Source organism: Serinus canaria, chromosome 2 (genome assembly GCF_022539315.1).
Source record: "Serinus canaria isolate serCan28SL12 chromosome 2, serCan2020, whole genome shotgun sequence".
Lineage (NCBI taxonomy): Eukaryota > Metazoa > Chordata > Aves > Passeriformes > Fringillidae > Serinus > Serinus canaria.
The window spans coordinates 127,511,272-127,655,450 of NC_066315.1; the positions used below are offsets into that span (position 1 = coordinate 127,511,272).

At 39.2% G+C, this 144,179-nt stretch overlaps 1 protein-coding gene across 3 annotated transcripts; it reads right to left on the reverse strand.

Annotated features, from left to right (window-relative positions):
• Positions 1–23,288: 23,288 nt before the first annotated feature.
• On the reverse strand, positions 23,289–84,070 carry TRIQK (triple QxxK/R motif containing). Of its 3 annotated transcripts, XM_050971858.1 has the most exons (5): positions 83,971–84,048; positions 69,960–70,018; positions 65,784–65,864; positions 38,453–38,538; positions 23,289–28,512 (listed from the first exon to the last, which is right to left on the reverse strand). In XM_050971858.1, coding segments are annotated over exons 2-5 (282 nt in total). In that variant the 5' UTR covers positions 69,961–70,018; positions 83,971–84,048; the 3' UTR covers positions 23,289–28,398. The 3 variants fall into 3 exon arrangements, with proteins under 3 accessions (XP_050827815.1, XP_050827816.1, XP_050827814.1); XM_050971859.1 differs by lacking the exon at positions 69,960–70,018 and having other exon boundaries at positions 83,971–84,070; XM_050971857.1 differs by lacking the exons at positions 69,960–70,018; positions 83,971–84,048 and adding an exon at positions 69,264–69,347.
• Between the last annotated feature and the right edge of the window lie 60,109 nt (positions 84,071–144,179).

Below are 144,179 nucleotides of genomic sequence, written 5' to 3' on the forward strand. Positions count from 1 at the left end.
AGCTTGGGCTTCCTACACTCAGGAGAAAGCCCGAACACAAAAGGATTAGCTGCAGCTTTGCTACACTCATGATATCATATGAAACACAAAAATATGCACTGCAACATGTTTTGGAACTCAGAAACTCAGGAAAAACTTTCCTGGGTGATGCCAGAATCGCTGAATCTCCTTGTTTTTTTTTTTTTTTTTTTTTTTGTTTTTTTTTTTTTTTTTTTTTTGTCCCAGGAGCTGCCAACCGCTCGCCTCCAGATCCCATAAGGGCCTCAGACACTTGCAGCTGTCTCCTGGGAGTCTGCTAGTAGAGTGTCATATCCCTGCAAATGAACAAAGAGGAAGCTAAACCTAAGTTAATCTTCCCTTGCTGTTATTCTCCAGCTCCTGACAAAGAAAACAGCAGCACCAACTCTCTCCACAAGCATAAGCACTGGTCAGCATGGGCTTTTCCACCAGATCAGAGTTCACTAAACAGAACATGCACAAGCCTCCTCCTATAAATCCTGATGGGGCAAAACTTGCAGTAGTCATATGATAAAAAGAGCTAATCAAGCTTTCACTTTCCCAGTGGAAATTCATACAAAAATTCTGACAAAACTTTCTGACAGCCTTAATGCCTTTGTCCTATTCTTTGTCCTGACAAGGAATGACATAAAAATATGAGGTCTAAATCCTAGAGCTAATCTGGTTTGGCTAATTTATCAGGAATGCTCACATACTGGTTTTTGATCCAGATCAAATGTGGACTTAACAGACCCAATACTGTACTGTGCAGCCACCACCTTCCTGCAAAGGGGAGCAAGTGCTTCTCACACTCCCAGCAAAGACCATCCTATCCATATGCTTTCAGGATTTTGTGTGTCAGAGCAAACAGCACACTTCTCCACTTCTGACTCAATTTCAGAAAACCTTGCACGCAGATTGAAATTTTCCAATATATTCCCGGAATGCCATTCAAGCCCATGGGAGCTGGGCTTCAGTAGCTGGGCCTGTGAAATGTGTTGGGTTAGTTGCAATCCATTCACAGAATATGTGAGATCACTATCTGATACATTATTTGAAAGGCTGCCAAAACATACTTGAGAAATAAGTTATCTCACAAATTATTTCTGAGGAATTTCTTTTCTATTATAATTAAAAGCCCACTTTATATACACTAGGCATCTTATTTCCTTAATTATTATCAAACAGTTCCTGAATGGTTTATGCATTCATCCCCAAACACTCAGGCCGTTATTCCCCACTGGAATATAACATACGCTGAATAATAATTATATGGATAGCCAAATGGCAAATATTCTTTTCCAATATCTGTTTGCTGACCAAACTTTTCATTATCAATTAGGCAAGACTAAAGAAGGCAGAAAAGAGCAGTGTCATCCCAGCAGATATGCTCTATGTGCTATGTGATGCCTTGAGTATAGGCACACTTTGGACAATCCTGTAGCTGATTTACACTTGACATCATTGCCAAGAGCTCTCCACCTGGAAGGGCAAAGTCCATTAGCAGACCACATTGCATCCCCAGACCTTGCAGAATCCATTCTTCAAGTTGTGTTTGATTCAAGTTCATCATGCCCAGACCTTAACTGCTAACACCCTCTTGGTCTAAGTGGTCTTCTTTGCTTGCCTTTCAGATCCTGCTTGAGAAATTTCTCTCAGAGTTGATCACAACTGAGTTTTGATGCCTACTGCTTTTATTCTTTTCTTTACTACTATTTTCTAGTAAATATAGACACAACCATATTCAAACATTCAAAGCACTCAAACAAAATCATCATTATTCTCTTTTGACCAAGTGCCAAAAAAGTTTAAAATAATGGCATTCAATCCCTTAATAACACCTTTCTCCAAGGTGAATATGGCAAAGAAACACCCTGAGTTTTCTGGTTCAACTGTTTGGATTTTATTACTGTGTCACTCATAACAATAATCCTAACAAACCAGGAAAACAATATTTTATTATATAATAACCTTGTTTAGAACAAATTAAATTTTTTGTGTAAAGCTTCATGCAGCTATCAGAAATCCTAAGATATGCTTGAAATTGCATAGAAATATGGGAATTATAGTTTTAACAAAAGAGAAAGGCAATCAAAGTCCAGGGTTTCTGTGTGCTTGAAACTCCTATTTAATTCTCAGCCTAACTGTATGAGATCAGTGCCTTGATTCTAATTCTCAAAGAAGATAACAGGTAAAGTCATTACCATATTAATAGCTGCTTTCAACTTAGACCACCACCAAGGTAGCTGCAACTCCATATGCTAAAGTTTACTGTAAATGCTTGCAACCATAATGAAGGCTATTGAAATTTGGCAGAATAATATTTGAAGAGGTGGAATCTGTGAAACTAACTCCTAGAAACAGGTCAGAAAAATGCAAAGTGCAACTATTTTGGAATGGGACACCATAATTGAAGGTCCTTTTGACTTAAACCTGCTTTTGCTGCAATGCTTCCCACTAATTTAAGAGGTATAACTGTAAAATATTTGTACCAGAAAACCACAGACAGTCAAACTGAGGAAAATATGAAAGAGTAAAAAAGGGGTTTTATCTGGCCAGTTTTTCAACAAACAAAAAGCTAGCAATGCAAATTGCCAGCTAAAGTGTAAAGCTTTCTGAAGTTTTGGCTTTTAGACATCAGGGCTTTTTAAAATTTTGTTTCTTATTGAATTTCTTTTAAGGCTCTTGTTCTAGCCTATTAAGGAAGTGTGGTCTTGCTGTAATTACAAATGAAATTTTAACTCTCACTTCGATGAAAGAGCACAGCTAGTTCTTTTTGAAGTGATATAAAAGAGTCCATGTAAAAGAAAGGAGTCATATTTTGATGTAAGAAAAATCCTGGCTACAGAGTTTCTTCAGAGAATGCTCAAAAGCAAACAAAAGTTGCTTGGGAGATAGATTAATTTTAATGAGCTTCCAGGAACATTTATGACATATCTACCCCAGTGACCACAGGTGGATATCCCTGCTGGGTAACACTTGGCTGCTCCTGAATAAAACAGCAGAGAGCAAACAAACAGAAGAGAGGAAAGAAAAAAGGAAGATATTTGTGTCAGGCTACACTTAATGAACACCTGCACTTCACAGGCATGGGTAACTATTTACCACCTTCTTCTCTCCAGATAAATATCTACTAAGAAATTAGTCCTCTTTCTGTATCAGTGACAAATTAAATGAAACCCTTGAAGACTGCTTGAAGGCAAACTACGCCTAGGTTAATTTTCTTTTTTTGTATGTCAGGAAAATAATCATCAAGAGAGCATCTAATTAAAAAGGACTCAAACCTTTGAGCAGAGTCATGCTTGTTGCTTCATAACAATGACTACTGACCTGGACATGGAGAATGCAGTTAAACAGAGCTTCCAACTTAAATGGTCAGCTGCTTGGCATCAGGGCACCCATCAGAAAATCACCTGTGTAAACTTCAAGCTACCCACAGTAAGAGAAACCACAAGGTATTATTATGTATGGAAGAAAGGTCTCAGCATCCTTTGCATCACTGCTAGTTTGGGAACTTTGCCCATTTGTCTGGGTCTGCCTCCCCTCCTCTCATTTGCAATGGTGATTTATGCACTGGGGGGGCTGTGCTTGTGTAACATATTTATGAACCCCAGAGAATTTACCCAAACAGGGCAGAAGCCTGAATGCAAGCTGTGTATGTAGTCCATGTGCCACAGCTAACAGGGGAAAACAGCTAGCAAACACGAAAAGTGCCCAAAAGTTAATTTCACAGAGAGTGTAGAAGGACAGCAATAGAAGCAGTACATTGTAGATAGTGCTGAATAAAAGTCCTGATCAGAGCATGGGAAACAACCACCCTTCACTGCACACTGCAAGCAAACTGGTGGCCATTCCACAGGGGGAAGCCATAAGCTCCTCCAGGAGCTGCCCAGAGCAGAAGCTGAAATTCTGGCATGTCCAGCACACTGTTGCTCACAGGCTGACATCTGTCCCCAGCAGCATGTGCCATCCTGTCCATCAGAAGTGTCTGTAAAACACCAGTGTCCTTGTGGTATGACAAACGTGTATGCCAATACAGGACAGCGTGTTTTTCAAAGATGCTTAAGGATTGACAGGAATCTGGAATAGATGAAGAGATAATTTTAAAGGCTAGATGTAGAAGTCATCTTAATGAAATTTACTCTGGTGTCCAATACAAATTTACCACCTGGGCACATCCAGAAATTTTATTCCCATTTAGTTTGAAATCCTGACCACTGGCCGAATGTCAGTTCCTCTGGAGAGGAGTGTTCATGTTCAATGAGCATAAATGGAAATTAAACATTGTCCAGAATAGCCATGGAGGGCCAGATGGCTTAGACTTGTTTTAGATTAAGATACTTGCATTTAGGTAATCAAGTATGGATATCTTAATATCAGACTGAACACTGCCCTGAACTTCTGGCCTGGCCTAGGAAATATTGTCTTCAGGGGTTGAGGAAAAGGCACACCCACAATAAACTTCCCTAAGATCTGCAATCAAGCAGAAGTGTGTGCAGGAGTTTTTTGGCTCCTAACTAATCCAAATGGGTCACTTTCAGCCTTTAAACCTTAAGAGCAAAGAGTAACTCACAGCAAAATCACAGAGCAGCTCTTCCCCAGGTATTAATCCCTTATTACTTTTTGGTTTGCCTTTAAAATATTCTAGAGGAAATAATTTTATTTAAGTAATATTGGCGCTTCTTTCCTTCTATTCATCTTGGTCCCCTCTTTATTTCTCCTACACCATAAATGATAGCATTTTTGCTTCACCTTCTCTCTTTTCTTGTTTTGTGGCCTCAAATGATTCTTTTTATAAGTGATTACACAATCTTCTGCTGCACTGACCTGGATCTGACAAAAACAGACCTTGTATTCCATATTTTAAACGTTAAACAAGGAGAAAAAGGATGAAAGTTCCATTGGCAAAAGATTTTTCACTCAGATCCTATTTTGTATCTACTGAGGGTTTTGCATTCAAAAATTTTGGATACACAGTAAGAGAAAAATACTTAGAGAGTGGCAGTACTTGTATTATTGCATTAATGTCAAAACAAATGTTCCACGCTCTGATGGCAAGCAAGTCAATCCATCACCAAGGGTCAATTGCTTTTGCTAAAGGTGGCTTAGTTGTCATTAAAACAAATACACTGTTGTGACAAAAGCTTCATAGGAATTATGCTCTGTGCCCCTTACAAAAGGAGCCTTGACATCCTACAACAAAACTGGACCTTTGGTACAAAAGGCCAAAAGCTTCAAATACTCTGTGTATGACAGAAGACAACAGGAGAGGTCAAAGTGCACCTCCTGGTGTCTTATGTCCTCATAATAGCCACTAGTGAAAAAATGGATTTTCCTAGGAAATTGGCCATATACTACAAAGGCAGGGAAAGTACTCCCAGTGTTCTTTGCCAGCCTGTCAAGGGAAATCCTGACCTCAAGTCCTCAGCGACTGAACAGCCAGGTACCCAAACTGTTTCACAATCAACTTGGGACACCCCCTCTGCCTTGCCCAACATCCCAATTCTGACTGTGGCCAAACTTCAGTGCTACTGGGAAGTATATTACAGAATTTGAGATTCTGCCTTGTTTGGGAGGTGTGGATTTGCAGATTCTTTCAAAAATATTGCAAGATATTTATCTCCCAGGATGTTGATATGAAAAAGATCCCTGCTACACTGTAGTCTTCATAAACAAAACAATATATTGCCTCAAACTAAAATAAGACAGTAATTCAATACAGAAATTTATAGACAACATGTGACACTTGAATTAATCTTAAAGACTGCATTTACAGTCCCCCCCACCCCTTCTAACACATCAGGAGAATCAAGCAAACAAAAGTCTGTGCTTATGCACAGAGTATTTTTTGTTCAATACTTCAATATTTATGCATGGCATTTTTTATCCTACACAACAATATAGGTTTTGTGATTTTCATTTATTCAACACTTTAGAATTGCTAATACCCATAGGTATATTACACCCACAGGTTTGCCGCGCTGCTGCGTCGAGTGCACTTTTCTCCCCTGAGAGCGGGGGGAGGCGGCGCCGGCTAGCTGGGAGCACAGCAGCAGCTAGCAGCGGGGGGCACTACCCTGATGCGCCGGGGCGTCTGGGCAGCACCTTCGACAGGGCAGCAATGTCAAGAGGAGCGGCAAAAGCGGAGAAGCTTAAGAGAAAAGAGGGTCTTAACTTGCCTGGTGTAGTCAGAGATTTATTGCCGCATTGTCTTCAGAGGATTCAGACAGGAAAAGGCAGAGAACAAAGAGCTACAGCAGTATATAAAGGGGGTGGAACATAGGTACAAGAACCAATGGGGGAAACTGAGGAGGGGAATCGGACATAACTGACACAGGCGAGAACTAATGATATAAGAGCTAGGGAGGGGCCCGGAGCACCTGCCCAATCACTTTGTGAGGAAGGGAGAAGTTTCTGGAGAAATGGGCAGGGCCCCGGGAGATGGACAGGGCTCTGGAGGAGGGGAAAATGTAACAAGTGGGGTGGTTGCTAAGGGAACGGGGGTGGAGACAAGGGCTTGGCAGTATGCCCAGACTGGGAGGGAACCATTTCAGGGAGAGGGGGAAATCAGGACTGAACCATCAAAATAGGTTTAGGATTACAACTGGGGGGAACATTACAAAATGGGAAGAACAATACAAACAGGGAATATAACACAACTGGAAATTGGATGCGCACCACAACACAGGTTTATTCCTCTGATAATGCTAACCTCAAGAAAATGAAATTTTACATTTTAAATTAAAGGTAGCTCTAATTTGCAATCTGCAAATTGCAGATAATGCACTGTAAGAGATCATTTTACAGTTTGTGTGCCAAAGGAACTACCTTATGCTGGTAAGGCACACCATGGTAAGGACTGCTGTGAATGAATGTGGCACATGAGAAGGAGGGAAAATATACATCAGGTAGCTCCAGCTTCTGACTATAACATCTCCACACTGGTAAAGCAATTTTAGATGTGGCTGATAATTTGCCAGAACCCACCAATCTCTCCAGCCTGGCAAAAAGCATCACTCACCCACTGCTCACCTGCCAAAACAAACTGTGTCTTTGTAACTATGCAGAAAACAGGATGCCCCCGGGGTATCTCCCTGTTTGAATGGCCTTGGCGTTAACTCTTCTATAGATTAACATTTTATCGAGAGATTTTTTCTGATTATATTGTGTGAACAGGAAATTCTCAATGTACCAGTTATTTATATTCCTACTTAGCCTAGATCTATGCTGGGTGTCCATGTCAACGATCCCTATTCAAAGAAGCCATTCTGAAACAAAGTTGCTAAGGGTCTTCTTAGACAATTAGCAATTGAAATGCCAGCCTGCTAAATTACCATTGTTTAATTCTACTCCCGGACCAGGGAAGCTCCTGATTCATCACTATCCTCTTTCTTCAGAGCTAGGAGGAAGAGACCCCCCCCAAAGAAAGCTTTGGGGCTGTACAGGAGATGGCTGTACCATCTCCTGTACAGACTCATCTACTCCGAGTGGTGTAAAAAGGCAAGGTTCACTCAGGATGATGCTGCACTATCTTATTTAGAGTTGCCTAATATATATCAAGCCTAAATTGCTCCCTGAAACCCAAAGATCACTCCCACAACCCTGCTACAGCGCAGAGTAATTAATAAATCTTCAGAGTGCTACCATTTCTCAAGGTGTCGTTTGTTGTCCCTAACACAGCAGGAATAACAGAGTTCATGTTCCTTGACAGCCTTAAGTGTCCTGCAGAAAGAGACTGCCCATCCCTCATAAACAACCGCAAGGTTTCATAGGATTTGTGGTCTGAAACGGGCCAGATGCTCCCTCAGAGCACTTCCAGAGGTCAGAGGCAGCGGTGCCAAGGGTCCTCTCACACTCCTTGTGTGCCTTAGCTGGTCTTATATTAGGAGAGTGTCTTAAAAAGCCTGTATGAAAACAGACCCCTTTGCCTTCGGGCATTGTTTGCTGCCACTGATCGCAGCATCAGAGTTACTCTCCCTGATGTGGTCTATCGAGTATTTCCTGCTTAAAACTAATAAGCTGTGAGAGTGTTATTTGTTCCCCCACCTCCCACTTTTTCTAATTTTCACTGCAAACACAGCTTATTTACACTCTGTCTCTTTTAAAAATCAAGTGTCAACCAAGTGCTAAACTGCTGCTATTTGCCAACGTTTCATTAACACCTTATTAACTTCCAACAGCTGAAGGTGACTGGACCCTCACCTCTGTTTATTTCCTCAAAATAACAGTTAACTGAAGCATCAGGATAGAGGCACCCCAGCAAAGATGACTGAAAACAAATATGCATGCGGAATATAATCAGGCACAACTTCAGCCAGATCTGCTAACTGACACATCTAGTTAATTTTATGCACCGTCACATACTATCAAGTTTGGAGCTCGGATTTTTATTAGGATGATAATAAAGATCTCTGCTTTTCTCCCCTAGTCCATATCAGAAACTGGCTAAAACAGAAATACAAACCTTGTCCAAATTAGGCCACAAGTAGTTTGCTATTTCAGTTTAAATACCAGGTACAAAGATATGATCCTCTTGTCATGTAAATCAGCACAGCTCCACTGATTCCATAAAAACTGTAGTGATTACACAGCTGAGCCTCCCCCGTGTGTATATATATATGTACATTCTTCTGTATTGAATTCCAGTCCACGTAGATATAACTGTAAAAGAAAGGAGGGGGGGAAAAAAAGGCAAGCCCCAAGAAATGGGACTCCCAGAACAAGAGGATGGGAAACATCCTTCTTCAGAGGTATCTCTGAATGAAAGAAATTAAAGCTTTTCTTCAGCTTTCCCCTATTCCCCTGCCCTAACCTCCCTCTCCTACCACCCACTTGTGTGTCCTCATTTAATTTGAAAGGAAAGGGACAGGAGAGCTTAGATATATATGTTTGCTATATCTCTCTCGTTCTCTATTTTTGAAACCACGAAAAAAATCTTTCCTGCCAGTATGTGTTTTTTTTTCTTTTTGATCCCACCCTTCTAGACTATCCTTTTGCACACCTGGAAAAAGTAACTAATTTGGTGGAAAGTGATATGAAGATTTTTGTTCCTCTGCCCAAATAGGCAGGGGCATTGAGCTCCAGCAACTTTGGAGGAGCTGGAGCTGTTATGGTTGTTCTCCAGTGCATACTTTTATTTTTGCATGGCATATTGTTTTCTACGACTGCATCACGTATGTGCTAACTGCAGGAGCTCAGCTGTCAGAGGGCTAGTTATCACTTTTCACTGTCCAAACAGGAAGAATACAGATGTTTCCAATAAGCTAAACAGGGGGAGGTCTCTCTATGAAAAAGCATTCAAGAACTTGAACTAATCAAAAATAAAATTTTCATGCATATAGTCAAAAAAATCACTTTCTGAAATAATCACTGGAAAAGCTGGTAAATAACAAAGCAGCTAAGGTGAGAAGAGTAAAGGGAAAGGAATTGGCCAGTATTTAGTCAGAAGTCTAAAGTCCACAAGTACAAAGAATCATATGGGTGATTAATAAAACATGGATAAAAAAACATGGATAAAATGGGATGCTGGTGCCACTAACAAAAGCAATGTACCTAGTTATTTGAAGGGCAGTACCTTGAATTATAGTTCTTATCTCAAAATATTGTGTAAACTAGAACATTTAAAAATATTTGCAAGCTCATAATATGAAAAACTAATGTAGCTTATCTGATTTTTTTATTTTGCATTTACCCAGGAACACTCACAGGTTTTACTAGTTGTGGTATAAGCTAGTGGATAACTTTTAATCTTTTATTCTCTTAGTGTTCACTCTGTTTATGCTTATTGTTACACAGAGACTTGTGCTCAAGGATGTTAAAAAGTCTGCAGGGTGGTATTTTTTACCTGAGGATTGAAATGAATGCTTTGCTCTCAGATCTCTGCAAGTACATTGGACCAAATTTTGGTCTCATTATCACCAATTTAAATCTGGAATAGTTCCACTACTCTCTGTAATGTTACTCCCAATACATGCTGATTTAACTGAGTTCACAAGCTGGTCCATTGACCTAAGCGGTGTCAGTGGGAATGTACTGTGAAGAAAATTTGATCTACTAAATTCAAATCCTCAAGGTGTTGTTCTAGCAGCCAAGTTGTTTAGAAAGAAAACACTGAACTTGAATGTTGACCCTCCATCCCAGCTGGATCTCCACCTAAACTGTGCTCCTGCTGTAGCCTTTTAAATAGATCAGCAATTTACATTTTAAATAGATCAGCAATTCAAATCAGTGAAACGCCAGAATGTAGGTAGTGTGTGGTGAGGAGATTTAGCACTACCTGAAATTTCATCAGCGTTCAGCAGCATAACTCTCCCTACATTTTCTGAGAGCAGGGACTAGATGAGGGGGGACTGTGAGGATTTGGCGACTGCACGTCTGCACCCAGGGATGCCAGAGGTGGCTGTTAGATAAAGGACAAGCAGAGATGGACATAGTGTCCCAGATTGTCACCAGACCTTGACTGGTGATAGCAGATGGGCTGAAGCACGAACCTTGCTGGGGAGAAACATGCCAAAGGAGCCTTTTGGACAACTGAGGGAAGTACAGCCGTGTTTTGGCCTGGAATGGTTCGTTTATGTGGATGTGTCCCACAGGTATTCAGAGTGTGGGGAATGGAGTATATGGAGCAGGGATGCCACAAAATGATGGCTCTGTGTTCTAATTTGTACTCCTTCAAATGCCCAAATGTTTCCAAGAATAGGAAGCATTTGTTCCTGTGACTTCTGGGATCTACTTAAATGGATGTGGGTGCCTCTAGGTTTAAATTACAGCGGCCTATAGGTTTTTATATCATATTCTTGAATTTTAGTGCCAGAGTAGGAGATCAAAATCACACCAAAGATAAATGGCTGGTTGTGAGAGCAATGCATAAACAGAGGTAAATGGAAAGGCCAGCGTAGAAGCGTACAGCTTTGTGGTGTTTCCTTCTGAAGGTCCCTGCCCACATCAGTCTGTGTCACACAGTGGCTCATCAGGCCCTGCTGGACAAGGATCTGTCCTTCTGCCTTCCCACAGAGCCACACACACAGCAACAGTCACTTGTCCGTGAGGACCCAACGCGTGCTCCATACAATAGGAGCTTGTGAGGTAGAAGCAGCCAGTTCTTCTGAATTAGTGGTGGGAAGAAATACAAGCATCACAAAATGAGATTTTAATGAGATGTTTTGTTTGTTAGCTGCTTTTTGCTGTGCTTCCTAATTTATTTGTCCCTCTCTTCTCGTATTTAACCATTGCTGCTGGGCAGTGAAAAGACTTGGAACTACATTATGTGCACCATTGACCTTCAGCACTAATCTTACTGTGAATGGGTCAGATGATTTGGGGGTGATGAAATGCCCCTGCAGTTCTCAAGCCCAAATAATTTCCCCGTCAAATAAATGGTGAAGCTTTGATACTTATGCTCATCTACATCCCTCCTGCACACTCACAAAGAGACTTTAATTGCTGCCGCCAATTAAAGGCTGCAGAGGCACGCACCCCCCGCCCCCCACTGTGCTAGGTCTGTCTGTCCTTGTGTCGAGGAATTCCAGGGCATTTTATGCGCCTCCCTCCCGGCCTGACCCACAGCGCAGAGCAGTGTCACACACCTCCGCGTCTGCCTGAAAAAGCATCTGCGCCAATCACAACACAATTATTCTCAGTCCCTCCAGCTCTGGCGTTTGCTCCCCTCACACCGGGAGGAAGAATAGGGGGCATTTGCTTGGGATAAACACGAATGACTGTGGGAGATCCTCTCAGGAGCAGCTCTGTCAACGAGGACATTTGCCTCCTTGACAGCCCCACGCAGCCTGTCGGCTTGGCTGCCGCTCTCCGCAAGAGAAATGGCAGCGTTTCAGGCTCTTAAGGGTGTGATTGATGGGTGCTGTCGGTCCCTACCTGTCAGCTCATTGCACTGACAGGAGTGAGATCCCCCAGGGGAGGCAGCCTTACACAATACAGCCCAGCCGTCCTCCTCAGACCCTGATGTCCCTGTGCAGCGCTTCTGGCAGGTGGCAATCTGCTTGGCAGGACGGGGGAAGGGCAAATGAGGAGCTGGGAGCGCAGCTTTCGCTGGCAAGGGCAGTGACATCTCTCTCAGAAGTACCTGGAGACGCCGGAGCAGGGCTGCCAGAGCAGCTGAGGCAGGCTGGCTGCTGCAGAGCGCTGGTTCAGCCTGGGGTTAGGATAGATCCTGCTGCTGCAGCTGCAGCTGAGGGGACGTCAGTGGGAGAAACTTGTGGGATGCTGGCACGCCTCCATGGCTTTGCATGTGCAACATTAAACACGTGCAGAGGGTTTGCAGTATGTGCTCCTGAGCCCAAGGGATGACAGAGGTGATAGAACCATTTACCCCCGCCTGGAGGAATCCCCCACAGATGCCCATGGCAGGGCTGGCACACGGTAGGTGTGAATTCCTCACCCCACAGGAGTGAGGCTCAATGTCATCTGACTGTTCCTCTGGTTTTGCATCTAACTACATAGAAGAGGCTGGTTGGAAAAGTAATTCACCCTAGGAACCAGGAGCTTTTTTTCTGTTTTGTGTTTGACAGCAGGAGGGTTAGGGCTATTTTTCAACATTGAAGTTTAAAGAAGATCTTTTCATCCACAAGAACACACAAAACCTCAGACCATTCAGCCAGTGTTAACAGGAACAAAGCAACCGCAAGAAAATCCAGCTGCCTTTCAGCTGTCCATTCCCTTTCTAGCTGTCCCCTTCCCTTCCCCACCCTCTGGCCCTCCAAACCAGCAGTGGTTAACCTTTGAGCGGCTCTCCCTGCACCTGGCTCAATCAGCACCGATGCTCGGGCCAGGAAACCCCAGCGGGGCCATCCAAAGCCCAGTGAAGTCAGTGGAAATATTCCCACTGGCTTCAGGGGAGGCTGCAGCAAGCCCAGCTTGAAGCAGACCCATCTTTCCTTTAAAACTTTAGCTCGACAGCTCAGAGCCCGCAATGTCTATGCATTAATACTTTTGGGGACTTGCTAGGGTGCCTGCAAGGCAAGCACTGACGTCACAGCTGGATTGCTGCTTTCAGCTGGTGCCTTGGATAACAGTCTCACAGCTTCCCTTTCCCCTCCAAATCAAAGGCAGCGGCTGCAGCTGCACAGACCAGAGAGTCTGTTTAGTTTGTGTGGGCCAACAGCCACCAGCTGTAGAGGCTGCTGTGCTTTTTGCTGGATGGGAGCTTTTAATTCCAATAGACAATGTGTACAAATATTTCCCATACCAAAATTGTTCCATATCTTCCTAAGTTAATTAAATGCTAATTTTCTAATGAGGTGGCAACAATGGCAACAACCTGTTATCAACATGCTAGCTAGTGCCCATAACCAGAACCTGTGTTCTGTGAACACAGAACCCTTCTGCTGTTATTAAACTGCATTCCTATATCAATTAATTACTTTTGCAGCTGTATTATTCTGAAGCTGGACACAAATGTGGATAGCAATTAAATGGAAAAAAACATTTAGATCATTTGAAGATTCCAGGGTTGCTTTGTGGAATTTATTATTTCTCAGTGTTGTTATAGAAACCCCTCATGTGTTTTCATGTCTGCTGTATGCTAGTTTAGCAAGAAATGGTGAAAGGAAAACTCAGGATGAAAATGCTATTTGTTGTGGTCTAAACCCAGCCAGCAGCCAAGTCCCACACAGCTGCTAGCTCACTTCCCCACCAGCAGGATCAGGGAGAGAATCCAAGGACAAAAGGTAGAAAACCCATGGGTTGAGATAAAGACAGTGTAACAGGGAAAGCAAAAGCCATGAACACAAGTAAAGTAAAGCAAGGAATTAATTCACTGCGTCCCATGGGCAGGCAGGTGTTCAGCCACCTCCAGGAGAGCTGGGGCCCATCACACATAATAGTCACTTGGGAAGACAAACACCATCAATCCCAACATCCCCCCTTCCTCCTTCTTCTGACTACTTTATGTACTGAGCATGATGCCACATGGTCTGGAACAACCCTTTGGTCATTTGGGGTCACCTGTCCTGGCTGTGTCTCCTCCCAACCTCCCATGAACCCCCAACTTCCTCATGGTTGTGGCAGTACAAGAAGCAGAAAGGGCTTTGGTTCTGGGTGAGCCCTGCTCAGAAATAACTAAAACATTTTTATATGATCAGCCCTGTGTTCAGCAGAAATCCAAAACATAGCCCCATACCAGCCACAGTGAAGAAAATTAACTCTACCCCAGCCAAAACCAGCACACTCTTCAATATACATTCAGCATAAATTAAGGTTTAAAAGTTTCCTGAGTTGTGCAATAAGAATGAAATCTTGGAGTTCATATGGAAGAGTGTGGATGTATCTGTCATGGTTTTATACTCAGAAAAGGACTTAGGTGCTTACAACCTGGCAGAGTTGGAATTTATGTGCTTACATCCAAAAGAGAGATTCTGCTGTCTGATTCAGGTTTCCAAACTCTAAGCTCAGCTGCCAGTACAAAAGCTTCCCAAGCATCTTGAATTTGGGTCATACTCAACAGCTCTGTGGTGTTAAAAAGATCAAGTTGCCCAGCATCCACTTCAGGCACCACCTTAGTTCAGACACAAAAATATGTTCCTCTGTTTACCTTCCCTCAGGGTTGGTTTGAGCACTCCAAGATTTTTTACCAAAGAGCTCAGAAATTGGATTTTTCATAAAACACAATGGCAGCTATTGATTTCTTTTGAAATATGGCTGCTGGAGTTCTCCCCTGGTCTAAGTTACTGTAGTATTTGAATGGGATGTAAGATGCAGCTCAATGCCTTACTGTGCCCAGACAGAGCTCACAGAACCACAGAGGGTCCTGAGCTGAAAGTGACCCTCAAGGATCATCAAGTCCATCTCCTGACCCTGCACAGGACCATCTCCAAGAGTCAAACTATCTGCTTGACAGCATTGTCCAAACAATTCTTAAACTCTGTCAGGCTTGGTGCTGTGACCACTTCCGCAGGGACCTGTTCCAGTGCCCAACCACTCTCTGGGTGAAGAACTTATTCCTGATATCCAACCCAAACCTCCCCTGACACAAATTCAGGCCATTCTCTCAGGTCCTCAGGAGAGAGAGAAGAGATCAATGCCTTCCCCTCCTCTTCCCCTCCCAAGGGAGTTGCAGACTGCAATGAGGTCTCCCCTCAGCCTCCTCTTTTCCAGGCTGAACAGACCAAGCGACCTCAGCTGCTCCTCATGTGGCTTCCCCTCAAGGCCCTCCACCATCCTTGCTGCCCTCCTTGTACACTCTCTAATAGTTTATTATCTTTGTTCTCTTGTGGCGCCCCAAACTGCCCCCAGGGTTTGAGATGAGGCCCCCCAGTGTAGAGCAGAGTGGGGCAATCCCCTCCCTTGCCCTGCCTGTGATGCTGTGCCTGGTGCACTCCAGGACAGGGCTGGCCCTCCTGGCTGCTGGGCTGCTGTCAACTCCTTATCAGCTTTTCACTGACCAGGACCCCCAGAGGAACATACTTCTCTTGTGATATACTCTAGTCAGAAGATTTCATCTCCCTGGAAGTTATTGTGAGATTTTAATCCCTTCTCATAGAAAAAGAATGATAATTTCCATCAGGACCATGAATAAGAGATCCAACAGGTGCTCCACTTTGGACAGAGCTGGCACCTACTGCCATCAAGAGAGCATTCAGATGGTGTGGAAATGGAGAAGTCCTCTTGCTGGCATTGAAATTAAAAGCCTGTTAAAAAGCCATTCCAAAGTGGGGAAGGGCATGGGATTTCAGACAGGGTCCTGACTTCCACATATCTTTGTCCTGTCATCAAGTACGCTCCACCCTCCAGCACTTCCATGTGCTCTTCATGGACCCTGGACACCCAATCAAGGATCAGAGACTGAGAAATTGCATACATCAGTGGTAGGGTGTTGTGATGGGTAAAACCTGCACTGGTTCTGAATCCTCTTAAATCCTGGAATTTGTATTTGGGAAACTCCAAATATTTTTCTGCCAGTGGCCAGCATGCTTCAAAAGTACAAAGGACAAACTTTTCCCCACTGTTGCAGAACAGACTATGTTTATAATGACTAACAGATTTTATTAGGAATAAATTTTATGCAGTATGTTTAGATAATGAGGTAATGCACTTCCACATAGAACATTTTACAGCCATCCTCTTAATGGTATGAATTTCTTCACAGTGAATTTCTTTACAGGTGAGATGAACCTGTAAAACATTTCTTTGAGGGCTTCACACAGCCAGTGTAAAGTGTGTGGGCTTCACAAAGCCAGTGTCCTACAAAGGAATAATAAAGTCTGCCAGGAAAATTAAGACATAATGTAAAATTCACATTAAATCTGTTTAAGAAAACTTTTTTGCTGAACTCAGACAAATATCTCCCAAATGTTTGCATTACATTTACTACTACCTGAGTTAAGTAGAAAAATACCAAGCTGATAGTAAACTGTGTTTGCTATTTATCACGCTAAGGAAGAGGCAGACAATTACTTACGCTGTATTCCTGTGTGCTGTATTCCTTTCTACTGCTAATGTGGATAGAAAAATCCTTAGTATTCACCCTTAGAAGTTGATGACAATGACAGTAATAATAATGATGATGATCATGATGATAATAGTGAAATAATTAACATTTAAATAAAATGTTTCCATTAAATAATTCTACAAACTTTGCAAAAAGATGCAGTGGGACCACTTTACTGAGTAACTGAAATGCAGCCACCTCTGGAGTGAATCACAACATCTGCTCAAATATGGGTAAAATCAATCCTCTATGATAGATTAGGATCAGGAGAAGGAATAAGTACTATTACATAACAATGAAAGGGAAAGTATTTGAGTTCAGGTTTGTAGGAAAACAACAGCTAAACCCCCTTTGCTTCCGAGAAAAGTCCTGCAAGGTGTTTAGTAATTATTATGTTTTTAAGTTTTGCTTCAACCTAATGGCAAAATCTTAAGCTGTGCAGCGATCCCTACACTGTAGTGGAGGAAGGAAAAAACCTGGCTGTGACATAACCAGCACTGCAACTTCCCTGGCTGTAAAATATATCCTGAGGAGGTTTCAGGAGGAAGCCTGTTAGCACCATGCACTGAATGAAGTGAACTGCATTTTAAGATGACTCCTTTCATCCCAACCTATCACTTTCATCTTAATGAATTTGGTATTATTCAGCACAGTGGATTTAATTAAAGATATTTAAAGTATTTAAATTATTAATGTTTTAATAATTAGAAATAAGTATTTTAATCAGTGGCTGAATAATGTATATTAATAAATTCATTTTTTTGCAAATAATGGACGAGGTTTATTCATTTTTCTATTTTCAATTCAGCACTTTTCAGAAATTGCAACTCTATTACACTGGCTTGTTACAAAATATAGTGAGTGCAAAACATCTTATTTAATGCAGTCCAAGAAAACACACATACATGTGGGAGAAAGAAAATGACACAGTCTACTAGAGCTCTGCTAAAATCTCAGTGGTGATTAGATACGGTGGTGTGAAAAACACTGGAAGAAAACAAATCACAAGTCATAAACAAAAAGGTTATAATTATGCCAGAGAAAATTTACAACTTTTATACCACTAGAGATAGGACAAAATGTAATAGCACTAATTTGGAAATGGGTAGGTTTTGATATTAAGAAAAAAATTCTTTACTGTGAGGGTGGCACTCTGAGACATTGGAACAGATTTCCCAGAGAAGTTATGGACGTCCCATCTCTGGAGGTGTTCCAGGCCAGGTTGGATGGAGCTCTGAGCAACCTGGTCTAGTGGAAGGTGACCCTGCTTAGGGCAGGGGACTGTGATCTAGATGATCTTTAAGGTTCCTTCCAACCCAAATCATCCTGTGCCTCTATGCATGTGCCCAGAGTCTTGCTCAGCACGATATCATTAATAACTTGAGTATTCATCCCTCATACAGGCAACAAACAGGAGCTAGCCTGCGAGCAGCTGGAGACAGCCCTTCAGAGACCACACACCCCAGCACACCCAAGGTAAATTTAATATGGCATGAAGTGGGTCAGACAGGTTGTTGCAAAGGTCACCTGTGATTCCACTGTGGACTGGGAGCAGACATCCTGGCAGATGGTGGCCCTTTGGTGGCATATTCACAGGTCTGCAACTCCAGACTGCCTTCTGCTCTACAGAGAGTTCTGGTGCGTCCAGTTGTTCACTGCACACTCAGGATCAGTTGAGACTCAGCCCTTAACCAAACCAACCTCTAAATTCCCTTGATTTCTGACCAGAGTTGGATTTAGACACCATCCTCCTAACAATTCAGCAGATCTAGCTTCTGTGTCCCCTATGGCTTCTGCTCACCCTGCCATGAGCATTCCTGACTTGGTTTTGTCTCCAGGGTATTGCTTGCTCAGGTCCACTGCAGAGACCAGCCCTGCCTGCCTGGAAGGCTGATGCAGCAGCAGGGAACACATCAGCTGCACTGGCCCTGCAGGGACTCTGAACTCCCAGAGCAGGCAATACCAGTGGGAGAAGTGTGTCATGATGGCATAACCATGAACAGACTTCTGCCTTCCCCAAACCAAGCTGCCCTGCCAGAGACACTGCACCCATCTCTGTGCCAGCCACAGTGAATCAAGCCACTATCTGCGTGGGCTTTTTTCCCCTTTAATGCAGCTGCCATATATCCAAAAAACAAGTCATTAGGAACATAGCAGTATCAGTCAAATCAGCTTTGTTTTTCAGAGGGATGAAAGGCAGTGATACAGTTGACAAGTAGGGAGTGTCAGTGGGTGGGAGTATTACAGTTTTCCAAGCTATTTTCTTCCTTGTGAGCAAATTTTTATTCTTGCAGAGACCTCCTGCATAATTGCTGCTGGAGGTCACACAAGGTTTGTTTTTCCCAAGCTCCCAGGCAGAGTGAACTGGCCAAAGGCTTGGGATTCAGATGGAGAAGAAGTGCTGCTCCTCCAGGCCATGGCATTGCTGTGGATTTGAGGCTCTGGAAGAAGAGCATGCTCTGCTTGCTGGTTGCTTTAATTTCACTACCATCTATTCAGCCTTCCACATCACTGATTATTCCTCCACTGGGACATAGATGGCCCAAAGCTTTTTCCACTGGACTTTCCAAAGAGGAACAACAGTGTCTTTCCTGAAATACTTGATTCCAGTTCCACCTCCAATGACAGCTGTGATATCTGCCTTCAAATAATTAAGACTAGCATAAAGTAGAGGTTTTTCCAGACTATCCTCTTTCTCCTCCTCATTAGCCTGCCAACTTCGTCTCTCAGCCCATGCTAAGGTCAAGAAACACCTTGTGAGAGGACCAATATAATTCAAAATTACAAAATCTCTCACAGAGTCACTGTATTCCTCAAGACTTCTGAGACACAGAACTTAGAGCTTGAACGTGTTGCTGGTGGATCTGTTTTTGATATTTGGCTGTGAGGGATGTAATAGTGGAGTATCTATATAAGCTATAATTTAATGAACTGAGAGCTTTATTTCTGCAGGTCTCTAAACCAGGGCAATGAGGTAGCCTGATGTTTTGTAATGCTGTTTTACTTAATTAAAATATTCCTGTTGGCTGGGTGGAAAGATGTGTTACCCTGTGACATCATGTGATGAAAAGAGACATCAGGTGTATACAGGACTCCTTTCTCAGACTCCACAAGAGCTAGGGCCTCTGTAGTTCCTCTGGAAGAGAATTAGCATACATCTTATTGAAATGTTTTTGGGGTTTAGTATTTGGGTTTTTTTTTTTCTGGTGTGTGCTTTTCTTTCTCCCATATCCAGCTGCATCAATTTCCTGATTACAAGAATTAAATTGTTTAGTTATCTGTAATGTGCATAGACTTCTGTGAAGCTTTACAAAGGAACCTTTGCTGTTAGGCTAAAAATGGTTTATTGTAGGCTTATTATAGGAACCTGCAGCTCCTATAATCCTGAATTGTTAATGAACTGAACAACTTTTCCTCCTTCTTAGCAGGAGAAACACTTCTCATGATCTTACTCATGAAAAGATTGCATCGGAGTCCTCTCATAAGTTTTCTTGGGTTTCTGCCATTGGAGGAGGCAATCCATAGGCAGCAGCATCTGGCAGAACATCTGCATCAAGTCCCTGCTGACATCCTGAGATCTGTCTGCCCAGGCTCACTCCTCCCTTGATACAGAGCTTGACACATCATGTACCCCACTGCCAGACAACCTCAGCAAATATTTCTCTCTCAAAGGGAGGCTGTGTCAGTTTTTCAGCATGTTCATCCTGTGTTACCTCACTGCTCACCTGATGGAAGACTATTCAGATCCTTTTCAAACTGCTTAGGCTCTCTGGAAGGAACTTGATGAAGAACCTTGCTCTGAGCAAGCTGGAAAGCCTGGTCTAGGTGCAAAGATCAAATCTAGCCTCCAGACCAATGACCAATGAGTTTTAATTCTTCACAAATGACAAGAAAACTCAGTAACTAAGATAAATGCCAGTGAGTGGATGTGACCAACCTGTTCCTCAAGGCTTTGCAAGGAAGCATCAAGGAAGTGGTGAAGGTCCTCACGTCAGCTCTGTAGCTGTTTGGTTGAAATCCAGTTATATTTTTTTTTCCTGTTATTTTACATCACTTTGAGTTATACATTATTGTAATACCCTCTAGTAGACCCATTCAAAGCAATTGAGTAACTCAAAGTTTAACAAAGATACATTAATTTTCTTGTTTAAGTTCTGGGAAATACAAGATCATTTTTCATTCTGAGTTGGCAATGACAATCCTTAAACTAGTGGTGGAATAGGGGGAATAATAGCTTTGTGGAAATTATTCTAGAGATCTGTACTGTAAGGAATGGTGGATCAATGAAATCTTCTTTTCTGTATTTGTATTCTTTTTTAAATTGAACATGTTTGATGCCTATGCACAACTCCTGTGCTGCAGGAATGATTCTTATTTCTAAATGCCCTTGCTTGGGGGGAACATTTTTTCTTTTCTCTATCTGTAAAGATGTATAGAACAGAATCCATATTTTTCTTTAGATAGGAATTAATTAATTATTAAGTAAAAGATATCTCTTCTGTGTACAGGAGCCTAATATAGTGTAGAAGAAACACTTGCTACTGGGTTTGAGGGTGCTACAGTCACAAGCCAAGTGGGCTGTCTCAGATGCACTGCCTCTCCCTCACCCCATAACACTGACATGAGCCCAGTCACAGCAGAGTGTACACGAGAGGTTGAATAATGCATGGGGACAGTCTCCTGAGCATTTATTTGAGTCCTTTCATTTGGTCTTCAGGCATTTCCCACTCCATCCTGATAGCAACTTGAAAATTTCCTAAGACATAAGGTAAAACCCACTGAAGGTAAAATTTCAAAGCCATTGCTTTTGTTGGAGTCATAATTCTGATATTTCTGTGGAGAATTTACCAAATCTCATCATTGCAGACTCCAGAAAAAGTCATACATATTACAAGTAACTCTTATTTTGAGGTAACCCTTAACCAAAGGGATGTAATTACCACTCTGTAACATTTCAGATAAGAAGCTATATCTGACCAAACTGCATCACTGAAAAATAAAGGCCACTCTTCTATTAATTAAAGGCAGCTGATTTATGAGAGGCAGTTTATGAGAAAATAAAAAATTCAGATGTATTCTCATGAATAACACAGTCATGTTTATAACTTATTTTAATGTGAACTCAAAAACCTCCATGTATAAGTGCAAAGACAGTCAAATATAATTCACAAGAACAGGCTGCTCTTCAAAATAAACACCTATACATTGTACTGGGAGAATGCCTCCACATAAATTGACTAACTTTAAATTAATTTGTGGCTTTGGTAATGATCTAAAAAAGCACTCTACTCTCTTTTCTGTTTAGTGCATCCCATTATTACTGGAGCAGCAGAGATTGAGTGGAACAAAGGCAGAGTGCTGCCTGAGAAGAGCAGTTCAAGAAAGGCTATGATTAATGAACACATAAACATAAACACAGTCACCTGCAGTCATGAACTCTTTAGGGCAGCAAAACCCCATGATACTGTTGTTAAAGTAGCCCTGCCTTAAGTAGACAAGCATAGCACCTTAGCTCATCTTAAGCTGAAGGAAGTCATCAAAAGGAAAGTAGGGAAAAACCTGAGTGTCACCATGCTTGTGGCTCTAAAGGCTCCTCAGGCAGGAAAGGCTAAATAAAGCTGCCCTGAATTCACAATTTGCTGTCCTCACCAAAACAGGAAAAGTTTTAATACATTACACAGTAACAGTGACTTGAGGCCCCTTCAGCTCGAGCCAGGTGAGAGCAGGTGAGACGGCAGGTCACTCCCCAGCCCCTCCTTGCAAAAGGATAAGGGCTCATACTGCCAAAGAGCAGTAGGCATGAGTGTGGCATTCTCTGACTGGATAGGAGTCCCACAGACAGTAAGCAGAACAACTATGCAGAACAGTTTGAAAAGAACAACAAAAGACAATTTTTCTGGCACCTCCCTGAGAACCTAATAAATAAAAGTGAATTTACTTGTGGTAACCAATCAGGCACCAGTAATGGTAGGAGAGTCACCCTGTAGGTTAAGCTCTGCCCTATTCTTTTTGTAGCCTGTCCAAAGCAACCCAGGACTGCAGTCCTACTCTAAACACCAGCAGCTACCCACTGAGCAGGAGAGATGCTTTAGGAGTGCAGAATCAGCAAAAGGGCTCCCCTGCCATTTCCCTCCACATCCCCCCTCTCTGCTAACAGTCTCACAGGAGAAGGTGCCTCTAGAGAAACGTGGACATTGCCAGTATCAGAACATTAACATTTAACTCTGTTACAGACACACAAAACTACTCTATCTTAGCATAATGTGACTTTTTTACACATAAAGGCAGCAGCAACTACTCTGAACTATGCTTTGTGTAAATCCCCAAACCCTGCTTCTTTCTTACTTAAATAAATGACCCATAGGTCCAAGAAGAAGCTGCTTTGCTCCAGATACCTTTATCTCCTTGTGGCCCTTTCACCATCATGAAAAAGAAGAAGTTGTGGTAGCTCTGACTTAGCTCTTGAGCAACATGAGCTGTGAGGTGGTTGACTCCTGGAAGAACTGTCCATTTTGCTTTGATTTTCTTCCAGTCTTGTTTCTGGAGGAAGTGCAATAGAACTATGACATCTGTTTGTCATCAAACTCCATATTCACCTCTTGTGGTTGCGCTAATTTAAATTTCTACAGTATCTTTGTGAAATGGCAAAAAGAATACTAAAGATCTTTATGCTGCTCAGTTTTTCCACGGTCCAGCAAAACAAAGCTCTTTGTAGCTCATATTTGTAACTGATGTGGACATACACCTTTTAGGGAGAGGTTGGGCAAGGCATGAACTGTGGTCCAGGGTGAACAGCTTTTCTATGCTGTATGTAGCTATGGAGAATAAGACAACAGAATCAAACCTATTGATTGACTAGTCAGGTATTTATTTGTTTTTAACATGCAAAACCAGTACAACAATCACAGAAGCTAGAAAAAATGTAGCACGGAAAAAAGTATTCATGCAGAATGAGTATTGTACTTGAACTATCCTCCACAATCATCAGTCAGTCTGTCCCAATATTTATAGTTCATCATTACAACTGCCAAAACTGGCAACCACCAGGATTGTTGTCTCAATTAAGGACAGTAAACAGATTGTCCCATTTTTTTAATGAAAAAATCTAAAATGTAATACTTCACAGTTTAACATGTTTATTCATTTAAACGAGCTAAAAAATAGTGGTGTGACATCTGCTTGAGAGACACTGGTACCTAACATTTTGGCTGTCTCCCCACTAATTTGATTGTGATTAAGGGGGGATAAAAGGATGAGTAGAGGATTCTGTCAATTAAATGAATTGATGAACTGCAAGAAAAAATATATTTTCACTCTTGGAAAGAAATACATCTACAAAAACGCATTACAGCAAACTAAGAGGATGATGGAGAAATGTACTGTAAAATATCTCCACTGGCTCTTTCAGGAAAAAATATTGTAAGCATAAGATCACAGATAATCTTTGCCAATTTATTCATCTCATGGCTTCACTTCCCAAAGTGCAGGCATAATCCACTGTAAAATCTTTTAGGATGCAGTTCCAACATCTCATTTCTGCTGTCTTATTGATGTGCCATACTGTTATTTCCTTAGTCATAAGCACCACTAATTACTATGCTACTGTAAGTAGAACTTGAAATGCGATCAAGATCTGTAGTATCTTTTTTGTTGGCACTCCAACTTGCCTACTCTGCTTTTCAAGTACAGCTCTCTACAAAGAATTGTCCTGAATGCATTTGACCTTCACCAGCTGGTTCAGTTGTGCTTTATAGGGACAACAATCCCTTATCAATCATCACTCTGCTGGGAGCTCCTAGCAGCACCTTCCTTCTGAGAATGGCAGCATTCAAAACTTGGCCCTAAGTCAGCAGATAAGCCTCTTCCATGGTAGCAACCTTCATGGAAGAGGCATAGACTGTTTTGTAGGGCTTCCACTGTGCTTTCCTTTAGTAGAATTGTTTAAAACCTGTGTTTTCAAATAAAATTTATAGGTCAGCTGCTCAAAAGGACACCTAAGTAAACAGATGAGTTTGCTTATGTTGTTGCTACTTGCAGTTATGTGTTGCAGCACCATCTCCCAGTCTACAAGTCCTGCTACAGCTGGTCTGATGCATGGAAGGAGCTGACTCTGAACCACATGGTGTCTTATATGATATGCAACAGTGAACTTTAACTACAACTTTTCTTCAAGAAAAGTTGAAATGTATCTTTCGGGTCTGTTAGGGAAATGCTTAACATGCCTCCTAACCTTCCAGTAAAATATGTTTATGGATTTTAGGTGGCAGAACTAGAGCCTTTCCTTGGCAATGTTCACTAGAAGCACTAGTAGAAATGCTAGACTGAGGCTTCTGTCCTGAGATGGTCTGCATGCTGGCTCTGCTTTTGAAGAATCAAAGAGAAAAGGAAAAACACCTAGGAAGATTTACAGAGCAAAATCACTTCTGGAAGACTGTTATGCCTTCCTAGCCAGAGATTCTTCCAGACAGGACATCTGCTCCCCCCTCACAGCACAAGGACTCAGCATAGGTATCTCCTCCACAACCTCTGCTAGAAAGAAATTCAGTTTACTGCAGGAATAGAGGGCAACAACTGATGTCTACCTTTTCCTTAGGGTGAATATCTTTGAAAAAATTCATTAAGCCAGGTTTGCCATGTAAATCATTTGATCAGCAATCCCTCTTTGAAACAAGCATATAAAATTACTGATTTTATAATAAAAGTCTTGTACAACTGAAGAGATACAGCTGCATGAATCAACTCCAGAAAGAGATCTAATCTATTAGTATTGGGTATGATGCCAAACGAAGTTCTCTTCATTGTCTTTTAAGTATTCATAGGCCACATTTAGTTTTATATGAGTTTAGCAGCTAGAACTGCCTAAAGTAATCCAGATATTCTAAAACTGACATCAGTGCTCACTTTTGAACATTGTGCTGTTTGAATTGTTTTAATTTCCTTTCAAATGTATACATAATTCAGTATGTTCAAAATTAATAAGAGAACAAAAATAGAAAAAATCATTTATTAATAAAATAGACACGGAGCAACTCATACAAAGATAGATGGTCCAAGATCCAAAAGGCATATTTCAATCTTAGATATAATTAAGGGCAAAATAAGCCACGTGTCCCATTAGGAATTATTGTACTGATAAGAGAAGAAGTGTATTTGCTGCAATATTTACCACATATTTCTACATATACTGAACAGAAGTCTACCCACTTAAAGCAAAAGGAAATTTTCCTGCTACATGAGAATATCCTTCGAGTACCTGAAGGGAGCCTACAAAAAAGACGGACTTTTTACAAAAGCATGTAGTGACAGCAGAAGAGAGAGTTGATATTGAGAAAAATTTATTCTGAGGGTGGTGAGGCACTGGAACAGGTTGCCCAAGGAAGCTGTGGATGCACCATCCCTGGACGTGTCTGACACTGGGACGGGGCTTTGAGCAACGTTCTCTAGTAGAAGGTGTCTCTGCCCATGGCAGAGGTACTGGAAATAGATGATCTTTTGCATCCCTTCTAACCCAAACCATTCAATGATTTAATGATTTTATGATCTTTCATGCAAATGAAAAGACCTAATCCAAACAAAGCCAATAGACAAACGCCAAACTGTGGGCAATATGGACTCATAAGCCACACACTGGGGAAGCTGATTGAATCACATATATGCACACTTTAGACTTGGTCTGATTCACAGTTATGGGAAATGGACTATTCCTGTCCTAGGAACTTCATATTCATAAATTTGACAGTAAGAATTGCTTGCTTTTTAGCACAACCAATTGAGAAAGCAGGTTATGTGTGTGTGTGAGAGAGAGAGAGCAGGTCATTGAGAAATGACCTGCACGAAGGGAGTAACTACGTATCTTTCTCAGACCACACATGACCCAGAGAGCTATATGCTGAAAATCCTTCCAGCATGTTATAGAACATAAAAAATGCTAATGTAGAGTAACAGGAGAGGTCTGCAGATTCTGTCACATGTGGTTGGGTGCTGGTGGAGTCAAAAGCATGTCACATCCAAGGAGACAGTTTGTGATATGCTTTTCCCTCCACTGGAAGTTGGGTCATGTGTCAGATAAAGCTTCACCAAAAATTCAACATGTTTGGAGGTGTTTGGTCAAGTGTGCGACTAGTAGTGCACTATAAGTCATTTGCATACATAAATGTTAGGATTTTGTGTCTGTAAGAGTCATATGTAGAAAATGAGATATATTTGCATATATAATTTTCTCTTTCATATATTTTTCGGAAGACTGTTGTACTCTGAATTTCTAGAGTTGTTGTTCTGCATGGCATAAAGTGAATGAACATTATGACACATATGAAGTGGATCCTTAGAGACTCATAATGTATATGGTCATAGTTACTATATGGTTTAAAAATTAACTGTATTGATCCAAGTTTCTTAAGTGGTGATAATGGGACTGTGTCAATTTAAAAGAAATATATTTTCCATTATTATATTTGCTGTGATTTGTATCCCTTTGTCTTAAAAATCACTGTAAGAAATCTTAGCCAGGCATCTCAGGAACAAGACAGTAAATACCTCAGTTGTAATTAAATCTAACATTCAGCTCTGAAATTTATGTCAAAGGCAAAACCAAGCCTCAGAATTATGAAAACTTTTCCGAAAGTCAGTCTGCCTAAATTTCCTTGCAACATTCAGCACCAATGGCTCTACACGTTCTTGATATCAAACTGAATCGGAACTGAATCTCAGTCTGAGAAAGACTGACCACACTTTTAAGGGGATCAAAACAGTCTTTACATCCACAAGCTCAGTTATGTGCCAAACTCAAAGCAGAACAGAATAAAGCCAGAATTTTAAAGCTCCCTGCAGCTGCTCTGACACAACAAATTCTTCAAGTGGCTTTTGGCTATCAAAGGAACAAAAATGCTATCTACAGTGCCTAATTTGAAAGGTACTTTGCAAGAACTGAAGGATGTAATGGAGCCAAGATTTACCAGTTATTAGTATGCCAGGAGAAAAAGTGTTTTCTTGTTACTTACAGCCTCTCACATTAGTTTGATGATTAAAATGATTGTATAGCTGGAAAGGAATGTTTTAATACAACATGCCCCTAATAGGTAGAGCAAGTTGATACCAAAACCATCAGGAAGAGCATAATTAAAACACAATTTTGACTTTATATTAATAGTAGACCAATACACTAATTAAAACCAACATCAACTAAACTTTCTATTTACACTAGTTCAGACAGCACAGGAGGCAAAGAACTGTGTTTCAGAAGCATATGCCAATGTTAGAGCTTCTGTCATCCAGGTGCCATTTCTAACAGAACACATGTGTGCTGAACAGTTGGCAAAAGAATGAAAAAGATTACTGTAGATATATGGGCACACAGAATCTGGAATGACAGAAAATTAAGTCCATATAGAAGGTGACAGACTGCTTGTAAGAAGATATTCTTTTCCTACAATTTCTTCCATCTTCATGCATGCGCACACATGCGCAAGAAAGATTAAAAGGGAGAGAAAGGATGAAGGTGTTTTGATATATTATGAACACAAATGAAGAAAAGACTTTTCATTTGGTATTTCTGCTTTCTCTTCAGAAAGGAACAGGAAACTAATATGGTTATTAGGAAGCTCTGATTCCTAAATTCAGTCAAGGCAGACACTCCTGTGAAGTCAGCGTCAATACCCATTATAATAGTAGCACCTGTCTTTTGACATCAAAATTCTCTGCCTGAGGAAAACATAATGTAAACAATAAACTTCATGTATTGTACTGTTGCTCCTGGCTTTGCTGTTAGACAAATACACTTGGCCAGGCATAAGTGTTCTTAATTTGGAGACCTGGAATGTGACTGATGTATTGCAAAACTTTCCTATGGATTTGGACTGCAAGAAATGGCATCGTTTACTGTCTTACAGGGAAGGGACTGTGTGTTCCTATGTAGTCTTGTTGAAGCTGAAGAAATCTTGATAGATTCATTGCATCTGCTAGTTTTCATCTGGATCCAGATCAAGGTCAACTTCATTGGAAACATTAAGATAAAAAAAAGCATAGAAAGCCAACAAAAATACCAGTATGGCTGTAAGGACAAGGGCAACTTCCTGTAGAAATAAAACAAAAACAAAAACCTGTTAGAAATAATATCATATTTTCAGATTAATCAGGATATCATATTTTCAGATTAATCAGGAATAAATATTATTTCTCTTCTACAATGCATATCAAAATAACATCAGACATAATATAATTGCATAAGGCATTGATACTTTAATGATTTCTCTATTGTGGTTACCATTCCAAGTGTTGTAGAATCCATTCACTGAATGAAGACTTTGGTGAGTCTGATATACCACCAGAAAGATGATATTTAGCTCAAAAATCTTTAGTCTTACCTAGAAATGGGAGCTTTATATCTTTTTATTATCCAATTCCTTCTTTTTTAAAGGAAAAGACAGAATTCACAAACCACAGTTTTGAACACAAATTTAAGTTATGAATTTACACTGTGAATTTTGATGTTTTCTAGCAATATGTTACTGCTTTTTGCCAACAAATTTGTAATTTTTTAATGAAGCAAACACAGTATGGTGGAAGTCAATGAAAATTGCTACCTCTACCTCCCAACCTCCTGGCATGCAGTACAACATGGAACTACAAACACCCTCAGAATTGGATGAAACTTTTCTTTCTTCAGTTCTGCAATAAGGCAAAAAGCACAACAATTTGCACTTGCCTCTCTTCCCATAAAATATTGCAACTTGCTGCATCTTCCTTAATTAACATAAAAGAGACTTCCAAAGTATACATGATTTATAGCAGCTTTCAGAAGCAGAAAAATGTTTTTATACTACACATTATACTCATTATGTGACTGCCTATCACCTTAAGGCTGGACTCTGTAAAAATGCAATTATAGTACAATAATCCTCTTAATATTTCTTCTATTTCCTGTATCTCTTTCCTTTTTATTTCATTCAAAGACACCGCATTTCTCATTTTTAAGTTTTTATTTTTCTGTAACACCCAGCACACTTCCTATAGAGTTGACTCCCATTTTGCTAGACAATGAAAGATGAAAGATAAGTTTGAGAAAAATCCTTATGCCCCTTCAGCTCACAGAAAATATGACTCTATAGCTAACAACTTCTACTGCTTGACTCCAGATCATAATGATGAACTTTTAAAATTGTGTACTTGAGATGCTCCAAAGTTTAGTTTGTTCCTCCAAACCCACTCTCCCTCTAAGGAAAGCAGCAAAACTTCCCCTCCAATTCTCAGCTTCACATTAAGCTATAAAACAATTACATCAGAACGATCCCAATGTACGTTTCAAATGAGAGAAGAAAAAAAGTTCAGTGATTTTATAACAACTGATCTGAATGGGTACAGAAGATGTCACATCAAACCTACTCTCTCAGTGGGACTGAAAGAAGATGCCTACACTGAACTAAGACAACAAGACACCCTTTACTGTCCAAGGACAGAATCTCTCCGTTTTGTGTCCTCCAAGAGAGGCCAGGTGAATTCTTCCCAAAAATTACCATTTCTCCCCTTAGACTAGAAGGGAGTGCAGATGGTACCTCGTGTGTGCACTGTGGGATTAATTCTACCCAGCATCTCTAGGCTGGTGGTGGCTTTGTGACCAGCATTGTGTTCACTGACATGAAGGAGTTAAAATTGTGCATTTCATTTTTTAAGTCTAACCCATAATCTGGCATTCTTCTATAGAGCAGCATTTAATTTGCATTTACATGAATGCATTATATAGTTTATCAGAATGTTGGATCAATAATTCAACATATGCCATCTAATAAATTTTGCAATACTACTGCCTAGTTGGCATATGGTCTATAGGAGCATATTCTTTATTCTATAGAAACCTTTGCTTTCTATTTTATATGGATGATTGAGATGTACTTTAAATTTGTTTTACCACATTAAAATTGCTCCTGCAAATTTGCTGAGGCTGTTGGCTACAGATTTCAACTACATTTTCCTCTCAGAACTGTACCATCCTCTGAACTTCATCCTCCTGATTTCATGATTTGATTGTAAAAAAGTACATCTAATTCACTCATATATTAAAGGAAAGTGATTTTTGCTTTGTTGCAGTTGCAACACGTCAGTATCTCACAAAAGGGCATGGCAGCATCAGACAGGTTTCATTTATTTCCTTGTATCCACAGCTGTGCTCCCAGACCCATCTGGCCACACAGCTACTAATCTTAAGAGGATGTAATAAACAAGTGACATACAACTGCAGGCTCCATCTGCTCAGGAGAGTGGACAACAAAACCGCACAATGCAGGCACTGCTCGCACTTGACACGGAGAGCAAATTCATTCCAGTATTAAAAAGTTTTTTCCTTGCTTGGATGTCACACTTCCCACGCTTTCTGCTTTACAATAGGGTTACCTTTCCCCTCCCTCCTCCCCAGTCTCCCTTCTGAAATGCTGTGAGTAGCAGCAGCAAACTTTTCAGGAACCTTTGCATTAAAAATTTGTTTCAAAGGAAGTGGAATTGGGAAAATCTTGAGTTTTATTCTCGGGCTGCCCAGTAACTGCTTGACAGAAGCAGTTCTTTAATTCCTCTGCCTAAGTTTCACAATGAGTAACACTGTGATAACAATACTATTTTCCTTGCACAGCCATTAGGAACTGTGTGGGTGGATCAGTATTTATTATCCCTGGGAATGAAAAGTCTTACTAATACTCCACGTTTGAGAATTATGCAAGAACCTCAGTTTTGAATTACTGAAAAAAAGCAGAGTAACAAAAATATAAAATAAATGGCCTTACGAAGGACATCTGGCTCTCAGCTAGGGATATGCAGTCTCTTAAGAATTGCATCCAGTTTATGGACTTTTATAAACATAAATTTTGCAAGGTAAATAGCAAATGAGATGCTGCACCACTGTACTGTATTTGCAACAGCATATATATATTGTCACTTTAATTTGTTTTATACTTTTCAGGCTTTGCTATTTGTATTTTAAGTCATGCATAGAAATGAAATGTTAAAATACTCCCTGCTTGGCATATCTAGCTCCTTTTCTCTTGCACTTTATGGATCATCCCCATCATCCTCTGCAAAATCCATTTACTCAAAGGATTTTACCATGAATAATTAAAGAATAGAGAAAAAGTTCTATAGAAATAAACTTAAAATTATCAGAGAGCATTTTCTCCTTTTTTTTCTTTTATATCATGGTACAGAACACTAGGAAACAACATTTCTATTCTCAAATCCCAAAGTACAGTCATAGAAACCTTTAAAAAGGAACAGAATTTTCTATTTTATTCTCTTACATGTAGAATAGCATATGTAGCACTCTACTGATTTCAGTTTGGTTAAGTTTTCCAGAAACTTTTCATAAAGGAAATGCATACCATTACAGCATGATGTAGATTTAATTCTCTTATCATTTTTTGTCAGTTTATGTCTCTCATGCCAAAATACTTGGATTATGTCCTCAAATTCACCCTAATGGAGCAAGTGGCAGAGCTGGGATCTAAACAAGATCAATCAGGAGAGGGGGTGAGGAAAAAATGTTAGCTCTGACAACACAAATCTGGACAATATGTATGGCAGCATCATATCCCACCCATATAGAGAAATACCATACTTCCAGGAAATGTCTGGGGGGTTTTACATGTCTTTTAATTGTCCTTCAAGTAGAATCACACCTTTTTTACCTGAAACCTGCTTAAAATTAAGTGAAAGAGGAGAACAAATTGCTCTCTTTGAATTGCTAAATTCTCCCTAGCTCTTTCTGCAAAGAGATGAAAAGAAAATCATGCTGACCAAGGATACCTGTAAAAATAAATATATAGGAACTGACAATCTTTTTATTTCATACAGTTTTTAACTGAAGACTTTAGGTGGATATTCACTGTGACCATGTTTTAGACTTTCAACAAAATTGTACTCATTAATGAATGTTTACTTCCTTAATGCAGGACATTCTACAGCTAACAGAAGGCAACAAAAGTAATTTATGAGCTTTTATCCACACTTTTAGGTTCCAATTTTTACTGTGAAAAATTTCAGATGGAAGAATCCTTGTTGTCTCAAATAATGAGAACAAGGTACTATTACAGAGTCATCAAAAATACCTGGCTATATGCCTACAAAACAACAGGATTCATTTTAAAACAGCTAGATGCAAAATAATACATGGATGCACACAGTACTTATGAAGTGGAGTATTCTGCCTTGAAAAACTGTGACTCTAAGAAGGTCTTTGGATTTCATGGGTAACTGCTCCCTCAATGTGATTTCTGGATGTACAAAGGTGGAGGGATTTGCAGCAGGGAGATGACCAGTATTTATTTTATCATAGAGAAGAAGGAGAGGTAGTTTGGTTACAGCATATAATTACATACACCTGGATTTAAGTAAAGCATTTCACTCTGTGGGGTCCTTTTATCCTGTTTACAAGAAACTTTCAAGGCCCAGCTGCAGTTAGGTAAGTTCAGCCTTGAACTAAGATGCCATTTTCTAGGAGCAAGAATGATTGAACATTCTTCAGCAAAATATGGACTTCTATATCTGTGAGTCCTTTATCAGCTGATCTCCCTCAAAAAAGTATGTTTTTATTTAGCAATTGGAAAGACTACTTCAACTTTGGCTTGTGTGAAAAGAAGGACCTGGCTGCCAGGAATCAGCAAACTCAGCTCTCCTAGCTGCTCCTCTCCTTTAGGGTCCTGGGAAAACTCAGATTACTCCCATGGTCAGTGCTACATTCTGAACCCCACAAGTATCAGGTTATTTAAAGCAATAGCACCCTATGTTTAACTGCTCAGACTTTTTTTATATAGCATCAAAAGTTTTCAGATGTTGACATTTTCCTCCAATTGTATTGATTTCATTTCCAGGATTTGAGGTTTTGCTGTTGTTGATTATTCTTTGAAGTGCTACAGACTGGTTCTAAGTAGAGACATAAGAAGGTTTGAGAAAGATGTACTACTGTTCCAAGCTGGTATAGAAAATCCTCCTAAGATTTTGGTGGGTGCATCTTCTTCACATCTCAAACCACCATGATTATGATACTTATGTGTTCAGGGGAGGCAAGGATCTGATTTCGTTCTTTTTGTACGTGTTGTTTCCCCTTCCTTTCATTTCAAGGTCAGGGATCAAAGTCTGACTACAGGGATAACTGGGAAAATCACACTTTATCCATTGCTGGCACATTAAGCTGCTCTGCATTTTGTGAGACATATAAGTTGGTTTGAAGACCCAGTATTTTGGCCATTACAAAGTGCTTGGACTTTGCAAAAAGTATTTTGATGAAATTTTATGATCTGTAACATACAGAAGTGCAGATCAAATGATTTAATAGTCTCTTGTGGCCTTAATTTCTACAAAGCTATGAAACTGTATCTTGAAAAATGTAGTTCACTAACTTAGCAGATTATGAACAGCATGAAATTGGAGAATATCTTTTGTTGAAATGCACCAGGAATGTGTTGTTATCTATTCCTATCTAACTTGTTCCAGATGAGAGAAACTCTCCATAGTGAGGTATCTAACTACACAACAGATTAAGTAGATAAGCAAAAGAATGACAGACGGTAAGCTCTCACTTTGTTTAGGAAACATTTTTTCCTTAGCTGAATCGATGTACTGTGTTGCTAATAATTCTCTGTGGAGTGATATTCTGCAGTCAATAATGTCTTTGCAAGTAGTTTGCAAATACTACTGTTAAGATTTGTGCCTACCTTTCAAGAAAAGAGAAAACTTCACCACTTGTTCCATGGACTACTGATTTGTTCTTGCAGCCTGTGAAAAAAATCTCTCCCCAAGAACTCCCATAACTTTTGGTCTTTGCTATCAAACTTCAGCTATCTGGGGGCCAAGCTTCCACACTCCTCAAACCATTTTCCGCTTGTCACCCTCCTGCTGTCATGTTTTCCTCACCCAATGAGAGCAGAGGTAGCAGCAGTGGTGGAAAGGCCTTCCTGCTCTACTTGGTAAGGATGAACAGCTGGGCTTCCAGCAGCACAAGCCCCATGTGGGGGGCCAACAAAATGACCCAGAGAAAGTTCAGAGGCTCCCTTTTTGGTACTGCTACAAAGGATTTTGTCTTATCCAAACACCAGGAGACATATAGCACATTGCTTTCTCTTGGAGCTGTTTCTCGAGGCTGGGTCCTGCTTTTCCAAGAGACACAATGTATTTTGGCACTGTCTACATTAGTGTCACATATACAAACAGAGCCAGTACAATAGCTCTGCTACAATATTTAATCTTTAAATATGTTTAAACAGCAAATATGACACACCAAGTACTAGCATGGTCACCCTGCCTGAACTAACTTTGGATAGTTATTAGTGCTCAGCTGCTTCTCTGACATTATTAACACAGATAAAAATCCCTCATTGGGGAAATTAAAAAGTACTAAATGGCAGTGACTGAAAGAAACTTTGTTACTTTAAACCTTGCATTAAAATGACAAGGCAATCAAAGTTTGACAAGACAAGCTAATTAGTATGCCAGTGATGAAATGTGAAGACTCTCCAAGGGATTGGTTCTGAAAAGTTTTATGTCATTTACAGGGCCTTTTCTTAAGCTAACGTTGTCAGCTCTTATGGTGAAATACACAACAGTTGAATTTCATTATCCTCGTTGAAATTAAGGACTAAAATCCCTTCACTATTTTCTAGTCCTCTTTTTTTCTGCTCTAAATACTACACTAAGTCTTAGTTTACAGCCAGGCATGTAATTTCTTCAGGACACTAATGCAAAACAACCCTAGAGTTATCAATTACATAAAACAGCCTATTGTTTTAAGTGGCTGTACAGTGCTTATTGTGTTAGCTTATTGTGTGTATGTATTTCACAGAACTCCACACATATTCCCCTTTCCCAAAGAGTTTATACTTTTACATTTATCCTTCCTCTACAATATTTTTATTAGCTTCAAATTAGATTATCATAAAAGGTTAATTTATTTTGAAATGCTGCATACTGCATTGTGTACTGAATAGATACGTATATAAACAAAGTACATTCCAAATACACATATGTGTCTGGTTTCTTCTCAAAGACTTACAAGAACTTTGGATATTTCTATTTAAAGTGCCTACTTATTACATTGCATTGTAGTTATATCACTTTTTTTTTTCCCTGTCAACACAGATTTAAATTATTCAATTGCTACAGCACAGAATGAGGACCTACATAATTAAAAAGACTAAAATCCCAGCCTTTGGAAGGTGAATCATGTTGCTTATTACCATTACTCATCCCAGGAAAAAGAAGGAGCTCTTAAGAGACAGTGGGGAGTGGAAATGGTTTTCTGCTTGGGGTGGCAGGTGAATTCCTTGCTGACCTTCCTCACCTCTCCAGGTGCCCTTAAACAATAGATATGAGACCCTGGAATCTGGGAACCTGGGAGATGAGAATGTGGATGAAAATCCATCCAGGTTAGAGGAGTTGCCTAGGGCAGAGCAACCTACCCTGCAGATCAAAACCTCCTCAATTAAGAAAAAAATAAGGGTATAGTAATTGGTGACTCCCTTTTGAGAGGAATGGAGGGCCCAATATGCCAACTGGACCCAGCTCATAGGGAGGTGTGTGAGCCTTGGGGAAATCACCAACAAACTTCCCAGCTTGGCGTGGCCCACTGACCATTGCCCACTGGTGGGCACATACAAAGTCCCAACAAGAGTAAGGATGATCAAGTGGGACCTCAGGGCATTGAGACAACTGGTCAAGGGATCTGAAGAACAAATTGTGCTCTCTTCTGTCCTGCCAGCCGCTGTCACACCAAACATAAGTTGTCAAGAATTATTTCAAAAATTATCCAGAAAACAACAGAGGAGGATTTAGGATAGGTGTGGAGGATGGATATAAAAAGATGGCACTTGGCAGCTGGAGGATCTTAATGCCAGACTGAGCAAAACAAGCCATGCTCAAGAGAGGTTATAGGTTATGGGGCTTCACAGCTAAGCCTCTCCAGGGGCAAGGAAGGAGATTTCCCTACAGATACTCCAGGAGCACCTACTGTCCATGGTGAAGTTCTGCTGCTGGAGGGATTGGGCAGGGTGAAGAGCTGTCACTGTGAGGTGGGAAGAGGTGCACCTTTACCACAAGACATTACATACACTTCACTTCCATGCTGAGCACTGTGAGGTCTATAAGCAGAAGTGCAGAGTTTACAGAAATTGCCCACGTTCTGGTAGAAGTATTGTAACATTTACTAAGCCTGAGGTTGTTGGCATTAAACAGGCTCAGTGAGAAGGAAGCATTTAAAAGCCTTGCCTTCCTTCCCCTACAAGCAAATCCCCAAAGGGAAAGATGCCCAGCTTACCTTCCTTTTTGCTTCAGCTCTGCCACCTTTTTTCAGCAATTTGGAAGCAAAATAAATTACTGTGATCTATTTGGAGACGATCCATATTTTTTTTAAAGTCCAGAAACACAAAAAAATATTACAGCCAGAGGAAAATATTTTAAAGTTTTTTTGGTTTTTTTTTTTTTAAGGCAGAGGCAGAATTGTAAACCTGAGACATCACACAGTGCAACTAGCAGAACCTCAGAAACACATCCACTCAGGACCTGGAGAGCACATGTGCACCTTGATGGCAAAAGTCCTTTATTCACTAATACTCAATTCTTCATTACTTATATAATTACACACATGCTTTCCCATTCCCCCTCATTTTTAGGAAAGAATTACTCAAGAAAATAAGGAAATGAAACAGGTTTTGAAGGACTAAATCTCATACTCTTCTCACTTGTGAAAGACATGCAAAAACGTGTTCATTTTAAAAGAATTAGGCTGTACACTAAGCCTCCGAGTAGAACATCACTTTTAAAAGGTCACACCATTGAAAGAAAAATGAAAAGAAAAAGGAAAATTTGATAAGAAAGGAAGGAAAAGGAACTCAAAAGGTTAATAATTTATCCTTTAAACAAAAAAGGCAATCTACTTTTTCTCATTAAAACCTGACACACAGCACTAACTGAGGAGATTATGTTGTGAAAACATACTGCATCACACGGTAATGCTTGATCGAGATCAGCAATCAGGAGCAAAAAGAAAGCACTGTTTCGTGATTATAATAGCAAATTCTGGAAGACAACCAAATACATCATCTGGCAGCCTAACAGCTGTTACAGCTTGGTAGTAATACCTTGGCATTTGCTATAAGCTATAACTTGAAAAAATTGATTTCTCATCTGCCAGAAACAAGAAAATGTTCTCCTTTTAACATTTCTGAAGTTTCTTTTACTAGAATACCGAAATAATAGATCTACTTTTTTATTTTCCTCAGGTTTTACTCTTGCTGTTAAGTTAATAGTGTATCAGTTAGATTAAAAAAAAATAAATCTGAGGAAAAAATACTGGATGCAACATAAATAATGTGTGTTAGACAGATCACGTTTTGATGACACACCAGGTAGTAGATAACAGAGAATATTTCTAATTGTCCTCCTTGCTCATATTCACAGCTGTGATCTAAAGTAATTGTTATACTTCATACCTGCCTGAAAAGGGAACATTTTCAAAATAAAGTTCAGTACCTTTCCATATGCTTTCCTTTGCTATTAGTTAAGCCTTCTTTTTCCAAGTCAGAAGCACTACACAGGGATGCAGACTGAGACAATAATGCTGAGAATTAACAATACTTAACAAACCCAGTCTTTAAATTACTAATGGTATAGGATGAGAAGAGGAACATGAGAAATGTTTACTGTAATTTGTCTAGCTACATGAAATAGTTAAAGAAATTGTTCTGTGTGTAGACAGGCTCCCTAAAACCATCAATTTTCTAAGCACACAGTGCTTTAAACCTTAAAGTAAGCATGCATCATAACAAGGACATAGACTATGTAAAATCTTTCAGCACTTCAAATATTCAAGTCATTTTAGGGTTAAGTAAAAGCAGTTAATCATAAATATTTTAGATTATAGCATTCTACTTAGATTTTGAGGTGTCATAAACAATATCTCTCAGAAATCAATATTCACACAGTACATCTATGGGGAAAAGAAACAAACACAAAGGTGGTTTGAGCTATCAAAGAAGTCTCTACCTTTACGCCTAGTGCAGTTTTCTTGGCCTCTGCTTTTAATCTTGTAGCTCTTAACATAGGCCTGGTTTTCTTATAATCTTGTTTCCCTAGAGTAAAAAAGCATATTCAATGAAAACAACATAAAAACAATACAAAGAATATGAGCATTTATTTCAGTTGAAAAGTCAGATTCAACATATTAAAAACATCCCACAGTCCAGCATTTTAACAACAGCTACTCTGTCACACAGGGATTCAATCTGTGGAACAACCATGCTTAACACAGACAGTGACAGAAACAAGATCTGACAAACCAGTGTAGAACCTGTTACTCCAGAGTGACATCAAAATAGATCTATGGATAGATATCCACTAGTACAATGTTTAATAAATTGCTCCATAGGAATCAGTCAGCAAATAAGTTGATTAAAGGTAGATTATGCTTTTCCCTCTCACTGAAATCAAAACAAAAATTTTCATTAGAATTTTTCTTGCTTAGTCATCTCTAATGCACATATAAATGTGCAAGACGAGACATTCTGGTGAATGTAAAGGTTTTTAATTCTGAACTGGGACATTATTTGCAGGTATCAGAACTCAAGAGACATGGAGACCAGCCTAAGTAAATGCTAATAAAATCATTGCTTGACACCATCTGCTTGTAGAAACATTACACAAAATCTTCTAGGTTAACTTTCTACAAGTTCCAGGGACCATCTCTTTCAGCCACAAAGACTGTAGCCCAGGGCTTGATAACACTGAGTCCGTATGAACTGAGTTCAGAGGAGGACACGTAAGCATTCAGAAATGGCAGAAATGGTAAAAATCATTTATATCAACTTAATAACGAAGCATCAAACACCTGACATCTCTCAGGGATATTTCTGCTGTCTGAAAGGCCTCTTAGTGTTGTATTATGAACTATTAATTATAGCTTCTTTAAATTAACAGAGGTCGAGGTACAGATACAGTCACAAAAGGAGAAGAAAAAGAAGAATCTGTGAAGAAACTGCTCAGAGGGATACAGCCTCAGTACAACTGCTTTGGCTTTTTTTAAAAAGTTTGTTTTTTAAAAAATATCTTTTTTTTTTTTCTTTATGCCTAATTCCAAAGCTAAACTATAATGCTTAAAGCAGAGCATTTGGCCTTTATCAAATCACTAAGTTTACCTATTTGTACATTAACTTTCATTACTGTTACAGTAAAACAGTTTAACCTTTCTTTTAAAACTTTGTCCAGTGGTTTGTATGCAAAAATCCCATTTATCCAAGCAGATGTGATTTTACATTCATAATCAATAATACAAACTTCTCATTTTATGGCTACCTTGAAAACTGGGATATTATTGTGTAGTGATGAAATTCTGAAATGTGACTGTCTCTTTCCAGTAATACACTGGATTCATGGAAACCTACTTCTGACTTTGTCTGCTCCTTGTATTACCCTGCTTATACTCAACACAGAGATTGTGTAGCATAATGTAGATGCTGAACTTGCATTACAAATTTGCTTTAATCATATAATCTCTCCTCAGTCCTATGGATTATTTATTGGGAAGGTCTCCATACTATTCTTTGGTCAGATATTATTCATGAAAGACTTGAAATAAAAATACTCAATAACAAATGGAAAAATAACTGAAACCATATGTATTAGGAATAAAAAAAAAAGCAGTATATAGCCAAGGAAACTCAGAAGACAAGAGTGAAGAAAGGATGACAGAAAGATGATTTATGTCAGAGGCTCCAACATATTCATCCAGTCAATACATCTTACTAGCAGGACAGGACCACTGCAGCATTATTTTTCAGAAGTCAGTAATATCTGATAATAGGATGCATCAGGAGTACAGTAATTTTTTAGAACAGCTGAAGAAAGACTTGCGGAAACCACAAAAATGGCTAAGTCATGAGATGACATCAGCCAGAGACAGAATGTGTTTCTTCTCCCTGAAGTCCCACACTCATACTTATGCCATGAAATAGTTAAACGATCTTTCAGAATTTCCATTACAAATGGCAGGAGTTTATTACTCATAAAAATACACTCCAGGCTGAAATTTGGCATAGACACACCCCAGCCCTGAATTTTTTGGTTTGTTTGTTGGGAGCCAACTATCGTAAGTGATGCAGCTGTTCTTACTTACTTGTGAACAAACTATAGAAATGTATCAATCTGAAATGTTTTAAGCATGAAAAATATCTTCATTTAGAACTATATAAATGACAAACACTAACTTCAATCTCAGTTCTCTTAATTCAGGCTTGCTGCTTTTCCATCAGGGGTAAATGAAACAAGACAGTCAGAAATCTCCCTTCCAGTGATGCAACAGCATGAGATAATGAAAATTTGAAAGCCTGGTAAGGTTCCTTAGGACTGGGGCACAAGTCAGCTGGTAAAACCCACCTCCCTTTCCTCCCATTGCCCATTCTCCCTCCTATTCTCCACAGCTCAAGTGTGAAGATGACATGAGCAGGGGCAAATATTGCATAGAGACCTATCTGTGAAATATATGGATGGGCAGAACCATGTTTATTCATCCAAATGAGAAAGTTTACCGGTGCTCTTTCCCTTGGTTTCTGGCACCCTGCTACTCTTTATTCCAGTATCAGGGCTACAGCTAAGACTGTGCTCTACTTGCCTAGAGAACACTTCCAGATTTATATTAAGTCTGACATGAACAACTAACCCTCCAATAACAACCAGGCTATTTCAGTGATGACTCTAGAACTGGTAGTTCTCCAAATCCATGCACCTGCCATTAATTTACCACTCTCCTTGCTAAATGTAATAGCCAAAAGGAAAAAAATACAGTAGGGAAACAGTCTGAGTCCACCAGTGCAAAAGTTTAAAAAGGGCATCTGTGGACTTCTTTGTAATGAAAACCAGATTCAGGAATCATACTAAAAGACTCTTAAAACATGTGAACTTTCTGAGGCCTTAGGAAAGACATCTGCACTACAGGACTACAAAGAACAATGAAATGCAAAGCTCCTGTCACGTGAATATTGATCATTACCACCTGGAAAACAAGCAGAAAAAAGTAATACAGGCTCCCTACAGCCTCCCTTCTTTTGGGCTTGCAATTTCAACCAGTTGGGATAAGTATATTCACATTCTCAATGTCTTCTAGTTTTATCTCACTTATCCTGCAAGCTGTCTTGTACATTTATCTGTCAAAGCCATCAGTTTAAGCTATTTCTTCTTCTCAGGAAGTGATCATCAAAGCCAGTTGAGACAGACTCATCAGACAATGCCCCATTTGTCTGTTTTATCCAAAGCCTATCTGAGACACCAAGTTTTCCTGATGGAATATATGAAGGCAAGAAGAAGCCAAAAAGATACCACTGGAAGATTTCCAGAACAAATCTTACTTTTCCTATTAAACATAATCCTTACCTCTTTAACTAGTCATTATTGTAATCAATTTGTCATCTCTTCTCTCAAACTCTAAACTCTAGTGCCAGCTTCCCTAAACTTTTTTTACAACTACTGCTGTTTAATTGTTTATTTTTAAACAAATGCACTACTTCGTTCCTTTTCAGGTCCTTCACTTCCTTTCTATTTTTAAGACCAAAGACTTAAAGTACTCCATTATAAGGCAACTATTTTTACTGACTGCAGCTCTCTGCTTGTCCTGCTTCCTGACAGTGCCTCCAAAGATCATCCACCTTCCCATCCAGTGCTTGAAGTAGCCTTTGGCTGTCAGAAACTCTACAGAGCTCCCCCTCCTCCCTTCCTTCCATCCTTCTTTTCCACTCCTTTGGTGGCAAAGTGACCCCAGTAGCACCTGAACTGAGCTGTGCCATGTTTACAGTTCCTGCTTGGAAAACTTTCCTGGGATAGAAATGAAGACTTTTTTATTAGCTGTAGGATTAGAAGATAAGGAAGTTTTTTAGCTACTAAAACAACTATATTGTGAAAAATGACAAGGGATGCCTCCTTCAGAGTATATATTAGAGATGCATACAATATGCAAAGTGAGTTTGTTTCTCTTCTCTTGTGTTGTAACTAGGAATAAAAATCTATGCATTTTACAACATTTTTTTTTTCATTTAATTCTGCTTACCAGGGAAATTAAGACCCCATAATATATTACAATCAGAGATGACCTGATGTTGTATATTCAGTATTTTTTTAATTAAAACCCTCCAATGACATGACGATAAACGCAAAAAAACAAATTAATATAATAATATGCATAAGTTAGGCAAGTTCATTTAAGTTCTGGATTATTTTTTTTTTTTTAGTCTACAGAATTACTGTGACACTGCCAGGTAGTATGCACACCACTGTACCTCTGCATACACACCAAGCTCCTTTATGCCTGCCACCGAGAATGCAGGATGTTGAGCACTGTATTACAGAAAACTGACTCCATTTAGGATTGTGTTTAAAGATGCTGCTGTTTAAGACACAAACTGAAAAAAATCTACAGAATAACTTCACAAAAAAAAAAAACCCAAACACTTGTATTTCCAATTTCTAGATATTTACTCTTTCATTCTAACAATAGCTCATTACTGGAATTGAATAACAGACTAAAGACTGCCTCTCTGCTTTTCAATTCATCAGGCTTAAGCAGAAACAGGACTGCATCTTTGGCCTTTGTTGATGCTGCTGTCCAAGCTTATTATCATATGAATATCTAGTTATTGTTTTATAAATGTTCACATTTCAGGAGCTCCCTGCTTTCTTTTCTCTCAGCAGACTTTACAATATCCACCTTCATTATCATCATGTGGCAGCATTGCTCTTTGCCTGCATTTGCTACTTTAAAAATTAATGCACTGCTATTTTCTGAATACTGTACTGCGTAAGCTGCTTATGAGTACATTATGCTATCAAGCAAGCACATGCAGAAAAGCTTCCTAAACTGTTATTCTTTCAATGAAAATACAGCTGGTTCTGCTTCAAAGGCACTTCTTTTCACCTGCAAATGGACTTGCTTCTACACTTATTCCTCAATTCATTGTCTTTTATTTGTGTCTGCAAATCTTTAATTACCTTTAATTAGAAAGAAGTAAATTCAGTGCTTTAATCTTGCAAATACATTCAATCATAATTCTGTCTGGGATGAATACCAAGTTCTATTCACTGACTGATCTTTATAACAAAGGTATATAAATTTATTGTCCGTTTATATAGACCACATCAATTAAGCCACAATGGAAAACCAAATAGATAAGAGTCAAAATATTTGAAATGAGAAATGTGCAATCTAAATTTAATTACTCAGACAAATAATTTGAAGATGAGTTATTTACAGCATGCCAAAAAACCTGACAGATAGTTAAATTTTTTAATCATGCTACAGATTTAAAATTCCTTCCAACACTTTCAGTATAATTTGTAACAACCAACAAACTGCTGTCCTGAATCTTTCTGTGCTGGTATTATAGTCACACTCAAAACATTAGTAAGATGTTTTCCATACATTAGCAATCCATTTCATATGTTAAAGTACTGCTTAAGGATCAATAAAACTACATCTAGAGGGTAAATTTTAGTTACCAGTAGCAGTTTAACTGAAGTACCTTACTGTAACTGATACTGAAAACCATACTAAAATACATACATATCTAATTAGAAACTAGAGACAGATTGTGGCAAGATTTACTGACAAACTGCAAGTGTGAAATCACACACCTAGTTAAGCTGAAATCAATTGGTTTATTGTGATTATTGACATGAATTAGTGAAGGTTCCAGGAACCCTCCACAAAACCCTGCAGAACAAACAGAAGAAAATGGACTTCTGCTCTTTTTAGGGTTCCCACAGTCTGACTTCAAGCATCCCATCCTTTTACCTGCAGTAACAAGGGTAAGGGAGAATTAGATCTCATTAGCATGACAAAGGCCCAGGATGGAGGAAGGTTCAGTCATGGCATCTTCCACAAACTCCCTATGTGCCAGACACAGAAGATCACACCCATTACACCTGAGTTCAGTTTTAGGTGATTGCTAGTTTAGGTCTCTCTTTAGTCCCCATAAAGAGGTTTCTCCAAAGAGTGAGTGACAGCAGCCTAGCACAACCTAAAGAGCTCCCTGGTGCTGCCTGTTTTACTGTCCAGAACAACTAGAGATGTTCAGAACCCAAGTCAGGTGGGTTGGCTCCAACTCTATGGTTTAGCAGAATAAATATGAACCAAGAAATAGCTCAAAGGGATAAATGGAGAAGAAGAACCAGTTCCTACATGACTTTATCTTGATTCAAGACATTTACAGACACAGCCAAATTACCTTTGAAGTAATTATCTTGAGTATCATTAGTACCATAGACAGAAAATCACAGAGCCACGAAGGGACTGTGAATTGCATTGAAACCCACAGCCTGATTTCCATTACTGCCCAGCTATAAGGTGCTGGTTCCCAAGCCAGTTAGCAATGCCTGTGCTACAGAGCCACTGCACTCTGTACAGTGTAATTAGCACACTGCCTCTTCAGAATTGCTCCCGGGGACCAGCTATGGTCCTGCTTTAAGCTACAGCCTCAGGGGACAGGTTAGAAGACATTCCTGGGGGTCATATGACCCATCCCTCCAGAGCCAGTTTTTAAACTGCATTCAACCTGAAAGTCAGCTTCAATGAGTCTGACAGCAAATCTAGCTGAGCTTATCCAGCTGAGTTTTTAGTATTTCCAAAGGTAGAGATTTCACAACCTCCCTGAGAAACTCTTCCCAACATTTGGGCATCTCTCTAGTAAAAATATTTTTCACCTACCTACCAAGAATATTCATATTCTAACTTACCTTTTGTTCTACCATTGTTCACCTTTGAGAAAAGCTAGGCTTCACCCTGCCTGTAGCCTCCTATTAAGTATTTGTAGACAGCCATAACACCTCAGCTGAACTTTCTCTTCTTAAAGTTGTAAAGCTCTCTCAGCCTCTTCTTGTACATCCTGTGCTCCAGATGGACATCCTGACCTTCACTGGACTCACTCTAGTATGTCCATGTCCTCCTTGTTTTCTTCTGCATGTGCATGGCCCTTGCCTTTTTCAACTATCAGGGAAACACTTCTGTGGAATCAGCTAAAGGGCTGACAGCTGAGAGAGAATTTAGCCATAAAATCACATTGCCTGAGGTACCTTAATGCTACCAGTGCAATGGAACTAAAGTGCACCAAAGGAATTCAGTAGGGTCTGCAAACAGCAAGTCAATGGACTAAAAGGTTCAAATCAGTTTGCACTACCACCAATTCCCTAACTTTAGAATAGTTTTTAGTTTGTTTTTTAGTAGGATTAAAGGCAAGCATTTATTTTCTTACATGCCCTGGGATATAAGAAAAACTGAGTATGAGCTCAAAACTGATCTCTATCATCTCATACACAGCAGTGCAACTTTTCTTTAAGTGCCTTTCTAAATGCCAACAAGTTAGGTGTCTGGCATGGGGAAAGAAGTGTTTTCTAAAGTGCTTTGTAACACCATCTAAATACCTACACACCTGCCTCCTAAAGTGCATGAAAAAGTATTTAATTCTATGATCTTTGAGAGATTTTAATCCAGTCATTGTACACTCACTGAATAATAGAATTTATTTAACCCAGTGTAACTCTGAGGAACTCTACTCTCACAGAACATATCTTCAACATGCCTGCTTCATTCTGAAAATAACTATTTATTTAGAATGTTGAGGAACCTCAGAACAACAAGATTCCATGGGAATTTCAAGCCTAACTTCAGTAAAAATGAGTCTGCAAACCACACAGCAGTTTTATAGCCTCTGTCTGAGAATTGGTAACACAGCCCTAGCTCACATCTATGGAAACAAGATCAAACTCTCAAGTATTTATTATTGTGTTTTGTGTTATAGATAAATTCAATGGCCATTCTTTTCCTGAGAAGCAGAAGTGAGATTTTATTTTTTTTAATTGCTGTGATTCTAAAGGGAGTTTTTGGAGTCTTAGGTTAACAGAAAGATTTTTATATGTCTTAAACCTACACAAGAGTGTGTCTGTACTCAGAAAAGGCATGAAAACCCCCCACAGCCTCTCTATTTTATTCAGGTTTAATGGCAGCTCAAATCACTGACCATTTTTCAATCTTGAGAGATGGAACAGCTTGACACTAATAATACATTTGCAAAGGACACATCATCATTTAACACAACATTAAGTGCTCAGGGACAACTTTTTACCGTAGACACAATGTGCTCTGAGCTCAGGGTTGACATTTAATGCTACAAAGATAATCCAACCAGTCATTCATGAGGGGTAAATTAATTTTCAAGCAACTATATTTCAGCTTTAAGCCAACAAGAAGGACGCATTAAAATGAATAACTTCATTTTATGCTGCATGCAAGATTTAAAAACCCCAAAATATAATGCATTCTTAAGTACATCAAAATATACCCATTTAATTATTGCTATCTTTCCCTGATTCCAAACCAGAAGTCTGGTAATATTTGCTAAATATAATATTCTGACTGGAAGCAGAAAATCCCTCAAATTTTCTATAATTGCCATGAAAAGCAGAGTTTCATTTAAAAATGGTTCACATTTAAAATTTGTATTAGCCACACTTTGATTGTAACAAGTAATTAAGAACATATTTAAATTAGCACTTTTTCTGATACTTAAGGAATATTTTAAAAATCTATATAAATATTTAAGAAAATAAATTCAGGAAACAAATTATTAATAATGTGCAGAACAACAAATAAAAACAACAAATCAGCTAATAATCAGGGAATTTGTTTTCAATACAAATTGAAAACAAATTAGAATATACTCAATTAACTGTAAGACTACAATGAAAGATCTGAAGAACAGCACTAAAAATATTGATGCTTACTACCACAATTTGATAGGCAGTCCTTTTTAATGCCTTTCAGTGCTAAACTATCTGTTGCAAAAATGTGCTTAGGTCCAACATGTGCATACCTACAGCCATTAAACAGTACTGGCTCCATGTAAAAGGAGCCTCCACACACAGGATGGCAGCTCTTCAATTAGCCTTTCCAACTATCTTGTTAACATTTCCTACTCAGACAGACAACTATGAAAACTTTAAATACCTTTCATAAAAAAAATAATTAACACTATTAATTTGAAAGAGATCACTGGGTGGGTATTTAGCTTCTTTCTTCTCCACCTACATAATATATACAGACTTTGTACATGTTGTTTTGAGTACATTTGTACAACTTTGCTATGGAACAACTGCTTGCAGTTACACTTTCATATAAACAACCACATTTTAGTATAAATTCTGAAAATGATAAAAGCAAACCAAAACTACTACTGCAGAGACTATTTACAAGAGCACATAATAACAGGCCAAGAGAGAATGGCCCCAAAATTAAAAGAGAGTAGGTTTAGATTAGAAATTAGAAAAAAAATTTCTCTGTTGTGAGGGTGGTGAGGCTGAAAAAGGTTGCCCAGAGAAGTTGTGGATACCCCATCCCGGGAAGTTTCTAAGGTCAGGCTGGAGAGACCACTGAGTAACCTCATCTGGTGAGATATAGCTCTGCCCATAGCAGGGGATGGAACAAGATGAGGCCCCTTCCAACACAAACCCTTCTATGATTCTGTGAAGTATCCACTATCAATGCAATTAAAAGCCACATTTTTATCAAACATTTGATGAGATGATTTTGGGGGACCAGAAACTATTGTACTATTTCTTTGATGATAAGAGGTGTGAAAAAGGCAGCATAAGGTGTGGTAAGAGAGACATGCAGAATACAAGGAGTCTTTCTGCCTCTGATTCAGGCTGCACCCAGCTGCAATTGGGCTTACACTGATTTTATTAATGGCTGGCTGCAAACAGAGGAAATGTGATATACCCCCCTGCCAAAAACAGATACCAATAAGAATCAGGAAACAGATCTTATTGGTATCTTTTATGTACATACTTTTCTTACATGTTCAGTCTGCCTCTGACTCTACTCACTGTTATCAAGTCTTTCTCCAAGATAATTGCATAAGCATTTCTTACACTTACTCAGTTTGTAGGTTGAAGATTTATGCCACAGTTAAGAAACCTGCCATTCCTCAGTTGAATTTTATTCTATTTTTCCAAGCCATTTCCCTGATTTCTCAAATTTAGTTTGAATTTGCCTCTCCTACTGGTATAATTCGCAGACTAAATTCATCATCCCACTGCCAATTAAAATACTGGGTCCAGGCCACTCTGGATCCACTAGTAACTACTGACAGCAGCTTTCATATCAGTTTGGTACCCATCTTGCAGTAGCTTAATATTCATATATCTCTAGTTTGTGTACCAAAATACATTGACAAGGTCAAGGTAAATGGCACCTCTTCCTCTTCCCCATCAATGCTAATTTTGTTACTCTATCAGAGAAGAAAATTGAACTGGTTTGACAAAACACATTGGCTGTTGCTGATCTCCCTGTTGGACTGTGGATCCTTACAAGAAACTGTCCCTATCTTGAAGAGCTTACTGTGAAGGATGAGGAAGCTGCAATCAATAATTTATGAATATTATATGTTCCATCTATCTGCTTGTTACTGTGATGTTGGCTTTATACTTACCAGAGGTTAGCTCAAATAAACACTGGCCTGTGCTTAGGCAGGAAGGTAGGAAAATACTACTAACAGTTCTCTATTGACAGCACTCAAAGACAAAAAAAGGAAAATACAGAGACTGAAAACCAGGTCATCCTATACAGTTGCCCACAATCAAGCATACCCATGTAACAGATGTTCCACAAAATATCTTCTCTGCTCTTCTTATCTCTGCAACTACAGAGCCAGAAATTTCTACCATTGTCTTATATTAATTATTGTCTTTTGACCTTGAACAGAACAGGAGGAACTAAAATCATGAAATCAATTAAGGAGAAGTCACATACTCATTGGGTTATGTTTTTAGGAAAAAAACCAAAACAACTTGTATATGATTCTAGCACCAGGATCAAAAGGATCCTGGCCAATAGGATGCCACCTTCCTTCATTCCTCACTGAAGAAAATCTGTTCAGCAACCGGAGCCCATCTGAACTGTCAAAAAATTCTTCTAGACCACATCTCTGGCATTTAGCAAGACCAAATCAACCACTGCCTGAAAAATTTCTTCAATAACAGTAATTTTAAACTTCTTCCTAATTACTCTGGTGTGTATTGTGCTACTGCCAGACAACACTACTAAGTCATTCCAAAAATGGTTGCTGAATAAGCACCGTATCACCAGTACTGTAGCAACACTATGAAACCTTCTGGATAAAGAGTCACTGGTGCTTCAGGAGAGGAGACTGTCTCTCTGCTGTAGTTGACATCACACTACCTGACATGTCCAACCTTACTGGGTGACTGGGGCCAGTTCCTGGGGCATGACACAGGGACTGTGTCATGTGGGACTGTGGCACCACAGCAACCTGGAGTCATCCCTTCTCCCATGTCTGATGCCTCTCCAAAAGCACCCTCCAAGGAGACACAGACATTCCCAACACTACCTCACTAACCTTTCTGCTGTGGGGCTTTGCTTAAAGAAGGGGTGGTGACAACCAGGAAGGGAATGACACAATCTGTCACCCACACCTTCTTTTTCCCAGTAGGAACAGAGAGGCCTTGGAGATGGCACGGAAAACCTGAGCAACTCAGGAACAGATGAGGCCACATGAAATAGAATAGAGGAGTTTTGCCATAAATACCACACCACATCTGTTTCTATCAGCTTCAGTTTTCTATTCTCACACACAATGGGATGGCACTATTTGAACAGTATTAAAGCATGTATCTGATTTTATGAGAAACAAAGAAAGCCTTGCAGTAAACAGAGATTAACAAAGTCACATGATGAACCATGGATGGAGCACCAGAGACAGTACAGCTCAGGAGAAGCTAGGGCCACTTCTCCATAATACCTGCTCTGTTGGGCAGAAATCCCTTTAAACGTTAACCTGAGACTCTACTGCCAAGTTTACATTAATTCACCACTGGTCACAATTTGCTAAAGAAAATCTTCCCAGGTCTGAACCAAACAAAGCCTTGACTGGAGCTAGAACTTGCAGGGAACAGACTAAATTTATGGATTTAGTACAAGGGATAGGATTCATGTTGTTCACCTAGGAGCAGAAGACCTGCAAGAGCTGAGGGGGAAATCCTATGAATAATCACAACCATGCTAGGAAAGTGAAAGTAGGAAAACATCTGAGTCAGGAGACCTGCAAGAAGTCAGGCACCGTAAAAATGGCAAAACTGTGATCCTGAATACCTTAACTTCTGATCCAGTGACTTACCCAGTGGATAATGCTTTTCTCAGAATTGAAAATAAACAGAATGCTCTGTGCCAAGATGGAGAGATTCATTTCTTACTAGTAAGTCATATCATTCTGGACCAGCTGTATACAACAAAGCCGTCCCAAAATACGAGGTGTAATTTATTAATTCTGCCTAAGGAAAAGGTTTCCAGTAATGCTGAGAGCATCTGCATTGAAGTTCTCCCTTCAATGAAGCACATTGCAAAGGATGCTTCGTCAGACCTACATATCACTGTCACTGCAGAAGTCAATGCACTGACAGTCGTAGCAGAGGTGGATGTCACAGGATACTGTGAAAGTGATTATGTAAGATAGAAAAGCAGATTTTTGGAGTCTCACTCCAGCAATGCAGAAATGAGAAGCTTTTAATGGAATTAGCCAAGAAGGGAACATCTCTTGTACACATCACAGTTATCCCTTGGGATCCTAAAATTACTTGTGAGGAATAATCTCTACAACTCACTCATAATTTTAGCATGCCTAAGAACTACATATCTTCAGTTCTCCCATAATTTAAACTTCTTTCCTTCAACAGAAACACCACCTGACAGGTCTTAACTAAAAGTGAATGACAGCAATAGCAGCTTACTTGAAAGTGTAAAGGAAATGCATATTTATGAGCACCCAGAATAATGGTTTATGAACCTGAGAGCTAAAGGTGTATCAATGTCTTGAAGGCATATTAGGAGAGAGAATTTTACCTTCAAGAGCCAAACTAGGCTTCTGTCAGTGATGAGATGGGGGTTGAGATATCAGGATAGAGGAGTCTGGCTAACTTTTAAATTTAATTTTTCAGACCTTCAGCTCTATCCTTTTCTGAAGGCCACAGAAAAGGAACTACACATGTGTGTATAGTTAAACAATGGCATCTTACTCCTAACTTCAGGACTGGACTTACTGCCTGACAGGTGAATGTCTGGAATCCTTCACAAATACTGCAGCCTAAAATACACAGTGAAGAATAGCTAGGCTTTACTTGAAACCTTCTCTTTAGAAATACAATTTTGTCAAGTAACTTATGTGTTTCATTTTTTCCAATAACTGACATCAGAGTGATGGTAATGATTTTATCTGAGACCTTTTGATTTTATTTTACCATTTGCATTAGGATCACTGCTCTGTTGATATTTTAATGAATAAAATCAGTTGGTTTCAGTAATAGCCTTACTTTGAACATCACTATATTATAAATTATTTAAATAGTGAAAGACATGTATTAGGGCAATCTATTCAAAGAATCAAAGTTTGCTCCCAGTATAATTTTTTTCCAAATCTTTATTCCACAGGATGATCTTTTAAGTATGATGTGTCTTGTAGGAAACATACAAAAGATGGAAAGACTGTTTAGGAAAATTTCTACCACCTGGAAAACTATTTGATTAGATCAGATAAGGCATGGAGCTGTCTTCTATTCCTGAATCTTTCACAAAATTACTGTATGACCTTGGGAAATCTCTTTTCCTTGCAAGACTTCGGTACTCATCAAAAACTCTTGAGATCCAAGTCTAATGGTATAATAGAAGTAAAAAAACACTCATGAATGTTATCTATTGGAGATGATTCTCTGATGGCCTATATTAATTTATTTTAAAGATTTTAAAATTAAATTTACAAATATAATGAGAAATAATTAAACAAGTACCTGAAAAAGTAACTGAATCTGCTACTGACCCTTAAATTCAATTTCTTATTCATTAAAAATGTGTGTTAAATATTTATAAATCCATGGACAAAGCAATTGCAGTTTCTGGAATTAAAAGCATACAAAATTAAACAGAATTAAACAGATCACTAACTTTTAGCTATGCTTTGTTCCTCACAATCTGTATGTGGACATTGCTCTGATCACAAAGGTCCTATGTGCCAACCCCTGCATTCCCCTGATGAAGTCCCTCTATCTAGAGTCACCTAATGTGGTCTAGCATGTGACACAAGACACAGAACATCAGCCATGCACCATTAGGTGGCCAGTGATTTGGTCTTACTTCAACTCCTGAGTGAGAGTCCTGATGCAAACCATCAGCACAGAGGAACGCCCAACTTCCAGGTGGGCTCCCAGCACACAGGACAGACACTGATCTGAGCAGATGAGAGTCTATCTGTAAACTCTCTGAATGGTCCTCTATTGACATTTCTCGATCTGGCTGATGCTGTTCTTTAAACACACCAGAAAGGACACTTTCATTATACACAACATGCAGAGTGAAAAGTAGTCAATACATTTCTTTTTCAAAGCAATTTTTCAGTTCCTTGCAACCTAGAGGTTTGTCTCGCATTTGGAATGAAACGTTTCTCTGAATGTCTCATTTTGCAGAGAGATAGGTAGATACAAGAACACAGAACAACAAAACAAGCCACACACCCTCCCTATGGGCTGTTTTTCAACAGCTCCATTCTTCAGAAGAAAAGAGACACAACCTCACCTTCAGTAACAACACAGTCCTTGTGACAGACATGTTTTTCCTAGAGCCAAAAAAAAGCCACTGAATCTCATTATGTCAGTTCTAAGAATTTATCAAAGGGTTTTTGCAAATGCAGAATAGACAACACTAAATTATTAAAACAGTTTTACTACAACATTTGAGCTCAAACACTGCTCAAATGGCAGCCCTAGTTGACACATTAGTGTGACGTGTTAGTGACCAACAGTCCCCAGACCTACATGTGTCTTCATAACTTTCCACTCCAGGTGTTTACTCTGCCATAACCCAGTCTAGCCAATATATCAACCTATTCCAAGATTTACCCAGAACAGAGCTCTTCCAATGTCCTCCACACTGGTGTACACTTCCAAGATATGAGCAATTCTGTGGGGAAGATTCCAGTAACTGCTGCGCACCTGCATGAATTTCTTTCAAATTGTGATAAACTAAGTTAAAATAATACTTGGCAAATTACTGGCTTTGCATATGCTGTGTAATAAACAGGTGGAGAAAGAAAACTCCACCTAAAGAAAGCACCTCAGTCAGTGATATATGCAGTGGAGACAGAACATATTACCGGTGCTCTCATGCCACCACCTTTGGTGCCTGCTGTAAACTGTTTGAAAACCTTCCTTTTTATTTACTAAATAAAATATGTTCCTAGGTTCCTTGTCAACCTACAGGCACTCTGCATTTTTCTTTTCTGTCACTGCCAGGAGATGAGCTAACTGCTAGAAATATGTGGTATGAGGTCCTTTTAGTATCCCACTGAGATTTTTTGATGACAAAATGCCTGTGTCACATCCTGCCATTGGGACATGCTGCAACAGCAAGGACCAATGGGTAACATAGGAAAGTCCTGTCTAAGATGTACAGCTAGGGATCCTCTGATAAACTGCACACTGTATTTACTACTAGAATGTTAGGTACTTCACCTCTGTAATACAAAGAACAAAAAGTGCAGAAACACCAAACATACACTCAGAAATTTATTAAAAAGTCCCCAAAACAAACAGCAAAAAATGATGCTGTGGAAATATTGCGATAGCTTCACCATAACCTCTGTGTTGGGAGCAATCTCTCTCCTTTCAGCATGAATTTAATGTTCTCTCCAAAAAAAAAAAAAAAAAAAAAAGAAAAAGAAGGAAAAAAGGAAAAACCAGTGAGACTCAAGATTATGTTGTCAGCTCTCCTGGAATCTTGATTTCGGTAAAAATATTCAGTATTAATTTTTCCACAAGTAAAACTTCAGTTAGAAAGTCATGGAAATCCCTCCAAATGCATTCTCTTGCTATAAATATCTATGAAAGCTGCTCCACTTCACAGTGAAACTTTGTCCATATGGAACATATGACTAGGAAGGACTTGGTGAACTACTGAAATCCAGTGCTTTGCTAGAGAAGGCACATGTATCATGCTGTTTTTTTAAAAACTGATAATAGAAAATGATCAGCTGGAAAACAAGTTAGAGCTTTCAGTTTGGGGTTTTCTGGGGGGGGGGAATTTGGTTGGTTTGTTTTATTTCACTTTTTTCTTTAGCCTACTAATAGGACATTACCCGAGAAGCTCAATCTCCTATTGGTAAGAAAACTGCCTTCTGTTTCCTGTTATGTTTCTTTATGAACAATTTATACAATTATGGACTGTGTCTTCCCCATGTGTTTACTTGGGAAGTTCCAAAAGAACCATATTTGTCTTAATTCGTGTTCAGCTGTGCTAAACAAGGCTCTTCTTGGTCTTCCCTAGTAGTTCTTTCAGGATTTTTTTCACTTCTAATTCATCTTTCTTAAACACAGATGAGCAAAACAGAACTCAGTACTTCAAACTCACTGTCCCCAGTACCCTATTTAATGGCTTTAATATTTTTTATTACTTAAAATACATACAAGGATAAAGTACACTTTTCTCATGGCTGTGGGTAATCACTAGGAGCAAGGAAACCTTTCCACTAAGATTTCCAGCCAATGAATTGATATCACTAGTTGTCAGCTAGCTGGTCTTCAGCATCCACAGTTCTTGGATACCACTTTGGCCATAAACAACAAATGGTGAAGAAACATGATTAGCTCTTCCAGCACCAAAATGTTATACATTTTATCTTCACACTTAAGGATTGGATTTTGCTCCCAGTTACAAGGATACGCATCTGAAATAACTGCTAAATTAAGTAGTGTGATACCTGTCCCCAATTTCCACCATGAGAAAATCCAACCTTCCTACTCATGGTCTCTTGACTGTAGGAAGTGTTTCTCTGAAGACTAAAAATTACCTGAACGGTAGCTGAATAAAGCAAAAAGAATTTAACACGAAACTATACTTTTAATTCCTCTTTTTTCATCTGTGACAGAAATAAGATGAGGAAGACAACCCTCTGTGGGATACAATTTTTCTGCTTTTGTAAGAGCCAAAATGTTTTATTCTCCCTCTCCGAGGAATACATGAAAGCATTTCCCTCTTTGTCCTTTTCACAATGATTACTCATTAGAATCTGATAATTTTCTCTACACAAATATGAGTTCTTCCATTAAACCATTTGGATAGAAGCTCTTTCATGGAGTATATATGCTACAAGATCTGTGGTTTTCCAAGCTGCCTATCAAGACACACAGAGCCTCCTGTATCACAGACATGAGTCTTTCTTGTAACTCTACCAATCTTTTCCATCTGGTATTGTACTTAACAGGTGGATTTTCTGAGACACTTCACACTATGAAGTATGTTAAGGATTGTACCTTCAGTTCTATTTGATTTGCAATTTATTCAATGTTTCTCTCTGTGCACTCTAGTTTGCACAGTCCTCATCTATTCCAGAAAAGAGAGAGGACAGCAAAAGTATTTCTTCAGAGACAGCCCTAGTAGTTGGGGTTTGCCATTTCACTCCACTTCTTTCCACTGTTCAGTAGGCAAAACACCACTGCACTACACCTGAATGTTGTGGAAAAGGCTGTGCCAAAAGCAGGACTGCATTCAGGTTTTGTTATGCCTTCCACACGTGGGAAAGGCAACATCATTGCTCACTGAAGACAGTGTAAAATACCTCTAAAAATACATGGATTTAAACTACTGTAGTTATTATTCATAAAGTAAAACAGCCCATAGGCTTGATCTGACCTACAGAGGCCACTGGATTGAGATCCAAACTGATTCTGAGAAACTGAGGGAAACTAACACAGGGCATGAATCCTTCTTACACTTCCTAATCTGTTCAGTCTGCATGTTATATGGAATAACAACTCTTCCTAAACTCAGCTGACATGTGGCTTGGCTTTGCAAAGTGTTCAACAGCAACGTGGCTTATGGCACTTGCTGGTCTGAGTTTTGCCACACCAGCTCCAGCAGTGTGCTGTCCTGGCTTTGATGTGTATTGGTTGGTGCAAGCAGCCAGATGATGAAGCAGACCACGGAATCCACTCAACTCACAAACTGCTCAACACATGCTCTATTTCAAGCTGGATCAAAATGGCATACAAAGAGCTCTGCCATCCCAGAGGATGGTAGACTATACACTGTGACATGGTGGCAGGAACCAGGAGAGAGAGGCAGGCATTGTTAAAGGTCACTTTGTAATGTCCCCTCTGAATATCAGGTTGCACATGCACCAATAATACATACACAGGAACTGGAATTAAAGGGTATGCTCATTCCAGTTGTTACAACAGTCTCTGACACATGTGCCCACTGTGCCCACTCTCTCCCAAGTAATTCCTACACACGGCTTAAGATGGAACTGAAAACTGCCTGGAGCAATTTTCTATAAGCAGTGTGCAAGCAGCCACTCTTAGGGATAAAAGAGTTTAACAGTACCATCAGGGTTATTCGACCTCTGTGCCAGAAAGCAGTACAATTCTTGCTTAACCTAAAAGTGCAGACATGAATCATCAGCCCAAACTCTCACCATTCACCTGTTAGAACAGAAGCCTGTAGAGATTATTCTTACAGATCTCCACTCAGTGCCTGCAAAAGGCCCCATTAACATTCTCCTTTAACTTAAAACTTCTCCCTGCTCTTCAGTTCACAGTGACTGCAGGTCCCTCAGGCCAGGTCTAAACTGACAGCTCAGACTTGTTCTCCCTGGTAAGGTGCAAGCAGGAGATGCATTGCCACAGTACACAGCATCACGGCCAGGTTAATTAGTGCTGATAAGAGACAGGTCAAGTCAAGGACTGGGCTCAAGAGGCCCAAAGCTGAAGGGTTTAATGAACAGTGTGAGCTCAGACTTACTCAGAACAGCTTCAGTAAATCTGGGCCTCATACCAGTAACCTTGAGCTGAAGGGACTATGTCTAATGCTGAGACACTGTTTCACTCCATATGCTAGTTCATTATCCGGCTCCTCTCTGTTTTGACTGCCAACAAATAATGATGTTTTTCAACACTTCTCCACTAGGAACTGAATGCACAAACATCGCATCATAAATGCCACCCAACATCTGCCAGGCAGTTACCATCTTCCCATGACTATCACCTAGGCTGAACCTGAGCAAGTGATTTACTGACAATCTGTGTCACATCCTCTTACCTATCACACCCTAGATCATCCACATACCAATGCTTATGAATGGCCCACAGGTATTTGGTTAAAATATCACAAGAAATTATTTCTAACAAAAAAACCCAAAAAACCTCCCCATGTATTCTAAAATTATTGTTACTTAGTTAATGTAAAATCAAATATTGCAACTGAGGATATCAGTTTTGGTACAAATCTACAGCACAAATGCAAATATGCTGATAATGATAAGATATTCACAGAAAACAAATGAACAAAAAGCCAGGCTTTTCCACTTTGCCTATCTAACAGGCGGTCAAAATTCCTGAAAATACTATTGTTTATGAGTTATTCTGGAACAGTAACAGAAGCTTAGCTGAGCAAAATTCCCTCAGCTGGTCCCATAGTGAATAGGGTATCTATGCAACCGAGATAATGACAAGGACCAGATTTCAAGTAAAGTATTTCTAAAATTAAGCAACAGATTAGTGACTTGCCTTATATTATCTGCAAATTTATTAAGTGAAACCAGAGTGCTCAATCAGGGGAAATTATTTGTTTTCCCACATTCCACTTATTGTAGAGCTCTTCGTTTACAGTGCTCTTCTGTACTGATTCAACACACTACACAAATGAAATATCTCAAAATAACTTTGAATGTGTGAATACTTTCAATAGTGCTTATTTTAATCAGCCTTAACCATCAAATAAAAGCTAGTCACATGATGTTTGAGATTTCTGTAACTGTAATTCAAATCAAGCAAATGCCTTTTCTTATTTTCTTTCTAGCAGTTTGAGCTTCCTAAAACCATTCTCCTTCTGCCCTGTAAGTTCTTTTCTTATCCAACACTTTAGGTCTGCAAGCAATATGTAGGGCTGAGCAGACAATCCCATAAATAGTTCAAGACCTTGAAAAGCACAATGTAGCCAGTTCCTAATTTTCTTCCAAAATAAGGCATAACACAAGCAAAGGCTTCCACTGAAAAGAAAAATATTTTTAATACAATCCAGTTACTGAAATCCATGACAACACGCAATTAATGGACTGCATGATAGCAATCACTAATGTGCTTCATTACATTCAATTTATTACAGAAGCCAGATGACTATTCTGTGGTCATGCTTTTCCTGAACATGGACATCTAACACATTCTTTCAAGGCCATAAATAGGTGCAATACCTGATGAACTATGTAATGCACATGGTCACATCCTGAAGCATGAAATACAAAAATCCCTTCAGTTAAACTTCTTGACTTGATCCAAGGTGACTCGTATGTCTTTCTTCTTAGACCACTGCCCCTGCAATGCTTGTCAGATTCTTTGCTGCCTTCATTCCTGCTACCCCAGACAGGGGAGGAGCAGCAGAGACCACCACTCTCCATGGTAGGACAATGGCTGGACAAAACTTAACTGCACCGAAAAAACCCAGAGTAACTTCTCATAGCATTGTAGCTAAAGAAATGCAGTTACAACTGTGAATTATGTTCACCTTACATATCTATCAAGCACATCCTGAAAGATGCATCTGTGTTGAGCATTTCTTTCTCATGCTCGTTCCAATGCTTTGTTATGATGAAATGAGAGGAAATCCAATTTGTAGTTCACTACCCAACTCTCCTTGCATTTATATTAATGCAACAGCACCTACAAATATAAGCACATGCACTACACACAGAGAATGTGTATATATGAACACTGTACACACGGAAAAACTATGTCTGAGATTTTTCAGAAATGGGTGCCTAAAATTAAATTCACATATTCACACTAAGATGAGAGTACTTTGAAGTCCAGCTTTCACACATGAGCTAAGATTTTCAAAGCCTGGTGAAAGAGTTTCTAAAAATGTTAAACTGCTCTGCTCCTGAATGTAATATATACATGCTTATATGTGTCTATAGTGAAAATGTTATGTATTTTGCAAAGGATTATAAGAGTTTTTTCTTGGTTGACTTTGACTACAGAAATGAATTCACTGAAGAATTGAATGAAGGTGAGAGTAAGTACAAACACAAATATGTAACATTGCAACAGCCCTGTAGACACCGCATACCTTACAGGAATTGCAAGAGCTTGAAGTAACACCATGCTGAAAGCCAGTTCAGCAACTGGAAACATGTCAAATTTCACTCTCATTTACACCTATACCAACTTGTAGCAACTCCACTGAGTGAAATAGTGATATTGTTGATGTGATTAAAATAAGAGCAGGCTATGAACCTCCATCTGTATAAGAGTACTAAACAAGTGTAGTATGAACACATAGCAAAAGTAGTATAATCAAACAAGCTCAAAGAAACTTTGCTGCAGAGAAGGGATGGGAGCCAAGGGTTTAGATACACAACCCTTTTCCTTAGCTTCTCTTCAAGTGTGTGAACACATTTCCACAGTTCTCTGGATCTGCAGCCACCCCTCCCACTCTTGCTCAGACTGAGTCTATGTCTGCCCAACAAATGAAAACTAAATAATATCCTCACATATGTAAGTAACATATCCAGATCTACCATCACCTTCTATGCTCTCAGCCAAGGCAATAAAACACAGCTCTGCAGCTTTGGACTTATGAAATATGTGATCACAAGCTGCATGTGCTTAAAATTCACCATCAGTCTTCACAGAACATATTTAAAAACACCCCAATCATCACAAAATGTGGATTAAATTAGTATAGCCAGACTAGGCTTTGCTTCACAGCAGTGTTTTCCTCAGCTGCTCCTGCTTCAGTTTCCAGAAAGTGATTCCACTGGCATAAAATTAAAATCAAAACAGCACTAACTGACCAAAGGATGTAGTTCATTTTTTGTAACACCAAATTCATTCTTCATAAAACTTCCTCTCAAAAAAAAGGAACTGCACATGGTACCAGTGGCCTATCACTGTGAAGTACGAAACTCAAATTCCAAAACTTGCCAACAGTCACACATAATAGCAAAAGGAATGCTTTTTTATCTACTTCTCTTTATTATGTGCTTAGTAATAGATTTTTATTAAAAAATTCAAGACAGCAAATGAAATGTTCCATATGCAAAAAAAAAGGTACATCAGAATTATTTTTGGGTTTTTTTTTCAATATAAAAAAAACAGTAGGAGAAGAGTTTCTGAGTAGTCAGTATTTGTTTCCCCTCCTTTCCTTTCCCACAGTAAATAGGCAACTGACATTGAAAAAAGGGAAAAAAATATGACTAGTTAAAAAAATTGACTGGAGAATTTTTATTCCATTGACATCTGTCCTGCTACATCTTTGCTTATGGCAGAGGAGAGCAATCTTAATGATGTAGATGTTGCCTTCTGGTTCCATGCCTTTTCTTAACAGACAAAAGATAGAGGAATTGCTGTTTTGTGAGAAACGGGGAAATTTTGAAATTTTCAGTACAAATTCAGTCTGAACATTTTTTGCTGTTGCTATTATTTCAGAAATTATATGTAAAATTTTTATTCTGATAATAAGCATTTCCTGATCAAAAAAATCCCCACATTTCATGTCACAGAATGCATCATATTTCAAATAAAAGTATCAAAATGTATCAATTTCCCTCTTTTTAAGCTGAAAAGAAAGGCTAATAGTGGCCAGGTTTTTTTGAGTATGCAATAGCACTACTCAGGACAAGGAAGACAGAGGCACACTAAGTTCATAAAACCACAGAGAAGATAAACAGTAAAAGAAAACAGGAAAGGTGAGGTGGTAAGAGTAAAGACAACTCATTAGCAGTAAGGTAGGCAGAAATGGTAATCTGCCACAAGAAGGGCTTCTCTCTGGAGACAAGACAACAGGTCCATCCTCCAACTGGTAGCTGGAGGTGGGAACCCCAGAGATGTTGGGGCTGCCACTAGCCTACCCAAGCTTTTCTCCATCTCAGGGCTACAGTGACAACACAGCCTCAGCCCTGGGATGAGGCACCTTTCTTCTGGACAAGTCACTGGTCACACCATGGACATACACCACAGCATACATCACAGCTGAGACCTTCACAATACACAGAGTATCACCATGCAGTGTCAGAAGGCTTTAAACTTCTGCACATACAGAGTAACATCACGTCACTTCAGAAGGCTTCAAGCCTCTGCCCTTCTTGTTCTTTAGCCCCACCTTTCATACTTTCACCTTACCTGCATTGTACCTGTGTGCCTTCTGCTCCCTTTGGTGATTGGTCAGTGCACCTGGGCACTCCATGTCTCTTTGCTTTCAATGCTGTTCACCTGCTTTTCACAGCTGCAGGCCCCTGGGGATGAGGCTGGCTGCAGCCCCACTCCCAAATACCACAAACTGTGTGCCTACATACCTAAAAAGCCCAGCTTTACCCACAAAGCTTTATCTGTTAGTTCAGGTGCGCACTGCTCTCTCTACTGCTGCGCTGCCACAGCAGGACTCAGGACTCCTACCCAGTCCCCTTCCCTGCCCCATGACTCCCCATGTGTGATGCCAACAAGCACCACCTCCACCACCAAGTCACCACGCTCACTCTACCAAAGTGAGTAGCTTTGTGCTTTCCAAAACAAAAAGAGAACATATTTTCATTCATAACTTTTACTCCTTCCCAGGGGATGTGAGGAGCCTTATTTGCTCCAAAGAACCCCCGGGCTATGCCTGTATAAGCTCCAGCTCCTAAAAGATCAAGCTGGCAAGTCAGGAGATGTCGAACTGACAATAGGCAGACCTTTGAGTCTACAAATTGAAGGTTGAATGATTGGCAAACAACCTCTCCTCATGAAAAATTATGCTACAGCAACACAATAGTAATGGGAGCCAAAAGTATGTCTATTCCTGATTTGTAGACCAGGTTTTAGTTATGCTATAATCCTCTCAGTATGCCTGCTTAGAATCCCACAATCACACAAGTCATGAACACTACCCACAAATCCTGCAGCTTCCATGCCGAGCAAGCGACACACCAGATGAAGAGGGATGGAAAATATACATGTGGAATTGTTCTGGGAACTTAAAGCACACATAACAGTAAACAAAGCAAATATGGTACAAAACCTGTTGCTATTTTCACAGCATTTGTGGAGCAAAGCTGCATAAATGCAGAAGGATGCATACTGCCTCACACCTTTCCTCAGATTCCAGCAAATTAAGCACAGCAGCACAAACAGCAGCAGGGAGAAGAAAACGCTCTGCAGAAGAGCTTCCCTGTTTGCTGCTGCACTACAGGTACATATTTGGGTATGTGAGTGAGAGATGAGCAAGAAGTGTTAAAATTTTTTTTCCTCATGGTTTCTTCTACAGCCTTGGCTGCTCATGGAGATTTGAACAGGGAGAGATCCCTTGGTGCCATCCCCCCTCCTCCAGGCACAGCTAGAGCCAGTTTGGAAAGGTTGCTGGGGTTGTCCCCTGTCCACTTGGGGCTAGGCTTCACAAAGCCATTGCCAGTTGGGTCTGAAATAAGTAAAAGACTGTCTCTGCTCCCCACTGAGAAGGCAGTGCCACTGTCAGATACTGGAGCACTAGCTTAAGTGGCACTACAGACAAATTTTGGCTGGTGTCAGGAGAGATGGCTGAAAGCCAGCTGACAGGGAAGAACAGTATCAATCTCTGTGCTGGGGGAATCCTCTGAAAATGCTACTGAAGCAAACAGCAACTGAGAGCAGCACAGAGGCAAACAAGACACGAGTGATCCTGTTCTCACGGAGAAGAGAAAAAGGCAAACGGCTGAACTGAAGTAATCAACATGAACTTGAACCATGGCACAGGGCAAACATGTGGCACGCCGTATGGAAACTCAGAACAAAACAGAAAGCTTGGAACAAAATGAAATTAAAAATCTGCTTCTATTTCAAATTACTCCACTAAACATCTAACTGAAAATTGTGTTGGAAGTTGATATGACTTTGTGACATGTTGTTCCTTGAAGGCTGCCATTTTCCATCAAAAAAAAGGTACGAATAACGTTTCAGTCTGATTACCTTCTATCCAGCAAGGCTAGAAAACATTAAGTTGTAAGCTAAAAATTAACATCACACCATTAGTCAGCAGGAGATAGCTGTTCAGCCAGCATCCATCATAATGCTTTCAACAATCCATAGATACCAAATGCCTGGAAAAGAAGACCAGTAATCACTCCAAGCATGGATTTTGAGCTTTAAATGCATTTGATGATTTTTTTTTTTTTTAAAGACAGGCCCTGTGCAGCCTCACTTTGCTTACTGTTTCTAGACATAATCTACCTTAGAAAGAGTGACCAAATGTCCATCTCCAAAACAACTGAGCCTGGAGCATTAGGGCACTCTGTGTTCTGAGGGATCATCTGTTGAACAGCTTCACACTGAAACATCCCTGCAACAGTACCTAAGGGTCAAATCTAAGTCTTAAAGAACGACTGTGTTAAAAAAAAATTCTTTATGTGTAATTTCTAGTATTTGAATGAAATCAGGCCAAGAAGAATCAGGAGGAGTTAAAATGAAGAATCTAGAGCAACTCTCCTATGAGGAAAGACTGAGATTTCTGAGAGTACTTACCTAGGAGAAAAGAGTAGGTTCAAAGAGGATTTCATCAGTGTATAGAAATACTTGAAGGGAGGGTGCAAAGAAGACAAAGCCAGGTTCTTTTCAGTGGTGCCCTGTCACAGGACTAGCGATGGGCACATAAAGAAATACACAAGAAAAAACTTCTACTTTGAGGACAGTCAAACACAGGAAGAGAGGTTGTGGAATTCCTATATGTGGAGATATTTAAAAACAATCTGAATACTGATCTGGGCAACCAGCTCTAGGTGGCCCTGCTTGAGCAGGGCAGATGGATGAGATGACCTCCACTGGTCCCTGTCAACCTTAACCATCCTGTGACAAATGGATGAATTATTACCAGTTATGCAAAACTATATAAGAACAAAAAAAAAAAAAAAAAAAATCAAGCAGTAATGACAAAAAACCCCACCAAAACCCAAAAAAACCCACCACTTTTATATTCATTAGGGCAATATTGCATGATATTTGTCAATAATACACCTATTTGTCCTATAATACACCTAATGGCATAATGAGACTTGAGGGCTTACTCCACCAAGCTCAGCTACCAGGCCAAAAGACAGCCCAAAATGGTTACACATAAGACTCAAATACACATGCAAAACTCGAGTTTTAAATCACATCCACACATTTTCAAACTCCCCCTCTTACATTCATTAAGTTCAGAGAACTGATTTCCATTGGCAAACTCTATAGTGGTACCAGTGAATGACCAGAGTTGGAGCTGAAACAACCATTATCAGAGCAAAAGGCAAAGCAGTGTCTATTCATGCTCTCTGTCCTCTAAGGAGTATTGCAATCACAGAAACACCTCCTAGACTATGTAGTTTATTTGCCTGCCAGCATGAGATTCTTCTCTACAATAATTTTTAACACTTGGTTTCACCAATTTAAGAGCAATGTGTCACATCTGAAGAAAATGAGTTTACTGTGAATGCCCCCCCCATAACCCTAGCTCTTTCACGTTGAGAATGCACATTGTAAACAACCTTTTTTCCCCAGACACTTGTTGTTTTCGGCATATTAAGCAGATGTGTGTGCTTAGCAACTGTAAAACAAAGTAATTTACTTAAATAACTGTGTACAGATTAAGGTATTTCATTTTATATATAAACTTTCAAAATACTGTGACTCTTTTATATTATTTAACATACAAAGAGAGAATCCTTAGGTATGGATTTCAAAAATAACTCACCATTGTATTTAAGCAAAGAAAGAGGGATTTGCATTTGCTATGTGAGTATCTATGTGAAGGTACATGTGTGAATGTACATACATTGTATATGTGTTACCGAAATAAGTATTAGTCAAGGATAGAAAAAGTCCTAAGGAAAAAAATTAACATGTTTAAAATATCCATTAGTGTGAGAATAAATGCAGTTATACAATGCAAAAGGTCTGTAACATTCAGTGTATCAAAAATTGTTATGAATGAGGAAAGTATCTTGCTAGAAATGCCTATATATGAAATTAGAGACAAACAGGAGAATCAGGAAAGCTCCAACAGTTCAGAAACATTGTGAAGCCACTTTGCTGCAGTATTTTCCCTAGTGTTTCCAAACACACAGCATCTACTTTATCTGAAGTCACTCAAAATACTGTCTTCAGAAAGCTGAATGACAGCATATACAAAATGAAGGTTTTGATGAGGAATGCTATGTTTTGTTACACTAGTGGGTCTTGCTGGGGTAAAAAAAAAAAAAGTTTTGTTTTTATTTTAGGCACACAAACTTTTCTTTCAAATTCTTACCTATTTGTTTCCTGTACTGGTCAACAGGAGTCCTTGATGTGGAGGCATCTTTTCTACCCATTGTTTTCAATCCAAAAATCACTGTCAGTATCAGAAAAAAAACAAACAAAAAAAACAAACCAAAACAAAAACCACAACATTATTCCTAAATTACTAACAAAATCAATTGCTTATAACATCAGAAAAATGGTAACAAACAACATTTATATAATTATACACAAAGACATAAGCCTTCCCAGAGCACAATGAGACACTGAAGTTAATCATCACTATTCTGAAGACTATTAGATACATTCTAAACATACCTTTTTCTCCATTGCATGGGTTATTAACATTACAGAAATGTAATGTTAGTTTGAATGAAAATAAAGAAAAAAGAAAGGATTTAAACTGATTGCACTGTAATTCAGCATTTGGTACCACTGTAATTCAGCATTTGGTACCACCAATTACATTCCTATATAATTTATTTCTTTAATAAACCAGGGAATGAATGTATTGTGAGCTGTTTCCATTATTGAAAATACATTTATACCACACTTAGGAGTCGGAGGCAGGACTAGGCTGTGTGCATCCACAGGTGAAATTGCTCAGGAAAACCACCTGCACTCGAGCAGATACCTAAAACACAGCAACCCCACTCTCTCCTATTTCCTGCCATGGGCTCTAGATATCTGTGAATGAACAGGACATAGAGAACAAAAACTGAAAGCTGGGGCTGCATGCATTTTACACCTCTCAGGCGTGGTATTGATAGTTTAAATCACCTTCATTGCATTTAAGTAACAAGCAGCCAGACTCTTGAATGGGATTCTCATGTTAGACAGTCATGTTGCACAAACCCTTACAAGGAGGTGACACTAGGACTGCACAAGGAACTGCATAATCATCCATACAAAGATGCTCCTTCTGGTATTTTGGTGCTTCCACACCATTCATGTAACTGAACAAGCATCATCTGAACACTGCTCTAGAAAATTCCTGATGTATCTCTTAACATGCAAAACCTTATGGTTTTATATTCATCCCTCACTGGGCTGCTTCTCAAGTGGCAGATACTACAAACACAGTCACTTCACCTCTTTTTCCCTGGTTACAAAATAACTGGGTGTTACAGTCATGCTTATTGCCCAAAACACTGGGATTGAACCATTTTAGCTGGGCTGGAGACATTACTCACCACAGTGATGATAAGCCCCACCATCTGACTGCCTCTACAACACAGGAGTCCCAACATAAACATCCACACTCATGAGAGGTCTGACGTTTTCAAGAAGTGTCAGATTTACTGTTCAAGCACAGAAGATGCACAGCAGCCAATCCCTGCCTTTTCCCAACTGGCCCTGGCGAGAACCATGCCAAGGGCAAACTTCAGCTGAATCATCCTGGGTAGCCACAAACCATGTGCAGATTGTGCACATATGGCCATAGAGTTATCTGCAAGAGTTGTACTTTTCTGTTAGGCATAACCAGCTGTGCTACAGCAAGACAAGAGTCCCTGGTCGCTGCCAAGGCACGCTTTCTGGGAAGTGCAACTCTGGACGGCAGTGAGATGCCAAATCACGACCCAAAAAGCATGCCATGGCACTGCTGAACACTACTGGCAGCATCCCAAATTTAAAGCAACCACCATTATTTTCTCCATAGCTTCAAACATGATTTAAATTACAGCTGCAGGAATGATGCCTACTAGTTATTTGTGCATTTTTAAACCACAAAGTTTATTATTTTGTATTTATCTGTTCTATAGGAATTACTCGCATTTAATGTTAAGTGACAAATCCAGGCTCCTTAATTTTATTTGTGGGACAAAATGAACTGGGCATAAAATGAACTGGAATACTCCAAAGTCAGCAACCTTTTTAAAAACGTATTCAGGAGTAATACCAAGGTAGAGAAGAGAGCCACTAGTTTTTAATCTGAACTAAAAATTCAATTAATAGCATTTTAATTTTTCCATACATTACTTTGGTTTAATTCAGAGAATACTCCCTGTTTTACGCAAAACACTGTTGCAGTGAACTGTAATTCATTGGGTTGCATTTCTTTCCCCTTCTATTATGCTTCACAGGACTGGGTTATATTTCATAACATTCACATCATAATAATTAGAATGGAAGAATAAAAGTACAATTTGAACTTTCAGCTAACTGAGGAGGTAACATACATTTTTACACTACAAAACTAGTTCTTGGCTTTTTTACACCATTGTTAAGAGACTGTTTTGACTTGCCTTTTGCAATTTCCATAGTCTACTAATGGTTTATAACAAAACATCAGCTGTGAAAGATGTTTGCAGTTTTAGCAATGCCAATAAAACAGAAGAAGAAAACATAGGCAAAGATTATTTCCTGACTTAAAATAAGCCACAGAGATACTGGTGTTTGCCTGCGTGGCTCAGTGTCACCAACTCTCACATCTAGAACCTCGAGTCCTCTTTGTTCTTCAAAGGGATGCAGTAATCATCAGTCATTCCACTGCTTTGATGGTTACATAGCAAATGCCTGAGAAACCCATAGAGACATTGGCACACAGAGCCCAGTGTCTAGTGAGACAGCTAATTGCATAGAAGATCAGCCACAATTTAGAATGTGTTGTGATAGATGTGGAAAGGGAATAACAGGTCTATACTAGCACATTCAAAACACAATTTAATTCCTTGGGGACTATGGCTCATCATCTTCTCTTGTAAAGAATCTCACATTTCTTGGGAAATTTGCCATGAGCTAGATTTAAACTAAAATATGGATTAATAAGAGGTAATATTTATTAATGAACCTTGCTGTAGGAGTGGTTTTCGATGCAACTTTCTAACCATTTTTTGATAAAGAAAAAGCATGAAACCTTTGTGAGTTACAAAACTAATCTTCCCCATTTAAAATAGGAGTGGTCATCCTACAATAACTACATCCTACAATAATTTCTTTTACACCTAAGGGGAAAAGAAATTTACACTTAGGTCTCTGACCCTTTTGCTGCTTCTAACATCAGCCAACGGAGGATCTTCGGGAGGCTTCTCCTGTATTTCTTTCCAAACCAAAGGGGTAGGCAGCACGCCATGCTGCATGCATACCAAGCAGCCTTCAAGCCCCTAAAGTTTTAATGACTACACAACCATTTAAAAATATATGTAAAGGAGTTTATCAGTGCTCCTTTTACTGAAAATACTTGACAAGTAATTTCAGATAATATGAAAGCAATGTGAGCCATCCTCGACTTTCAAGTTTTATAAAAGATGGTTTTAAGAAAACAAAGCAAGGCCCCAATGATTTTTTATTTCTGCTTCAGAGATGCTACAAGATTAAAAAACACCTTTGTTTTTATGATACCCTTCACTATTTCTTCACCCCCTTTGACTTCCCCTTTAGTAATTCACCTTTGAAAGTTACAAACTCAGAAAAACACTTTGTTCCTCTCTTCTTTTACTCCTAAGCAGTGGCTGATAACATTTAAAACACAAAATAAATTGCTTATTATTACCTCTAACTGTCAATAGCATTGGTGAGATAAAAACCAGTCCTAAATGTCCACTCAAGGTCTGGCTACACTTTCAATCCCAATTCATTGTTCTTGATGTATACATAGCATTTTCTACATTAGTTTAAAAAAAATGAAGAAAATACATTAATGAAATAGAAACTTACTATGACTGACTTTAGAAATACTAATAAAAAATAAGAATAGGATCTATATCTACAGAGATTGCACTCTGTACATTATTGGTGCAATACAAATGATTAAAAAGAATGATAAGCCTTAAATTGTAAATCAGTGCACACTCACAATACATGCATATCTGCATGTGTACAAACTTTCTTAGCAGTGATATCTGACAGCATGACTGCACTCTCCCAGTATGTTGCCTAAATATTAACAGTGGGCACATTAAAGAAATAATCAGTGAAATTACTGGTTTTGTAGCTGAGATATAGTTAGTCAGCTGAGAGAAAATAAGTAAAACTTCAGGACAGAAAAGAACCACTACAAAACGTAAAGCTACTGAACCAAGTCTTTGCCATCTGCATATATGCAGAAGTTCCTCATCTTTAATTGCAAATAGATATCTACCTTAAACATAACTCTTTATTTGTTTTGTTGGATATAATGCAGGCTGATCATCTGAATTCATAAACTGATTCATTTTTAACATGATTCAAAGATGCTATGAAAACTTACTGATATCATTGAAGGAACTGGTCTTCTCCCAGATAACTCCAGAGCAGATAGTTTAATAACTAATGGACAGTAAAATATTTACAGTTATAAGAAAGCAAAAATAGCCTTATATCTACCTCAGGTAAAATTCAAGGAGCACATTGGATCATCTGGAAACATCAAGTTACCCCAAAGAACTGGTAGCACTGCATTTAAAGTGGAAAGCCATCTGCACGTAGGTATTTTGGAAATTGTTGCTGCTGGTTATTATAACTGGCTTTTTTTTTGTTATTGTACTGCTGAAGTACAGTAACTAAGGTCTGTCTACACAGCAGTGGAAGCAGCCTGTAGCCAAAATTGCTAAAATAATGTAGATTAATTATTTAACCATACTGCAGCCAAGAAAAAGAATTTTAAAATCTTTACTACTATTACTACCTTAAAAAAACCCTACAAACAAAATACATTCATGTTCTTTTGGTAAGCCTTACAGTAGTCCTCCATTCCTCTGGAAAGTCTCTCTCAAAAAATGAGACTATTATTTCCAGGGAAAGAGTCCCCTGCCCATGCTGCTTCTTGCAGAATCTATCTCTGCTTTATCTGGGGATTTATTTATTCTTCTGTTAATAAAAGGAATGCAATACTTCTTTACTTAATTTAACCTTGAAAGCAGCAGAGGTGATTTAAATTTAATTAAATTTAGGAAAATTAATCAAAAATACAGGATCCATAATTCCAGTCAGAACAGATATTAAAATAATTTCAACATTCTACACAAGGACAACAAACACTGTACCACATCCAAAGATTCAAACAATTTAGGAACTACAAGTTTTACTCAGACATATATCAGGCTGTTTCATAGCTTCATGTAAGCACTAGGAACAAAACACACATTGTTATCTGCAATTAGTACCCTCTGCACTACAGGGAAAGGAGATGCTCTGTTGTTTTTTAGTTATATAATACCTACAAATTGCATGAAATTAGCTCTGCATTTATTTAACAATTTTGAGCATATCCTCGTAAATATTTCAAAATCCTAAGGCAATATATTCTGAAAAACTAATTTCATCAACAACCCAGATCAGTCCCACTAAATTTCAGGAACATAATTCAGACACACAAGCTACACAGGAGGCCATCTTCACTCCCTTTGCAATGGGTGAAGAAAGAAATGTAATAGTTAGGAATCCAAATCACCTCTGGCAATCTTGCTTTCTTGTAATAATGTTCCTAATTCTCCTGAGGGTGCCTAAAATTTGGTGGGACTATTTACACCCAAATATTTGCATTTTCTCATCTAGTGAAGAGTCTACATAATTTTGGTAAACATTGAATGTTTTTAAACATCTGAAGAGTTGAAAAGATTATCCTTAAATGTACTCACAGCTAGGAAAAGAGTGAACATTTCCAGGGTGGCAAAACCTGAGTAAGATTTTTTTAAAAGGACTTCATATTTATGTAAAATTGCTTTCTTAAGTAAAAGTAGGCTATTAAAAATGTTAAAAGGTTCCTTCCATTCCCAGAAGAGTACAGTTTGCCTCTGCTTCTACAGGATGAAAATGCAGTAGGCCAAAACACACTTATAAAAGCACTACTTAAACAGAAGAAATCTATTTTGCAATTGGTGTTATTCTTACTATTTAAAAATAGGAGATTTTGCAGAATATTCCTAACTGTAGTGATTCTATGTACCTTACATTTTATTTTCATTATGAGGTTGCTATGCCTTCAGAACAAGATTCCCTGGTTACTTTAGAGGTGAGTACAGCTATAGCATGTGTGAAACATATATTCAATTTAATATGAAGACAGAGCTTCATCTGAACAAATTTAAAATTCTAGACGTACAAAGAGGAACTTTTTTCCCTTATTTTTATTAATCTATGATGGCACTGATGTGTCAAGAAAATATCCTTTAAGAAGCTCACAAAGGAAAAAAAGCATACACATGGTTCATTTCTGCCTTGCCAGACAGTTCAAAATGTAGTACTTCAGAGAGAGAAGAGTAATCTCCGCTGAAGGGACAATTACACAATAATTGACACCATACTTCAGAGTAACATTCTTCAAAATAACTGAATCTGTTTAAGCATTTGTGGGGGGAGAGGGAAGGACATGGGACTATGGTAGAAATCAGAGCTAAAAAGGGTAGAAGAAAGGACACCCAGACCACCCCACTGCCCAGAGGCAGATCTGCCAAGGATGGATACAGCTTCTATGGGAGCACCTGCAGATGCTCTATAGACACCTCTGTGGCACGAGGTGTAGGGAAGATGTCACCACCACCAACACACAAAACAGAGTGAAGCACAGCTCTCTGCCTCAAGAGCAAAAGTTCATAGAGTCAAGAGCAACAATGAGAAACAATTACTTGCTCTGCCCCAGTAATGGACATGTCAGCAGAGGACACTTTTGCAGTTCAGTTAAATCCCAGCAATTTTACTCCCTCTTTGATCCCCGCCACATACCCCTTCAGCACACATTTCCTTTGATAAAGTAGGGACTAACCTAAATAACAGGTATAAAGCTAGAGGTCAAAGAGCTTAAATTTCAAAATCAGCTAAGTCTGCCTAAGCACTTCAGTAAGTCACGAAGCTGCCATTATTAGATGCAATAGAGTCCCACACAGTTTTACCTGAGTCTTACTCCAAAGTCTCAGAGACTGTTTTGCCCTCCTAGGTGTTACAGCAAGAGCAAGAGCAACTTCTTTCCCTTCCTTAAATGAGAAATTAAGGCCTCTGTTCTCCCCTCTTTAGTTGTGGGAACTGACAAAAGTTCTATTTTTCCTAAAAACTACTTTCCTGGGACTGCCACAAGCCATGGCCTTGCTATAAGCCTGAATGCTTTAATTACACACACTTGTTAATTTCTCATTTGTAGATTTTTAAGCTTAGGCTCATTTTTGATGGAAATGAAATTCTGATTTCTTCCTCCAGTGAGAAGAAGTATTTAGGGATTATCCTTCCCTTTAGTATATCCATCTTAAACTACAGTTCTCAACCATCCAGAGAACAGTGTTTCACAAAGTTTTCAATATTGCAAAATGGGATAATGACCTTTATTGAAAATAAATCTTGTAACTTCTAAAGTTATTCACACACACACAAAAACTGGAACAGGTAGCAATTTCATATTTATCATGCTTTTATTTCTATGATGCCTTTCTTTTCACTTGCCTTACCTTAAGACTACGAAAACCAAAAGATTTCAGAGTACATTGTTTAAAAACTGAAATAGTTTTTAAAGTAATATATCAGAACAAGACAATTTAAATCTGCTGTAATTCTTCCTTTCTCTTCATGCTCTCATACTGTTAATAAAATACCCAAACTTTTTAAAGTATGTGAGGTTAAGTCTCCACTTAATTTTTCTCCATTAATTCTAACATTGATTCCCACTTTCCTTGAATATGCCTATCATTCAAGCAGAAGCCCAACTCTTGGCAAATAAAATTATCTTAGTAACTGAAAACCAGAAGAGAAAATAGCCACAAATACATCATGCAGGCACAAAGCCAGGAGGCAAACAAATGTGCCCTTCTGTAATATATTTCACTCTAGTATCACACAATGTTCCATCATACAACTTCAAGTCATAGTAACTGCCAAAACTGGTCACATGTTCATGGACAAATGATTGCTTCCCTTCTTACCCTGAGCAAGCCTGCAAAAGTTGAAAGCACTCTACAAATGGCAGCAGCAAATAATACTTCAGTCCACATAGACCTAATTGTAACACTTCAGCAAAACTAAATTATTTGTTCCATTACTAAACCTGGTGTACAAGCCTTAAAGGATAATCCTGGAGGCCCAAGGGCCTGCCACCAGAGCTATAATGCCTCAGCCCTGGAGAGGCTGAAGCTCCCCTCTAAGATTAGGGTCAGAAGTGCCTCCCTCCCACCAGCCTCTTGCAGGCACATGGTAACGTCTAAAGTTCTATCGGTCTGTACAGTTGTTCCACCCCAGTTCAACCCTCATTCACCGCATTTGTGTTCTCCCTAGAATGTTCTCCTCTCTCCCAATCCCCACTGGTCCCAGTTTGCTCAGTCTTCCACCCCTGTTACCCTATTGGTTCCCCTGGTTTGCTGACACCCCCCCCCAACACTTTCACCTGTTCCCACTAGTCCTTGACACACAGATCGACCCCTTTTCCCCCATATAAGACCCTGTGCCCTCAGTCCAAGTTTGTCTTTGTCCCTGGATCCCCTTTGAAGTAATAAACAGCTTTCACATCTCCAAAGAATGACCCATCCTTCGCCTCTTTCGTCAGCCATTGTGGCAAGTGTGCCCCCGGCCCCGAAAGTGCTGGTCGCTCTCAGAAGAGCCCGCTGAAGCTCACTGCTTCAGGTAATCTCTCCATCCAGCATTCAGAACAAATGCACATTTTTTTCCTTTCTCTGAAGCTACTGCAGCTCAATAAGTATTAAAAAGGCTGATCTATGAATGAAGAAAAATAGTTTTATGCCATTTTCTTGTTTGCTTCACTCGCTGTATTAAGCATTCAGGAAAACAACTCAGCTTTAAAAAAAAAAAAAATCATCTAGTCTAGTCACCAGGCAAAAGAAACAATGTGTTTTAATTTGGTGGGTTTTGTATTTATGTTTTCCTCCATTATTCAACAGCTCATTAAAGACAGAGCAATCACAGAATTGGTGAGGTTAGAAGAGACCACAGTGGGTCATCTGGTCCAACATCCCTGATTGAGGAGGATCTTCCTGCAACATATGGCACAAGGCTCCATCCAGATGCAGATCTTCCCCATAAAGATCAGAACATAAAACTTTCATGCATTTCATCAGCCTTAACACAATATATCTTTTTTTTGTACTTTCTTTCTTTAAAATTGAGACAAAAACCTAGTGGATAACCATTAGCTAACTTAAGTGTTAACAGAAAAAATGTAAAGTTAAGCCCTACAACACTTAATAATGAGCTTAATAGTCAGCCTTAGTGAACACAGACCCATAGATGTTAACAGCAGCATTTTCAAAAATAAGTCCTATTTTGTTTTGAAGGTTTAGGCCATAAGTGGGTGAGAAGTTTAATATGACATAAATAACTTCAGCTCAGTAGTTTCCCAAGTAGTTCAAAACAATAGGCCAAGCACACACTCTGCAGATTTTATCTAAATTGCTCAAGATTTAGCTCTCCTGAAAACTACCTGGAGATCCCATTTAAAGCAGTAATTTTTAAGATAAAGAATAAAGTAATAGCTTACATGATACCATCTCTTTGGGAGCTTTATGTTGTATTTGGGCAAAAAGGGGAGTGTAAGATCATTGATATCTATCTACAATCTGAACCTTGAACAAAGATTGAAATAAATGAACGGATCAAAATCAGGCTAAAACCTTTATATGCACCAAATAAAAAAATAAGCTTTGATAATAATCAGAAAATCTGGTAAACTGTTTTCTTGCCTCCTTTTAAAGCAGTGAAAATTGTGGAGTGCAGCTGGGAAGAAAGCCAGCAAAATGAAAAACCATAAACCAGCAGAAAATTATCAGTTGAAATACAATTTGAAGGGCTGAAGATTTTGGATTAAACCATTTGTGCAAATGCCTGTTTGGGCTCTTTTCAAGGCTCTTCCCACTAATGGGAGGAGACTACAGCCCCATCTCTTCCCTCCGCCCCTGAACAGCATGCAGGTGCGTATCATAAGGAAGAGATTTTGCTTCAGGGTTCATTGTCCAGAAGAATGCCAAAAGAAAGGATGACACTGAGACAAAAACATTTTAAAAATTATTCCTTTTGTTTTGAGTAATTCAATATGAGTGAAATTTTATTTACCATAAAAACAGTAGTGAAATACAAAATTCAACACTTTTTTATGGGTGGCTGCTTCAGCAGATGGCTCATTTATTTAAGATTCTGAATTCTAATGCGTTAAAGGTTGGCCTTTTCTGGCCTAAAAGATACCTCTGATGAGAGATTCCTATACCAAAAACAAGAACTGCTAAAAGACATCATTTGAAAAGCATTTTGTGAGCATTTCTTATGGAATCTAGCCTGAGATAAAATGGCAGATGACAATCCACTCCATTTGCTCAAATTTCCTGAGTGTGTCTCTCTAAGCACTAGGAAGTCCTTGGGTGAGAAACCAGGACAAGGGGTTTGCACACGCCTTTGGCTAGCAGAAAAGCAGAATGTGTATTTTTGCCATAAAGCTTTATTCGGAGAAGGTGATTGCACTGCCTGAAATCTAGCCTTGTAAATGACATAAAACAATGAAAAACCTTCTAGAGCATACAGTAAAATGAGTTCAAATTGGTTTTCTTAAGAACACACCAACATCAGAAGAAACTACAGGTCTGTTCCCTTCTTGCTGCAATTGCCCAGTCTAGCCACTACCGTATCAATAGCTGTACAGCTCTGTAAGTAACTTTAAAAGTTTAAGGAGAGCTGGGTCAACTCCAAAAATGAAGCTAAGTTGCCTCCTCTTTTACCTTTCAGAAGACTTTATCCCACACACTCAGCTTTGCAGTTGTTCCCACACTGATCTATATATTTATTTTAATAAGGTGAGTAAATAAAAATGTGTAACAGTATAGTACAAGGGAAACACCCTTCCAGCTCTTCACTATTTCCAGCAATGCTCATAAATGTGAAGGCTCAAAACCAGAAAAGAGACAAGTTTGGTAAGAGAGTCATCCCCCGGGCTTTTTCCTACACACATTATTCCCTCCCCTTCAAGGTCCCCTCAAGGTAGAGTACATATTCTATAGTCAGCCCTTCTATGGTCAGGATACAGAATTTAACTAAGCCTATACAATATACATTACTTTTGTGCAATAAGTGACAGAATACAAATGCTTTGAATTCCTTACTCTGCATATATGGCTATGTTTTAGTACAACATCCACATTTACATCATAATTTCCACGGGTCTATATAAACATGCATGAAGATAAACAGGCCCTCTTCCCATGCAGAACTGGAAGAATTCACCCAGAAGCCTTGCTCTGTAAATTACTTCAGACGTATTTTAATGAAGCCATAAAAGATATTAGCAAGTGTGCCAGGAACTTTAGTTTTAAATTATTATGATCTGTTACTCTAACAGAAGTTATTAGTATAATTTAACCCCACTGGTGTACTTAAAATGAAAATAGTTTCAAGTTTTTTTCAATAGGCTTTGTCTCTATAATATTTTTTTTAGAAAACCCTCCCTCTTTAGCCTATTGGTCTCTAGCTTTGTATACATAGAAAGATACTAAAATAACCCAGGCTTTTAAATTATCCTCTTTCAGAATAAAAAGTAAGCATCAATCTAACAATGCTTTATTAACCTTTTCACTCCAAATTACAGAAAGATTCATTCATAAATTAAATAGCATGTCAAAAAATTCCAAGGAAAGCAACATCCATCCTTGCTTTTACCATTTCATGATTTCAGAATAAAAAAAAAAACCAGTAAACTATTAGCTGCTGCAATTCTTAGCAGCACCATTAAAACAATACTCAAATTTGTTGAAAAAACATATTCTTGAGAGCTTTTCATGCTGCATATATATACAGCAAAACAGAATCAATGCTTTTCATGTCCTCTGCAAAGCGAAGAATGACAAATTCAAACAGATTCAGCACAGCTTTGCCTAGGACACTAAACAGTATATATGTAGGAGGGCCCCTGCAGCAGCCAGGTGGGAGGGAGAGCTAACAGGGCTGGCTGAGGTAAGGCAGATGTGTGGTCAGAAACACCACAGCAAGCGTGAACCCAATCTCAAACCCACCTCCCAAGAGCAGTTCTACAAACAGAACTCTGTCCAGGACCTTCATCATGCTTTCAAAGTTTTCAGGACATGTTTTCCATCAAAATAAAACTAGATGCAACATTTCTGCACTGGTCTTATTATTCAAACCATGCTTCTACCTCTCCTAGGCAGCATGTTCTTGACACTGCCCTGCACTTGAATCCTCTTTGTCTACAGGACCTTCCACACAAACCTCTAAGTCTTCCCTCAGCCACACCTCTAAAAGATAAGAATTTTCCATTCTGCACACACAAATCCAGCATTCCTTGTTCCTTGGCCCAGGCACATTATCTACATTCTAACAGACTCATGTTACCATGATCTCAGCCATGCTTTAAACTTCATCCTTTCTTCATCAATCTAGCAATCACTGAACTATTCATTCTTTGCCACTATGCTTGTATGTTTACACATAGACAACTGACCAAAATGACAAGCACATCACACCTGATGCGAATGCTGGGACAAGTCCCCACCGGCTCTCAACCATTGCCAGTGGCCTCCCAGCCATTACTTCTGACTGCTGGCAGCTCAACAGCTCTTTATCCATTTTATTGTTACTGTACAGTTTGAATTTTAAAATTAATTTTAGTTGAGTAATAGTAAATCAAGGACCTAACCAAATTTAAATGTTAGCAATATAAATAGTGTGTTTTCACTTTGACAGCCAAGACACAAAAACAAAACAAGTAATCCACTGCTCCAGGTTAACAATTTCCTTTTGGCAAGAGTGTAAGTAATACATAACTGGTCTAGCAGTAAAGTAAGTCATGCAATCTTAATTGGAGGCAGTGTAACCAGCTCCTCACACAATGAGAGCAACACATCGCCTACTAAACAATTTCTATAGCATACATATTACGTGAAAGAAAGAACAATGGTTTTTAATATAAGCTTTTAGGCATGATCACTTCCAAAAGCAGACAAAAGTCAAGTGTAAGGAGAGGCGGTGATATGGTAAAGCCAAGCTTGGAAATATCCTCCACCCTGACTTGATACAGTGACAAATTTAAAATACAGGTAATTTAAAAAAAAAAAAAAAAGTTTTAAACATTTTTAACTCAAAACCACAGAGGAGTCTCTTCAACAAGCTCTGGGTATCTGAGAGGCTGTAAGATGTTGCTTACCCAGGTGCTTAACATGCCACAGTTTAGGAGGCTGTAAGAAAGGACAACAAAAGGGGATATGTTCTGTGCCCAGGACCTGATTCCCAGCCTCCACATCAGCACACAGCACCCTAAAAGGAACGCGAGCTCAGGTGAGGGAAGTGAACTGAGGGGCAGGTATTGCAGGCTCCTCCATAAGGACTGCAATCTCAGGTGGAGAGAAGCAACCAGCTGGCACCATCTTCAACTACAGCATTTAAGGCTTCTAGACTACATCTGTCAGAGCCATTTGTGAATAAATTTCAGCATAAGAGTTTGTAGAATTGAGAACTTCATATGTAAAGATTACAATGAAAACACAATAGATAAAAAGCACAAAAAGCTACACAGGCTGATTGATAATGTAAATGTGAGAGGGAAATATCATGGGTAAACGTAACCTTTTCTTCATTTACACCACACAGCACACCCAGGGAGAAAACAACTGAGACTTCGAAGCCTACTACATTTGCAACCCAATCTGTTTCCCCAATATAAAAAACAGCTCATGATATAAAAGGTTATTATTTTGTTTCACTACTTATTTTATTTTAATAGAAATACATGAGAATTTAGCTTTCTGGCTAGAGACAAACAACTACAGAGAATGCAACCCCATTTTAAATTTGTTGTCTTACCTAAAACTAGAAATAACAGCATTAAAAAGTGACAACAAATTTGTGAAGAAAATGGGGGTTTCACCTTGTCCTCTGGATTTTAACTTTCCAAGTATCACTCCCAACACTAACCTACTGCCATCATTTGCTCTTTTCCCCTCTCACATTTGTCCTTTCTGCCATGACTTCTCCACCATAAGTTTCTGCTGTCAGAACAGTCTTTCCTTATTTATTCATTTTATCAGCTCAACGTCTAGCCCTGGATTTCTACTGCACCCTTCCTTTCCTATCTCCGATCCTTCTTTACAAACCCTTCTGGGTTTTACATTGGCTAATTCATCAGCCTTTCTTCCCAATTCTGCCTCTTTTTTGATTGTAAAACACACTGAGTGAAGGATGAATACAAGAACAATCACAACATATGAATGAACAATATTTTGATGATGTATGTATTATATTTAAAACTGCAAAAAATCTCAGGACACAATAAACTGTATTGTGCAAACCTCCACTGTATCACTGCAGTGTGTGTTTAGAAAGCCAGAATCAAACTTTAAAAATCACTAATGATGATTTTTGCCCTGTGGCTAAAAAAACACAAAACAAATGAGAAACAAAGGAATTAGCACTGTCCCTGTCAGGAATGCCTCAAGTATTTACTCAACTCACTGATTACAGGGGTATCTGTGCACAGCTAGTGATATAAAAGCACCTGGGATTCTGTGACATTTTCCCATGACCTTCAAACAAAATTCTAAAGAATAAAAATGTATCAGGAATCATAGGCTGTTGCAGATAATTCTGTGATATTAAAGCTGCATTAATGCAAGTTCTATTTGAAAACACACATGCAAGAACACACATTGTTCTTCTTTCACAGCCATGCCAGTGACCATCCATGTTTGTCATTACATGCAGCAACAGCTCCTTGCTCTACAGCAAACACCACTTTTTTTCTAGAACTACCTTTCCTTCCTATTTTCTTTTCAAAAGGAAAAAAAATTGTTATCTGCTTATTTTGTGTGTCAAAAAATACTTCAAGAATAAACCTGATTATTAAAGAGCTATTAAGAGACACTGTTTCTTCATCTCCTCTACCAATCACGCCCCAAGGTTTATGTTGTACTTAATACTGCAGTGATGTGTAAGATCATCAGGTTAGTTAACTAAAAGCAGTTTCAACTGCGCCTATGATTGATCAACTATGGGACTATTAAAACATTAAAAATGTTAATCTTTGTAATAATCTCCTGAAAAATTTTTATATTAATTTAAACCATGGATCATTTTAATATTTAATTATTGCAGACTTCAATTGGAATGAGGATAGCCATTCACTGAAATGCACTTCATTTTTTATTTTGAAAAATGATCAGCTAGTATTTATTTTGTAAATCTCTTCACATATTTTCCTCAAGCAAAGTAAACCTGCAAGCAAATGAAAAAATCCACAAGAGCAGAAAAATTTAAGGCAGAGTTTGGGTCAGAAAACATTGACTTTCACACTCCTGTTTCCCAGGAGTAACTGCATTACAAGAGTGGTAGTGTATGAGAGTCAGAGGACTGGGGGAGACTTCTACTGCAAATGGAAATGACTGCCTTCTTTGTCTACATCTTAAAATCACCTATGTTGCATTCTCTTCACATATCTCATAACGTGTAAACATAATAATTCACTTTTTCTTCACAAGTACTTAACAGAGTGTTTTTTAACAGGCAACCTAATTTTGCCTGTTAAAGAACTCAATTTTATTAGCCCAATTCCTAGCCTCTCCTATAATTCACAGCTTGCCTTGTTTAATGCAAAATTTAGATTAATATGTAAATATCCCAAAGAAAGAAACCAAACAACTTCCTAGTCATGATAAAAATTCACAGAAATGGTAAAATTCTAACTGCAATTAATAGTAATTAGTCTTCATGGTATTAATTAATTTTGAAAAGTATTTAAAATTATCTAACCAAAACTAATTAATGGTCTAGAGAAACAAATTTCACAGAAAAATTCAAGGTATCTTCACTGCACTGCAAAAACAGAATCCAAAGAAAATGACTCTTGTCTTGTTTTCTTTGTCGGGTCTACTAAAACTGGATGTTCTCTGGAGCTACTGCCACTGTACACTGAGCTTCAGATGCTGTTTAGACTGCACTGCAGGAATTTGGCTGAAATATTTGAATTAAGTAAATCCTAAAAATACCCCCTGAGCGGTACCAGAGGTTAATATATTAGCTTACATGACTAGACTTCATTCTGTATTTTTCACCAATAGTGAGGTAGAAGATTTCCAAACTGGCACACAAACTGGCTTCCTAATCTGAAGAGGCTGCAGAGTCTAACAGCAAGAACTATCGAAATCCAGAACAAGCAGAAGTGAGTGTAGCATCTTACAATGCATGTAAACTTACTCTGCATAGTTCAAATTCATGGAAAAAATCCCACAAGTAACCAAGCAAAAACCAGCAATAAAGGCACTGCCTTTACTCCCAATTTTATGAAGAAAGTATGTATCTCCTTACATATTATCTTTCTCTAAAGTATGTTCTTAAGGAACAACGTATGTAAAAATCCTGGGCATTCAATGTGATGCAGTAATAAACTCTGGAACTCAGTTGCTTGTGTCTGATATGGAAGGCATAGTCCTGTTTATATGACTTTATAAAAGCCACATATATGTCTTTGTACAAAATTCAGTGTAAGACTTAAAGCTAAATACATAAGGAACTTTACTACTGCTGATATGCATCTCTGCTTTAGTAATCTGATTTGAAGTAATCTTTCAAAACCTAGATGTCTGAAGAGCTCCCACATTTGCATTGAGAAAGTATTTTCTGTATTGTTTTTGCAAATGCAAAATACTATTACAAACAAGTAAGTTTGTTGCAGAACATTGTGGTAATCTCTTCTTGGCTACACAAATCAAATTCACACAATTCCCAAGATTGTTGATGGACCTTTTGAGGTCATCTACTTGTGCTCATCTATTCCTGCTCAACCAGGTTTAGCTAGAAGACTTATAAATAAATTGTATCTGATGTAGACTTAAATCTTTCCAACTTTCACAATGACATATAATAAGTCCTAGATGATAAATTGAATTAATGAGTGATGAAAGACAATCATGTCAACAAAAAAACTGGCCAAATTTTTCTTTAGGCAAGCAGACAAGCTATTTTCTGAACAATTGTTTGTCTCCAGCCCATTTTGTACTGAAGAGTGAAGTGATTCAGCCAAGGATGACATGCCAAACCACAGTACTTAAGAAATGGTTCAATTTTTCAATGGTACAGTTTCCCACTATAGAAATACATCTTTAATAGCAGGTATCCTTCCACTCTGATTAGCTCTTTAGGAATGAGCCTGGGCCTCAACAGGAACTCAAAACCTATGACATGCAATTGAATTACTGACTGTGAAGTTGTGTGCTGCATATGCCACCCAATTACACCATAAGCTCTTTCAGAATGGGTTTCTGATACTACTATGATCTGTCCTTGTAACTGTGTGGGCTGACGGAAGGTGGAGCAGCTTGAGAGCCACATGAAAGTGTGGCAGAGAATCCCCTGCCAACACTTCACATTTAGAAGTTTTTGCACCTCACATGTTCTCACATATTTCTGTCCAGGATTTTCTGAGCACAGGCATGACCAGAGCACTCTGCAGAGAACACAAAGGAGTCCAATGTACCCGGAACACATCACGCCTGTAAGGCAAACATAGCCAGCTCAACACATCGGGTTGGATCAGATTTACTGCACACCACAGCCGGCCGAACACACCCAGCACTACATGGCCCGGTCTCACTGCACGTGGGGGGTCAGCACACACAGAGCAGCAGATTGTCCAGCTCCAGACACCCTAAAACCTCACACAAGACAGAGTTTCGCACACACGCCTAACCACGGGCCAGCGGCATGTGAGCAGTCGTGCTCACGAAGGAAAATCGCGAGCTACCCTCCCATGGAGGAACTGCGGGCTTCGGCCAGTTCGGCCCCGCTGGCGTGCCCGGGCCAGGCCTCGAACACAGCCCCGCCGAGGACACCTCGGTGAGGGGTTTGTTTCCCTCCAGTTTGGCTGCCTGGTCAGAGCCGTAATTCTTCGAGCACGGAAAAGCAGCTCTGGCAGTCGAGGGGTCCCGGCACGGTGAAACGAAGCACCAAACGCGACCGCAGGACAACCCAGCACGATAGACATTCCCGCCCACGCCCAATATGGCGGCCGCACAGCCGACCCTCTCCCACCCCAGCCCCTTAAGCCCGCGCTCCGGGGGCGGGGCCGCCCGGATTGACAGCGCGCTCCGGCCAATCGCAACGCCGCGCGCTTCCCGCCGGCCAATGGCAGGGCGGGCCCGCGGCGGTCAGCGGGCCGGCCGCGCGCGCCGCCGGTGCGAGCCCTCCCTGCCCGCGGGCCAATGGCGGCGCCCCCGCGGCGCGGGAGGGGCCGGGGCCGGGGCAGCGCCCGTTCGGGCCCGGCGGCCGCGGCCGCTCGCCCGCCCCGGGACCCGGCGCGGTACCTTGGGCCGAGCGGCAGAGCTCCGCCTCCTCCCTCCTCCTTCGCTGGGGCGACTTCCTGCGCTAGCGGGCCTCCCGCCACCTCCTGCCCGAGCGTCCCCGCCTCCCAGTCCCGCCCGCTGTGCCCCGGCCCCGCGGCGCTTGCGGTGGCCGGGTGGCTCCCGCTCGCCTGTGGCACTCGAGTGTGTTGCAGGGTTTTCCAGGGAAGCTGCTGTGTTGCTCCAGACTTGTAGAGTGAAAACAAATTAGCCTCTTTCACACTGTAGAATCACAGGATTGTTTGGGTTGGAAGGGACCGAAAACAATCATCTAGTTCCAGCACCCCATCATCACAAGGCAAGTGGGAATTTAGATTCGAAGTCCTAAAAACAAAACGCATGGAAAATTATGAACTCCAGCAGGTATTCTCCGGGTACCTTGAGACGGGGCTGGATCTTCTGCAGCAGATAATTCTTTTATTTCTGTGCAAGAAGCAAGCCACTGACTCTCAGAAGAGGTTACTGATCAGTATTGAAAGTACATGCCTCGATTCTTGCGAAGTGCCACTTGTTGACCAAATGTAGCGCTCCCTTGTAAGGAAAGATACACAGAAAAAGAAATATTTGCATTTGTTTACCTCTGCAACTTTGGTAGTGAAAGCCGTACACAGGTGAACTTTCCCATCTTTCTAGATGACATGGAGAATGAGCCTGCAGAAAAGTTATTAGTCAGAGTTTGTGTCTGGCATGCATACCAAACCACAGTTTTCTCCAGTCATTTCTATGGCAAGATTAATAGACCCCTTAAATGATATGACTTTCATAGAAGAATAGCCTGTCCTGATTTTGAGTCACGAGGCAAACTACCTTTTTTGTATCCTTTTGTATCTCACACAGAGGATATTTAGCTGCTTTGAATGTGGCAGTTCACTGGACGCAACATTACGTTTTCTTCCCAAGAAATCTGGTGCCCCTCTGGGACTGGAGTTGCCACAATCATCAAGAGCACCTTCTGATTTTTCTGTGTTCAGAATTTTCAACAATAATTTTATTTCATCCATACTCCTAATGGTAGGGCGGAAACCGTATATGTGTAAAATAGTTTAATATTTCATTTTGATTCCTTGTTTTAATATGATTGATTCACTTAAACCCAAGTCACAGTTATGCTCATGGATTTTTGCATATGGTATTATGAAAAAACAGCAATCACATTCAAACAGGCATTACATGTGATTTTTGACTGTAGAATCACAACCAGAAAAATTCCATGAAGAAATATCAGGATCAGTGTTCTTGGCTACATTATTTTGTATTATCTGAACCACTGCTGAGGACTTTGTCCACGTGAGTCTTAGTAGCAAAATACATCTGGTTCTAGTTCAGTTTCACCTAATTTGACCTAATCACAATATTCATTTCACTACTCAGTTGTTCTTCTAAGTAATAAACCAGTGTATGCCCAGCAGCCTTTATACTAATCTGTAAAAAAGCCATAAGGAATTATGACTTCATGAAAAAGAGCTCTATAAGCACTGAGATGTTTTCATCATTTTAGTTTCACTTTTTCATGTCTTCATTCTTAATCCTCATTTTATGGGAAGATTGTTTCCAATTTTTGTGATTTTTTTCTGCAAGAAGGGACTCACTCTGGTCAGAATGGAATGGTCAGAAGGGCAGTTGACTTTTAGACAATGAAGTGCTACTGACAAGCTTGCTGTGTTTAGTGGGATTAGAAGCAGCCTGGGTGGAGTATATGTGTTCTAGGATATTTTTTATCTATCTCTTATGGGTGGTGATAGAAGAGGGATATCATTACTATTATGTGACGCTAAATGCAATGTATGTCAGTTAGAGAGGGATTTTTGTTGACCTTGCCACACCCATCAGTTTGCTGTCATATCCCTGGATCTGATTAGTGTAAAACTCTAAATGTATTTTTAAATTACATAGTTTTATTTCACAATTTTTTAAAGCAAATAATCAGCAATTGTTTTCAGTGACTGTCTTCTACTGGATTTTTCTCCTGTTTTCATTCTTTCATAAGATCTTTGGCTTCTTCTGATAATTTGACAAGAATCTGTCTTTTTTTCCTCATCATATGCAGTGGTTTTTAAGTTTCTGATTTGTGAACCTGTTCTTAAGAGAAGTGTAGTTGAGCCCATTGAAAATAGGTTTCCTTTTTTATTTATCTTTTGCAAAGCTCCAAGAAGCCATTCCTGAGCTTTTAGAGTTTAGTTACTTTAGGTAAAAGGTTGGAAAATGATGCTCAACATCTTTGTTCCAAGTTGACAACACAGATTAAATTAACATACAGAAAACTATCTCCCTGAAGTGCATCAACTTGTCTACTGTCTAACCTGATGTCTCCTAATGTATGTCTAAACACCAAGTTAAGTTCAAAGATGTGAAACAATGTTCTTAATTATTTTTGTTCTATTAATTTTCTTATCACCAAGTAAGAGTTTTTTCCCATCACTTAAACTGAACTGTAGCCAGTATTGCCAATAAAACAGGTATTTGATTTGGGCTACTATTCAGACTAACATTGAACCTCTCAGGTAATACTTTACTTCAGAACTTCTACAAGGTACAGTATTCCCCATCTAACCACAAAGCTAAAACTCTCTTCATGCTCCTGTCACTTCCTAACAATGTAATTTCTGGTTGCTTTGACAGGTACAGTCTTGCTCTTCTCATACCCAACCAGAACTGCTACTGAAAGAACTAATCACCTTAGCTCATTCCATTATCCATGTAATTCCTCACTTTGCATCTCTCCAATGTCTCCCTGTGCTGGCTCTGTACGCACTATGTCTTCATTTTCAAATCCTTTCTTCCATCCTGTCTTGTTTTCACTTAGCTTTTATATGTAATTTCTCACCTCTGCCTAATAAAGAATTCTGATTCAGCTACTTTTTTTTTTTGTTTTTTTTTCTTTTTAGTAGCCTTGTTTTGCTTTCCTCAGTGTCACTGTTTCTCTCAAATGCATCCAAAAGAGAGCTATAGTAACTTCATGCTGCTGGTGTGCTGTGCCTACTCCTATCATGCTTGACACCACTATCCCTAAAATCAGGCATTCCTAGAATCCCTGCAGCACAGCCCCAGACAGCTGTCCTTACCCATGCTTCCTGCAGGGATAGGAGGGTTATGGAGCCCATCCTCTGTTCTTCCAGCCTTCCAGCTGAAATTCTCAACATGATGCCAGTCATGATGGATGGTGCATTTTGTGACACAGACAGCCTGCCATTAGGAGAAACCCATTTCATTGAACCGTCCCATGGTAATGACTTTCAGTGGCAGACTGACCTGGGCTGGCTCAAGTCAGCATGCTGGAGGTGAAAGGCTTTGTATTCCATTACCAGACTCTGAGCCATCAAGTCTGCTCCATCCCACCCCTACTTTAATCTGTATTGATAGACTTGGTAGCATTTTCCTAAATGCTGTCATCCATACAGATGTCTGCCGTTGTTTGGTTGATGTGGTCAATCAATACTACATTAAATGTTGCCTTCAGTTTACCCTTAGTTGTCTAAAGTAGATGTGATGTTTTCATTATTTATACATCTATGCCATTAAATTATGCATTCCAGATTAAAAGAATAAAAGACTTGTATACATTATTATTATTTTTCTGGCATCAACTTTTGGATTTCTGTGTAAAGAAATTAATCTCCTATCGGAGGGGGAAATGGGGACTGACAAGCTCTAGCTCCTGTTGCCTCTGGGATGTAATTATGCTTGCAAATACAAAACCAGAAAAAATCATAAGCTTAACACAGTAGACACTCTTGAAAGTTTCATCTCAGCGTGAAGCTATGTTTTAATTATTATTTTTGTCTGCATTGTTCAGATCGACAGTGCACCAGCTAGAGTAAGTGCTTATCCTAGTTAATTCTTCATGAGACTTATGTCACTGGAAGATGCATTTAATTTATTTCCTTTTGCTTTCCTTAAGCTGGCACAGACTAAGTGGTTATCTATAAACATTCCACAAAGATTTTACTACTTTAGGGCCTGTTGAGTCAATAGGAAGCATCAAAGGTCTTTGGAACAGGCCTTGTTACAAGACAGAAGTAAGCTGTGATTTGTTTGGGAACCTTGAAGAATAAAGAAGGAAAAACTCCTTATTTGTACTCTAAAATATTAACAGATCTCTCTATATGGTAGTGATTTTCCACTCTTATGAAGTGAATTGGGATACTTAGACATCCCCGCTTACCTCCAAAAAAATTTTATATATATATATATATACACACTATATATGTTTGTGTGTATATATGTACATACATCCCCACATATTTAAATATGTATGTCCTGATTCCAACTGAAGATTGGTAGCATTATAATAAAATCTTTTTCTGCTGCAATTTCTGCTTGCAAAGATTATTCTACATAACACAGAGAATTACCTATGTAAAACATAGTTGTTATACCTGAAGAGCTGTCATCTCTGTTGTGGAAGAAGATGTTCTTATTTGCTGATTTAATTAGGTAATTACAATTATGTATTTCATTTTGGGGGAAATAGCATGTTTTAAAAGTTACTGTGACACTAGTTTGGTTAATTTTCTTTAAGAAAGTTAACCTGCTAAGTATCAGAATAAAAGCTATCTATTACAGGATCAAATAAAAAGCTCAACTTCCAAGAATGAATGTGGATTTTGCAATGCCAGAATCAACCTAAGAAATGCACTGCCTCCAAATATTAGTGTTGTCATCTAGAAAACTAAAACCTATATAAAATTTTATAAATTATTTGTAATATATTTTGAGATCCATACTCTCCAAATGACATGATAGTCCCAAATTATTAGGCTGATACAGTTAAGGCTATTTGTAAATATTTTTTCTCACTTAATGTTTGTTTAATGTGGACTTAATGTGTGTTTAATGTGTTAAACTTTTATATAATCAATACATTTTATGGACAGTTGACAAAATGATTCGATTAAATGATTACATGATACAGATCAAAGTAGGTTTAGTTCCTACAGTTTTGTCTCACTCCTCCTGACACGTATTCCAGAGAAAGTTTAGCTTGTCACAGGCAGCAGTTCAATGCATTCTCCAGATTCATAGTTTACATCAGAAGAGAATGTTCTTCTCTCTTTATCAGAGAAGTTTTCAGCATCTTTTCTCTGGGAAGGTGCTTATATACTGTAATCAGACCAGAAAGTAACCCTACTTTTAATAAACTGAGGTTTGGGAAGTTATGCTAAGATTTCTTATCACTAGGAATTTCCATCAGCTCTCACATAATTTTTACAGGTGTCTGCTTTGGTCTGCCTAATTTATCAAAATGCTTTCCAAAATACAGATGATAGGAGTCCATGATTTTTTCAAAAAATTATCCCATCAGTGACAAATTCAGAATTAAAGCATGTCATTAATCCTGGAAGTTACTTTTTTATCCAACAAGTAAGCATGTGCTTTGTCAAGGCTTTGCTTTGGCAAACTGCATTGAATCATTTGGAAGCAGTGACCATAATAGTTTAAAACATCAGTTTTTGGACTAAAGCTTTCCCCCTTTCTAAGTATCACTTGTAATTTTTTGTTTGGCTTCACTTAAAAATGGTTTAATGATTCCAGACCAGCAGTGGATTTTTAACACTCTTTTAATTTCATCCTCAATGTTATTTTCTATTGGCCAACATTTTTGTTCTCATTTTTTTAATAAAAATGAGTTTCTGTTCCTAACTGGAGCTTTGGCAAAAACCTTAAAGCCTCTGTGGCTCACTGTCATTCCCAGAAAAACCTTATTAAAGTGTGTCTTCAATAATAGCTATTTTTTTGGTTCACTGTCTGTTTCTTTAATATCTTTAATGCGTGCTCTACTGATTTGTTACTAGAAAAGTCACCCTTCACCATTTCTTCCCACAAACACAAGTGGACTGACAAAATTCTGTAAAAAGTCTAATAACAAAATTCACAATTAGAATTTTTAGCTTGACAGCCTCTGCCTACTTATGGCTTGTGCTGTGACTACAGGCCACTGAAGTGTGAGAGCATCTTCAGGAGTGTCCTTTTGGCCATTTTTGCTGCTGGTCCTTTTCCGTGGTTGGGAAGGATGACAGGAGAAGTGGTGGCAAGAGCTCTTCAGCCACACAGGCACCAGCTCACTCGCTGTGTGTCTGGCATGCTGTTCCTGGCAAGGCTGCCCATCCCAACACCTTTTCCCTTTGGTAATGATTGACACAAGACAGAAGGATCCTTCCTAGAAAGATCCTGGCATCACCTGTGAGGGAAAACAGATGGGATTTTTACACAGCCTGAATTCAAGAATAATGTGAATGCTTTTTCTGTCAGCACTTCAAACCACTAAAGAAAGTACAGAGACAACCCAGGTTTCCTGGCTGGCCACGAGTCCAAAGATGTAAGGTGATGAGGTCCAGAATTCCCCTTCACTGAGATATGGCTTTGTGGGTGTCAGTCTCCCCTGTGTCTAAATGTTATCAAACCCAGAGTTCAGACACTGAATCTTAACAGCAGAGTAGTAGACAGCATTCATGGAGAGCATCCCTGTTCTCCTCCTTGCTTTGCAGTGCTAGAGCAAGATTAGAGCAGTAAGAGGCTGGAACTTCTCAAACCTTACAAATAATGGCCAAGCACTGGTCCAGTTAACTGAGACAATACTGAACCAAAGTGATGCAGCTGTGCACTGTAATGTTTTATCCTATCTGCTATATATTGAGGCTCTTCTTGATGCTTCCTTGCTTTAATGGCTACATGGATTTAATTTTTTTTTAATGAGATTTGTATCAGAATTATCTGAATATAAGCTAAAATTACCTTAAAAGGATATTCAAGATTAGTACAGCCGAGTGAGCCATCTTTTCAATATCTTTATTCAAATAAAACATGTACCAAAAGGAAGGGCAACCAGATCTGACTGGAATTACTTCAACACATATTGTAAATACATCCTTACTGATAGTACTAATGATATGTTGAATTATGCATTATATAAATACACAACAAGAAAGATATTTTTTGCCTGAAAATATATAAAAATGAGCTTTGTATAACTCTATGAGCTAGTGTCCAACAACTAAAAAGTGGGTCAGTTTCAAAGGGGGTAATTAGCTCCCAAGGAGCTGTAAAAAGGTGTCAACACCAGTGTAGAATAAAATATGAAAAAACACGCCATTGCATAATAAGAAGCTATTTCTTAAACATCAGTTGTAAAAAAAGTCTTAAGTAGCTCAAAATAACTGGAAAATTCATGGTTCAAACCCAATCTGTATTTATAAATAAAATACTGGTTTCTCAAAAGATCAGGAATTAGGATTAACTTTCTACTGCAAAATCTTTTCCAGGATAATTGAATTCTGTAGTGACAAAGAGAAAGTACATGCAGATAATTAATTAGCAATAATTCAGCATGGAGAATTAATACTTACTCTACATAATAAGGTGAAAGGTAGTATAGCTGAAAACGCTATTATTCTTAATTATGGATATTTTTGTGCATATTATTCTTTCATCCAGTATCAAGTATTTTCATTCTTATTGAAATATTAATTCCTGAGTTATATGCAGAAATTCTCATCCTGCAAACATTTATGTATATGTTTTATATTATACAATCTAGTGCTACGTTAAGACAAATTCTAGCTTCTAAGGGCGTCAGTTTTCAAGCGCTTCTTTTAAAAATCAGCTTAACATAAAAACAGTTTTTCCTTCCTAACAGGCTGAACATTTTCACATTAACAGAATAAATAATAAATTAATGTGACAGATGATAGGATAAGTATGAAGACTGAAATGCTGCATTTACAGCTTTAACATGTTTGAGAAAAACCTGGTCAAAACCATTTTATGAACAGAAAATTTCTATTTCCCTTTTGGTGTAAATTGTCTTTACTGTGGAAAGAGGAGTACTACTGGGAGCAGATAATATTTTTTAAAAAATCTGTTTTTCTAGAATGAATGCTTTACTTTTTCAGATTCATAGCCTGAGTCTGAAGAGTCTTTTTCTAACCCTAATCATGCAAGTGATGTCATAAAAAGTAACTTTTTGTATAAGTTTTAATCACATATATTTCAAATCTCAAGTAGGCTGTTCAGACAAAACACTGTTTAGAAGACCCTATTATACCATGCAGTAGTGTGTGATGAGGAGATGCTACATTTATTTTAGGAGAGAAAAAAATCTGTATTTCATTTGTTACACTGCTAACTTCACTTTAGGTAATTGCATTCAGCTTTATTATTGCCCAGAGCAATAACTGATTGTTAGTTATTGAAGTCTGAAATGATTTTCCTCATTTCCCAGGGGAATCTGGAGATTTACATGGTGCACAGCAGTAACTAATAGATATAATCTGGTCATAATGTAGCCCTATAATGTGTTATTTACTTGTTGAGAACATGGATGTTGAACATTTTAACATTTCCTCAAGAAGTGTTGCAGATTTTACTCATGATATGTGAACTTTAATTGTGTACTACTCTTATTTTCACAATGGTTGCAATGCTAGAAGCCATTAGAAGGTATATAGAACACTGGGATCACACACCTGTACTTACCCAGCTGCACAGGAACTTGAACACGTTTTATTCTCAATTTCTAAAATGTACACACATGAGTTAAAAATAAACTAGGATAAGTAAATTTCATCAATGAGTTTGACTTGGAATACTATGGAAAGGTGATTACATTGGAACAGAGAAAGGAGCACAGCTTGCTTTTCTGGCTCTCCTCAGAATTATTTGTATTAATTTCAGTCTCAGTGGATGTGCAACCTGGAGTGTTTTAAGTAGCTGTGTGCATTGTTTTATGAATGTCTTGTGCTATTCTGTAGCCAAAGGACATTGAGGGTGTGCAGTCACAAGCAAAATGGATGTATTCTGGAAGCATCAAATGTTTTAAAGATGGGATTAAGGTGCCTGAACTTGTGCATCTAATGCTATTTTGCTTGCTGTGGTGTATTAAGAGCCTGCCCCCCAGGACCATCATATAAGGCACAGAGCCTGCAGGATTTTTGACTTTGGAAGCAGCCAAGTGAAGTACCTTAGGGCATATCAGATGTCTTGTGACACACCTTTGTAGTCGACAAACTAGCCCTCTGAAAATCTCCTGCATTTATTCAGTGCCCAGAACAAAGGGCCCCAAACTAACTCCAACTTCCTTTAAGGCAGTAAATAAACCTTAAACAGCAATTGCTTCAAACTCATCTGTTCTGTGTCTTCCTTTGAACCACATTCAGAAATAGGGTCTTAGAGAAAGAAGAAGAAGCTGTTCTGTAAACTTGGGTTCATTCTGGCTTTCTTAAAATGCTGTTTTGAGGTTACAGTAAAATGAACTGTTAATGTTAGATAAACAAACCAATAATATGAAGTAAAGCAATCTTAGCCTAATAATATATAATAACCATGCAAGTATGTTATACATTATACTCAAGTAAATAAAATACCAACTGCTGATTGTATAATAGTGGTAAACATGTTTTATTAAAGTAGGTTTTCCTTTCCATCAAATATGAATGTTTTATGAAGGTTTCAAAGTATTCCTCATGGAATCATTAAGGAATCTGTTCTTCTCTCAGTCCTCGGGGGATTTGTGACTGTTATTCACATTAAATCTAATGAGAATTACTGACATAAATACCTGGTGCATCAAGAGGCATCCAGGCTCTTAATCCTTAGCATCTTCATCATCCTTTCTGCACAAGCTCCACCTCTTCCCAAGCTGCTGCTGCTTCCATTCCTAGTGCTCATTTGCTCAAACAAAAACATTCCTGCTAATGTGGGAGTGAGTATTTTCTTTAGTGAGGAAGATTGCTTGAGGAAAATCCCCCTCTTCGACTAATTGTGGTGTGTGCTTTCTTTTGTGCTAGAGACAGATACTATTCCACACAGCAAAGATCTGGATGCCATTTTTAAGTTTTATTGGGATCTGTATTGGCTGGGGAGGGAATCAGTGCTGTTCCTGCTCTCTGGATTCAGCTCCAGACTGTTTATTGTCAGGGTGGGAGATGAAAGGCAAGAGAGAAGGAAGAAAGCAGTAAAGTGAGGACTGCAGGAGAAAAGGAGGGGGAGTGAGAAAGGACAGGATGGATCTGTGCTCTGATAAAAACAAAATATACAATTAAGAGTTCAAAGCCATTCCTTCCCAAACAGCAGTGAGAAAGAGCAAAATAAATTAAATACAAGCAATACCATCCTCCCTTGAAACACCAACACTTACTATACTCCCTCCCTCTCAAAACACAGAGCAAACACCCAGATCTGTGTCCTGGAGTTAAGTGTCCCTTTAAAGCTTACAACAGCTGTTCAACATGAGATGCTCAACCCACAGTACCCTCTCTATCTCAAAGCACAGTCCAGAAGGAAGGTGCTTCTTTTTTTGAAGCCTTCCAATGCCAACCTAAATTCACTGCTTCATCTGCATCTGCACAAACTATAAATAAAAACACTTGAAGCCAAATAACTGGATTCCAATGGGTAATCTTACACATTATGCTTTGACGGATCACTGCTGATAACATGTACTGAAAATGTCACATTTCACACTAAAGCCTTAGGTAACTCCTGCTCTGGACCATCAGCCAAGGCCACATACATAATTACTAACAGATTATGGCTTGAAATTTTTTTTAAGGATTTCAGTCAAAATTAAAATTACTTAATCTCTCCAAATCTTGTAGGGCCATTCTTTTTCCTGTGTCTTCATCCTGATATATTTCATCATTGTGCTATGTTCTCTGCTAGTTCTTTTTCCTGTCCCCAGTCACCTCCCTGAAATTCTTCCCTTCATTTTGTCCCTGGACTTGCATATTATAGAAAGGTGCTATATTAAAGACATTTCAAACTTCTGATGCTGGCTGTTACAGCATTACTTCTGCCCTCACTAATCCCAGTTCTCACACATTGTCTCATTTAAATTATACAAGGTTTTTCTAATAAGATTTTTTTACCGATAAGTAAAAAAATCTACACAGAACTAGAAGATTTTGAGAACTTGTCATACAATAGCTTACCTCATTAATTTACTGCCTCTAATTGTTGTCCTCATGCATTTTTCCTATAGCCACACCTATGCTTGTCTGTCTAGATCAGAACAGCAGCTCCCAGTCTTTAATCAGAACTCTCTTTTCTATTCTGATTACAAATCCACCATTATGTGTTTGTCATAGCCCCCTGCTCATCCACTTTGGGTTCTCTTCTGAAGACACTCTTCTGCAAGATTCATCAGCTATGTTCCAGAAGAATTAGGTGAACGTGGAACAGACAAGGAAAAGCTTTGGATACTGATGTAAATAAAATATATTTTGTATGGCAGTGGAATAAAAAACTTAAAGTTTGGTAGGGTAAATGCCCAGGAAATGGGAATGGCTGGTAGGAAAACATTTAAGCCAGATGATAAAGGTAGTCAAATACCAAAAGGAGAATGGTAATACTTTCATGGAAGAATAATACAATGGTAAAATTTACCATAGGTAACTTCTATTTTTTTACTAAGAAGATTTCTAACCGTTTGGGAGCAGAAGGACTGGAGTAACTTTCAATTAAAGCATTATTAACAAGAAATCTGACCTTTTTAAAGACAGGCATTAAGAAAAGGCCCTGGTGCTTGGATAGCCAGGAGGTAGACTTAGTGATTTTTATTTATAAAAATCCAGGGATTTTTATTGTTCCTTGCTTTTTTTCACTGACCTTGAAAATGTATCTGTGAATTCCTGGATCTCTTTCTTGGGTGCTGAATGAGCTATTATCTCTGCTCTATGGCTTTGTGTTGGTACCTCCCAGTTTATTCAAAGTGCTGGTAACATTTCCTCCTCTAAACACATCTACCTGATAAGATTGAAGACATATTTTTCTATTTTAAGTGTATTAGAAAAATATACTTAATTTAGTGGTCTTTGTTAACTTCATTACTAAGCAAAGTAGGAATCAAAATGCACAATTCTTCCTAATGTAAAGAACTGACACTCTATCTTGGTAAAACCAATTTTATTGAAGCTCCAACAAACTGTTAGATAAATATGTCAATACTGTACATGCCCTCTTTGGTTTGCAACCATGTACCTGTTTTGGACAGATTGACTCAACAAATAAGGCAAGTACACATTAATTGTATTGACTGTCAGGGGAATAACATATCAAATACATATACAAAAATAGATTACATTTTCAATAAAGAAACCAGGACCTATTAAAATCAGCTTCTAAAATTAGCTGTTCAGTGCTTACTGCTGTTTGATACTCTCAGACTGTGTGTTAAGAGTTAAGAGCAGTTATTGGCTCCTGCATTTCCAGAAGACACTTCATTAGGAAAAGTGTTTTCTTTCAGAGGCAATGGAAGTTTCCACCATTCTGCTTGTCCATCAAGGGCTGATAAACAGGTCATCAGCTACTAAACCTGCTTGTGCAGAATGGGAGAAAGTCCTATTGAATTGAGTTTACAGAACCTTATGATATTAGTAATTTTTGTTGCAGCTCTGATTTCTCAGAAATTGTTTCATTATCTCCTCACATCTTTTGCCCACACCTTTCTTCAGGGTTTGCACTGAAATATCTCTGTGTGTTTCCTAACATACTCCATATGGACACCTACAGTCAAGACCTTTATATGAACAGTCATAAAAATTTCCCTAGACCTTGACACACAAATTCTAACACCCTATCTGATACAAAGCCTTCGGTATGGTCTTCCATTAAACAGCTCAGGACAACAAGATATTTTGATGGTGATGGTAGGGAAACTGCTGCAATATTTTGGTAATATCTTACATATTGTTATTTGGCAAGGTGAGCCGCCACAGCAGGATACAAGAGCTTTCAGGAAAGAAACATCACTGTCCCTGGGTACATGCAGGCATTCTGAGCCATTTGTACACAGGGTGTTACCTAGTCTTCCTCCCATGTTTTACCTTGTAGGCTGCACTATTTGTTTAAAGTATGAGATTGCAGTTCTTATTACTATAATTTTTAATTGACCTTTTCACAAATAAAAATGAACTACACAAAAATTATGTTTTTCCAGACTTTAAGGGCTTATTAAATGACCTTGTCAACTCCAAGAGGATAACAGAACCCAATGTTTTTCAGTTAGAGTTTTTCCCTGTTGAAAATTGCCTGTTGTTTTTATTATTGTAAGAACTGGTCCACTGAACTTAGCGCAGCCTCTGAGGTCTCAGTGAGAATCCTATGATTAATGAGGTAACCATTAATGTCAGTAGATTGAACAACTGAAATCTGATTATATTAAAGTGCTTCCCAAACATTAGGGTCACATTAACAGTTTATTGAAACAAGCTGATAAAATTTAAAATGGTCATCCAATTCCCGAGGGTTCCTAATTGTTGCATGATAAATCACTCTTAGAGAAATCTATTACAGTGTTCTAAATGTGAAAATGTAATTTACTGTACCATTAGTGGGTGTTTGAAGCACATCAGTTCTTTCATGGGGAAGTTTTGCCAGAATAAGACAAAACTCTGTATATGGAGGGTTTTTTTCTTTTAGATTGAGATAATGCATGGGCCTTGAACTGCTTAAATTATATAAGAAACATGAGCCCTCTCATGGAAACTAATCATCTGACAGTGACTTGCAAGTCTATTGCAAAAAGTACAGCATGAATGAGCATTCATCTATGTTTATGGTATTCTACTTTCAAGCATATTTTTGCAGAGATTAAAAGTTTTCATGGCTCAGTTATGGTGGCTTCTTACAGAGGAAGAATCAGCTGAAAATTCACACATTTCTGGTTTCAGAACTTCAGATGCTGAAACAAATTATTGCATGGAGGGCCTGAGTTATTCAAACCAATATCCACAGGATCTGGGCCTCTCTTTATAGTGTTTTTCCTTTCAATGTCAGAAAATTCCCCCACACACCTGTATTTACATCTTTCTTTCCCCAGTTTATTTATTGTATAATTTTATTACTCTCAGTCTGTGCCTAGAATTTGAGTTTCTGAGATCAATGCACTTATTTCATTGTATACATGTAAATAAGTAGCTGAGTGATGAGCATCTCAGCATGCCCTAATTTAGTCTCTAGTTCAGTGGTAACCCCAGTCAAGCAGTCACAATGACCTTAACTTCCAGCAAGAATGAAAAGTGGTTTAGTACTCAGCAAAACAATTTTTAAAGAAGGAATAGTATCTCAGCTTCATCCTTTTCATGAAAAGAGGGCTAAGATATTTTAAAAATGAGTGATAGAATGGGAGAAAAATCACTGAGTGATAGAATGGTTTGGCCTGGAAGGGACCTTAAAGATCATGCAGTTCCAACCCCTCTGCCATGGGCAGAGACACCTTCCACTAGATCAAGTTGTTCAGAGCTCCATCCAACCTGGCCTCTTGTAGTGCCTCACCACCCTTACAGAAAAGAAGCTTTTCCTAGTATCTAATCTAAACCCTCCCTACTCTGTTGCTCTTTCATTTGAAGCCCATTCCCCCTTGTCCTGTCATGTTCTTATAAAATGTCCCTCTCCATCTTTCTTGTAGACTCCCTTCAGGTTCTGAAAGGCTGCAGCTAGGTCTCGCTGAAATCCTCTCTTCTCCAGGCTGAACAATCCCAATTCTCTCAGCCTTTTCTCATAGGAGAGGTTCTCCATCCCTTTGATCATCTTGGTGGCCTTCTCTGGACCTACTCCAACAGATCCGCATCCTCACATCCTTCCTGTGCTGGGGACTCCAGGTTGGATCTCACTAGAGCAGAGCAGAATCCCCTCCGGGTTGTCCACACAGCTTGGGGTGCAGCCCAGGACACAGTTGCCTTCCTGGGCTGCCAGTGCACATGGCTGGGTCATGTCTGGGCCCTCACCCCCCAGCACCCCCAGTCCTTCTGGGCAGGGCTGCTCTCAGCATCCCCAGCCCGTGCTGATACCGCGGCTCGCCCCAGCCCAGGCACAGCACCAAACATTGGTTAAAAGTGTTGGCATTTGTACTTCACATCCTCCCAGTAGGTACCTGGCTTTTTTTAAAAGTGTGCTGTTCTACCTGTGACAAAATTCGATTCACATTGCATGTGAATTCAAAAAACTGATGGCAGGATGTGAACTTATTAGTACTGCTTGCAGCTTGGTAGCATCTGGGAGTGTCAGCTGCACAACAGAGTTCTGTGTACAAGGAGAGGCACAAGCAGAGGACAAAAAAAAACATGTTTCTGTGAGTTTCAGAAGATGAAAAAATATATGGCAGATGCATGTAAGGAAGTGAAATGGAACATTAAAACAAGCTGCAGTCTTAGCATTGTTTGCTGTAGGTTTCACACACACACAGAAAAAAAAAAAAGAATTCTAGGCTGGCTGTGCAGAGAATAATAAGGTGCAGCTTTGTGAAAATTTGCTTTTCCCAGAGAAAGCACATCTGGAAGAGGAATTAATGCCACTTCTTCTTTTTTGTACAGCGCCTCAGTGGTCAGAATAGCCTCATGGGAAATTCAAGTGCAATTTTCCAGGCTTAGTAGTGTAGAAGTTGGATTGAAGAGGATACAGAAAAAAAATTTTGAACAGGAAAAACTCAAGATTTTTTAAATGGAAGAGACAAGAATGAAATACAGTCACAGTTGAAGAGCAGACTTTTAAAATGGGAAAAACATTTAGATTTGTATTCAGATGAAGGAGGAAGATGAGATTAACCAAAAGCGGACAGTAAGAGTCACTCTCAGGTCACTATCTTATGGGGGCTTAGGAGAGATCACTCAGTAAAACAAAATATATAGTTAAGCTGTGGAACTCATTGCTACATGATTGTGAAGACTAAAAAGTGGTGCATTTTTGTTCAGGTTTTTTGTTGTTTTTTTCTTCAAAAGAGATTAGACTTTTATGTGAGATTGGTTCATTCATACCTATTAAACATGACTGACCCAATGGGACCTTCAACTTAAGTCAGTGAACAATGGTGTATTTAATTTTTTTTTCTTCTCACCTGCTTATTACTTTGATTTCAGATAAAGGCCCTGTGCAAAAAGAGCCCCTAAAGATGGTGAACATACCAGTTTTTCTAGGATGCTGATGAAAATACCAGGCTTTCAAGGGACCTTTTGAAACCACTGGAATGGGTCTGCCTGATCTTTCTGAGAGACTGAAGCCTGTCCAGTCTTTGAGCTGAGTCTGACAGGGAAAGCACATTCCCTTTTGAATTTCTCAGATCTCCCTGTGTCCTGATGGAGCTCAGGCATCCAGCTGCCTTTCCCCAGTCACTAAGCTCAGGACTGAAACTGTGTGAGATTCAAATCACTGTATTAGATCTGCTTTCTCTTCTCTGGGCTGTGCAGCTCCTTGTTGTCTCCATTCACTTTCAGTCCTTCTATTAGCTTTGATCTTTTCAGTTGATCAGTCATCTTTCCCCACTGCAAATGGAGGAAGGGAAAGAAAGAATAGTCCCAGGCACCAGTACATTTTGCTTTTTGCAAAGTAAGTACTTTGCAAAAAGTACTTACAGAAGTGAAGTACTTACAGAATAATGTACTACTTTGGGGGGTTGGGATTTTTGATTGGGTGGCTTTTTTTGATGGATTTTTTGCAGGGTGGTTTGTTTGGTTGTTGTTGTTTTGGTTTCTTGTTTGTTGGTTTTTTGATTAAGAAATAGGATGGAAAACTGAAAAAGAGTATGACAATATGTAGAGATGACATTAAATGCTTCACCTGAGGAAGGAGAAAACAAAGACAAGGCAAGCCAAGAAAAGGACACAAATAGAGGGATGTAGATCAGCATGCTTCTGGGTCAAGTTCAACTGTTACTATGAAGTCATTCCACTGTAGTTCTTATTCAGATCAGCATTTATTATTCACTTTGGAAAGTCCAGCATAGTTTGAATGAGCTTGGAAAATTAGTACCTGTAAAATGTGTAAGAGTGACAGGACCTAGATGACATGGCAGGGAGAAGCTTCTGCTTTTTTCTTCTCATCCTTGTGCATTTCTTCTCTCTGTCTTCTGTAGTCTGACACATGGGATGAAGGATTTAAGAAAGAAGTAAAGCAGAACATGTGAAAATTGTCTGGTGCCACAGCCATACCAGCACCAGGAGTAGGGAAGAAAAAAAGGAGAAGGTTAAAGTCTCAATTAAGAGTGTCAGTAGAGTGAACTGGAGGGCTTATTTTGAGTGTAAATTTGCCTTATGCCTTATACATGGAGCACTACAACATGCATTCAGACACACTATTACACTTGAAGTTTCCCTTTTTACTGGAAGCATTTGAATTCACATGATGACAAAATTTGTATGGTCCACCTACTGTGTGGCTTGAGAATCCTCCACCGGTGTGTCCTCTGTGCACAGATAGCGTGTGCCTAGGCTGGAACCTCTTCCAGACCTCCTCACCATTGAAGCTATAAAGTGGATTTACAATACTGGAGCCACTCAAGGCCCCAGGAAATCAAACCTCAGCCCTTCCTACCATGTGCCATACTGATCTATGTTAATCACAGAATCACAGAATGGGTCAGGTTGGTCCAGCCTCTCTGCTCGAGCAAAGTCATCCCACAGCCCATGGAATGAATTGCAGCCAGAAGTTTCGTGAATATCTCCAGTCAGGGAGACTCCACAGCCTGTCTGGACAACATGTTCCAGTGCTCAGTCACCCACAGAGTAAAGTTCTTCATCATATTCCGGTGCAACTTTCTGTACATTGGTTTCTGTCGATTGCTTCTTGTCCTATTGCTTGGAACCACTGAGAAGATCCTGGCTCCACCCTCTTCACACCTTCCCTTGAAATACTTGGATATGAATTGATGAGTTCCCCTTTCAGCTGTCTCTTCCCAAGGCTGAACTGGCCTAGCTCCCTCTCTTTCTTGACCTTGTTAACCCACATGGGTCAGAACACAACACAGAGAAACTGAAAAAAACACATTGATGAGATACACTGGTAGAAGTGCTGAGCCAGGTTGGTGTCACCAGTTGGTGTTGGATGTAACAGTACTCAGCATTTTGGAGGACAAGTTTGAAGATCCAGCCACCACCCCCTTATCTCTGACCAATTTTTTTCTAAGAAGTGGGAAGAGAGCTGAGGAAGTGCCTCATCTAGCACAAACATTGTTTCATTGTGCTAGGTTGCCGTGCTGGTTACCTGTACGAAGCAAAGTGATGAAGAGTCCCCAGGCAGGTGCAAAGGAGAGCCCCTTCATTTAAAACCAGCCCTTTTTAAGCAGTTAGCTGGGTGTCAGTTTACACAGTTTTAAGGCACAACAAGCCCGAGTCATCCAACCACCCTACAGCACGATGTGAACATGTGGCAGTCACGCAGCTCGTCTCTCACATCTCTTGCATCTCTCACGTCTCTGTCTCTCATGTCTCTCTACCCCATTCCAGCTGAGTCACTCTCCCATAGTTCCCTTCTACTTAGCCTAAGCAGCAGGCCTGAGCTGTGATTTTACAAGGGTAAAAAGGCCTTATTTTATAAGCCTTATTTTATAAGGCTTCACCTATGTGCAACAGTTCCCTAAGAAGGTCTGCCTCTCAGACCAAGGGAGTACTGCTGAGGTTTGCATTATACTCACTGCATCACAGAAGAATTGGCAAGAAAGAAATAAATAAATAAGAAAATAGGCTAATTACAAACTAATAAATTAGCAGACTGTTTCCATGACAGTGACTGATTTCCTAGACTATATGATATTAATTCACTGCACAGCTATTAGTTTGGGAGGCACAAGGCTATACGTCACTCACATGCTTTCACTCTCCTTTTTTATTCAGAAGTTGGCTGACTTTGAATTGAAGAATGGAGAGTCATGGTGGCTGTGGATGTGCCCCTACAGAGTTTTTTAAATACACCATTTTATTGGGGAAAGGTTCTTCAGATGTAACTTGTCTGTCAATTTTTCTCTAATTATTGTTATTACTGCAATCTATGAATGATACATATGAATTTCTTGGATTTATAATAACTATGGATTTTTAGGTTTTGGCATTAGAAACATGAATGTTGCCATAATGTGCAATTCAGCTCCTCTGAAGTTCCTGAAGGGTTTACATGCTGGTTTGGAAGAACTGCTTGCACACATCCCATTGCAAATTGGTGCTTTAAATGGTTTGCAGTAGAGGTTTTTTGTGATACATTCTGTGTGAAATTGCCTTCCTGGTTTTGGTAAACTCGACTGAAGTCAATAGAACTACTGCAGAGATGAATTTGGACCTTTGCACTTTGTTTATTCTAGAAAAAGAAAAAAGAAAATATGTTGCCTTTATGGAATACGAAAATATACATAGTATTTGCCTGAAAGCTCTGAAAAGCTTTTTTCAAAAATACATGTCGTATTTTCATTCTTTTAAATGTGTATTTTATTTTCACAAAAATACTACTTATTAGTAGCACAGTTAAATAAGTGTTTTGGATGTACAGTAGGAGTTTCTTAGCTCAAACATGATTTACCTTATCAGCTATAATGGCTACCAGGATGAATGCATATTTTGCTGTAAGTTAAAATGCATATTATTAATATTTTTGTGACAGTTTACATTTATATAGCGTCTTTCATCCCAAATACCGTAGTGTATTATGTATGTGAATAATCCCATTGAACTGGTGTGAATAGTCCATTGAAACCAGTGGGACTAATCACACAAGCCAGGCTATTCACATGAATTAGAGCTATAGAGTCTGGCCTTCATTATATAATGTAGTTTTTTCTCCACAAAATTGTCACTCACCATACGCATTAGTTTTAAATAAATTAATTGCAGAGGAGGTGAAATTGCAAATGCTACTTCTTTCAATATATTTTCAGAAATTTACATATATGAATAAGGGTAGGAGGCCAAATAATTTAGTCTCTCATATATTAACATAATAGTTTAGTGCTGATTTAAAATGAAGATGTGTCTTGCTAATGGCTCATCCCAAAAAAACTTGCTACAAATAAGGAGCCTAATCCTAGAAGTTTTTACTTCAGGAAGTAGGTTTTAATCATGTTAAGAATCTCATTTCATTCAATGGAATTGCTCATGAGTTAAGGTTCTAGAATCAATATCAAGGCCAGATAAACAAGTGGCTAATATAATTGATTGCTCTTTGATCTATATTAAGCAAACATTTTACACTGAAACAGCAATTTGCGGAATCAAAATTGGGTAACATACACTCTCAGTTTCAGTTTTCATTTTTGTGTGCTGGACATGTTCAGAAAGCAAACTTTTTGTGAGATTTGGAATATGAAACTTAATCAGCTCTAATTAAACAACATACCAGCAGTACAATTCCCTGAGAGAGTAATAAATTTGGCTCTATTTCCGGTGAAAGGCTTCTTGCTCTCCTCTGCTCTGCTTGACCTTGTTTGTTCCTGCCTTCTGAGCCCACCTTGCCATGTGTCTGTGCCTTTGTGGAGTCATACATTGACCTTGTCAAGGACTAATCTGGCTGAAAACTAACCAACTAATATTTTTTTTTGAGCTGGTTTTTCCCTACTCTTTGTCCAGATGAAGTCCATGACCATTATCAGTAGCTGTTCCAGCATCAGGGAGAGTGTGATGCTCCTCTTAAAGTGCAAAATGAAGGATGCCCTTTCTTCAAAATTGCCCATGAAACTACAGCATTAGGGCTGAGATCATCAGAGACCTGAGCATTGGAAAGGCTTTAACACTTACTGAGAGTTGGTTTTCCCTTGTACACAAACAGAATGAGGTGTCTTGGAAAGTTATCCCAGGACACAGAGGTAACAGCGCTGGTATTCAGGAGAAAGTGGCAACTTAAGATTGTATGGGTTTTCAAGAGGCTTTTATCCACCTCTCTGTGCCCAGGACAGCCAGGGTTAAAATTTGACAAACTGTCTGGCAAAGTGTGAAGATCAAAAAAGGGGTGCAGCATGGTTCTTGAACCTTGGCAAGGTTCTGGTAGCAGAGGGGCTACAGGGGTGACTTCTGTGAGAAGCTGCCAGAAGCTTCTCCCATGTTCAAGAGAGTCAGTGGAAGACAGACCTGCTGCTGGCCAATTGCTGTGGCTGTAGCACTGCTGTGCTGCTGTGCTGACCTGGTGCTACCTGCAACACTGGTAGCACCTCTGGGATGATGTATTCAAGAAGGGGGGGAAAGTTGCTGCACAATTGCATCCAGAGAGAGAGACAGAGTGAGAAAATGTGGGAGCAACATCTCTGCAGTCACCAGGGTCAGTGGAGAAGGCAGGAGAGGAGCTGCTGAGGTACCAGAGCAGAGATTTCCCCTCAGACTGTGGCACAAACCATGGTGAAACAGCTGTGCCCCTGCAGCCCATGGAGGTCCACGGGAATGCAGAGATCTTCCTACAATGCCCATAGCGGGTGGATTCCTGAAAGAGACTGTGACCACAGGGAAAGCAGGAGGATTCCTGAGAGAGACCTAATTTCTGAATTTCAGGATTCAGAAAAGAATCCTGAAAGAATTTCTGAAAAAAAAAGTCTCCTGAAAGAGACTTTTCAGGATTCCTGAAAGATTCCTGAAAAGTCCTGGCAGGACCTGTGGCCCCATGGTGAGAGAAGCCCATGAGAAGCACATTTGCTGAGAGGACTTGTAACCCTCCAGGGAACCAGCACTGGAGCAGCCTGTTCCTGAAGGACTGTACCCTGGGAAGGGACCCACTCTGAAGCAGTTTGTGAAGAACTGTAGCCCATGGGAGGAATTTACATTTGAGAAGTTTGTGGAGGACTCCTATGGGGGGAATTCCATGCTGGAACAGAAGCAGAGTGTGAGGAGTTGTTTCTCTGATGGGGAAGGAGTGAGAGACAACCTGTGATAAACCTCCATTCCCTATCCCCTTGCACTGGCAAGGGAAAGGAGGGAGAGAGAACTGGGGGAAGCCTAGGAAGAAGGGAAGTGTGAGGAGAAGACACAGTTTTATTTATAAGATACAGTTTTATTTCTCATCCTGCTGTGATTTAATTGGTAATTAATTCAGTTAACTTCCCTAAATCTGTTTGGCTTGTGAGAGTAGCTGGTCAATGATCTTTCTCTATCCTTATCTCAGTTCATCAGTCTTTTATTATATTTTCTCTCCCCTGTCCTGCTGAGAGGCAGTGATGGAGCAGCTTTGATGGTCACCTGTCACCGAGCCTGGGTCAACCCATGACATCAGCACAGGGATGGAGTCATTGGGGATGCAAAATCCTTCAGATCCCCATACTGCCTGATGTGGAGCACTGACCCCATTGTTTTGGAATCTTACATGAGGTGCTAGCTCATGGGCTTAGGAAAACAGGCACTTCCTTTTCTTATTTGCCTTTACAGTGCAGTGCAATGCAAAATACCTGCAAGAGGGACACTAGAGGAGACCCACTCCGGAGGGCAGCCCACCCTGGCAAGTGGGGGACTCCCTTGCAGATGTATGAGGTGATTGTGCTTACATTCTTGATTTACAGCAGCAGAATGATGATGAGAAAAACCAGGAGAGCCCCATTCACCCACCAGTATGGTAAAACCAAGCATATAGGATCATGGAATTATAGAATGGCTTGGGCTAGAAAGGACCATAAAGGTTATCTTGTTCCATGTGCAGGGACACCTTTCACTAGGCCAGGTTGCTCAAAGCCTCACACTACCTGGCCCTGAACACTTTCACAAATGGGGCATCTACATCTTCTCTGAGCAACCTCATCCAGTGCCTCACCACCCTCACAGGAAAGAATTGCTTTCTAACATGTAATCTAAACCTATCCCCTTTCAGTTTAAAGCCATTCCCCCTTGTCCTACCACTACATGTCATTGTCAAAAGCCCCTCTTCCAGCCTTCTTGTAGGCTTCCCTTTAGGTGCTGGAAGGTGCTATAAGGTCTCTCTGCAGCCTTTTCTTCTGCAGGCTGAACAACCCCAGCTCTCTCAGCCTGTCCTCATGGGAGAGGTGCTCCAGCCCTCTGTCCATCTTCCTCTGGACTTGCTCCAGCAAGTCCAGGTCCTTCTCATGTTGTGAGCCCCAGTGCTCAGTGCAGTATGTATTACCCAGCTAGACCCTAACATCTTGAGTCCTGTGAGGAGGCAGGTCTGGGAATGAGCCCTAGATCAGGGTTTGCATGAGAGATCAGTGTGGGCTTGCTGCTCTCCAGATTACCCAGTTGCTGGGCACACAGCTGGTCAGTAAAGTTAAATTGCATTCTCATGCTGGCAGGTGTATGAGTGATAACATTGGTGTCTAAGTGTGGGCACTTGGGGATTTAGTTGCTTTCTTGCTATTGAAGTTAAGCAGTTCAAGGGGCTGAGCAGTGCTTGGAGTCCATTTGCAGATGAGTCCTAAATTATTAAAGGAAGTGTAATTTATCTTTATATAAATGTGTGTGTGTGTGTGTGCACATGTGTATATCTATACATGTGTGTATATCTATATCTATATCTATATCTATATCTATATCTATATCTATATCTATATCTATATCTATATCTATATCTATATCTAATCTATCTATCTTTCTATCTATCTATCTATCTATCTATCTAGCTAGCTAGCTAGCTAGCTAGCTAGCTATCTAATATTTTATGTAAAGCTTCCTTGTTTCCTGGTCTAGAGGTTGTATTATCTCATGTCAAGGAAAGGTCATATCCATAGGAAACATATGAAACCAAAAATTTACTTTTAAGTTTTGTATTCATTATAAGGGGTTGTTTATTAGTTCTGAATATCATAGGGCCAAAACAGTCTGATCCTCTCTCAAAAAACAAAGATCCCCTCAAGGTCGTTTAAGAATTTCTGAAGGTCTCATATGAAATCATAGTAAAGGATTCTTTAGCAAAATTTTTAAGAAAACATATTTAATACTTTGTGGTTTTAAGTATTTATTGCAAATATTTGAGATTTTCTATACCTTTCATACTAATGTCATACTTAAAATAAATCACAATGTGTACTTCTTGTGATCTTTTCAGAACGCAATAAAACAGATTGTTTTTAATGGCTGTTCCAGCAATGAAAAATATCTGTGTTAGGTGGAAACAACAAATTGATGCTTTTTCAATTCCTTTTAATGGCATGAGGATCTTTGCAACACGCTGTGAAAAATATTCTCTTAATGATAGGCCTGTGGCACAACTTAAGGAGTCATCAAGAAATAAATGCTCTGCTGTCTGGCTGGCAGCTTGGTGTCCCTTAATTGAAGTATTATAAGATTCTGTGCAGAGTAAAGCCTCCAGGGCTTTGTAGCTAAATGGCACGGACACCTCTGATGAGACATGCAGATGAAGATGTGTCAATACAATCTTCACCAATTTGCTGTAATAGCAGAGACTGATTAATTTTATAACCACGGGTGCTTCTATTAGCTAACCTAAGGAATGATTTAGACTTTATTAAGCGACTTATTTCTATCTTTTTCGAGAGACTTCTGCAGCATAGTTTATCTCCAACTGCTAGACAGCAACACTTTTTCTAATAAGGATTCTAAATTTATTATTTAAGGATGGATCATGAGCATAACTCAGTTATGTGCAGCTTAGTGGGGGCAAATCTTTGTGACTTGGCAAATCAGCTGTACTTAGGTTGGTGTTTCTCAAAAAATAAAGTGCCCTGATATCCTATGCAACTGAAATGGCAGCTCCTGTATACATTTTTAATGTACAAAAAAGGAAATTGAAGCAACTAAATCAAAAGTATGTGGCTCTATATTTTTATCTTTTTTTTTTGCTAGACTATAAAACTATTTAAATATTTTATTATAATTGCTTATGGACATCTAGCATGGTTCGGTTACCCATAATCAACCAACACTTTATATTTTAGGGCTTTCCTCAATAAAATATGAATCACTGCAGGGACAATGCATTTCATGATTGCTTTGCACAGTGCTGGCTGTGCAATCATGCTTTCTCTCAGGACTCCTGCACATTCTGGACACAGCAGACAGTCAGAAAAATGTCATATCCATTTTTTGGATAGCAAAACCCTCAAATTGATGGCTGTCATCCATTTCCTTACCCCTTCAGCAGGAAAACTGATGGCCATGTTTTTTTCCATCACAGAATGCCATCGTGCCTCCCACTGAGGAAACTCTGCATCCTGCACTGCTGCCTCCTGACACAGCACTCTGTTGAAGGAGAAGGTTTGTCCAATGGGTGAAGACAAGCCTCCTTCCTTAGTCTTACTTACCAAGAGTACTGGGGCATACTGACCTTGTCCTTTTTATTCTTCTGTTGGCTTTGTGCTATTTTCCAACTAGTCAGCCTCATACACACTGTTAAAGAATATGCTGTTTACAAAAGTCAACTTCAAACATGTCAAATTCTAGCCATCAGCGTAGATGTGGAGTAACCCCCTTCCAGACCATGGTCCAAAGTTTCACTCATACCCTAATGGCAAAGAAAGCAGTTTCTTTGCTCATCATTTCTTTGCTCACCATTGTCCCAGGATCTCAACACAATTTAATTCAATCCTGTGCTCCTTTTTTTACTGTCTGATTCTAGGATGGACACTTACTGCCTAAATTCATCTAGTACAAGGTAGGAGAGCTGCACGTACAGTCTGAGGTTCATATTTTTCCCCTACCAGGAGAAACATGAATGTGGGAGGGTGTTTCTTTGGATCAGGGATTTTTCCTCCTGTCTCCTACTGCTTTTGTGTTTTGATTTGCCTTTTTTTTGGTGAATGTGTGATTCATCATTTTTATATATTCATTTTTCAATTGTGGCTGAATTCATAACACTATTTCAACATCTATTTGTTTGAAAATTTTTTTATTACTTCCTTCATAATTTAATTTCTTTGACCAACTGTTGAAATTTTGAAATAGTAATAATAAATTCCTCAGTGGTGAGCAATAAATTTTCCTTGTTTTTCTGCATATTTAGTAGCAAGATTCTCCAGAATCACAGTATTTCAGTACTTCATTCTTACAGCTATCTGAAAGTTCAGTCTTCATAATTACAGGAATCCCTACTTTTTGATTTTCCTGAAATCTTCTGAAAGTGAAATTATTTCTAACTTTGCCTCTTGTAGGTTCCATATACATTTTCCTCATGTATCTGGTGCAAGTTTCATGCCAGTGGTTGTCTGATGTGGCATAGCAGATCCAAGTGCTGCTTGTCACTGCAGACACGTTCTAAGAAATCATTCTCCAAAGTCTTGTGTGAGCCAAAGGCAACTTTCTTGTGAAGAACACAAAAAGCATCCCTTTGGAATTGAAGCAAGCATTGGTGATCACCTTTCATCATACTTGCTTTGCTTTTTCTTTTTCCCCCTCATCCTTAGGCTTCATTTTTCTTTCTCCTCTCCAAACTGGTTTTTCTATCATCCCTGGAATTTTAGAGCTTCTGATCCGAAGTGGAGCAGCATGAGAAATATGGCTGCTTTATTACAAGCAGGTACATGACAGTTCTGTCTAATCTGCTTCCCCCAGTACTTCAGGCTTGTTCCTTCTGCAAAGGTAAATTAATAGTGCCACTTTCTGCATTTATGTTAAAATGCATAGGAACCTGCTCTGATACTTACATTTCTCACTGAATGCTGCTCTGGCATATCTGGCAGCTCCATGATACCCCACTTACCAATTAGTTTTCCTTTGAGATCTTCATGGGTAGTGAGACTGAGGCTGCTGAGAAGTATTGTGGCATCTACTGAAAATCCATTCCCTAGTGCTTGAATTGGTAGCAGAGAGACACCTGTCAAGGGAGCTATGACTGACAATTGTCTTAAAAAAAGTATATTTATAATGTGTGTCTATGTGTGTTTGCATTTACACTTTAGTTACCAGAAATATGCTTTAAAAATAATCATGTATGACTAGATCACTTTATAAATTAAAACACCAGCCTTTACTTCATCTTAGAATTGAAGCAGTGCCTCTAGCACCCTGTCCCCTTCATCCTTCTGGAGAGACAGAAAGGAGGCCTACGCTCAGATGGGTTTATTGGCACCATATTACCCCATCCAGTGAAGTTCCCTAGCCCTTGAATTGGTGCTGCACCTAACACTGATTGAATCCCTAAACACTATTGATTTTGGCTTTCTAGAGAAGCCATTCATACAGCCTACAGTGTATAAAAGAGCTTCTATTCTCCCTGAAAATGATTTAGTATAAATAACTAAAATAAATGTCAGTGGGAGATCTGTGAACTTGTTAAGCACAGGTAGACCTCTTGATGCGTTGCACACAGGCTGAATGTGTATATGTACAGATTTAAATAACGATACATCTATTTTCAGTCCCAAGTTTGGCACAGGACCAGAATGGACCTCAGAGTGAATGCAGATACCCCAGACAAATTACATAATATGCCTCTGCATAGGGAAATCCAGAGCTGAGGTACACCATGTCTATTAATCCTACCCCAGGGGCTACTAAAGGCTGGAGAATGCATGCTCATAAATGCAGACTGTGCCCCTGGTCACTGAGGGCGTCCCTGGAGACTCGTTTGTACCCACTTTGGCAAGGTGGTTTTGTGTCTTTGAGGGTGACCAGAGCTGGGGAAGAAATTCTGCCTTATGGCTAGAAAGCACTGTCTTGTTTATGAAAGCACACTGCTTTCTTTGGCCATTTAATTTGGGTGCTGGTTGCTCACAGTCCAGGTAGGTTTCTGACACACCCAGGGGTTTGTTACCTTTTCTCCTGTCTTGCTGAAGCAGGAGCATGTACTGGTGAATGCTGGAAAGTAGAGACCCTGTGCCTTCCCCAGATTCCATCTCTGCCCACCACAGGGCATCCGAGCATCTCCTGGTCTTTAAATTAATGTCTTGTTTAGGCTTTTTAGATGTGAAGCACAGAAAATACAATCCCATGCCAGATACTGGTATTTCAAGTTAACTCTGACTCACAGCCTGCAGCAGCTCTAAAAATCTCTCTATCATCTCTGATAGACTCTGGATCAGGCAGATACTGAGGCTCTAACAAAATATTCTACATAAGTGCACACACACACACACACACACACAGATGCACACACAGGGTTCATAAACTACATACATCTATGCATTGCTTAAAATCTTCAAACTAATATAGCATAATGCTAATTTATAGAGTGGATCCACTGCTCTGTTGGATTTTGAAAAATAAAAACAAAATAAATCTTCCCTAAAAATGGACAAGATTTTTTTATGTTACATGTTGTTACAGCATGACAGCGATTGAAAGAGCTATTTAGTATGTTACATGGTTTAATAAAAATAACTTGTCTGGCAATGTCTGAAAGCTTTTGCAGCTGCAGGGGCACTTCTTGGAAATAAATTTGTGTTTACACAGGTGCAGCCATATTTAACAAAATTTTTATATGCAATGCAAACAGCTGCCTGTCTGTTTTCTTTGGCAGAGCTCTTTCCAACTGAAACAATTTGTAGCAAACATATCTCTCTGTGATACCTATGTAAACAATAGACAAAATTCCTGTGAAAAGAAAAGGTTTTCAATAATGCACTTTTTAGATAAACTGGAAAGCAGAAGCACCTTGATTATAAAAGCTTGTTCCTTCACAAAATATTTTGCATTTGAGAAGGGCTCAGGAGTCCACCAAGAAAGTATTAAACACTCTGTAGGAAAACTCTGAGTTTTATCGAGTTAAAGTCAAGCTGAAGGATTCTATGTTCAATGAAAAGCACTTGGCAAATTGGATATTTTCCTTAACAAGAGTGCTGCCAGTAGTGATGTACATTATATTACTCAACTTTTGTAATATTTTTACATAGAAAATGAAGTATTTCCCAAAACATTTTGTCATAATTCAATTTTCTTTTTTTTATACTTTAAATATTTTATTATAATTTTTTATATTGTATGAAATTCTTGTTCATTCAGAAAGCTGTTATTTACTATAGTCTTAGTAACCCTGCACTTTTCACTTCTTTACAAATAATCATGCTTTCGAAGGGCTGACCTTTTGCCAGCTTGCTTTCTTTTGGTCAAAATTCTGTAGATTAGGAGTCTTAAATTGTGGTCTGGAGTTTGGGTTTCAAAGACACCTTCCTCAGCCTTCCCTGTTCCCAACCAAAACAGTGAGTAGGAAAGAAAGATTTCTTCACTTAATTTATCTTGATGTTCACAATTTCTTTCACTATTTGCTCATGCAAAAATGTTTTCTATTTAATTTGCAGCAAAAAATTGTTAATGCTAATATATACTGCTGTGGATTCAAATTACGTTCAAATATTTTTGAACACATACACAAAATACAGTTCTAACTTTAAATATCAGTTTAATTATTTCAGCAGTGATGAGGAATAATTTTCTGTTCAGATGAAGAGCAAGCTCACCAACAACATTATCTTCTCATGAATATTTTTTTGTTCTTTTGTAACCATGCAGTATAGCAGGTGAACCCAAGCATGTGATATACTTGATCAGTCCTTTTACTTTATCAAAGAGTGAAGTGGAGAAGCTAACAATGCTTCTGGCAGCCTGGCTACAACAGAAACCTTGTGTCTAGATAAAGATTTTCATAAATTATATATTTGTGTAACTCCACTGACTTCAACAGAAGATCCAGTGGGCTTTGTGCTGTACTTGCATTTGTGTGGAGCTGACACAGCTTCTGAGTGCTCAGAATGACAAATCTTTGTTAGCACTGCTGCAGCTTTGCAGAAAGCCCTTTATGAAATGCAGTTTAGCCTCCCAGCACCATGGGGGCTTGTCACACTCTCCCAGGCAGTGTGCTGGGAACATATCTTTAGTGAGGTCGCTTGTTTGTTCTTTCCCTGTGAATTTTCCCCTCAGTATAAATACAGTCCAGCAAATGACCTTTTCCTAATCCTGTTCTGCACACAATATGCTCACATATCTCCCCACAAGATGTATTTACATATACCTATTATAACCCTATATCCCTATATAGAATGAGGCAGTTCACCACTGCTTAGAATTATGGCACAGAAGATTCTGTGATTGGACATTTGCTACATTTTCTGAATTATTCTGGCCTTCTGTTTGAACTTCAATCTGATGAGCTGAAAACACAGAAGACATATTAAAGAAAGTTGTACTCTGTATGTAAAGGCTGCTTTATTTTTATATGGCTGCATTAGTAGAGAGTAGTGTGAGAACCAGCTAGAAAATGAAAATTCTTTTGGGGTATTAAGCTTCTCTTTCCCATCTAAATAGCATTTAAATCATTAACTGCAGTGTGATTATTTGTTTCTAGGCTTAAGAAACATGCTTCTATCATCAGGCATGCCTGCACATTGGTAATTGTGTAAGCTTTGTGGTTTTTTGAGCAATAGATTTATTAAGTAAATGAGGATTCCACATATCCCTTAAGCTCTTAAATTTTCACCCTGAAAGGTTTTACTACAGTGTTTTTAGCTGAGCTGGACTATGGGCTAAATTAGGAACACTGCTCACCGACAACCAAGGAGCTGGAAAATCCAGTATATAAGTTCACATTACCAATCTTTTTTCCTTATAAATGAACAATTAGATAGAAGAGGGTACTACATTAAACTGAAATTAAAAAAAACACTAGTAAAAAATAGATGGAGCAAATTTCATCTTGATGAAGAAAGTTTTTTTCCACATTAACTTGGGATCATGTGCTCAAGAGCAGTGATATCATCAGAAACAGAGCTGAGTCTGGGGCAGCTCCAGAAGGGTTGAAATTGTAGTCCTTTGCTTCAGTAAGTACAAACCAGTGGTTCTTACTGCTGCTGAAGATTCTTCTAAGCAAGTTGCCTGACTGCTGGACCCTAACACCTTTATAAGCAATCCATTCCTGTATCTCCATAAAACCATAACTTGCTTTCCACCAAATTCCCTCTCCAAGTGCATGACCACCACCTCTCTGTTCAACCTCAGCTTAAAAAAGTATTTACGTTAACAAGTAACAGTATTAAGTATATGAAGAATGGCATTAAGTCTATGAAGAACCCTCCTAAGTCTATCAAAAACCTCTTAGGCAAAAAATTTCTTTACAGAAGTAATTATTATTTTTTTCAGTCATTTCCTCATTTAAGTTACTTTAGATATACTTTATCTAAACCACTCATAAAACTTGTTTTATTTCCTATATGGGCTCTTATTTTTCTATGCTGTCTCTGTGTGATACAGCCCAGGTTTGTAGGGACCCTGAAGGATGAAGTGATCTGACTGTGAGCAAGCACAAAGAAGCTGAAGATGTACTTTAAAGGGATAGCCATGCTCCTAAAATTTTAGTCACACAAGTCCCTGAGAAAATAATTTATTTTGCATAGATAGTCTAATGAAGACTTGCTCTCTGATCCTCCCCTTGAAAGGAATTCTAGGGCAGCAACCCTGAAAATAAAGAATAAAACCTGTAATCATTAGTGCGAACTGTAAGTTTAGCAGGGCTGGGATAATGTGAAGATGCAGTAAATCAGGCACTAATATTAAAAAGATAATAATAAAAGCTATCTGAAACCAATCAGATAACTATGTTAACTAAGCTCAACTATGAGGCTTAACTGCATTCTTTGGTATAAATAGTATCTTGAGTTATGTCTTCAGAACAAAGACCTGTGCTGCCCTGTACTGGGCGATGGATGAGGGAGCCTTACTCATTTCTTTATCATTAGCTTATAAATCACCCCTCTTCCTTTTCCTGCCTTCATCTTACTTCCTCTCCTTGAAGATCCGACATCAATTTGGGTGGTGCTGCTATGTGACTGCCCCAAGAAACTGTGCTTTAGCACCTGGGTTGGGGATCCTGGAAGAGCAGCCTGGGCAGGACTCCTGGACCACACACTTCCTTTGCAGGTAGGCAGTTCACCCTGCCCTGTACAGATGAGGTCAGTAATATTGTCATTCCTGTACCAACAGGAGAAAGTGTCCCTACCCCGGGTGCATAAACATGAAGTTGCTGGGAATTAATCCTCCCAAGATAATGTGGGGGAGAAATGGGGCAAATAGGCTGTTGTATCATTTAGACTAACCAAATACACAGTAAAATTATTTTACTTGTGATAATGCTAGTTGAAATAAATTATTATACAGGTACTAGGAAATAAAAGTGGCCAAGGACTATTTGCTAACTTTCAAGCAAGTGACACATCTTATATCCTTTTAACAAAATTTAATTCACATTGCCTTCTTTTCCCAAAATAGAACAGAAACAGTTTTGCCCAACATAATCAGTCTGGGAGCAATCCTAGTTTGTTTCAGCCTCCCTCAGTACTCCTGCATACTAGTTCCTGACTGACATGTGCCAAAACTGGATGGGAGAATGTGCCAACAAGAAATACTACGGACAGCCCTGGCCATAATTATGCCATGGCTATATTTTGCCATGATCACCCTGCCCAGCTTCCTGGCACTGTGCTCCCTTGGTTCAAGTTATTTTGTAGACAATGCAGTATTTTAATTTTGCTAGAGCTAAGGATTTATATAAATCCCAGATTTATATAAAATCCAAGATTTATATCAATCTCTGCTGCTTATCAAAAGTACTTAGGTCTCAGCACTCTCCAAAGGACTTCAGTGATTTTTAGAAGAATGTTATATCATATCACAAAGACAATTAAGGAGTAGTATTTTTTTTTTAATAAATTGGTTTATAAAGGATTGCTGACAAGGAAGATACTGGGGTTTCTTGCTTCATTCTTGGCTGGGTCTCAAAAGAGTGAAAAGCAAAACAATCTAGCACCTTTTTTTCTAATAGTCTCTGTATTTTTTAGGGTGAGAATAAAGATTACTACTCAGCACATGACAACATCTCAAGTTCATGTTGGTGATAAAAGAAGTCCTGTATCCTAGGACTTTAATCTGAAGTCCTGCAAAGCAAAAGCTCTTCAGTAGCAAGGACAAAATCTGTTTGCTAAACAATAAAATCTCATTGGTCAAGTGCTTCTTGGTTTTTCAAAGATCTTGAGAAATCTGACATCTTTCATTCTTGAAGGTGTTCAAAGCTGTTCTCCTGAGCACAGAATTTATTTGGCTTTGTAATCAGCAGGTGTTTTAGCAAAAGCAGTTTTTTTAAGGAGTTTTTGCCATATTGTGTCCTTAGTCTGGACAGAGTCACATAGTTTGACAACAGTCACAACCTTCTCAGCATTCCAGTCCATTGACTTTAGAGCACAAGCTGGTGACTTCAGTTACAAGCCTCTGCTGCCATCGTTTCATTATGTAACACAAGTTATATTATTGCATCCCTGGTCTGCCTGTGATCACTCTGCCACTTCATTGTTCTGGTCTTTTCTGTTTGAAACAGATGTTTAAAAACATTTGAATAAGATATTTTAGTTTGTGGACTTCTTGTCATCATCCTGCAAATTTACAGCAGTCAGCAATGTAAACATGTACTTGACAAACTCCAGCAGCCTGTAGACTTCAGAGTTCATCCACTCATTTCAGCAAGGCAGATGTTTCATTTTAATACTCTTCATACTATAGATTAGGATTATGCTTTTTCTTTCTTTTGCTTTCTTTATTTCTCTCTTTGAAAAGGGAATAAACCTGACATGCTACTAATGTCATTTCACACTGCGGGCCAGATGGCGAAAAATGCAAAGGCTGCAACTCTGTTTATGTATGGGAAAAAAAGGAATTTTGTTTCTGAAAGACTTTCAGCTCAATCATTTGTTACTTTAAACTAAACACTAGATGATGAATAAAGTAGGACTATCTGAACTTCAAAAAGGTCCTTGAGATTAAGTGCTTAACAATGTAATGCATCTGGAGGAAGAGTATTACATTATTCCTGCTTGCTGCATTGGAAAGATGTTGGGAATGTTTTCACTGTAGTGGCTGCCTGCGAGCAGGGTGCTTGAAGACAACATTTGGCAGTGCCTTGGAAATTTCTGGAGATATAAATCATATTTCCATCACTTTTTATTATTATTAGTGAAAGATGGTACTTGAACAGACCGTCTGTGCTAAAATAGCTTGTTTTATCTGCCATTTCAAAGCAACAAAATTGTGTGTTTACCAAGAATTGTGTAAAAATGCTTGCACAGCAATTCAGCATTATTCCAGGTAACTTAAGACTCTGAAACTTAGGGATGGGAAAGTTTTCACCCAGCAGGTTTCTCCTGATGTGCAGATTATTGTAGAATTCATCTAAAATTTGTGATTCTACATGATTTTTAGAGAAAAACTGAGAAAACAAACTGTGCTTTGATTTGTTTACTTTAAAGCAAATGTTTCAGAAGAGATCTCAGTTTGGAGATCAAACTGTTTTGGTTTGTTTTCCCACCCTACGTCTGTGGTACAATTTTAGCACAACCTGAATGCTGCAGTCCAGTTGCCTCATTCTGGTGTTTGGATGGACAAGGTGATATTTTCCATGAAATGCCATTACTCTTCAAAAATAGAAGTGGTTCTCATGCATCACTGAATGCTTCAGTTTGCCAGAGAAATGTCAACCCTCAGAAAATGGTGGGAAAGGAAAGGAAGCAAATCCCAGGTGCAGAGTCATATTCCACTTTAAATCTTTGCATTAAGAACAAAGTATTTCAGTTCTTGAGGTTTTATTTATTTTTAATTAAAATAGTGGGGACCGTTTGTTGTTTAGGGTTTTTTGTTTATTTAGTTTGGTTTTTTTGCTTGGGTGAGTGGGTGGCTGTGTTTTGTTTGTTTGTTTGTTTTTCCTATTGGGAATTTTACTTCCCCAGCTATCCTCAGTAATTTCCAAACAAACATGAAAGTGAAGTTTGGACTAAGCAGGAGGAAATATTTCGTTCCTCTGTTTAATGAAGGGGGTTTTTTTCATTATTTTTCCTGTTACTGTGTCATCATGGTCTCTCTATGACACCAGGTTGTGTCTGGAAGAAGAAACGCCTTTCTTCAAATGAGTTATGTCAGATTTTTAGAGGAAGGAATTAACTATGTAAAGGGGAACAACCTTTTGAGATTAAAATTGCCTGGATGAACCCAAGAAAAACTCAAATAGAAGAGCATTGACCATCCTGTGACCTCACAAAATTGCTTCCTTCACTCTTGGCTGAACACAGTGATGATATATCACAGTATGCATGAGAATCTGCCGGGATGTGTTAGTATATTAGACCCTGGTTAAGAATGAAAGGCAAAGATAGGGCAGATCTTTCCCTGTAACATTTCCCTGTACTGTGCACAAAAATCTTCTCCAGAGCCAAAGTGATCAGGAATAAAGGGAAAATACAGCAGAACTCTGAAAATAAGTTGTCAGCAGTATTTTTGACAGTTCTACTGATTACAGTAGAAGGAAGCATCAAAGAAAATTATACAAGTCTTTGGTTAAGCCAGGTAAATACATGCATTAAAAATGGAACTTCAGGTGTGTGTTAACAAGATGAGACTTGAATTTAAGATATTATCAAATAAAACAAACTGTGTCTATTGTGGATGTAGTCCTAAAAGTCATGATCATAATAACACACCACTCTTACTACTTAAGAAATCTATTTTGTCCAAATATTCATACATAAGATATAAAAAATCCTTTATTGCTGTTTATATTTTTGTTATTCAAAATGCAAATTACAATTTTGAAGTAGATCAGAAGCAGATGAGGAACTGAAAGCTCCAACTGAACCTCATCAAATGCCTGCACTGTTTGAATGTGTCTGAATCTAATCTCCTAATACTTTTTTGATTTTTGGCCAAATCCACATTAAAATAGAGACTTTCTTAGATACAAGTGAGATTTTAATGTGAGTGACTGACTTCACAATTTTTCCAGCTTTCATACTGCTAGAAATTCCTGAAGAATAATTTATTATAAAAGTTTTCCCCTATTGCAAACTCCCATATCGTATTGTAGACCATAACATTGTTATTCTCCAGTTTACACACAAACCCCAGTCTAGATCCACACAAGATTCAAGTGTGTGTTGAGCTAAGCATGGCTAGAATTTTTGAAATACATTTTGGAATAAATCTACTGTCAGTCTTCTTTCAGTCTTTTCATTAAGTCTATCAAAACTGAAAGGGAGGTATTTTGATATAGAAAGACTCCCTTACAGAAACAATACTGTGCAGTGTGACTAGAAAAGTCTTATAAAATCTTTTTGTGTTACTTAATTAAAAGATGATGGACAGAAGGGATAATAGGTTATTCCTCAAATTCTAATGAATTTTATCACCATAATGATGATTACCAAATGTCTGTATTTGCAAAAGAACAGCAGTTCATAAATATCAAATTTGTGCTATTATTAAAGTGCAGAATGTGCCAGTTTTTATCAATATAGGAATCTGGCAATTATCACTAAAGCCATTAATTAAAATTAAGTAACTAAATAAGGAATAGGAATGCCACTTACTTCTTAACATCCAAAGAGCAGAAATATCTACCTATTATCCTTTTCAGGCATCTGACACTGTGACAATGGAATAGAAGGTTGTCACAGCATAATAGTCCCCAGCTGTTGGGTGGATGTGTGCCGAAACCGAGGCATTTATCAAAAACAAATACCAGGAGAAGCTGGGAGACATTCATCCTGGGACAGCACTCGGTTAAATCAGTGGTGTTTCTGTGCCAGCATGTGACTGATGGGTGTGCTCTGTCCAACATGTGTTGGTGTGGCACTGTGGTCCCACACCTCGGAGAGCCGTGTGGTGATGTCCAGGGAAGGCAGGCATCCTCACACCCTGCCTCTGTGGGGGATCTGTGAGGTGTCACAGCCTGTCACCCCTCCATCACCCTCTGCCTCGCAGGGCACTTGGAGGACTGTGCACAGCAGGGCCAGGACCCTGAGTGTGAGCAGCCCAAGGGGTGGAAATGACCCAGCAGCAGGCACCCCTGGTTTCTCCACCCTTGCATTGGTAAAATCGACTGAGAGGGTGCAAGGCAGGCAGGAGAAGGTCTGACACTGCAGGGCACAAGGGTGGGAGGAGATCAGAGAACAGTGGAGGCTTGGGGAAGGAAAAGGGACTGTTCTTTCATTTGCTATAGTGAACCTGAGGTGCAGCTGGAGCCAGGCAGAAGAGCCAGAGGCTCAGCATGGAGCCACACCCGCACAGCCAGGGAGGTGGTTAGGGCACACCTCCATGAAAGCAGCCATCAAACCCCCGTGGAGCACTCACTGCAAGCCAAATGAAGTCTGTGGGAAGAGGTGTTGCTGGAAAGGACTATACTCATGATTATCAAGACATTAGTACTCACTTGCAAGCCTCATCTGCACAGGACTGAAAAGATTTCGAAGCAGACCCAGTCTGCCAAGGAGGAGGTGAAAAGGGTACATCTTTTTGAGGCAAATACCAGTTACTTCTGTTTCATAAGAGGCTTTCTGCTCTCCTGGCATTGTGTTATATATATCTCCAACCTCACTCACTGCCCCCTCCTGTGTAAAATTTACACAAGCATTGAAAGATTGTGGAATACCCAAGGAAATAATTTTTCAGTCGATTGAGTTCTTAATGGAAAAACCTCCCTGAATGCTATCTTACAAATTAGAAGATCCCCTGCTTTCTAAATAGTTCAATTGAAATCAGCTTTTGTATTTATCCTTCAGGTCATTCAGGCTCAAATGTTGTTAGCTCTGAGTCAAAAAGTCAGATTTTTAAAGGGAAAATGTCAAGTCCTTTTAGGCTTCAACTGACCTTTTAAACCAGATTAGGGATTTGAAGCATTACACATGGATTTCTACATTTTATATCACAGTATTTAACAAATGATCAAATACAACTCCCAAGAATACTATTTTTACAAGCTTGACATTTCAGGCCTTAAAGGATGTTGCTGGTCTTTCTTTTACATAAAATTACCCTGGAGAAATTCAGCCTGTTTTCTGTTCCTTCATTTCTCTTTCATATGAGGGGAAGTTCTGTGCATTTCTTTCCATGCTGTTGTTCTCTCTCTGGCATTGCAAGCAAGAAAATATCATGATGAAATCTTTGAGATATGCTGTGGTCTGTAGTGGGTCTCTGTCAGTCCCACATCCCATGAGCTGGTCAGCTGGCATTGCAGGGTGGTGATACCCACGGAGAAATGGAGGCAAGGTAAATTTCCTTCCTGTTCTTGGTCAAGGGAGGGAGATCCTACTTCAGAGGTATCCCATTAGAGGACTCAGCTCTGCCTTGCTGGCTGTTCAGCCCTTCTGTTTTTTTCTGAGGATGGCTCATTAAGTGCTAATGATGTTGCTGGAATTTTTAGGTGGACCATTTCTCTGATCATATTGGAAAGAGACAAGAAAATGGTCACATGGACCAGCTAGGCATCAGAGAGCAATAGGGTTCAGGTTTTAAATGCTCTGCATTAAACCAACAGCTCCTTCTATGTTTGTAGTGGAGATAAGGTTTGTCATTTAGGCACATGGGTTTTGTTTGTTTGAGTATTTTTTTCCCAAACCAGACCAAGACCTGTAGATTCCCTGACAAATTTTAATGGTAGTTTAAAAATCTCTGAAGTCAGTATTATTGTGGAATGCAGAGGACATCTCAAGGTTTTTTCACATAGTCCCATTTTTTTCAAACTCTCTCCCTGGTGACTTGACTCCAACCCAGACAAACAGAGTGCAACATTCTGCTGCACACTGCAGTCCAAAGGGGTTAAATCACAAGAGTTTGTTACCAGTCAGGCACTCTCCATCCCTGATAAATAAAACGTGGTAAAAGGGTAATTTTGTAGAAAAAGGGCAGAAACTGCCTTCAAGTTTCAGCTCTGTGCTGGTAGCATTAGGTACAAGTGTTTTTGTATTTTGTTTGTATTTTATTTGCCTAATAGGCAGCTGCTGTGCACACCACGGTACCTGTATGGGTGTGGTTAAGTAGAGGCTTGCAACATCTACACATTCTAAGTGCAGAGCTTACCTTCTGAAAAAGAATTCCAAAGTTTCAATTGCACTCGTTATTGTTGTGTTGGAAAGGACTGAAGAAGTAAGTCTTGTTATAGCCAAAAATAGTGCTGACTTAGAGTCTCATCTGGTGACTGCTAACTCGAAAGTAAATGCCATACAATGGTGTACCTCTGTATGCTTTGATACTTTCTGCATTGTGACATTAGTTATTCTGATCTTGCGGGATCAGAATAACTCACTTTTCACACGTTCTACATCTGAAAGGGAAAACAAAAGAAGCAATCAGCAGCTCTGTGCCTGGGATACAAAATTACTGTAGGCTGAAGCTAACCTGTTGTAATTGGTTAGAGCAGTTATTTACAGTCCTTAATGTTAGTTTTGCTGGTGATTTCACTATTTTCAGCTCTTCTTACTGATTGGATTAGAATTCTAAGATATTCAAAATTCTGTTTATAACACAGAAAAATGCTTTTGTAGCTTATAGCCAGATGTAGAAAGTCATGACAACACCTAATGATAAAATTACCAAAGACATCTGACAAATGCCATTTTGTGATGCTATTGAGTTTTTTCCTAAAATAAAATAAGCAGCTATGCAGCTGTTTTAAAATATTTGTCAGACTTTATCAAAATCATTTACCTATCACCATATATTTGTTTCTTGTAATGGAAAATACCTGTAGTGTGACAAGAAGATGAGGTTAATCTGAAGCAAATCAACATGATAGTTTTCCATTCTTGGGACTCAAACAGGCTCATCAACAAGGGATGACACAGAATAACAATGCTGCTGCTGTTACACAAATATGCATTCACAGAACAAAAAGCATTTTGAGATGCGTTTTCCTTCTGATTTGGCCACATTTTATAATGAAAACCAGGCTATTCTGTTAAAGCTTAGGAAAGCAAGCCCCTTTGAAATAACATGTTCTCCTTGGAGCTTCTGCTTTGCTCAAGTTTATCTCCTTTCCTTCCACCAAATGATACTTTTGTCGCTTTAGCCATTATTGGAAAGACAGAATTAAGAAAAGCTTGCCAAAAACATTTGATTTGTCATGTGCTCCAGTATTAATGGGGAGTACTTGGTCTCTGATACAAAAGTTGCATTTAATTAATTTATAAATTTTATAGGACAGATCTTCTGGTCATCTGTTTTTGCTTTGGAAGCAATTATACATGGATCCTTGTTGGACCTTCCATCTGACTATGAGCACTTTTGTTTATGCCAGTCAGCTCTGCATTAACAATTAGATGTTTGCTTGAGTTACACTGAATTTTTTGCAAAAAAATGCTCCTAAAAAAGAGGGATATTGCACGCCCAGCTCCCATTCAGAGTGTTCAGGACTTCTTTTCTCCATTAACCATATGTAGCAAGAAAACAGCACCACAAAACTGAAATGGCTAGTTACTAATGATTACAAAATGTTTTTACATCACACTTTATCTTCAATTTGGAGAACATCCTGCCACAACAGAGCTCTGTAGTAGGTGACAGGAGTCTGTGAATTTTGCGAAGCCTAGAGGACATAATTTTTTCAGAGTTACCAGGTAGGAGCACTTGATACAAAACACAAAATCGAGGGCAGAGAAGAGAGTTTGACAATGTTAAAACCCCTAAAGTTTTGGAAATTGTTGTTTGCTTGGTTTAAAAAAATTCAAAACCCTCAGCTTTTGCTTCAGAGAATCTTCTCTCTTAAAGTGTGCTGCAGGAATAGTTTTCAGCAAGTTACTCCAGGAACAGTAATGAGGAACTCAAATGAATTTCTAAAGCAAATGTATCGCTGAACTGTACTGGTGGAGCTCCTGGCAGAGCTCCTGGTAACCAGTCAGCCACAGTCCTGTCTTTGCCATGCAGCAAGGTGCGACACAGAGGTTCTGAATCAGTGCAGATGCAATAATAGTCCTGGGACCCTGAAATGTGCTGAAGCCAACTATGGGATTTCTGATTCGTCATCCCAACTGCTATCTGTGCTCAATAGCAGCATGGACCAGGCTGGGAGGCTGTCTCTGACACAGAACCCCTTGCACTCTGTCACATACTGATATTTAAGGAGATCATTCAACAGTTCACAGCTGGCGTTTCACCTCATTATTCCCCTTTTTTCTGATTGCCCCAGTCTGAGAGGAAGTTAGTCTTTCTAAACTTCCAGAGCATCATCAAAAGCCTCCCAAGCACTGTGTTCTGCATCCATCCTGCCCTTTGTTTAGGAACATGTGACTAGAATAACAACTGGGCTTTGAAGGGCTGGTAAAAGCTCATGACTTTCAGACAGCCAAGAGAGAAAGAGATAAGGTGCATATAAAATTAGATCTGCTTCCTTTTCTAATGCAGAGGGTGTTCCTATGGTCTTATATCACAGAAAGGCAGATACCATGCTTTCAGAAGTACATGGTTGCCTTGCTCCCGTTTATCATCTACCTTTACCAGACTAAATTAGCCAGAACAGAAAGATCTGGCAACTGTTCTCTGGAGTTCAGGCTGGTTTCCCCCAACATGGACTCGGTTTTCACATCTCTTTGTACATGGCCTCTACCTTCTAAGTCACTTCATCTTTCTGGTCTCTCCCTTTTCTTCTGCTTTGAGCTAAAGCAGCCTGTTTCCTTAACTCAAACTCCTGCTCAGTCCTCACACTCCAGTCAGCAGCTCAGTGCTTCATGTCTGTGTCTCAGGTTGGTGCCAAGTTTCCCTGTCCATACATGGGTTTGGACATGAAACTCTTTTTTTTGCCTGAGAATACTTTTCCTTGCCCTTTGCTTCCAGGCAAAAAGGTTTTTCTTTGCTAACTATTACTTTACATTAATATTGGGTCTATCTCCTCAGAGCACCCCAAAGCACTTTACATACTCTGTGCAGGAATCAGTGGAGGGTGAATGCATGGGGCTCTCTTGTTATTTCTGTATTCTTAGTTACACTGCTCTGTGTCACAGGAACTGACTTGGTGACTGACAAGGTTAATTCTGCTTTGCCTAATTCATTCCAGTAGGAAAGCCATGAAAAAGTACAGTGTGAGTGCATAGAATTTTAGAGGGTGTATCAAGCACACTTCCTTCACTGTTTTAATCTTGCTCTAAGGGAATATATGAGAAGCACGGTTGATAGGAAGGAGTATTTACATAATTTAGATTACTCCAGAGCACATTATAATACCTAGAAAGAGTGGAAAGAACAAGCTTTTTGGAGATGGCTGTCTGGGCAGCAGAACCATCCTTATCCAATGATGCAAATCAATCCTTTCAACAGTCAAGGAAACCAGGATTTGGGTGGTGTTCATCAGAAAAGTGTGGCATATATGAGAAAGGAATACGACTTTACATTTCCAAGTACATGACTCTATCATATTTCAGCCTTTCATTTTAAAAGCTACAAACAAGGTATGCAAAATAAGATACTGTTTATGTTGCTTGATCTAAAAACACATACTGGTATGTGTTTTTAGATCAAGCAACATAAACAGTATGTAACTGCCATCTTACAAGAACAAAATATAATCTCATGTTTGAAGGATTTACGACCTTAAAACAACAGTTGTTTCCATGCTTATGTCAGAATAGAGGAGGAAGTATGATCATATCCAATCTTAAGAGATCAATACTTCACAGCAGTCAATTCAACAAGCAATATGGCTTAATAACTTTTATTTTGAAGGTAACTTTTGGAAGGGTAGCACACGCCTGATAGGAGGGAGATGCCATGTGGAAGGTGAGGACAGAGCAATCATAGGCTATGAACAGTGAATGTTTGCATTGACCATGTGCTTCCAGTTGACTGACCCACTGACTTCAAAGGACTTCGTAAAAGGACTTGGGTTTTGACCAATGCACTGCATTTTTCTTTTCAGTCCTTATCATACAGCAGATCAGCCCGTCCATCTGTCCTGCTCTGGGAGCTCACAAATGTACAGCAGCCACCAGCAGGTCCCTGTTTGTCACAGTCCGTGCTGCTGTCCTCAGGCTCCCCACTGCCTGGATAGCACCTCCTGCACAGAGGATCACAGAACGGATCAGATTGAAAATGCAAGCCGTGCCACTGACAGGGGAAGCAATACTGCTTACAGCGTAGATTAAAGAAATCTTTCCTTCATCTGTTCAAAGTGTGGTGAATAAAAACCTGTTCATTCTCCAGAGGAAAGGGCATTAGGAAAGTCACACTCCTGAGCACTTCAGTCAAAGGTCCTCTTTCAAAATGCCTCTTGTTACTACTACCTTGCTGAATGCATGAAAATTCTTCTTTTAGCTGGAGCTACTGTAAAATAAGTTCTACATTTACAAAATGTAAAAAATAAGTTTTAAAAAAAATTTAAAATTTAAAATAAGTTCTACATCTACATTCTACACTGAATGCCATGGACTTATTGACTGTGGTGGCCTCAGCAATTCTGAATATACTCAGTTTTACAATGCCTGTGCCTGGCAGGTCCCTGGACTTGTGAAGATTGCTGTCTCTGGATAGCTGGTTCTACCACTCATAAAGCAGAGCAGCCATGTGACAGAAGTTAAGATTGGCAAAAAATCATGTGGTTCAATGCCTCATGCTTCGTTACAGCAAAAGACCATTCCATGAGGTACGTTGCATGGTGGTGGTATTTTGTGGAAGATGGAGTTTGGCCTAACAGGTTCTGCCCAGTGTAACACTCAATTAACCCCATTGCTGATGATGATGACTGTAAGTTCACTGAGCTCTGCACCTCAGATGCCTGAGAAATTCAAGAGGTAATCAAGAATGACTTTGAGAGGAAAAATGGTGACCAGTTCTTCCCTGTAGGCTAAAAATCTTTTCACCAGAATGCACCAGGAATCCCTTTTTAGAAGTGTTATTCCCTCTACAACCAGGGATAAAGGCTGTTGTACTATCTGTAAAAGACCTCTGACCATCTATCATGGTCTTCTGGTAGTATCCCAGTTATGCTTGCCCAAAAGAAAAACCAAATCTTACTGCATCCCAAAACACACAATCATTAAAAAAAGTATTATTGTTTTTAGCTAGCAATAACACTAGAAAGAGAATTAATGGAAGGTCTATTTATGTAATCTCATTATTTGGTCTGTATTTGTAAGGGGATTATTAAACGATTCTTCCACAGTTGTTGTGGCCTAGAATAGAGCTATTTCTTTCCAATTTATCCAACAATTCTGAATACTCCAGCATTTCATCAATAACTCTGCCAGGGATAGATAAACTTATGATCATTCATTTTGATAACTTTATTTTTCTGAATCTGAGCTTCTTTCTGAGTAATGTACCCCTATGTTGATAAAGCATTTCAAGAAAAAAAAAATCCAAATGTTTGATAAGAATACAGTGGAGCTCCTCTTCTATGTCATCCTCTTCAGTGATTGCAGTATGGAGACAAAAAAACTTCATGCCATCATGGCATGGGCAGCTTTTTCAGTATTTACAGGTATATTGATTTTGATTTCACTAAGGTTCCTCGAGGTAATTCAGCAAAGATTTTTCAAAGGCAGTATTTCACTACTCTTAAAACAACAAAATTAACCGTATAAATGAGTCCATGCCTTCCTTTGACCAGTTTAAAGAGCTTTCATTATCTTCTGTGTCCAGATTGAACACAATCCTTCTTTGTAAAGATGAATACATAGAATTATAGAATAGGAGCTGACCTTTTGCAACACAAGAGTACCAAAATGAGCACTGTTTGTTCACATTCAATTCCCACAGAGGAAAGTAAAGTGAAAATAGCAAGGAACTTCAAGCACCAAGGAGGCCTTCAGGCAATGGCACAGTCATTTGGAAGGTGAACAATGTCTGATTCACATTTTCATAAGGCTTAAGAATCTCAGAAACCTCAAAACAGCCTTGATCTAATACCACATTCAAGGATCATTTTTCTTCTCTAGGTTCAGTTTCACAGTAAGTGTAACCATGGTCCAAGAACATTGGTCCAAGTGCAATATTCTATGAGTACCAGTATATTCACCTGAGCATTCAACAGCTTGCAATTATTGCATGATCCTGCCACTGCATGATCTGCCATGTACTGTCCAATGTTAAGGCCACATCATGCCAAAATCCTTTCTGTTGAAACAAAACATGTGAAGGAGAAATATAGTTTTAATTCAACATTTCAGATCAGAATACATTTACATTCTTCAAAACCTGGCTTTGCACTTGGAGCAGTTGATCCTGCTGGGCTACTCAGACCACTACTCAACCCACCCAGGAGTAATCAGCTTGGAGAGTTTGTACATGCAAGCACTTATCTTTGTAGGTCACATTTTAAAGCTTTGCAAACGATGAGCCAGTGGTGTTGGTGATTTGAGATCTCACGTGGCATCTTTTTTTTGTCATGTGGAGATAGAGATGGGTCAACCCATTTCTCCAGCTCCACCTGGCACCCTGTTTCCTGTTATGTGGAAAGTGCACATCCATTAAATGATCTGTGAGAGGCTGAAGGACCCCATGGAACACAGAACAACTGGGAATGGATTGCCACTGCAGGAGTCATTTCTCCAGCCAGCAACCTACTCTCTCCTGTGTCAAGAAGCCCTTGGGAAAGTAGAAAATAAAAGCAAAATATTGCATGTCATCTGCACGTGTAGGACATCTGGTCCTCCCCAGGGGATATGTCCTCACGTACTCCTCCTCAGTGGCAACTGGAGGGAGCTGTGTGTCCCACCCAGTGGGGAGGGTTAGGAACCCCTGGTCAGGAGCAGTCATTTCAAAAAGCAACTAGGGAAACATTTGGCTTTCAAGTGCTCAGATCACTTGCCCTGGCAACACAGCTTCAGGCCCTTTCCCGTCACCTTCAATGATTTTCCCAGAGCTTTGTACCCAGTTCTGTCCTTGCATCAGCAGAGCAGCTCCTCCACCTTTACCTTCTGCCCATGGGGGCTGCCACTTGGAGCCACAGTTCCATCCTGCTTGGAGCCTGTTCCATCCTGCCCATTCCAGCCTGGGCCTGACTCCTGGAGGCAGAGGGCTGCCCGCTCCACATTGGCCAGAGGAAGCTTTGTTCTACAGCTGTCCTTGGCTAATTGGCTCTCTGAGACCCGATATTTTCCAGGACTTTTTGCACAAACAGCCAGAAAGACTGAGGGGGACAGAAGGGGCCTCAGGGTGAAATAGTTGCTCTATTGAAGTAAGATGCAAAATTCTCTTTGACTTCAGCAGGGTCAGAGTTTTACCCTGTAGCTTTAATTAGCTCGCATTGTTCTAAGTGTCCTGTGCTGCTACATGAGGAATGTAAAGTATGGTATGTTCAATAGTGATGTGTACATAAATGATTTAAGAGGATATAAAAGAGGAGTAATGCATTTAAAAGGCATGAAGTGACAGGAACTGGCTTGTTTAAACCCCTGTGCTTCATAATAACACTGAAATCTATGTGAAGGCCCTGTAATTTAACAAAACAAACTGGTTCCCCCCAAAACAAGTATTTGTGAACCACTGGGAGAAGTGTCACAGAAAAATGATCTCACAAAAAAACACCATAAAGGGAGTCCACTTTCAAATCATTCAGCGTGTCCCTTCTAATAAAGACCTGAAGTTTTCATACAGATTTATGGATTTTGAGCAGGATAAGATGTCTGCCAGGAAGAGGAAGAAGATTAATCTTAAACCATCCTGCAAAGAGGAAGAGGATGCATGGTATAGAATGTTCAGCATGCTGGAGTGTAGTGGACATAGGAAAAGCATGTCAGGGTGTCACAAGCAGTACACAGTGGCAGACAGCTAATGTGGCAGAGCAAGGGATATTTTGACAAGAGCCACAGTATGAAAAGTGTTCTATGCAAATGCTGTGCCTGGAGTAATGAATAGTGTAATTTTTTTCCTCTTCTGAGAATTTCAATGGAATGGACACCTGGATTTCACAGAAAAGCCCCCACAGAGGAATTAAAAACAATGTTTTATTCATTTATGAAGCAGACTTTGTCTTGTGTGCAGATTTCATCATTTCATTGTCTCTGGTATCTCAGAGAAGAACAAACAGCTGGTTCCTCACTAGATGCTTCCACAGAGGATTTATTTTATTTTTGTTTCCCAGGAAATTATCAATCTATTTGTGCAGGAAAGAACCAGACAATGCTTCCATATTTCTGATTTCTAACCCATGCAGAGTAAAGAGGGGCAGTCTGGTTTGGGAGGGTGGAACAGGGAAAGTCCCATCATTTTCTGGTCCTTCCTCACTGACAGGCCTTCTGAGCATTGGCACAAGGAACATTGAGGCCAGGTACTACCAATGATCTGGGAAGACTGCCCATGATGTGCACAGGGCTTCAGCTTAATAGAAAGCTCACAGTCCAGGATTCAACCCATGCATGTGATTGCTATGTGTTCAGCCGTGGCTTTGGCATCACTACTGCTTTCAAGGCAACTGAAGGGAAGCATTTCATATGCTTTTCTTTAGCCTTGCCCAAATTTTAAGGCTTTGGAAATTTGCCTTTTGATATTCTTTCAAAGCAGAATTGTAGAAGAATTTAGGTTGTAAAAGACTTATAAAGTCATCAAGTCCTTAACTTAGTCCATTAAATTAGCCCTGCCAAGTCCACCACTAAACTATGTCCCTAAGCATGATATCTACACATCTTTTAAATATCTCCATTGATGGTGGCTTTACCACTTCATTGGGTAGATGGTTTCAATGTTTGACAACACTTTCAGTCAAGAAATCTTTCCTAATATTTAATCTAAACCTCCTCTGACACAACTTGGGGCCATTTCCCATCATCGTATCCCTTGTTACTTGGGTGGGTAGAATGGTACCAGATATTTGCTTGTTGGGCTAGGAAGGCTCTGTGTTTCAGTTGCAGAGGTATGCTCCTGTTCTTATTTACATGAAGAGATTTCAGAGCCCTAATGTGCTGTGTATTATAAATGGAATACTAGCAATTCTTCTATTTTGCATTGTGTTTTTAATTTCTTACATGATAGCTCTGAGAACACACAATAGAACTCAGTGTGTTTTCGTAAGGGGAGAAAAAGTTTCTTTTCGTCTCCTTTGTTATTGGTATAACATTATTCTTTGCTAATGCTATTTAAAACTGAAATTTAATGTTTTATTCCACAATTTTCTCTAGTTTCTAAATGGCAACCCTTCTTCCTTTTAGGAAACTCTGGGGAGACAGAATGTCTCTATCATGAGAATCCCTGCATAGGGGAATTAAAAAAACAACTTGTAATGAAATATGCTACAATTGTATAAAAATACTTTGTGTGGGACTTTTGCCTGTGGCAGTTTGTCTGCACATGAATGACAGTATTGTGTGAGACAGAGCATTGTGTTGCTCAGTGCCAGTGTATAAAGCTACACTCATTTTGCATAAATATTTGACTGCTTTCTGGGATGTCTGGGTTTTGTTTTTTGGTTTTTTTTTTTTTTTTAAGTAATGTTCCATTTCTCTTTCTCTGCAACCACTCCTTCAATTTGCATGTTTGAACTATGGTTGTCACAATGTGGAAATGTTCGTGTGCCACTTCAGTAAATTTTATCAAACTGGGGAGGGAGAAAAGGGGGAAGAAAGCAGCAAAACCATATCTATTTTTATCCATAAACTCTGCATTAAATAAAAGAGGTTATGCTTTTAGTCAGACAGTCCTTTAAATTTCTAATTATTTGGGCTTTGCAATGTTCCACATGCTTATGAATCACCTCCACATCTCCTTGGAAATCCAGGGATAAGATGCCAGATGACAATGTATGAATATCTTCAAATGTTTCCCTTTCAGTTTTGCAATCCCAAGTGCACTTATGCAATAAAGATCTTTCTCTTCTCTAATACTCCAAAGAAGACATTTTTTGCATAGTTCATTTGATGATGAAAATAAGACACTCAAAATTATCTGGACTGATAACTTATTTGGATCCACTCTTTTACATCTTCTTTACATTTAAGAAGCAGGAAGGATACATCTGCAGGGTGAGAGATGACACCTTGGAAGCTGGGACTCAGAGGAAGATTCAAGGGTAAAAAATGAAGAGAAATTAATTTAGAGCTTTCAGTGTAATGCCCAGAGGAATCTAGTTTCAGCTTTGTAACTTGATGGGCCAAAGAGGTGACATCCTAGAACACTGAAAAGACTCATGATGGGAAATGTGCTCCTGTGCACACAGTTTTAAATTGGAAATTTAAGGTTTGAAAAAATTTTTAAGCTTCATGTGAAGCCTAGAGAAGATATGCTAGGAAATACTGTGACTCATTCAGATTCTTTAATAGACTGAAAAATGGCTTGGAGACCAAAGTGATGACTGGATGATGAATTCCAAAGAACCCATCAAAGTCCTCATTTAGTCTAACAGAAAATAATATCTGATGTCAGGTATATTGACAATATAAATAAAGTAACATTTAACACTGTGAATGATCAAACCACTGAGGTAGAGCCTCTGTCTCTTGGAAACTTAGCCAACACTGGATGCCTGGCAGGTGTTTGATTGGCCACCCTTGCAGAAATGGTAGTCAACCCACCAACCCTCAGTGTAAGGGTTACTGGCTAACAGAGCAGAATTGGGTTATTAGACCATTTGAACTGGGAGATCCAGTGAGACCATCTAATGCCCCTTCAGGCTGTACACCTGATCAGGTCAAAGGAAGCTCTCAGAAGGCTGTTTCAGGACTCAGAGTCCTCTCCTTGCTCCCATTTTGCAGCTTTCAGACTGGTTTGTTCACCCAGCACTCTCAGTTGTCAGCTGTGACACTTCCCATAGATGTCACAGTAACCAAAACTGAAGGGAAGGCCAGAATCCAGAGTAGCTTGAAGCTTTGCCCAGTAACAAGTTGGCAAACTCAGTTATCATGTATATCCAGCTATAACTCCAGGGCAACTGCACAATTGTAAATGCATTTTCTGCCCTGGGAGTCTCACGGAGAGCATTCCCAGGATGTACACTGACTCACTAAACACCCAGTAGGTCTTGCTCTAACCCATCTCATTTGGTAATTTTTGTGTGTGCTAGTGGGCACATGGAAACACCGCAGAGGACATGCCTCACTGTGCAGCTGGCTGTTTTTATCATTCCATAATTTCTATCTACCTGTGCCTGGAGCCTGGGTTACAGGCCTGAAAGAGTGATTCCCAAGGTTTCTGGCTGTACAGATTTGTTGCAGAGAAACTCAGAGTATTTACATTGCATTGAAATTATTCTTTTTTAGATAAACAGTGTTTGAATTTCTCATGTATTTAGGATTGAGAAAGCTATAATTCAAAACAAAATGCAAATCCATGCCCCAGCATGTCCAATTAAAAAAAAGAAAATCAAACAAAAAAATTTATTCAATTTCAAAGTGATGTGATTTGGAAAGGGGTGCTAAAAATGCCTTTCAAATGGGAGGAAGAATGAGATGAGGAACAAGCCACAGAGCATGGAGGTAATTTATTCTGTGTGCAGTGTGAGGAGCAGGACTGACAGAAGGCTCAAGGAGTCAATCTTTAATTTGAGTCTGCGAGCATGAGACTGGCAAAACTTGAGCTAAGCTCTGCAAGTCTGGGGCCAGAGCAGGAGGAGTTTATGATCTCTACATATGCTGCACTGCAGTTCTCCAATCTGTAAAAATTTAATGCTGCAGGTTTTCAAACATTCATCTCACCAGAACAGGAACCACTCAAAATGACCACTTCTCAATCAAACCCAGGATCTCCATGCTCTGCTGGTCACCTCTGAAAAGAATCATGCTCTAGCAATCACCAGGCCTCCACCAAAATTGCTGCTATCAGTCAATCGGTTTATCTTAAATGAAGAATGATTCACACAGGCAAAATTTAGTAGAAGTGAAAGGCAGTGATTGTCTCTTTGATCAGGCAGAGCTGATCAAGATGAGCTCCTATGATGCTGGTCCATTCTTCCAAGGAACTAAAGTAACATCTTTGATAACAGATACCGGTGGAGAGGAAGAAATGCACTCCCCAGCCAGTGCTGATCTCAAGTGGGAGATGGCAGTGAACAGCTCACACCTCACTGAAGGCAGAAAGAAGCCTGGTGCCCGTGTGCTCTGCTTTGCCTTGACTCCTGAGAGGTGGGAGGCATCCACTTGTCTTCCCTAGACTGCTCTGTAGAAACTGGAAAAGTAGCCAAAGGGACATTGCCATGAACCTCGTAAGCATCCAGCCAGCTCTGACTCACTGTTCCATTCAAACAAATCACAGCACAGTGGGAACCACATCTCCTCAGACTCTCTTTCTGCAAAGGACTGGCAGCTTTGAACTTGAGGAGCTCAGTTACGTGCATGGTAGGTGAATTAGGAGGCAAAGCTAGATTCATAGTAGGGCAAAATCTGTAGCACATAGCACACCAACAAGGTAGAATGTCTGTAGGCTTCAGAACAATTCCCACAGATTCGTTTCTCCTTTGCACAATTTCCCAAGCAAAAAGAGAACTAATGTTTTAATAATGGAGATTGCCATTTTTAAGGTTTTAAATTTTTGGTATTTCTGCAGAACAACTCTTGCTCTCATTAAGTATAGATTGAGATCAGCAGTTTGCTCTGACTGTGAGCAGAACTTGACAGGATAAAAGATGCTACACAAACACCTAAGACAAATGTGAATTATTTTAACAAGCCAAGCAGATAGAGAATGGCAGGAGAAATCATTGTGGAGAGAAGGCAAGACTCCTTATTCAAGGTTGTTCCTTGGGTCTGTGGTAAATTGTGGGCAGACAGTTGACTTACATAGTCTCTCCAAACAGATAAAGTGTGAGCTTTATTTGTTACTATCCAATCCAATATAATCATTATACTTGCATTGAATTTTCCTTGGCAGGGGTTCTTCATATTGCTAAATTCTTTGAAAGAGTGATTTAGCTGCTGTAGGTTAATAAATGAAGATTTTACTCACAGGGAAAAGCCACTATTTTCAGTCCTTTAAAAAAATATATTCTGAAGAAGGAGGTGAAACAGCTGAAAAAACTTACTGCACATGGCAGATGGAAAAAGCAACAAATGACAAAAGTTAGAACATAAATGAAATCAGCTACACTTTATCCTAGAGATTCGTTCATATGGTCTTAACCCTATGTGAAGGGAAACCTGATTTGTTTTCCCTACTGCAAAATACTCAACAGCAAACTATGTGAGCCATGTCCCAGTAGTTCCTCATTCACACATTACTACACAGAACAATTCTGAGCATTTATTTTAACAATTAGATTGTTTGCTTTTTAAAATAAACTTTATTATTAAAGTTGAAAAAATTATTGCTATTAAAAAAGAGGATTTGATTTTTTTTCAGATTTGATGCAAAGAAATAAATGCCCTTGAAAGCGAATTGTTCCGTTCTTGAAAAATCATCTAAGGCTTTCTGTCCATTCATGTGAAATATTTAAGCAGATACATATTCTCTCCCTTACTTTTATGTGAACACCCAGAGCAGTTCAAGAGCTTTTTCAATACGATCTTTTGTGACAGAAAAGCAGTTTCTGCAAAATCAAATTTCCACGGGGAAAATTTATTGAGTTTATTTTTCTCTAGGGAAAAGGGAATTTAAATATTTAGTTCTGAAACATGCTTAGAAGTGTAAGAATTACCTCCAAGCTTAAAATTCTGTTTTCTGGCATCTATAAATAACCTATGTGTCTCTCAGTCATACACATGGGCAGTATTAGCAATCACTCTGGGTCCCAGGCACTTCTCCTGAAGGACACAGAAAGGCATCCCTTCTCACTTTAACCTATGTTTCAAACTTGACTAAATACAATTATCAGCCTTTTGGGAGACTTTGCAGATGGGAAAGCATCGTACATTTTGTGTATTCAGGTGGAATTGGTAATAGCTTGGAGTCTGAAAGAGTTTGGTAGCATTTAATCCTATGGCACTCCCCTATTGATGAGGTTTCTTGTTATTTTGCTCCCCTACTTTGTCCCAGAAAGGGGTGACCAGTTCAATACTGCACAACGCTGCCTGCGGTTCACAGCGTGAACAAAACCATGTTGCAACCCAGTACATTCCTGATTTTTCATTGTGATCACTGGCAATTAGAGTTGCTGAACTATCAAAGAAAAACTCAGAGTTTTTGGACTCAAGATGTGAGTTTGCTCCACATAAACTCTGGGCTAATCATTTATTGGGGGTTTTTATTAGTTGTAATCAGCTATTATATGTTTACTGCGTATTGCAATGATTGTAAGCTATATTCATTATTTTGTCTGCTACTGCTGGCTGTTTTGTGATCTGAATAGTCTGAACCATGGCTGGGAAGATGAAAAAAGCATAGGCAATAACAAAAACAAAAAGACCCATTAGGTTAAAATGATAAATTATTATAACTAAAACATCTGAACATTCTTAAATTAATACAAGATTAAATAACACTACTAATAAAGGTTTGCAAACCAGTGAATAGTAGTTAAGAGGAAATGACACTACCAGTAAAGGCTTGCAAATCGAAAGTTAAGCTATTATTTCTTGAGATCACCTGGTATGCTAGCTTTTTATTTCTTCTGTCCTGAAAACCATGTTCTCCTGTTAACAAAGACCAAAAAGCAGCACACATCTATTTCTGGAAATGAGGTTTCAGTGAGTGTCAAGAAGTAGAGAATCAAGTGTACAATTGTGTTGTTCAGTATCCCAGACGTGGCAATGAAGGTGAAACAATATCTGCAGAGAGTGAGTGCAAGACTCTATTCTGCAGAACACTTATGTGACACCTTGGAACCAAAGCCTGAGAGCATAGAATGTTTCAGAAGTGCAGTGTAGCAAAACAACTGGACAGCTATTAGCACTGGAGACTGAGCTAGCTGTGGTGTCTGTATTGTCTGTGTTTCCTATGTCTATGCTAGGCTTGTTGCACCCATATAGGAAAATAAAGTTCATATGTAGGGAAGAAGCATTCTGAAGGAAACATTCGTGTGTACTGCAGTATGTTAGCCATATAATTCTCTCTCCTCTTTTAGACATTGTAAAAACTTCACATAAAATTGAAATCTTCATTGTGTTTTACTTGGTTTTACCTATCATAAAGTACAGTTAGTCTACAAATTTGTAACCAGAAGAAAACCAAAATGTGTACAGTAGCATCATTTTTTTCTTTCTAGAAGAGGACTGGAAATATTTATGAATAATGAGAACATTTGACAGCATACCAGCAAGGTTAAAGCTGAATTGATTTCCAGGGAATATCTTGCAAAAATCAGCTGTAAGGCAAAACAAGGAGAGGGAGATTTGGACAGGGTACAGCTGCCACATGGCAAAGGGGAGGAACTGGTATCCCTGGGCTGAGCTGAAATGAGGTCCTGGGCCATGGTCAGGTGTGGGAAGAGGCCTCAGGAGAGACAGGGCCAGAAAGGGCTGTGGGTGCCTCTAGTAGCATAGCCACCCTTATTCTCTTAAAAGTCTACAAATGATACTGACAGAGAAGGAAAGGCTCACAGGATGTGAGGGAACAGCAAGGCTTTCAGAAAACTTGAAATCCTTAATTAGATGCAATTATTGGAAAAGAAACTGTCTTTTCATGGTGCTCTTCATACTTGTAAAACCCACCTCCTGCCAAAGGTAGCAGGAACTTTAATGGCAGACCCTGTGTAAGAATTTCATGAAGGGAATATTTTAAAATAAGTAAATAAATTGCCCCACTGAAATTGAAAAAAAAAAAAAAAGGCAACTCCAGATGTGTTAGTTTTACAGGAAATCCTGTCTCACTTGGATGGATATAGAGAGCCTGAGAAACAGCAGAACCATTAGGTAGCAGAGGTGAGAGAAAGAAAGTTACAGAAATACTTTACAAAGGAACACTATTCCCCCTCTGTATATATGGACTGCACATACAGAAGGTTGCACTCTTTACCAGAGATGTATAAAATCCCTGTACAAGGTACTCTTTCTACAGCTGCCCTTGAGATTTGTCACAGAGCATCCCTGTTGCTAGACAGCTGCTAATCCTGTGTTAGGCAATGTAGCCAAACCTGCTTCATCAATGCAAGAAAGCCTTTGTCTGTCACAAAAACCTCCTCTGAAAAAAAGAAGAAATATCACCTGAGAAAGAAAATGAGTCTTAAAACAGGTCTTGAGAAAAAAACAGACCTGGGCTCTGTTGAGAAGAGGGTTAGAAACTAGTTCTAGATAATAAAACTACTTTTCTTGAAATTGTCCTGTCCTGAGACTCAGGTGCAAATTTCCAGAGGGCCTGGCAAGGAGGGTGCACTTTGACATCACCCTCCCTTACAGATCATACCAGATGGTGAGCTGGCAGTTGCTCAGTTGCAAGCCCATCCCGTGTGCCTTTACCCCAGCCAGATGCACACATCAAGTCTTGTCTTTTTAAATACTTTATCTGTCAAGGTGAAATGCAATGATCTTATTAATACATACAGGATTCAAAGTGGGGTGGGCCTTATAGGTCAGAATTAGCCCAGAATTAATTATGTGCCAAGTAGGAAAACTTTTCACAAGCATGGCTTACACCCTGTTCTAGAAGCTCTGTAGGCACTGGTTCACACCTAGTGAGTGCCAGGGTGAAGGACAAAGAACTTCACCTATTTAACTTCAGTTCAAACTGTAAAACAAAGCCCAGGCTTGAATATAACCAAGCCAAGCTTAGACTGCAAATCTGACACTGTGTTTTGCCCAGTGTGGGACACCTACAAGTTAAAATGCAAGGAAATAGGACAGAGTAGTGTGACCCAGAGCACTTCTTTGGTTTCATATTCCACTTTGCTTGCTATTTTGGATTAAAACTGTATGATGCAAGGCAGAACTTTATTATGAAATGTTCACTGACTTTGCTGTGGGCAGACAGATGAGTTTTTGGGGCCAACTTTTATCTGTCATCAATCAGTATGCAATGTTTAGTGGTGGAGGGCAATAAAGCAGTTCATCAGAGTGTGATTTGCAATAGGGTAAAAGCATTTACCATAGAATCATAGAATATGCTGAGTTAGAAAGGACCCATCCATATAATTGAAATCCATCTCCAGGCCCTGCACAGGACACCCCAAGAATCACACCAGGAACCTGAAAGCATTGTCCAAACACTTCTTGAACTCTGTGCTTGGTGTTGTGACCTCTGTTTGAGCCTGTGAGACATTTCTGTCTATTGTCCATAAGGAAACCCAACTGCAATAGCAAGGCGTCCATTTATGCCCTAAATAATCAAACTACTAGAGCTGTGTCTTATTTTGTCCTCAGAAATTACTGCATGTATCCTTCTAATAACTGCTTTGTAGTATTTTACATAAAGTATCTTTTTTCTTTTTGGTTTCATAACCAGAACTCTAAAACAATTTCCCACAGCTAAAATACTATTTGTGCTTGGCTTTCTGCTGCACGAATAAGCTTTGTATCCTGCATTGCAATAAGTTATTCTTGCTGCAGAGATTGTCATTATTCTAGAAAATCAAGGCACTGGACCATATCCAAGCACTCAGAAACCTCAGTGATAACAAAGAATTTATATGTAGGGAAGGTAAAGTACAGTTCTGTGCCATCTGTATATCACTGGCTTTTAAATCCAGTTCGCTTTGTAGCTGGATTCATGTAGACATTGAAAGGGACTAGAGAAAGAATGGGTCTTTGTCTGCTTGAAGACTTACTTTGGATTCATGCCACCTGTCAGACTTGACATAAGGTCAACAGTGCCAAATACTGCAAAGATATTAAGGAGAATAAGAATGGATTTCTCTCTTGTATCCATTGACAGCAGCAGACCTTCTGTGCCAGTCATCCATCAGTGCCAGTGAGACAGATTCAGCATCCTGCCCTGGCCTGTGTCTGTGCCGCCTCTGACCCTGGATTAACATGAATAAACTTGTAAGTGGATTCTGTATGAGTTTGCCTTAGAATACCAGGTCTGATGGTAGGTGGCAGATGAACTGAAATGATGTATTCAGGACAGATTATTGTGGAGAAAAGAAAATGAGTTTAGATACTGCTAGAAATACTGAAATTCCCTTCCTGGATTAAGCATTAGATATTTCTGCCTAAATGATAAAGCAGCAATATAGTAATAATATGAATCCTCAGATCCTTGATTCCTTGTCATATGGGTGTAATGTTAGTATAAACTAGTGAGCTGTCTAATTTGCTAGAGCCCATTTGAATTGCCTCAGTTGCACTGGGACCACCAAGCTTGGGGACAGCAAGGGAAATCTCCATAGAGTGCTGCTGCACAGACACAGCAGACTTCTTTAACATGAGCTATCAAAATTTTTAAAAATCAACAGAATCTTGTTATGTGTTGCAATTCAGGCTGAGCCCCAAAGATGCACACACAAGATGGTTACAGGGTTACTCACAAGTTCCCACTTGTAATGGTTGTCACTCTTAGTGCTCTCTCAAAGCTCCTTTTGTCACCACTGACAATAATAAAAAAGAAACATTTCATCAAAGCCTATAAATCTCTGGAGGAGATGAAGCCTGCTATTCTCAAAGAGATTTACCTGAACAAAAGTACATCTCTCCCATGTTAGGAGGGTGCACAGCACAGGTAGAAGGAACAGACAGGAGGCCACCTTGTCCTGGCTACAGAAAATTCAGTAAGTCAGCCTTGAGTTGTGTTTTGCTGTTAGGCTATTAGAGATGGCCCATTCTTTACACAAATTGTTAAGAAATGGCTACCAAAGGTGTTCTACCATCCATGATTCAATGAAAGAATCACAAAAATAAACCAGACGAGCATCAGTGAAACTTTGGAGAGTGGAAAAATGTTAAACCTTTCCTTTCTCCCTTGTGTGGTTATGATTGATAGGAGAACCTTAAGTTCAGCAGAGGGGATATTTTAAAGAATAGAAGGTTCCCTGTGATTTCAAGTGCCATTTTTCTTGTGCTCCATTTGATATGTCACAGGATCTAACAACATTGATTTGAACTCATCTAGTGAAGTGCCTGCATTTCTTGAAATTAAAGTGAGAGTTATGGAAATGGGAATACATTAAAATGACCAGATCTTAATATATTGTTTTGGAGACCAAGCAGACTTACAACAAGCATGACAGTTTTTATCTGAATTTGACTTAACTGAAGGAATCATTCCTATCATAAAATTAAATATTCACATCCATTATTATTATCGGACTAAAGACAATAATTTAAACTAATATCAAGATGCATTTTTAAAAATCATCAATCTGCCATCTTAACTACATTATATTCTACCTTCAGGCTCATGTTGTAGTTTTTATGAACATGATTCAAATAAATTGGCTCTTTTTCCTCCGTGGCTTCTTTAATTACTTTGTTATTATCCAAGGAACTGGTTTAATTTAAATGAACACGGTGTTCTTGCTACTACTACCCAGAGAAAACACAGGCTCAGAACATGCTGTTTTGCAGTTACAGTGTGTGCTTCTGCATGTGGATGCCAAAACTGGTTTGGGTTTACCTGTTTACCTACCTTCATGTGATTCAGGAGACTCCTGGCGAGCCCAGCATAGTCACTTGTCCTGAAGACCTTCTTGTGTCTCCAGATAAAGAGCAAAGACAATTAGGAAATTAGATTAAAGGACACTGTTAGAAAACATTTATTATATACCTAGATAATACAGTTACGTAATTTTATGCAGGGCAATGTTCCTTTACCAACCATTTGTATATTTTTAATCAAAGAAATGTGTGGAACAAATAAAGACAATAAATCAAGAGTATTTGCTGTTGTGTCCTTATATTCCTCTCATAATCCAATAGGTTGGTAACTCAGTTCTGTACCTAGGTGTAAGATTCTTTCTCCCCCTCCTTTTGGTGTCTTTCCAACTAAAGTACATAATAAAATACATAAGAGGGTGTTTAAAAAAAAATACAAGCAAACATTGGTACTTCATAAAATATTTAAAGACCTTACAAAAACGCAAAACTGTATTTCATTTCCTGAAACAGTTATAGTTTCAAACTCCATCTATTTCTTTTAAACCAAACCCATATGTGTTCAAGGCAGTTTTAATCTGTGGAAATACTTTATTTTTGGCTAGCCTGCATGAGTGAACATTAAGTATGAAGCAACAAGTATGGCAAGTCAGGATATTGAGAAGCAATTGTACTATCTCAAAGAACAAATTGTTAAAATCTGACCAATTTCAGCTTGTATGTCTTTTTCTGTGATTAAATATGAGCTACGTGACTACATTTGACAGCAATGGTCTAGGTAGATATAATATTTTGATTTTTCTGTGTGTTTTAATGGGGAGAAGTCTTCCATCTGCTACAAAGCTGGCATGTTATGTCACTTCTCTCTACAGAGGACACTGTCACTACATATTTTCAGAGCTGTGTTCTCATGTATGGTCATATGAGGGCCAAAGCATCACACAGATTACTTGTTTTTGTTCTTCCTTTATCACTTCCTTAATACTGGAAGGAGCTCTCAGAGGCAAGCAGCTCGGGACAGAGCACTGGGATGAGCAGGGAGGAGCAGCTCCCGGTCACCGGTCCCACAGCATGGACATCTTGGGAAGTCACTGTGGAACACCTGAAACGCAGCTCCTTCATGTGATGGCATTTCACACCATTCTTGTACAGAAACAACTGCTCAGAATACCAGCCAGAGGAGCTGGGTGTCCCTCTGTGCTTAATCTGTGCTTGCTGTAGACAGCAACCCTGGTTGGCCCTGATGTACCTCCAGCATTTGATCTAATTTCTGTTGCTGTCAGTCAATTAACACTGTCATCACAAAATCAGATGGAGACTATGACACAAGAAAGGGTCTGTGGTTATTTTCTTTTTTAATGTGATCTCTGCTGTGCATAAGTTTTATATTTGCTTAATTAGACCTTTACTATAAACATTAATGACCCTAAGGCCAGCTGGATTTGTTTGAGAAAGGTAATAAGTTATCTGACAGAATAGTTTGATCTCTGTATAGAAATCTTAGTCCAGCTGGAGCCTGACTACATCCTCCAGCTTCCCATCCGTTCATCTCACACATCTTTTACTGCACCACAATTCCTCTTGCAGCAGCCTCAGACAAGTCAGTAAAAAAAAATGTGAAAAGCCTTGTCTTTCCCTTTCAGATGGATGCTCTGCTGCCCACCACAGCGCTACATCCTGAACAATCATTGCTTCTTGTGACTACTAGGAACGTGTCAGGATCTTGAAAGAAATAATTAGATGCCAACTTTGGATAATAGAGTATTTAAAAATCAATTAGCTTTAATGGGAATACTTCACAAGTTTTCTCATGATTCTGCTGTTTGACATGATGTGTTGAAGTGTGTCTCACAGACAAGTAATAGCCCAGTATCTCACGGGAAAGTGAAGCCTCCACTGTGATGTACTAAGAGTGCATTTTGCTGCTTATGGAGTCCATTCATTTCTTGCCATACCAGCATCAATGAACTTCCTAGCTGCTGTCAGCATGTTTAGTGCACATGTCAAGCCAGCACTGTGCTGGTCCTGACATCAAACAAACTGGTGGCGATCAAGATATTACCTCAAGTTGGCAAGAAAGAAAAATAACAGGAGCATATAAGGAACAATAACTGAAATACTTCATCGACCACCCCAAGTTTCCTATATGTTGTGGCCACAGAATAATTAATCTGCACAGACAAAGGCATGGAGAGTGTTAAATAGAAGCAGATTGTATCTTTTCAAGTCCAAGGAAAAGTAATTTTAAAGGTGAAGTTTTTGGGAGCATTTTCTGCGTTTTCATTTCTTGGGATCTGTCTGGAGGCCAGTCTGGTCCAACTTGCTCCCTTGCTGTAAGTGCATCCTTAAATATCTCTTACCCACAGAAGGCAGATTACAGACAAAGCACTCCTGGTCAGCTTGGCAATTTGAACACTTTTTGGATTTGTTTTTTCCCTCGCTGTTTTTTCTCTGATGTTGTGATGGGGCTGATTACTGACTGATGCTTGGTTCATAT

Bases quoted from the DNA above. Each gene is read 5' to 3' on its own strand.
- TRIQK (XM_050971857.1), bottom strand. The intron at 38,539-65,783 runs GTAAGAATTTGA...TTTTTACTCTAG, and splicing joins CCAGTACAGGAAACAAATAG to GGAAACAAGATTATAAGAAA. The intron at 28,513-38,452 runs GTAGAGACTTCT...TTATTTCTACAG, and splicing joins AAACTGCACTAGGCGTAAAG to GAAGTTGCCCTTGTCCTTAC.